This window comes from Rhinatrema bivittatum, chromosome 9 (genome assembly GCF_901001135.1).
Source record: "Rhinatrema bivittatum chromosome 9, aRhiBiv1.1, whole genome shotgun sequence".
Lineage (NCBI taxonomy): Eukaryota > Metazoa > Chordata > Amphibia > Gymnophiona > Rhinatrematidae > Rhinatrema > Rhinatrema bivittatum.
Genome location: NC_042623.1, coordinates 34,264,467 through 34,389,491, shown reverse-complemented (window position 1 = coordinate 34,389,491; position 125,025 = coordinate 34,264,467). Strand labels below are relative to the sequence as shown.

At 44.5% G+C, this 125,025-nt stretch overlaps 2 protein-coding genes across 3 annotated transcripts; one reads left to right on the top strand and one right to left on the bottom strand.

The window, feature by feature from the left end:
* The first annotated feature begins 12,634 nt into the window (after positions 1-12,634).
* Positions 12,635-72,365, top strand: TYMP (thymidine phosphorylase). Of its 2 annotated transcripts, none has more exons than XM_029616926.1 (10): positions 12,635-12,928; positions 47,744-47,884; positions 48,231-48,433; positions 49,802-49,900; positions 52,284-52,413; positions 53,769-53,887; positions 57,930-58,092; positions 63,980-64,207; positions 70,955-71,095; positions 71,208-72,365. In XM_029616926.1, exons 2-10 carry the CDS (start codon positions 47,752-47,754, stop codon positions 71,408-71,410), a joined length of 1,419 nt encoding a protein of 472 aa, XP_029472786.1. In that variant the 5' UTR covers positions 12,635-12,928; positions 47,744-47,751; the 3' UTR covers positions 71,411-72,365. The 2 variants fall into 2 exon arrangements, with proteins under 2 accessions (XP_029472786.1, XP_029472785.1); XM_029616925.1 differs by lacking the exon at positions 12,635-12,928 and adding an exon at positions 15,483-16,118.
* A 29,464-nt stretch (positions 72,366-101,829) lies between these two features.
* LOC115099058 (protein tyrosine phosphatase domain-containing protein 1-like) lies at positions 101,830-121,535 on the bottom strand. The gene is made up of 8 exons (XM_029616336.1): positions 121,357-121,535; positions 120,465-120,545; positions 115,461-115,579; positions 109,643-109,780; positions 108,329-108,951; positions 102,807-103,013; positions 102,244-102,384; positions 101,830-101,847 (listed from the first exon to the last, which is right to left on the bottom strand). The coding sequence occupies exons 1-8, from the start codon at positions 121,533-121,535 to the stop codon at positions 101,830-101,832; spliced, it is 1,506 nt and encodes a 501-aa protein (XP_029472196.1).
* Between the last annotated feature and the right edge of the window lie 3,490 nt (positions 121,536-125,025).

The following is a 125,025-nucleotide window of genomic DNA, read 5'->3' as shown; positions in this document are numbered from 1 at the left end:
GCCTCCATCTCTTCAAGCCAAGGCACTACTTCTCCACAAAATTCTGTTTCTCCTGTGCAAGATGCCACCTCTGTCTTTGTATCTGAACTGGGAATCTTCAGATTTACTGGCTGAGTCACAACCCCAGACATATAGGGGATTTTCCAGCAGAATCATCTTTGTTCTGGATTATTTATTTATTTAAAAACTCTTCTATACCGTCATTAAGTTGGGTAACCATCACAACGGTTTACATATAGGCACGATAAAAAATATGAGTGGTATAGATTACAAATTAAACATGTGCCATCATAGTACGGTAACAATATGGTGCACTAAGCTATTTGTTTAAGTTGAGCGTATCTGTTTGGTAGAAAATTGTGTAAGCGGTTCAAATTTAACATTAAAGTGCATTTGTAAGTTTAAAAAACACTGTTTGTTCGGTGCATCCTTATTAATCAATTGTTTTTCTCCTTCTCTTTGTCTTTATAGAAGGCTTGTTTAAAGAGCCAGGTTTTCAGGTTGGATTTAAAAATTTTCAAATTTCTCTGGAGCCTTAATTCGAGAGGCATGGTGTTCCATAGTACAGGGCCAGCCAGTGACAGTGCTCTTTCCCTTACTTGAGTGAGGTGTGCTGATTTGACAGAGGGGACAGTTAGTAGAGCCTTATTTGCAGATCTTAGGATTCTGTGTGGGACATGTACGTGCAGTGCTGTGTTAAGCCAGTCGGCTTTTTCATCATGTATTAGTTTATGAATTATACATAGCGCCTTGTATTGTATTCTTTGTTCAATTGGGAGCCAATGTAGTTCGGCAAGTGTTCCGGTTATGTGGTCCCTTCTTTTTTTGCCAGTCAAAATTCTAGCAGCAGAGTTTTGTAGTATTTGCAGCGGCCTTAGTGTAGATTGTGGTAGCTCTAGTAATAGTGAGTTACAATAGTCTGTGCTTGCGAATATCAGTGCCTGAAGAATTGTACGAAAATTGTTTTGTGTTAACAGGGGTTTCAGTCTTCTCAGGGTCATTAGTTTACTGTATCCTTCTTTTATTTTCTGTGAGATGTGCTGTTTCATGCTTAACTCAGGGTCCATTATTACTCCTAGATTCCGTACTTTTATTGCTAGTTCCATGTCTTGATTATTTTTTATTTTGATTGTAGTTTGTGTTGGGTGAATGTTTTTCTGTTCAAGGTGTAAGAATTCAGTTTTGTCGATGTTTATTACCAATTCCATCTGATATAGGAGCTGTTTGATTATTTCAAGATACATACTGGCTAGTTGCATTGTTTCTTCGATGGAGTTTACTATGGGTAACAGTAGTTGAATATCATCTGCATATAAGTAATGTGTGATTCCTAGTCCTGCTAGTAGGTGACAGATTGGCAGTAGGTAAATATTAAAGAGTGTTGCAGACAGGGCTGATCCCTGTGGGACACCCGTTAGTTTAATTTTGTCTGAAAGTGTATTTTTGATTTGTGCTTGGAAATATCTGTTGTTTAAATATGACTCAAACCAGTTATTGTTTTATTATTGAGTCCTATTTCTTTTAGTCTACTGATTAGTATTTTGTGATTTACAGTATCAAAGGCTACGGAGAGATCTAATAGAACCAGAATGTAGTGTGTTCCAGTGTCAAAACCTCTAAGGATAGTATCAGATAGAGCTAGTAGTAAAGGCTCTGTACTATAATGTTTGTGGAATCCATGTTGGGCTGGGTATAATATGTTGTTGTTTTCAAGATTTTATTTTATTTATTTATTTATTTATTTAAAGTTTTTCTATACCGGCATTCGTGATACAATCACATCATGCCGGTTTACAGGTAACAGGGGGGTGTAAAACAGAACATTGAACAAGTGCATAGAACCGTAAAGTTACATTAAACAAGGTTTTTTCTAACTGGGGGAGGAAAGAGAGTTAGATGAACAGAGCAGATTTAAGATTAATTATTTACATTATGTTGCAGTGTCTCATTGAATTGTTGCTATAATTTAGTTAGGATCTGGGAAGGCTTGTTTAAACAGCCAAGTCTTAAGCCTTTTTCTAAAAGTTAGTAGGCAAGGTTATTGTCTCAGATCCGAGGGTTTGACAATTGTTTTTGTACTGTTTTCTCAATGGTTTGACAATTGTTTTTGTACTGTTTTTGTATTGTTTTTGTTTTTGTATTGTTTTTGATGGTTTGACAATTGTTTTTGTTTGACAATTGTTTGACAATGGTTTGACAATTGTTTTTGTATTGACAATTTTTGATTGACAATTTTTGTATTGACAATTTTGTATTTGACAATTTTTGACAATTATTGACAATAATTTTTGACAATTATTGACAATTTTGTATTGACAATTTTGTATTTGACAATTTTTGTATTGACAATTTTTGTTTGGTTTGACAATTGTTTTTGTATTGTTTTTGATGGTTTGACAATTGTTTTTGTACTGTTTTCTCAATGAGTTTGGCTATCAGAGGTAAGTTGGAGACTGGTCTATAGTTGTTAGGGTTAAGGGGGTCAAGGTTCTTTTTCTTAATGATTGGTTTGATTATAGCTCCTTTCAAGGCATCCAGCATTACTCCTTCATTTAGTGATAGGTTGATGATATTGGTTAGTGTTGGCGCTACAGTCCTGGCAAGTTTTTTTTATTTCTGTAATAGGTATGGTGTCAATTATATGGGTAGCAGGGTTCCTTTGATTTATCGTTTTTTCAACTTCGTTTTGTGATATCTCCTCAAATTCTGACCATTTAGTGACATCTCTAGTGGGCATCTTAATTTCTTGTTTTGTTGTGATGGGGGTTTGCAAAAGTCTTCACACCCTCATACTTTTTTTGTTTTACATTCTAAAATACATTAATCAAAATACATTAAAGTAGAAGTTTGTTTCACTGATCTACATAACATACCATACATTTTCATTATAAAACAAAATTTATAGAAATATTCCAAAAGTAATTTTCCAAAAAAAAAAAATATTCCAAAACAATTATAGAAATATTCCAAAAGTAAAAGAACATAGTTGGCGTAAAAACCCCTCCACCACAACCCTAGCTGCCTACAAATCCCACCTAAATGCCTACAGGAATGTCATCAATAGAACAAAGAAAGAATTCTTCTCAAAAAGATCTATCACTTCATCTCCAATTCCAAAGCTCTGTTCTCCTACGTATCAGCCCTCACCAAACCGTCCACACCTCTCATTCCAGACGACCAAGCCACCAGTAAAGCCAAGGAATTGGCCGACTACTTTGAGAAAAAAATTGACATCTTTATCGCGCCCCTCACGGCGCCCATTCCTCCACCCCCCACACACACTCTCCACCTGTCATCAACGAAACATATCACTAGTTTCCTTTGAGTCTACGTCTTCACTAGAAATAGAAAACATTCTCAAGAAGCTTAAACCCTCTTCACACCCATCAGACCACATACAGTCCAACCTGCTCTTCACCATTCCGAATATCATTGCTAAGCCTATAGCAGACGTCATAAACTGCTCCCTTGCCCAAGGGCTTGTTCCAGACCAACTCAAGCTTGCAATGCTTAAACCTCTATTTAAAAAAACCAACCTATCACCATCAGACCCAGCCAACTTCCGCCCCATAGCGAATTTGCCGATGATCGCCAAACTCATGGAAAAAATCGTAAACAAACAACTATCTGAATACCTGGAAGAAAATGATATTCTCGCCCCAATACAATTTGGCTTCTGCAAGGCACTAAACATGGAATCATTACTATCTTCTCTCTCGGACACCATCCTCCTAAACTTGGAAAAAGGACAACCGTATCTACTCGCTCTTCTGGATCTATCCGCGGCCTTCGACACCGTGAACCACACTATCTTATTACAGCGACTTGCAGAAATTGGCATCAAGGGAACTGCACTCAATTGGTTCAAATCCTTCCTTGAAAACAGGTTTTACAAGGTGAGGATCAACAATAAAGAATCAATCTTTTCCCAGACCTTGAGCTCCACTGTAGAGATATTCGTACCATTCTGCAATGCCTGCAAGAGAATAATCTCTATGCCAAACTGGAAAAATGTCTCTTTGAACCAGAGTTGCTCCCCTTGCTCAGGTACATAGCCTCACGAGATGGGTTTTGGATGGACCCAGCCAAGGTAAAAGCCATCATGGACTGGCCTTGCCCAGTGGGGTTCTGAGCCTTACAAAGATTCTTGGGGTATGCTAATTATACTGACAGTTTATTCCAAATTACTTTTCCGTGGCAGCCCCCCTTACTGCCTTTACCCGCAAGAGCGCCAAGACCAAAGATTGGCCACCAGAGGCTATTAAGGCTTTCCAGAAGTTAAAAAATACCTTCGCTGACAAGCCTTGCCTATGTCATCTGGATCCCACATGATTCTTCATTTTAGAGGTAGATGTCTCTATCTTGGGAGTAGAGGCTGTCCTCAGCCAACACCCTCCAGAAGGAGTACTTTGTCCGTGTTCCTTCTTTTCTAAGAAGTTCTCCCCAGCTGAACACAACTACAGCATTGGAGATCCAGAGCTCTTGGCCATCAAATTGGCTCTTGAGGAATGGCACCATCTTCTCGAAGGGGCTGAATAACTCTATTGTTGATACATTAGACACAATAGCCCCGGTAAAATCGATTAGGATATATAAGAAAAAGTCAAATAATAAATGGTGTACTGATATGTTACGTAACCTAAAAACATTGCTAAGAAAAAAGGAGCACCTCTGGAGAAAGCATAAAAACATCCAAATGAAAAATAGTTACTTTGCAACTTCGGCGAATCGACGGGAGAGCAAGGCCTGTGCAGTCAGCGCCGCAGACCCACCGGGGTAAGGCCTTTAAGATCTACACTTACCCCAGTCTCTCTCAGCGCTGACCACGAGGCAGCCCTCGCCATCTGCCCGGGGTCCACCTTGCTGATCCGGCCCTCCTTCTTGTCGGCGACCAATCCCAGGATTCGAGGCAGGGCAGCCAATCGGGGGACAGCTCTGATTGGGCTTTAAATCTTCCATCACTGCCGGCGCAGCTTCCTTCACCCTCGGCAAATCGGCGGGAGAGCAAGGCCTGCGCAGTCGGTGCCGCAGACCCACCGTGGTAAGGCTTTTAAGATCTACACTTACCCCAGTCTCTCTCAGCGCCGACCACGAGGCAGCCCTCGCCATCCGCCCGGGGTCCACCTTGCTGATCGGGCCCTCCTTTTCGTCGCCGACCAATCCCAGGATTCGAGGCAGGGCAGCCAAACGGGGGACAGCCCTGATTGGGCTTTAAATCTTCCATTGCTGCCAGCGCAGCTTCCTTCACCCTTGGCGAATCGGCAGGACAGCAAGGCCTGCACAGTTGGCACCGCAGATCCACCGGGGTAAGGCCTTTAAGATCTACACTTACCCCAGTCTCTCTCAGCACTGACCACGAGGCAGCCCTCGCCATCCGCCCGGGGTTCACCTTGCTGATCCGGCCCTCCTTCTTGTTGGCGACCAATCCCAGGATTTGAGGCAGGGCAGCCAATTGGGGGACAGCCCCGATTGGGCTTTAAATCTTCCATCGTAGCTAGGCGCCGCATGCCGAAGGAGCGCGACAAAGGGGCAGGCCCCTTTGTGCGCACCTTCGTGCAGCACCGTAGTGTAGCTTCAGCTCCTTACTAGCTGCGGTTTACAATCTCTCATAAAGGCATTCTATCCAGACCTCCTCAGACAAACAACTATCCCTCAAGTCTCCTATGCCAGCAGTCAACCAGCACACCCAAGTATTCTCTCATTCTTGCTTTAATTATCCTGTTCAAACATTCATCTTCACCAGCTATATCTAGCCTGTTCCAGCATTCATCCACTACAGCAGACACCAAACCTGTTCCAGAATTCATCCGCTACAGCATCTATTAAATCCTGTCTAGCATTAATCCACTATAGCCTTTCATCCAACTCATCCTAGCCTTTCATCCAACTCAGCCCAGCACCATCACTCCTTAGCCTTCAGCAGGCCTGTGCCAGCTCTCATCCATATCATTCAAACAGTCAACCCCATCTTTCCTGACACTTCAGGACACAATGCCTCCTGATCTCCCAATACCGATTCTTCATCACAGTTCATTCTACACAGGAAAATCATCTATGCTATCCCGTCACCACACCTACAAATCCCTCATCCCCATCATGATCTCACCTATCACCCAAATCCTAGGCCTCGCTCTATTCTCCTTGATATTATTTAATGCTCAATCCCTCACCAAGAAATCTCTGGTCCTCAATGACCTTCTTATAGACGCGAACCCGGACATCTGCGCCATAACAGAAACATGGCTTAAACCTACGGATATAGCAATAATAAATCAACTACCAACACAGACCTACGACTCTTTCTTCCTCCCCTGACAGAAAAAAAGGGGCGGGGCATTCTCCAAGCAGACAAAAAAGATTTGAGATTCACATAATACCCAGTTAAATCAGACTCTAAACTAGAAACAGGCCTCTTCAAATCAGACCAACTACAAATCCTCCTTGTTTATGTCCCACCAGGCCTCCTGGAATCAGATCCATCCCCCATTGTTGAAATAATAGCATCACACATAAATCTGGACTCCCCAGCTATAATCCTAGGAGATTTCAACCTGAATGTCGACAACCCCACACTCTCAACCAGCTGCGAGGCTTTCCTCACCGCCCTGTCAGCCATGGGATTCAAGCAGATAGTCAACAAACCTACCCACAAAGCGGGTCACACTTTGGACCTTATCTTTGTAAACTTTGGTATCACGCACTCATCCCACCCGGTATGCAAGCAATTCCCCTGGTCAGACCACGCATTAATCTCCACCACCCTCACGCTGGCAGAAACCAGTAACATACACCTACCTCAACCTTCATTTTTCTACAGAAAATCCTGCTCCTCTGACGACCTCAGCAAACAGCTGGCCTTAGAACTCCCACTCATAGACGTCGCCATTCCCAATTCAGCCCTCCAGTCCTGGACTAACATAACAGAGGCTGTAGCAAATAAACTATGTCCACTATCAACAAAAAAATTCAACCCCAACTCTTCCAAAAGACAACCATGGTTCACTAACAAGCTTCGAAAACTCAAACAAAGTCTACGACAGAAAGAGAGTAAATGGCGTAAAGCACCTTGCCCCAGCACCCTCTCTGCCTACAAGCTCGCTCTTCACTACTACAAGAGCTCCACCCTAAAATCAGAAAGGGACTTCTATGCTCATAAGATCCATGACCTCATCTTCGACGCTAAAGCCCTTTTTGCATACCTACCCAACTTAACACAAATCAATGCTCCAGACATCCCCCCCCCCCCCCCACCAAGCTCAATCAAAAGCAGAAGATTTGGCCCTCTTCTTCCAAAATAAAGTCACTAACCTCCTATCACAGCGTCCCTCCAACACCACCTCGCCTTCTAGTGCATATCACCACCCCAACAAAGACATATCTCTCAAATCTTTTGAACCCATCACAGCCTCAGAGATTCAAGCAGTTTTGAAGAAAATGAAACCTTCCTCACACTTCCTCCACTAAACTGCTCCTACTAATCCCCGACACCATCTCCAATTCACTGGCTGACATCATTAACTGTTCTTTATCCCAGGGAAATGTGGGAGGGAGGTTCTGGAAGCCAAATTTAGGCTCTTAGGTAGAAAGATTAAATCCAGAACCTCCAGGGTAGCATTCTCTGAAATGCTCCCTGTTCCACGCGCAGGTCACCAGAGGCAGGCAGAGCTCCGGAGTCTCAATGCGTGGATGAGACGATGGTGCAAGGAAGAGGGATTCAGTTTTGTTAGGAACTGGGGAACCTTTTGGGGAAGGGGGAGTCTCTTCCGAAGAGATGGGCTCCACCTTAACCAGGGTGGAACCAGACTGCTGGCGCTAACCTTTAAAAAGGAGATAGAGCAGCTTTTAAACTAGAACAAAGGGGAAAGCCGACTGTCGCTCAGCAGCGCATGGTTCAGAGAGATGTATCTTTAAAGGATACTAATGATGCATTAGAATTAGGGCATCCCAACAGTGAGGTTCCAATAATTAGAAAAGTAGTCCAAGTGCCTGTAACTAAAAACTCACCTGAGCTAAAAAATTCTAACTTATCCCTATCAATTAAAAAGCAGAATAAAAATACAAACAAAAAACAAACTTTGAAATGTTTGTATGCTAATGCCAGAAGTCTAAGAAGTAAGATGGGAGAATTAGAATGTATAGCAGTAAATGATGACATAGACTTAATTGGCATCTCAGAGACATGGTGGAAAGAGGATAACCAATGGGACAGTGCTATACCGGGGTACAAATTATATCGCAATGACAGAGAAGAGCAGTCGGGAGGAGGTGTGGTGCTTTATGTCCGGGATGGCATAGAGTCCAACAGGATAAACATCCTGCATGAGACTAAATACAAAATTGAATCTTTATGGGTAGAAATCCCTTGTGTGTCAGGGAAGACTACAGTGATAGGGGTATACTACCGTCCACCTGGTCAAGATGGTGAGATGGACAGTGAAATGCTAAAAGAAATTAGGGAAGCTAACCAAATTGGTAGTGCAGTAATAATGGGAGACTTCAATTACCCCAATATATCAATTACCCCAATATATCAAAAAAATTCCAATTGTAAATTGGAGTATGATCTGAATACATAGGATAAGGTAAATTCTTAAATTCAGATATGATATTCTTAATTTTGGATTGAAAAAATAAAGCTATTTTATCACAAGTATGATTATCAATTTCGGATAACTCAGGACTCGGAGGAGAAGTCAGTGATTTGACAATATTGAATAAGGCAGTTGGATTTTTATTAGCTAAATTAATTTTGTTGGCATAATATTTCTTTTTCTCTGCATTTATTTATTTATTTATTTATTTAGTGGTTTTCTATACCGGCATTCAAGATAAGAATCACATCATGCTGGTTTACATTTAACAGGGGGTGTAAAATGAAAATAAACTAAAAAAAAACCTGTAACAAGTGAAGAGAAACTCTGAAGTTACAATAAAACAAGGATATTCAACTGGGTGGAGGAAAGTCTAAAGGAATTTAACAGAAAGAGCAATTATTTACAATGTTCTAAGAATGTCTGACTGTGGTTGTTGTTGCATTGAGATTCAGTTGGGGTCTGGAAAGGCTTGTTTAAACAACCACGTCTTAAGCATTTTTCTGAATGTTAGAAGGCACGGTTCTTGACGAAGATCCGGTGGAATGGAGTTCCAAAGCGATGGTCCTGCTGTAGAGAAAGCCCACTAACCGATGCTATCGAGTAAATCTTAAAGGTAAATCTTCTCAAATTTATACCCAAACCACTGGAGTCCCGCAAGGGTCTTCTTTGTCTCCAGTATTATTCAATATTTACCTCCTACCATTGTGTCAAATACTATCCACGTTAGATGTCCAATTTAAGATTTATGCGGACGATATACAACTTTTTGTTCCATATAAATCGTCTTGGGCTGATACCATCTCATTATGTAAAATCCATGTAAAAACAATTGAGCAATGGCTAAGTCATAGTAGATTTAAACTTAACACCAAAAAAACAGAGCTATTACTGTTAAGTGTGATTGATAATCCCACAAATTGTCCGCCATCAACGATCACACTAGGAAATGAAGTAACTGAAATCAAAAGAATAGCCCGAAATCTAGGAATACAACTGGATACTAATCTATCTCTAACACACCATGTCTCTCACTTAGTAAAAAACTCATTCTTTAAACTTCATACTTTAAAAAGATTAAAACCCTTGTTATTCCAATCTGATTTCCAATCAGTTCTCCAATCTCTTATTTTCTCGGACTTAGATTACTGTAACAGTTTGTTTTTTTAGGCTTGCCTGATTCCACTTTAAAACCTCTTCAGCAGAATCAAAATGCTGCAGCTCGCCTACTGACAGGATCTCCAATGAGGTATCATATTTCTCCTATTCTTTTCAATTTACACTGGCTCCCAATTAAATTCCGTGTGAAATATAAAGTATTATCATTAATTCATTCATTAATTCATGATCCCGATTCAACTTGGCTATGTACCACATTACGACTCTACAAACCAACCAGAAATTTAAGATCTGCTAGAAAGAATTTACTTGATGTACCCACAATCAGACTCGCAAGATTAAATATAACCAGAGAGAGAGAGCGTTTTCTGTGGCAGGCCCCTTACTTTGGAATTCACTCCCCAGTGCTCTAAGACAAATTACTAACCATAAAGAATTGAAAAAATCGGTAAAAACATACCTATTCAAAATAGCTTTTGCAGAACATGAAGAAATGAAATCAGTTTGAGATCTCATATATTGTTTCTGTGACTATCCAGCGATTCATATTGCTATAAACCATATGATAAAATTTTGGGAAACCTAGCTTTATTTTATTTTAAAATTCCGACTTTACTCTGTTTTTGTAAAATGTAATATAGTTAATTATTTAATTTAAGAACATATTAGTTAGAATTAGGGCTTAAAGTATACATTGTATTTTTTTCCCCTTAACTTTACTTTCTTTCATTTACTTTTTGTGTTTTTATTTTATTTTATTTTATTAGATATTTTTATTTTATCTGACGTTATTCTAATATTTGTAAACCGTTTTGGTCAAATTATTATTTGTGAAAGACGGTATAGAAATCTTTTAAAATAAATAAACTCCTCAGTTCAAGATGAGAGAGAAGGTTTGGCTGCATACCCAGTACTTATGCCTATGACTCCCCTCTATTGCACCACTCTTTATTGGACCTTTCTCTGTGCTTCAGCAAGTGGGCCCTGTCATGTGCCAACTAAAGCTACCACTGACTTTGAAGAGCCACAGCGTGTTTCTCTGCTTAAGCCAGTAAGGCTTTCTTGGCCCTCCAGAGTGCCGCCTGAACCTCGGGAAGTGGCCGCTGGCGAAGATGCTATATACGAAGTCCAAGAAATCCTGGATTCCCGCTGGAAGGGGAAAAAGGTTGCGTAACTGATCTCATGGAAGAACTACGGCCCACAAGAAAATTCTTGGACCTCAACCTCTTGAAAAACTTTCATCAACAGTACCCCAGGAAACCCAAAGCCTCAGGGATGGGGCTTAAGAGGGGGGATACTGTTGCATTCGGCGGTCCACAGGCTGCTCCTGCAAACCGCCACTTGTACCTCTCAGCCGGGCCATCCCCACTGCCTCTCGACATGGTGAGATGCCACCAGCTCACCACATAGCAGGGTGCTGCTCCCCGATTCAGCGACGCACCGCAGGCTCACCACATGATAGGATGCCGCTAGTGCCAACCAACCGTGCTCCTCCTTAGGCACATGCGCATCCATCACTGTATTTAAAGGGCCCATGGTGGGAAAAGCCCCACAGCACTTCCTGATAACTTCACATGCTTAGCCCTATAAAGGGACATAAGAACATAAAAACGTGCCATACTGGGTCAGACCAAGGATCCATCAAGCCCAGCATTCTGTTTCTAGCAGTGGCCAATCCAGGCTATAAGAACCTGGCAAGTACCCAAAAGCTAAGTCTATTCCATGCTACTGATGCTAGTAAGATCCAGCTACCATACATAGTGCATATTGATGCTAGTAAGGTCCAGCTACCATACATAGTGCATATTGATGCTAGTAAGGTCCAGCTACCATACATAGTGCATATTGATGCTAGTAAGATCCAGCTACCATACATAGTGCATATTATTCCCAAACCTGTTCTACTTGTCCTCAGCCTGCCCCAGTCCTCATCTGCCCGAGCTGCCCTGCCTTTCCAGTCTGCCTCAGCCCTATCTGTTCCTCTTTTTCTTCTTCCTCGGAAGGATACTTGGTTTGACCTCTGCCTGGACTCTGGATACACCTGACCACTGCCTGCCCTTGACCTCTGCCTGGACTCTAAATACACCTAACTGCTTCTTGCTTCTGACCTTTTCCCAGATCTCGACACATCTACTCACTGCCTGCCTACAACCTTCGCCTAACCTTGGACCATGTCTCCAGTCATCAGCAGCAATCCTTGCCTAGGTCCTGCCAGCCCTGGCATCCAAAGGCTGTACTCGAAGGGAATGTGGGCTGGTATAGGTGAAGATCCTGTCCGGTCTCTGCTTCGCCTGAGTCCGCCTACTGACAGCGAGAACCTGCAGGTAGAGCCAATCTCACCTCAAAGGTCCACAGACCCACAAAGTCAGAGGAGTGGTATCCCTTGTAAAAGGTCAAAGGAGCCACAGGCTGCTGTATACACTGGAGGAGTGAATTCCCTAGCACAGGAACTGAGGATCTTCAGGCCACTATGAAGAAGCTGGAGGATTAGACTCCCTGGCACAGGGGCAGAACCAGAGGAACTGACTCCCTGGCACAGGGACAGAGGAGCTTCAGGCCTGCTGTAAAGAGCCAAAGGGATGGATCCCTGGCACATGGTCAAAGCAGAGGAACACAGGGACAGAGCAGAAGGCCTCCTGTACAGCGCCAGAGGGTGGATCCCTGGCATATGGTCAAAGCCAGAGGAACACAGGGACAGAGCAGAAGGCCTGCTGTACAGCGCCAGAGGGTGGATCCCTGGCACATGGTCAGAGCCAGAGGAACACAGGGACAGAGCAAAAGGCCTGCTGTAAAGAGCCAAAGGGATGGATCCCTGGCACATGGTCAAAGCAGAGGAACACAGGGACAGAGCAGAAGGTGTGGAGTCCCTGGTCCAGGGACAGAGCAGAAGGCCTGCTGTACAGAGCCAGAGGGTGGATCCCTGGCACATGGTCAAAGCCAGAGGAACACAGGGACAGAGCAGAAGGTGTGGAGTCCCTGGTCCAGGGACAGAGCAGAAGGCCTGCTGTACAGAGCCAGAGGGTGGATCCCTGGCACATGGTCAAAGCCAGAGGAACACAGGGACAGAGCAGAAGGTGTGGAGTCCCTGGTACAGGGACAGAGCTGGAGGAATGGGCTTCCTGACTTAGAGTCTGAGGATCTTGAGGCTGCTGTACAGAGCCAAAGGAACTGATCCCTGACACGGGGACAGAGCTGAAGGAGTGGATTCGCTGGCATAGGTATGGAGAGTCCTCTGATTGTTTTGCTTTCTGTGCTTCTTTTAAAAATCAGACTAGAATATTTATTTGTATTTATTTATTTTATTTATGTCCTTTTTTATACCGAAATATAGCTGGGTGCCTTCATTCCGGTTTACAGTGTAACAAAGTCATTACATTGAACAGATAAATTATAAATTATAGTACAAAACAAAGAGCAAATATATATATATATAACATCTCAGCAAATACAAGTTTTATTAATGGCTCCATAGGAATAGCTATGGTTGGGGGACCTATGCATGGTCATGTCCCTTCTGAGTCAGCCACTTAAAGGTGTAGGCATTGAAATCACTGCCAGTCCATGATCTCCTGCTTCTTTAAGCAGGATAAATTGAACAGGAAATACCACTGCCCTAGGGCTTGACACTAAACGTTTGAGGTCATCAAAATGTTTCTGTTTACTGTGGGCAGTTAATCATTAATCCCCACCTGGCATTTGAAAAGTTCAGGAATTCTTGGGATAGATGGAAGCCTATTTCCATAACTACAGGTCAGCATCCTGAGAGATTAACCCTTGTATAAAGTAGCCGCTTCAACCACAGGCAGGCCGATGCAACAAGGTGTGCCTAGCCCAGCGCCCAGGTTTGCTCGTGGCTGGGCGAGCGTTTCGGGCACGTAATAATATCGTAAGAAGGCATCAAGGAGATTAGCGCGTCTGAAACGCGTGCTTTAATAAAAGCGTACCGGATAGCACCCATGACATTTAAATTCCATGCAAATGAAGATATAACCTATGACTGCCCGATGTAGGAAAGCGCGCCCAAAGGCTGGACGCCCAACGCGTACTTTTTAACACGGGGAATTTAACTCCAGCTCTGGAGGGGGAGTAAAGTTAACTCGCATTCAAGGGCTCAGGAGAAAAATAAAAAAATAGGGTCCTCCTCCTTAGTATCATCCTGAATTTACTGCTTCCGGTGGAGAAAAATATATGTACGTTGATTTGATTTAAAAAAAAAAAAAAAAAAAGTGCATTTTTGTTATGAACACCCAAATTAGACACCTGTAACAAAGGGCACCCAGTTTAATAAACTTCATCAGCTATATCCATGAAACGTGGCAAAATAACCAAAAAGAAGCACAATCAAAATGGACACTCGTACTGAGCGCCCAATTCAATGAACTCCTTTGAGCACCAGAAACACCCAGTTCTCTCTTGGCGCACCCTTTTTTACGCTGATCCCGATTTCACTCTCATTTAAATACTGCATTGGGCACTCAGTGGGATGTGGCTGTGCGCATGTTAGGAAAAGGGGGCGCTCATTTCAGGTTCCCGTTTTGAGCGTTCGTCTTATTGCATCGGCTTGAGAGAGAGAGCGAGCAGTAGAAACAGCAAAAATAGGGCAGAGAAAGAGTGAAGGAGGCAGCCAATAGGGTTGTCTGAAATGAAAAGGGGTGAGAAGATGGAGTAAGGGATGGGTGGGGGTTGGCCATAGTTCCTACACTGCTCACTCATGTTAACCTTGGGCTAGCCCCCCCCCCGAAAAGAATATCAGTCAGGCCGATACTGTAAAATGTGCTCAGCTGAGCGCACTGCTTAACCCGCTGTTGGACGCGCATTTTTGACATGCGTCCACTATCCCTTATACAGCAAGGGGTTTAATGCGTCGAAAACATGCATGTTGATGAGGCTATTAGTCATTCGCCTGGGATACCAAAAAAAAAATGTGCGGCCGAAAATACTGGTTTTCTGTACATCCTCCAACTTAATATAGCAGCAATATTAAGTCGGAGGAACCAAAAGGTAAAAAAAAAAAAAAAAAAAAGATTAAAAAAAAAAAAATGTGCCGTTAGGTCAGGTTAGGAAAACCCGCTGACAGCCCCCTCTCCTGGGCTAAAGGAGTTGTGCTAGGGGTGCATAATCCTCCCTAGCACCTCCTTTTTGCGTGACCCCTCATTTGCATTATGTATCACGTGCCCAGGAGAGGGGGCTGTGGGCGGGGTCTGAGAGCGGGTGGTGACTGACGCGCTTTTTTTTTAGCATGTCCGTACTGTATCGGCCTGAAAGTTTGCCTTACCCCCCTGACTGGCTCATGGACTTCAGCCGTTCGGAATGACATGGGCCAGTAACAAACTCACGATGTAAAACTCCAGAGGGTGACTTGCTCCTGAATTTTTGTTCATGAAGGTCGGTATAGAAAGTGTTAAATAAATAAATAAATAAAATTTGTAAATATTTTCTTATACTTTAGTAACTGTATAATATGTAGCTCAGGTTTTTATACTTCTCACAGGACTTTTTAAATCTTTGTCCCTCTCTCTGTCCAGTGCTCACTCTCTGTCTCTTGCTCGTGAGCTACTTATTGTTCCCTTCCTCTCTCATTCTTTGCCTAACTCTTAGGTTTTGTCTGTCTCTCTCTAACTTTCTCTTTCTCCTCCCTCCCCCCATCTTCCTCCTTTCATCACAAGGACCTTTTCATCAGGGCAGTAACGGACTCCAGCAATGACTGGCTGTGACGCTCCCTACTCCGACACACCCCTCCCACCCCTGGTTATAATCTCCTTACATAGCCACTGATGCATATACACAGCAAACCCATACACACAATTACACACTCAGCAGCAGCTGTCTGATACACAACACATATATACACAATCATAGGTGCGCACATACACAAAACTGCTGATACACAGCGACACGTGATACACACACATCTGACAGCAGATGTACACAGCAACACGTACACACACTGACAAACAGAAACAAATACACATGGCAACAGGTGACAGCACGTAGAGACAACGCTCACACCCCAGTACACAGAAACATGCATACAAATACACCTCTGTCAACCTGGGATAGACCGCGCCACATGAATACGCCTGATCGCAGCTATTAACAAAAAAAAGGAGAGACAGACACCTGCACACAGTTACTCGTAAAAGCAACACACAAATAACAGCTGCTCACACATACGTCTGCACAGAGTTGTTAACACACAGAGAGATACAACTCACACACACACACACACACACACACACATCTGCTCATTCACATACTCACACCTGCTCAGACACAGACTTCCACCCAGCTGCTATTACACGCACACACATACACACACACATCTACACAGATCTGCTGGTATAGAGAGCTTGGGCAGGGAGCTGCAGTATACCGAGGCCATCATCGCTTTCACAGATTGGAGAAGAGGTAAGCATGGAAATTATGCCAGGAGACAATCTCTCTGTCCAAGAAACTCCAAAAAGACCAAGAGACTCTCAGAGACCAACAGACAGAGAAAAAAACAGAAAGACCTGAAAGACTGACAGATTCCTAGAGACAAACAGATATAGAAAGCCTGAGAGGCTGGCAGGACCCAAGAAACCAGACAGAGAGATGCATGCTCTGCTGGACAGACACAAATTCTGAGAGACAGGCACAGACAGACTGTTGGATTCTGAGAGGCTCTTAGCACGACGCATTGAGCGACTGATAAGTTTAACAATCTCAGCACTCCTTCTACTAGGGTATTATTTGCTTTTATGGTTAATTTTCTGTCTGCATGCTAACATGTTGATTTCTGCTCTACCTATTACTTTTCTCACTAACAGTGGCTGGTACAATTATTCCTACCATAGGCCCATTCATTATTGGTCTCCTGTTCAGTTGTCTGTTTTAATCCAGCCTCTAGGACTGTGTCTCTCTCCCAAGGGTCCTCTGCATTAAGCGCTCCGTTCAGATTTTGCTGTCTCAATGCATGTTCTGTCAGACTGTCTCAATCAAACCCAGTATCCTGTTTCCAATAGTGGCCAATCCAGACCACTAGTACATGGCAGGATCTCAAATTGTAGATAGATCCCATGTTGCTAATGCCGTTTAATGTGTTTTCTGAGTATTCTTTGAATATTCTTTGTTGGACTCAAATATTGTTATGTTAAATTCTTTGTGTCCTCCATGAGCACTCGCTGTGTCCACCACGCTTTTGATGACTAAATAAATCTATTCGTAGTGAATTTTCTTCCAATTCATTATCTTCCTCTCTATCTGTTTATGATACTATGACATGCACACAAGATATGCTAGTTCCAGAAAGTAAGCTCTCTTTGAAGGGTAGCAGGTGTGTGAACCCTTTGTGCTGCGGCGTAGTTGACACAGCCTCAAGGGCGAACCCAGGAGGCCTACGCTGGCAGCTGGTGAATGTGCCTGGTAGCGGGACAGTCTGGAGTGTCACCTTTACCAGCTGTCTCCCCTGCAGGTTGAGCCCTTGGATTCTGGCAGCTGGCAGGACCTAGGCAGGTCCCTAGGGCAGTGAAGGTAACTAAAGTCCAAAATCACACCGGGGTCAAGGCAAGCAGCAGACTAACGGAGTCAGGAACAGGCCAAGGTTGGGGCAGGCAGCTAAAAGTAGTCAAGTCTAGGCAAGGGCAATCGTGGTCAGGTCCAAGCAAGAGGTTAAGATCTTGAGAGTCAGGCCAAAGGAGACATAGATGCACAGAAGACACTGGATGAGATGGACAGGACAGTGTCAGGCTGGTCAAGGAAGGCTGGACAGGGATGGCTGGAGAAGACAAGGCTGGATAAGGCAAGGCTGGAAGACAAGGCATAGGAGCACAGGAATCAGGAATGATGGCAACACGCACTGCAATGCAGTAGGACCATTGCTGAGGAGAGGCAAGGAGGTCTGGGGAACCCTTATATAGGCCAAGTGCGCACACTTAGGGACCGAAGGGATGAGCAGGAGCTTGGTGTTGGGGAGTGGTGTCGGAGCCTGCATGATCCGAGTAGCGTTGGGGATGAGTGCAGCAGCTTGCAGGACCGAGCTGGAAGCTAAGCTGCAAATTTTACAGTACTCCCCCTCCAAAGCCCCCCTCTCCCTGATCTTCTGAGTTTGAACTTCTCAGGGAATCTCCTGTGAAACCCTGATATGAGTTGCGGGGCTTGCAGATTGGAGGCTGGCTCCTCGGGACCAGAGTTCTTCCGGTAGATCAAATTCTGCAACTGGTTTCCAACGCTTCGGGAATCCAAAATCTCCTGGCCCTCGAATTGCATGTCTTCTTCTGTAGCTTGCACTACAGACTACTGTCTGCCTGGCCAAAAGAGAATAGCAGGCTTCAGCTAAGAGACATGGAACACATAGGGCCAGATCTTAAAATCTACGTGCGGGCGTAGATTTGTTCATGCAACCCGGTGCGAACAAATCTATGCCCAATTTTATAACATTTGCGCGCTGCTGTGGGCATGTTATAAAATACGGGCTTGGCGCGCGCAAGGAGGTGCACACATGTGCATCTTGCGCGCGCCGAGCCCGAGGGGAGCCCCGATTGCTTTCCCCGTTCCCTCCAAGGCTGCTTGAAAATCGGAGCAGCCTTGGAGGGAACTTTTTTTCCGACCCCCCCACCTTCCCCTCCCTTCCCCTACCTAACCCCTACCCCCCCATCCCTAACTAAATCCCCCCCTACCTTTGCTCCAAAAGTTCCGCCTGCCCGAGGTAGGCGTAACTTGCGTGCGCCGGCCGGCTGCCAGCGCGCCATGCTCCGGCACAGGCCACTGTGCCGGAGCACTCAACCCCGCTCCTGGACCACCGCCATGCCCCTGGCCACACCCCAGACCGCTCCCAAACCGCCATCACGCACCCCCCCCCCCCGGCCACGCCCCCGGACTGTCCCTTTTTGCAAGCCTCAGGACATACGTGCATCCCGGGGCTTGCGCACGCCGCCAAGCCTATGCAAAATAGGCTTGGCGCGCGCAGGGGCAGATTTTCTTGGGTTACGCACGTAGCCTTTGAAAATCTGCCCCATAGTGAATACATAAAGCAGCCTTTAGTTTGAGCTGGTAAGTCACAGTGCCCAGTAGTATCACAAAGAGGACTGAACCCACAAATTGTAGTGCAAGCTTCAGAAATGGCATTTTTAATTGTAGATTTTTAGTGTGCAGCTAAACTAAGTTTCCCGGGTGAAATTAAGGTGTGGAACAGAGTTTCTTGTCAGCGTGTTTTTTAAAGCGCTTTGCTGCTTGCTCCACAAGATGGTGCGTCTTTTGCCACAATTCTTGGAGTTCCTGTCCCATCAGATTGGCTGCTGGTGAAGAGTCAGAAATTGGAACAGATCTAGGCATACGGGGATGGCGACTGAATGTGACGTAGAAGGGCGATGACCCTGTGGAACTGCTCACGTAGGTATTATGTGAGAATTCGGCCCATGGGAGGAGGAAGGACTAGTTATCCTGCTGTTGGTTCACATAGGCTCACAGAAAGGCCTTGATCCTTTGATGTACCCACTCGGTTTGTCTGTTGCTGTAGGGGTGGTAAGCTGAGGTGAAATCCAACGTAATTCCAAACTTCTTGCACAAGCCCTACCCCCTGTCTTAAAGGATGTGAAGGGAGAGCCTGTGCAGATTAAGATATGTTGGAAAAAAGTTCATCTAGTTCAGGTGCAGATAGGAGGCCTGGAAGGAGCATGAAATGTGCCATCTTAGAAAATCTATCCACTGCCACCCATATGGTGGTGTTGCCACCAGACAGGGGAAGGTAAGTGATGAAGTCAGTGGCCAATTGAATCCAGAGTTCCTTGGGGGCTGGCAGCAGCTGTAATAACCCTTAAGGTCATGCTGCACACTTTTGTTCATGGCATATGTGGGGCAAGACTCTGTGCAATGTTTCACATCAGTCTTCATCTGAGGCCACTAGTAGTTTAAGCGACTAATTCTAAGATCCGGGTGATACCTGGACATCCCGCCAGATGGGAATCAAGGGCCCACTGAAGAACCTTCTGTCATAGGTGCCAGGGAACCATGGTCTTCCCAGGAGAAGCTGTATGTGTGGCAGCAACCACAGGATCGATGATTTGCCATAAGGATTCCAGAGAGCCCTCGGCATCAAAGGAACGTGAGAGGGCAGCAGCTCGTTAGCTCTTCTCAGTAGGATAGTACCTTAGCTCGAAGTTAAAATGATTAAAAAACAAAGACCAACGGGCTTGCCGAGGGTTCAGTCTCTGGTACTCTAGGTTCTTATGATCCATATAGTTTCTGGGTACTGGGCTCCTTCCAGCAGGCATCACCATTCTTCCAAAGCTAGCTTGATTGTGATTGCTAGTAAATCACAAACTCCAATGGTATAATTCTCTGCCGGAGAGAAGTTCTTTGAAAAGTAGGAGCAGGTCACAAGTGTACAAGTGTAGGAGGACAGCGCCTATCCCGAGGCTGGACACATATACCTCCAGGATGAATAGTTTGGAAGAATCAGGGTGGTGTAGGCATGGATCAAGAGTGAACTCCTCTTTGTAGGGCAGAACTGCCGACATCATCAAGGGGTGCCATGGGGCATTTCCTGCCATGGGCCCTTTAAGAGGTGAAGAACACCTGTCTTGCGCACGTAAGGGCACCTCAGGGAGGAGCAGGGGCATGGCATCAGGGGGCGGAATCAGAGCCACTGGCAAAGCTGGAGCTTGCACAGTCTGAGCTGTGTCAGGGGTGAGTGCAGTGGCTCGCAGGGTCGAGCCACAAGCTGTGAACTTACAGTTGCTAGTTTACGGTTAATGTTTCAACATATGAGTTCTTCCTCCTCTGTCTTGGATCCTATTCCTTTTAAATGTATAAAAAATCAAAACTTAGGTCTCCTTCCTGCTCTGACTTCTACTGTGAATTCCAGTCTTGGTATTGGCACATTTCCCAAATGTTTGAAGACAGTAACGGTGCAATCCATGTTGAAGAAGCATCAGCTTCTGAGGTTTTCCTGCCTGCTCTGTGCAGGTTCTATTGTAGCTAACGTCATACGTTGGCATAGATTGTTATGATGTTATCAGCCTGTTTCCAATTTGGCTTCACCATCTAAGATCATTCGGAAAACAGTTCTGATTCAACTCTGCACTTAACTGGAACAGACCCAAAGCAATCTTGATACCAAAAAGGGTAGAGCAAGGAATCAGCTTTGACATCCCTTGTTAATGAGTTAAGCCTGGTCTTAGATAATGGCAGAGAGGTTCTTCTGGTATGTTTGGACCTCTCTGCTGCTTTCAATACAGTCGATCATCAATTGTTACTAGATCAATTATTAAAAATTGGGATATGTGATCACGCCTTCGAATTGTTCAGGTCCTTCTTGATAGATTCTATCAAGTTATATGGAAGTTGGACACCTCAGATCCCATAGCTTTGGACTATGGGGTTCCGCAAGGTCTGTACATTCACCTGTTCTTTTTAATCTATATTTATCTGCCCTTGCCACTTTGATCCAGAGTCTGGGTTTCACCAGTTATTTTTATGATGATGATGATGTTCAGATCCTTTGGCTGCATTTAACCTCTGTCTTACAGAGGTTGCTAACTGGCTCAGATCCTTTAAACTCAAAGGAGCCGATGCAATACTTTGGCGCAGAAAGCGAGCGCTGAACAGTCAGTGCCTGCTTTCTTAATGCGCCCCTCCTGGGGGCGCCATGCAATATTTAAATTAGGGGGTCACGTTAGCAAGGAGGTGCTAGGGTCGCTTTTGCGCCCCCAGCACCTCCTGCTAAGGAGAGAGCATGCATCGGCCCGCCATCAGTTAGGAAAAATGACATCAGTTTTCCTAAACACCGCATAGCCAGGGGGTTCAGGAAACGGACGCTTCTCAATTGAGCGTCCGTTTCCTGCACCCGACTGTTGATGTTTTTTTTACTTTTTTTTTTGTTTAAAATTTGTTTACTTTTTCCTCCTACTTAATATCTCAACAATATTAAGTAGAAGACAGTACAGAACAGTTTTTTCTGCTTTTCTTTACCCCTTTAAAGAGTGCTCAGCAATTAAAGCCTGCTCCAGGCAGGCTTTAATTTCTGATCGCTAAATGTGCAATCTAGACGCACATTTTTTTTTTTTTGCATCGGGAGTGAATGCTAATAGCCTCAATTATGATGCTACCCTTGCATATATTGCCATGATTTTATACTATCACCTATATTGGCTATTATTAATAGTCACGTTATGTTAAGGAATTTTATTTTGCAGTTGCCCTGTACTTCTTTCTCTGCTCTTGCGTGATCCCCTCCCCGTTGTGTATTCCCTGTTATGTATTTTCAAACCTGTTGTTAAAATGTGAACTGGTATGATGTCCCCTCTAATACTGGTATAAAAAAAGTCTTCAAATAAATAAATAAATAAAATTACATGGATTTGCATGTGATTAGCGCTATGAGACGCACTTTGCATTGGACGTGCGTTGTAGAGGCGCTAATCCCATTATTGCATAAGGGGATTAATTAGCACCTATACAACCCGTGTCCAACTGCGGGTTATACAGTGCGCTTGGCTGAGCACACTCTATTGCCATCGGCCCAAGGATTCACCAATTTCCATTCAGTGTTTATTCCTTACACTACTAGAGCGGTATCATACAGACTGCCTGTTAGCGCTCACCCCGCCAGGAGGGCAGAGTGAGCGATCTGATAGGCTTGGCTCCTGTAGGAGGAGAGGTTAGCAATCTGTTAGTGCTCTGCTCCCCCAGAAGGGAGGAGTTGGCAAAGTATTATGCTTTGTTCCTGTACAAAGAGGAGCCAGCAACCTGTATGATCCTCATGGGGAGTAGGCTATCTGATATGTGGGCCGATTCAGTAAAGTCCGCGGGAGAGCAGGCGAACGCCCGCTCTCCCGGCGTGCGCACAAGCCACTTGCCTGTGCGCGCAATTCAGTATTTAAATGAGGCCTGGCGGTAGAAGGTGCTAGGGACACTAGCGCGTCCCTAGCACCTCCTTTTGGCCCAGAGCGGCAGCTGTCAACGGGTTTGACAGCCGACGCTGAATTTTGCCATTGTCGGTTCTCGAGCACACTGACAGCCACGGGCTCGGAAACTGGATGCCGGCAAAATTGAGCGTCTGGTTTTCGACCTGACAGCCGCCGGCTGACTTCAAATTTTTTTTTCTTTTTTTTTTTTTACTTTTTACTTCAGGACCTCCGACTTAATATCTGTGCACTTTCCCGGTGCACAAAGAAATTAGCGCCTACCTTTGGGTAGGCGCTAATTACTGAAAGTAAAATGTGCGGCTTGGCTGCACATTTTACTTACTGAATCGCGCGGGAATACCTAATAGGGCCATCAACATGCATTTGCATATTGAGGGCGCTATTAGGTTCGGCGGGTTGGACGCGTGTTTTCCGCCCCTTTCTGAATAAGGGGTAAGGGAAAACGCACATCCAATGGCAGGTTAACAGTGCGCTCCGTCGGAGCACACTGTACTGTATCGGCCCGATGGTCTGATGTGGGTTGGCTCCCACAGAGTGGCAGATGATGATACCGCTTTATTAGTGTAAGGAGTAACAGTAGAAATAGTGAATCCCTGGACCGATGGCAGATGACAGCACCCTCAAGTGGAGATCCTGAAAGGCACTACCGGCTAGGCTGGAGTATTGAGACAAACACAGATAGTTCTTTATTAGACTGGAAGTAGAATCACCAGAGGTGGCAGTAGTGAGCTGAGGTGCCCGGCAGGGCTGAAGTCCCTCAGATACTGGAATCACGATCTCTGAGTTGCGGAGCTGTAAGGAAAGACTATAGATAGTGAGTAGACAGGATATGTTCAGTTCCTTGTAAACTGGTGCGATATGTATTCTTTACAGGAACATCGGTATATAAAAATTAAAAATAAATAAATAAATAAATATGCTGGATACATAACCAGTAGTAGATGATACACTCACAATTGTAGATATCTTGTAATGGCTTCAGTGCAACAGAGAGTCTTCAGTATATTCAGGAACAGGAGCCGTAGGTGAGTACTGGTTCCTATATGCAGTCTGGAATAAGAACTCACAATATCTGTGTATGTGGTGGCTTCTGTAATAGAAGATAGTCTTTGGAAGGTTTTAGGAACATAGGCCTTCGTGGAGCAAGTGCCAGTTCCTATCTGCAATCTGTAATAGTACTTCCCAAGATATAGGTATGCGATAGCTTCTGAGATAGAAGAGAGTCTGTGAAGGGTTCTAGGAACATGGGCCCTCGTGGAGCGAGTACAGGTTCCTATCTGCAATATGAAATAGTAATGTACCAGATATAGGTATACGATAGCTTCTGAGATAGAAGAGAATCTGTGAAGGGTTTTAGGAACATGGGCCCTCGTGGAGCGAGTACCGGTTCCTATCTGCAATCTGCAATGACAACTCACGATCTCCATACCTGCGATAATGTCTTAGACAGAAGGGAGTCTTCAGAGATTAGGAACATAGGACCTCGTGGTGCGATTACCGATTCTTATCTGTAATAAAACTCACAGTGTTCATATCTGCGATCGCTTCCAGGCAGTAAGAAGTCTTCTGAGCATTCAGGGATGTAGACCCTCGAGGGGCGAGTACCGGATCCCGTCCAACAATCTGAAATCAAGAAGAGAGAGAGTGGGGCCCCCCGAGGAGCGGGTACCCCTAGGTGAGTCTGTAGAGGCAGAGCAGCGGAGAAAGGATTCCCCAAGAGTTGCGAGGAAGGGGTTCCTACCCTTGTCCTTGCTAACTTGAATTGAATTAGCAATCAAAGACCTTTTATGTTGGAAGCGGATGACGTCACTACGGGGGGACGCCCCCGAGGTTCACGCCCTTGCTGGTACAAAGTCTGGAGTGCGCGCACGCTCCCTTATGTCATTAGGAATATGGCGGATCCGTAGCATCATGCCAGCCCGGGGATTCCAGGAAGAAAATGGCGAAGTGAAGCCGCGGCCACTTCTGTCCGTCAGAGCTGAAGGGAGTCGCCACAAGGTAGAGAGGGTGGAGTGAGGGTGAGAATAGGCACGAACGCAACACTGCCACTCTATGGGAGCTAATCCACAACAGATCATTAACTCCATCTACGGAATACATCACTCTGCTGACTACTCCCCTCTGGGGAAGCAGATCCATAACAGACTGCTAACTCCTCCTCCCTGGCGGGGTAATCTACATCAAATTGCTAGCTCCTCCCCTCTGGGGGAACTGATCAATAACAGATTACTAACTCCGCCCCCTTGGCGGGGTGAGCGCTAACAGTTGTCTTCACAATCTGAGGGACCAGTTTCTGCGACACCCCCACTACAAGCTGTGCCGGTGTCTACTGTGCCTCAATACCAGACTAAATCAGTTTGTTCTCCAGCAGTTCCACTCCAGGACTCAGTCCACCAGATCTACTTCAGAGGGACTCCAGACCAGCAATTCCACTTCAGATTATATCCATCCAGCAGATCCAATTCTGAGGGACTCTGGTCCTGCGATTCTGCTTCAGATGGGATCCAGGCCAGAAGATCCATTCCAGAAGGACTCTGGTCCACTAACTCCATTCCAAAGAGACTTTGGTTCAGCAACTCTGCTCCAGAGTGACTCTAGTCAAGTGACTCTGCTCCAGAAGAACCCTGGACCAACAGTTCCACTCCAGAGGGACCTAGATTTATAAGTCCTACTCCAGAGAGACCCCAGTCCCTTAATCCCGGTCCATAGTGGCTCCGGTCCAATAGGTCTGTTCCAGAGGGGCTCCGGTTCAACAAGCTTGCTCCGGAAGGACCCTGATCCAGCAACTTCATCCAGAGGGACCCTGGTCTAGGAATTCAGCTTCATATGGACGCCGGTCCTGCAATTGTACGTCAGAGGGATTCTGGTCCAGAAATTCAGCTTCTAATGGAATTTGGTCCAACAACCCAGCTCCAGATGGACTTTACTCCAATAATTCAGCTCCAGATGAACTTTGGTCCAGCAATTAAGCTCCAGATGGACTCCGGTCCAACAACTCACATCCAGATGGCCTTCAATCCAGCAATTCAGCTCCAGGCAGTCCCTGTTCCTGTGACTTCTGCTTCTGCTGCTCATGCAGCTCACTCCAAGACCCCAGTCCAAGACGTATTTGCAGCCTCCAAGTCATGGACTATGCAATCTATGACTCCTCGAAAGCTAGCTCCTGCCTTGGCTTTAAGGAACACCCAACCAACTGTTCACAGCTACCATGGCAAATGGGATCCAGGAGGAGGGGGTCTTAAAGAGGGGGTTATTGTCATGATCTAGGCTGCTAGGTAGCCTCCCCATCACCAGAGGTCCTCATAGATCCACACTCTTGCATACTCTAGCCACCTCCTTGATGATCCCATGACTCAGCAAGGCCAACCCTATTTAGCCCAGCATCTTCCTGCACTCAGTTCCTCTTCATCAAGTCTCCTTGGCTCCTTGCATTTGGCCAATTTTGCCTTCCTTGCTACACTGTGGCACCCTTTTCTTCATTTCCAATAATTGGAAGAAATCTGGTAGAAACAAGGGGTCCTTCCATCTGCTAATAAATAAAAAAGGGGGTAAAATGGAAATGAAGAAAATGGTGCATGGGGGTAACCTGCATGGAGTGGCAGTTACTACCCTTAATCAAAAGGCATGGGATTGCAACCATTAACTAATTAGCCTTGATGTTTTTGGTGCAACTGCAACATTACTCTCTGCTTTAAAGGTGTGGGGAGTGGGGGAAGGTAATTGGATTCAGATGGCAGCCAACGCTGGGTCCCGGTTTTTACGGTCTGGGGTACTGAAACACAGAAATCAGGAAAAAGCACAGGACTACTTCTACAGCCAAGACCAAAAGCAACGCATGTTCAAGCAGCATATCTGATTGTAAATATTACCACCCTTTACATAAGGCATTGGGGTAACCAGTATGGAATGGCAGTGACCACCCTAAACAGAGACATAGGAATAACCTACTCGGAGTGGCAGTTACTTTCTTAGGAAACTTGCCAGGCAGACTGGATGAACCATTTAGTCTTTTTCTGCCATCATTACTATGTTACTATAAAATGTTAACCCAAGGTTGCCTACTTATCTCACTTAAAAAGGCTGTGATCAAGCCTATCTTGAAGAAATCAGGGTCCAACCAACCCCAGATTGGGTGATAGTGATCTACTAATCTCCAGTTTTCCCTTCCTTTCCAAATTAGTGGAAAAATGATCTACTTTAAACTTCTAGACTTCATATAGGAGGTCAACATCCTCTACACATCAATTCCATATCAGGAAAGACCAGAGAATGGAATCCATCCTATTAGCCTTAACCAACAGCATCCTCCTGCATGCTGACCAAAGTGGCAATTCCTTCTTGGTCCAACTAGATCTATCCAACACTTTAAACACTGTCGACTACCTGTTCCTGCTACAATGCTTGAGAGACTTCGGTATCAGGGGCTCAGCCCTTGAATGGTTCAAAACATTCTTGACCAACCAATCACAGTATTTCAAGGGCCAATAAAATAAACTCATCCACACCTAGGAATCTTACCTGTGGCATGCCCCAGCATTCGTTTCTTTCCTCAATCCTCTTTAATATCTACATCCACCCAATCTGCAACCTTTCCAATCGTTCGACACTGAATGTCACCTATTTGCTGATATATAATTTCAACCACAAAATCACCTCATAAGATAATATTTTCTTCTGTTCAGATCTTTCAAAATATAAAATTCAATATCCCAATTGAGTATCTTTTTGAAAAATATTTTTAAGACATTTTTTAGAGACAAAAAATTTTTTGAAACAAAATTTTTTAGCTGGAGAGGAAAGTTTCATACTTATTTTTATTCCCAATCGGGTGATATCTCTTTTATGTAATCATGAGCAAACCTCCACCAGCCAAATCTTTTTCTGTGAAATTTGACATTTGTATGCGTGGATTAAAAATCTGCCGTCTCAATCTATAGAATTGCAAAATACATCTTTTCAAGAAAGTCAAACTGTAACTGCACAATTGTTCTTTAAATTTCTACAAACAGCTCTCACCGACTTATTTATTTAAATTCATGCCGACTTGAATTAGGCGGAAACAGATGTCTGTGCTGCCGTGAAACAAGATTTTTGAATTTAAGTAGAACTGCCGTAATGGAGTGATACTACGTGTGAAAGTTTGTTCTGTACAATGAAGATTCCAACTTTTTTAAAAAATCTATACCCCCTGAGGAAAGATCCGTGAAGGATCTGAAACACGGCCACGTTGGGAACTGGAACAGCTGGATAGATAAGTCGGCATGAATTTAAATAAATAAGTCGGCGAGAGCTGTTTGTAGAAATTTAAAGAACAATTGTGCAGTTACAGTTTGACTTTCTTGAAAAGATGTATTTTGCAATTCTATAGATTGAGACGTCAGATTTTTAATCCACGCACACAAACGTCAAATTTCACAGAAAAATATTCGGCTGGTGGAGGTTTGTTCATGATTACATAAAAGAGATATCACCCGGTTGGGAATAAAAATAAGTATGAAACTTTCCTCTCCAGCTAAAAAATTTTTTGTCTCTAAAAAATGACTTTAAAATATTTTTCAAAAAGATACTCAATTGGGATATTGAATTTTATATTTTTAAAGATCTGAACAGAAGAAAATATTATCTTATGAGGTGATTTTGTGGTTGAAATTATATATTAGTTTTGGAATCCCTCTTAAACACATAAGAATTTAAGTGCATTTGATTGTGGTATCTTACCTATCTGCTGATGACATCCAACTTGGCATCAAAACAGGCACAGACTAAGCCATAGACATTGTTGATCTCAACAATTGACTCTCAGCAGTGGCCTGTGGCTCAAAAAACAAAAACTCAAGCTAAACAACTCCAAGTCTAAACGCCTCTGGTTAAACAGACAAGGTGTATTCTCTATCAACTTTACCCTTCTTATCAGGAACACCCTTACAACTTAAAGCCACCATATGCAGTCTGGGGGAACAATTTGACCACCATCTCACAGTGGAAACTTATGTCACAGTAGTGGTAAAGACCTTCTTTATGCATCTTTGCTAGATTTGTCAACTGGACAATTACTTTGAGAAACGGAATCTAGCCACCATCCCACACTCATTGATCACCAACACATGGACTACCGTAACTCCCTATTCCACGGCATCTCACTATACAATCTCAAGCACTTTCACCATTCTGCAGAGCACTGCAGCCAGATTTATGGTAGGATACAAATCCACTGACTCTTGATGCCAATTTTGCGAGAACTACACTGGATCCTGAGCTCCTGAGCAAGATAAATTTTAAATCACTTTGTATGGTCTTCAAAGATGTGAATCAACTGGCATTTGAATATTTTTTTCAAACTGTTCTCCTAAACTCCCACAAGGGAACTTTGATCCTCCCAGCAGACCTTTCTACATTGCTATGAATGGAACCTTTGATCAAATCTAACCACTAGATGATATTGTATTTATAGACCTCCTTTCTAATTGGCTTCTGCCAGAAGATAGTTAATGAGGCCAGCTCGATTGCGTGCTACTGGGGCCCTGGGTATGTTGTGCCCATAGATTAAGAGGTGGTGGGAGAAGGACAACCAAAAACATAAAAACACATTTATCAAAAAGGTGAGAAAGGGTGTTAGGTGAGGACAAAACTAATAGATATGTACCACAGAAGCACTCACTTAGCAGAAGGGGCAGGCTACAGAGACCGTGATGGTTTGTAGGACACTCCTTGTAAATATGGTCCCATGAGCTACCCTCCATGCTAGGTCTGCACTCTTCCTGGAGGTGGAATAGGCATAAATTGCTCTCCAACATGGTCTTCTGCCCCCCCCCCCCCCCATTGCGCTTTTCCACACAGTATCTGGGCGGGAGGCAAGCACCAGGAAGAGAATCGTGTGTACCATTAGGAGGTACATTGCCTTCCTGTCCATAGCCTCAAAGTTGGCTGTGGAAAGGGAATTCAACCAGCTGAGGCTTTTGGCTGGAGGGGGGTGAGCAGAGGGGGGGGGGATCTCTTATGATGGGGCCTATACTCAGGGCCACAAGAGGGGGGATGGAAAACTGGCGGGGACCTCCAGCCTGCAGACCCCTCCGCGACAGAGTGGACAAGCATCTGGGTGTCCTAACCTGGATGGACTTGAGGACAGCGGCTGCAGGCGCGGGGTTTTTTATGCCCATCCGCCACACCAACATAAGAATATAAGAAATTGCCATGCTGGGTCAGACCAAGGGTCCATCAAGCCCAGCATCCTGTTTCCAACAGAGGTCAAACCAGGCCACAAGAACCTGGCAATTACCCAAACACCAAGAAGATCCCATGCTACTGATGCAATTATTAGCAGTGGCTATTCCCTAAGTAAACTTGATTAATAGTAGTTAATGGACTTCTCCTCCAAGAACTTATCCAAACCTTTTTTAAACCCAGCTACACTAACTGCACTAACTACATCCTCTGGCAACATATTCCAGAGCTTAATTGTACACTGAGTGAAAAAGAATTTTCTCCGATGAGTTTTAAATGTGCTACTTGCTAACTTCATGGAATGCCCCCTAGTCTTTCTATTATCTGAAAGTGTAAATAACCGATTCACATCTACTCATTCAAGACCTCTCATGATCTTAAAGACCTCTCTCATATCCTCCTTAGCCATCTCTTCTCCAAGCTGAACAGCCCTAACCTCTTCAGCCTTTCCTCATAGGGGAGTTGTTCCATGCGTAGTGGCACCCAAGTAGATCGGTCCTCTAACTGGAGGTGACCGATCTTCGTGGTTCTGGCCAAGGCCAGCCGATGGCATACCACAGGAGACTCCAAAATCCCCACACCCAGAGCGGGGTTGTGGAGAAGGGGTTCTTCTAGGTAGTCCTCTGTGGGGACCGCTGGCCACCTCATCATGGAAACCATGCTCCAAGACTTAAAAATGTCTCGATAGAAAGACGGCAGTAATGAGAGGCCGTGTTTGTACCCGCCCAAATTACAAATAGCTGCCAGTCATATTGCAACCTGCTCACTTGGCAAAAGAAAAAAGCTGCCAGGGGGCACCACGGGGGTGGTGGGTCTGCATACAAAAATCTCTGCAGACCCTGTAAGGGTGGTCAGCCTGTGCCACAGCATGCTGGACACAAGCTGATTCACCACTAAGACCCTTCCGGGGTATGACACCTGTCGTAGCAGCCTCATCCACGACCTCAGGCGAGCCTCGACATTTTCATCCAGTTCTTGTCAGTTTATCAGAGCCATGGTTTCTTCTGTGGAGAGGTGGACACCCAGTTATTTTAGGGTCTCCCAGCTGCTGCAGTCCTATCACAATCCCTGATAATTTGGCCCAGTTGATGTTGGCGGAGGATGCGGATGAATAAATCCGCTAGCAAGTTCACATCCTTGCCATATCAGGCGGGTCACATACCATGAGGAGCATATCATTGGCATAAGCAGATAGGGTGACGTGAAGCCCGGGTTCCTGCAGCACTAAACCAGAGAGTTTCCTGCACAATAAGTACAGGAAGGGCTCAATGGTCAGCGCGTACAATTGCCCAGACAATACCAGATGGGCTGTTAGGGACCAATTGACTTTGACGAGGCACTCTGTGGATGTGTACAAGAGGCGGAGAAGACCCACAAAACGGGGTCTGAAGCCAAATTCCTACAGGGTCTCATGAGATAGCGATGATCCACCCTGTCGAAGGCTTTTTCCTGGTCTAAAGACAGAAATGCCACCAACAGGTCCTTCCTATAACAGTAATGGATCAGGTCCTGAACTAAAAAGATGTTATAAAAATTGAACGACCTGGGACTGTGTAGGATTGGTCCGGGTGGATCACCTGATCTAGCAGGAGCCATAGCCGCAACGAGAGCGCTTTGACTAGGATTTTATAGTTCGTGCACAAGAACGAGACAGGGCGCTAGTTCTGCAAGTCGCAAGAATCCCCTTTCTTGGGGAGCAGCGCGAAAACTGCACAGTAGGGATGTGAATCGTTTTTCTGACGGATGAAAATATCGTACGGTATTTTCTCATCCATCAGGTATTGGGGGGTACCCGAAAGCGATAGGAAAACCCCACGAAATTTTTGTGCGGTTATCTTATCGTTTTGGGGGGGGGGCGGGAAGAAAGGGCACACAGAAAAAAGTTTTGGGGGGGGCAGGAAGAAAGGGCACACAGAAAAAAGTACCTGGACCACCAGGTACTTTTCTAAAGTACCTGGTGGTCCAGCGGGGGTCCCGGGAGCAATGGATGGTTCGTGCCATTTTTTAAGATGGCGTCGGCTGTCCATTACTCCTACCAGCCAATGGCTCTGAAAGCCCTTGACACATGGTAAGGGCAAAGGGCCATTGGCACCATTTTGATTAGTGGCAGCCAACGGCCCGAGAGCGGGAGATTGCTCCCGGGACCCCTGCTGGACCACCAGGTACTTTAGAAAAGTTTTGGAGGGAGTCGAGAGTGTGGGAGATTCTAAATAATTAGATTTAAAGGGTTGGGGTGGGGTGTTTTTTTTTCGGCTCGGGACAGCCGAAAAAAAGTGTTCAGAACCACGGGAAATGAAGATTTCCTGCGGTTCTACGAACCTGATACCGGAAATGATTCCGGAACCAATTCACATCTCTACTGCACACTGACATGACAGCAACAACTCCCTGGTCTCCGGGGCCTCCGCCAGGACCTACAGGAGATCGGATCCCAGCAGGACAAAAAAGTGGTGAAAAATTCTGCCGTCAGACCATCGATGCCCGGTGTTTTGTTGTTGGGCATCTGGTTTAGGGCCTCAGAAAGCTCCGCTAGACTCAAGGGCATATCTAACTTGTTTCTGCTGCCCTGACTGACAGTGGGAAGCCCCTCCCACAAGATCCTGCAGGCGTTTGGGTTGACAAGTTCTGGAGAGAAGAGGGTCAAGTAAAAGTCTCACAGCTTCATCTGAATTCTCTCTGTGTCCATGAAGGGGGCCCTGCCGGCATCCACCGGGGCCATGATCTGCTTCTGGGCACCCCTCCTCTTCTCCAACATGTAGAAGTGCGAGCTGCAGGAAACGGAGTTACAATCTCACGAAGGCCTCCCGGCCCCACCGCTCCTCGAGGTGATGGAGGGTGCACTTCTCCAAGTACTTGTTTCACAGAGCTTGATCCAAAACATCAGAGAGGTCTGCTCCAAGATCCAACACCACACCCTGTAGGCGCCAGATTTCTCCACGTCGTTCCCTGTTGATGCCTCTGGCATAATCCTGACAGAGCTGTTTGAAGTGGATTTTCCCCACATCCCACCACTGGCTCCATGAGGCAAAGCCCACCTCAGAGATGCGCCATACCACCCAGAACTCTCGGATTGCCGCTACGAGGCCCTCCTCCTCCAATAAGGAGTTGTTGAAATGCCAATTGGTGGCCCGAGGCCTGGCTGAGTCGAGCCTCACCTTCATGTACACCAAATGGTGGTCCGAGAAGGCCGCCACCTCATAGAAACATAGAAACATAGAAATGACGGCAGAAGAAGACCAATCGGTCCATCCAGTCTGCCCAGCAAGCTTCACACTTCTTTTTTCTCATACTTATCTGTTTCTCTTGGCTCTTAGTAACCTTAGGTTCTATTTCCCTTTCACCCCCACTATTAATGTAGAGAGCAGTGATGGAGCTGCTTCAAGTGAAATATTAAGTTTGATTAGTTGGGTAAGCGGCAGCATAGCTCTCTGCCGTTGAAGCAGAGGGCAATGCTGGATATGCGTGAAGTATTAGTTTTTCTTCTCCCCTGCCGTTGAAGCAGGGAGCTATGCTGGATATGCATTGAAAGTGAAGTATGCCTTGAAAGTCACATTAACTATCATCAAATATTGAAAAGCCTAATAATTGGTAATTGATTAAGCCTAATAATTGGTAATACCTATAGCCCATGAACCCATCCCTGTTTTGTTTTGGGTTTTTTTGTTTGTTTTTTTTCTTTTTTTAATTGGGAGATGGCAGCCCTCCATCCTTCCGCTCCGTGAAGATGGAACCAAACCACTGGCCACTGGCATCCCGCTCCGTGAATGCCTCTGTGGCTACTGCTGCTCCATGCAGTGTTTTGCTGCCTGCTCTTTATACGCGTCCTCTAGACCTGATGGATCCACAGTGTTTATCCCACGCCCCTTTGAAGTGCTTCACAGTTTTGGACTTCACCACTTCCTCCAGAAGGGCATTCCAGGCATCCACCACTCTCTCTGTGAAGAAATACTTCCTGACATTGGTTCTTAGTCTTCCTCCTTGGAGCCTCAGCTCGTGACCTCTGGTTCTGCTGATTTTTTTCTGACAGAAAAGGTTTGTCGTTGTCTTTGGATCGTTAAAGTTTTTCAAGTATCTGAAAGTCTGAATCATATCACCCCTGCTCCTCCTTTCCTCCAGAGTGTACATATTTAGATTCTTCAATCTCTCCTCGTATGACATCCGATGAAGACCCTCCACCTTTCTGGTCGCCCTTCTCTGTACCGCTTCAATATTGTCTCTGTCTCTTTAATGGCACTCGAAAGGGTCTGTAACTTTAAGTAGCCCATGACGTAGAATCGGTCGATCCGAGAGCTGCTGACTCCTCCCTCCCACACCCGGACATAAGTGTAGGAGGGGATGTCAGCCTGACATTCTGCTCCCTTTTACCTTTAAAAAATGAAAACCAATAAACTCTGTTCCATTTAGATTTATTTTAAATTGTTTTGAATCATTTTTTTTTATCTAAAAATGACCAGTGCACAAGTTATCTCTAAATGTGAAGCAGGCTCTAGTTTAAAAGACATATATTTTTCTTCGGTTGTCAGGTCTGGGAAGCCAGCCAGCATTTTAGGAGTGATTTATGTCCCAGGCACGGAAGAATTTCCAGACATTGCTTTATAATTAACACCGGACCTAAATAAATAAATAACTCCTTATAACCTTTTGCACCTAAGAAGAAAGATGCTGTTTCTTAGTATTGTATTTATTACAATATATTTAAAAAGAAGCAATAGAAGCTTCACACATGTAAATGTATATATTTTTTTAAATTAGAAAAGTAAAATCAAGTTTCTTTTGTTAATTAGATGGAATTTCTATACTAGATCAAAGCCCACAGGTGTCTTGATGTAGTATATCTGATGTATTTTATAAGCAATATTTTCCTGCCCATTTAGTAGTTTAGTAACGCATGAGGTTAAAAAGGATTGCTATGTTAGCCAATTATATGCTAATTATAAATTGTTAAAAGTATACAGCAAAAAAAAAGGTGTATATATACTGTATGTTCAAGATATTAGGGGCTGCTGCTGTCCTATTCTGTGTCTCAAGATCTTCTGACAAACTACTTCTAATCATTCCCCCCCTGTCATCTGCGAAACTATCTGCTACTAGAGATAGAGCCTTCTCGATAGCAGGACCGATAGTATGGAACTCTATCCCAGGCTACCTAAGCTCTATCAGAGACTCCAAAACCTTCAAAAAAGAACTAAAAACATGGTTGTTTAGACAATCATTCACAGACTGATATTATAAATCTTAGTTTTCATAGTGAATCCTACTTCTTGCTTTCTTTAACAAGTATTTTCTAATTAAGTTATAATTTGTCTCCTGATAACTTGTTCTACTCTGCTCTTTGCCGAGATGTTATATTTTATATTTTCTGTAATTGCTTTCAACTTATAACTCGTTCTCTGTATGAAGTTGTTTCACTGTAAACCGGGGTGAAGGCACTCAGCTATACTTCGGTATATAAAAGAATATAAATAAATAAATAAATGGCACACCCAAGGCTTTGGCAAAGAATTTTAACTCTTGGTAAGCAATCACTTTGTCCTTTCGGTACTAAATGACTTGATATGAATTCATTTAGTTTAAACAGACTTAGTCTGACTTGATTTGACTTAATCAATTCAAAATGTTAAGGGGAATGGAACAACTCCCCTATGAGGAAAGACTAAAGAGGTTAGGACTGTTCAGCTTGGAGAAGAGACGGCTGAGTGGTAGTCGCTGATAAGGGAGCTCTGGTCCCTCGCTGTGCTGCTCTCAAAAGTGGTGTAAAATAGCGCTGTGGGATGATGGTGGTGCTGTCTTTAGTGGGCACTAGGTTAAGTGTCGTGCCTCCCAAGGAGGAAAAAGCAAAGTGACCTGGCCTAGTGTAAGGAGTGATTAGCTTGCTGGCAGGCACCTTGGTCGGCTATAGTAGTGGTAGGAAATGAAAAAGGCCCAGATGTTTGAGGGGCTGTGGGTTGCACCGAGACCGTGGCTATTGTAGAGGCAGGGGTGGTTGTCATGTCTCCTAATCCCACAGCTGGTTGAAAAAATGGCTGCCTGTGGTGGAATACTCGGGAGTAGAGGGACGTATATGCGATTAGGGGTCCCTGCCATTGCTGAGTTGGAATTGGGCACGGCTGGTGATCTGTGTCTTGTGGCCCCTTAGGACATCCATTACTGGGGGGAAGGTGATAGGGTCCTTCCCCCCCCCCCCCCCCTTGGCATAATGTCTGCCAAATGGTTTGAGAAAACAAAGAAATTAGGAGTCCAAAAAACAAGGAGGGAATGAAAGCATGGGAGAGGTGTGGAAGAAGGGCAAAAGAACCCTGAAATATGGCTTTTAAAGTCAGCCAAGGAAGGGAGGGGTGGGAGAGAGGAGGACCTTTTGGCCTGTGATGACCTCACACAGGCTCAGTCTCCTGGACAAGGCTTGCTTTGGGGCTTTAGTTGGGGCTGTAAAGGGAAAAAGGTTCCACACCAAATCTAGAAAACAGCTTACTTCAGCTTAATTTGGAGTGGGGGAGGAGACATGACAGACACACCAGCACCCTCAGGGAAGGGGTTGGGCTGTAATCAAGGAGACACTAAAGCAGGTATTAATGGATCATGAGCGGGGAAGGGAAAGGGAGTAGCACACCAAAAATGATAGTAAAAACCTGAGAAAGGAAAAGCACAGACTTAACTAGGAAGGACATTCCCGCCCTTGGCTTTTGCTATTGCTCTCCCCAGGCTCTGAGCCGCACCTGCAGCCTGCACCGTTCTAGAAGGCAGGAGAAGAGCCAGAAGCAAACCCTTACCTTCTGGTGCTGGAGAAGGGCAGGACCTTAAAGGTGAGAAAAGGCTTCCTGAGGAGAGCAGAAGCAGGGAGGGAGGTTTGGTGGAGGGAGAGGCCAGGCTGCCTTGTCAGGCAAGGGAGTCCAGCAAACTCCCTCTCTCAATTCCTGGAGCACAGCACAGTCCTCGGCTCCCAGTGGCTTCACAGATCTCTGCAACAATGCCCTCAGGGTCCCTCTCTCAGTGCTGGGCCAAGTCCCAAGAGAGGGGGCTGCAGTGTACCAGCTGAGGCATGCTGAAACAGAGGAGGGGAAGGGACAGTCAGTCACAGAGTGAGGAACGGGGAGAGACGGAGGGGGACACAGAGAAAAGGGGAGGGAAAGGAAGATAGACACATGGGGAGCAAGGGAGGAAAGAGATATGGGGGTATGGAAGGAAGGTCACAGGAAAGGAAAGGCACAATGGGAGCATGAGGGAAGGAGGGAAACAGAGGAGGGAAGGAAGAGACAGAAGAGGCACAAGGGAGACGGGGACACAGGAGGAAAGATAAAGTGGAAGGCACTGGGGAGGAGAGGGAGTCAGGAGAAAAGGAGAGAGGCAACTAGAGATAGGAGGGCAGCACGAGAGGAGGGGGCATATTGAGACACAGGTGGCACAAGGGAGACAGATGAAAGGCTGGGAAGGTTTTAAGGAAAGAGAAAGCTATCTACCTGTGTCTGAGAGAGGAGGCTGTGTATTTAGGAGTTTGTGTGTGTATGAGAAGAGGCTATGTGTTTCGGAGTGTGTGTGTGTGTGAGAGAGAGGAGGCTGTGTGGGAGTGTGTGTGTGTGTATGAGAGGAAGCTGTGTGTTTGAGAGAGAGTGTGTGTGTGTGTGTGTGTATGAGAGGAGGCTGTGTGTTTGGGAGTGTATGAGTGTGAGAGAGGAGGCTGTGTGTTTGAGAGTGTGTGTGTGTATGGGAGGAGGCTGTGTGTTTGAGAGTGTGTGTGTGTATGAGAGGAGGCTGTGTGTTTGAGAGTGTAAGAGTGTGAGAGAGGAGGCTGTGTGTTTTAGAGTGTGTGTGTGTATGAGAGGAGGCTGTGTGTTTGAGAATGTGTGTGTATATGAGAGGAGGCTGTGAGTTTGGGAGTGTGTGTGTGTATGAGAGGAGGTTGTGTGTTTAGGAGTGTGTGTGTATATGAGAGGAGGCAGTGTATTTGAGAGTGTGTGTGTGTGTGTATGAGAGGAGGCTGTGTGTTTGGGAGTGTGTGGGTGTATGAGAGGAGGCTGTGTGTCTGGAATTGTGTATGTATATGAGAGGAGGCTGTGTGTTTGGGAGTGTGTGTGTGTATAAGAGGAGGCTATGTGTGTATGGGGAAGTATGGAGAGGGTGTGTATTAGAAAGGCTTTAGTTGTGATAGAGAGCAAAACTGCATGTGAGAGGCTGCAGTTGATGTATTATGAGGCTAGTTGAAATAACATTAAGAACATGCGAACATAAGAACATGCCATACTGGGTCAGACCAAGGGTCCATCATGCCCAGCATCCTATTTCCAACAGTGGCCAATCCAGGCCATAAGAACCTGGCAAGTACCCAAAAACTAAGTCTATTCCATGTTACTGTTGCTAGTAAAAGCAGTGGCTATTTTCTAACAGGCCGATACAGTACAGTATGCTCAGATGGAGCGCACTGTTAACCTGCCCTTGGAAGCGCGTTTTCCCTTACCCCTTAATCAGTAAGGGGCGGAAAACGCGCGTCCAACCCGCAGCACCTAATAGCGCCCTCAACATGCAAATGCATGTTGATGGCCCTATTAGGTATACCCACGCGATACAGAAAGTAAAATGTGCAGCCAAGCCGCACATTTTACTTTCAGAAATTAGCACCTACCCAAAGGTAGGCGCTAGTTTCTGCCGGCACTGGGAAAGTGCACAGAAAAGCAGTAAAAACTGCTTTTCTGTGCACCCTCCAACTTAATATCATGGCGCTATTAAGTCGGAGGTCCTGAAGGGTAAAAAAAGTAAAAAAAAAAGAAAAAAAAATTTTAAATGGGCCGGTGGCTGTCGGGCTGAAAACCGGACGATCAATTTTGCCGGCATCTGGTTTCCGAGCCCGTGGCTGTCAGCGGGCTCAAGAACCGACGCCGGCAAAATTGAGCGTCGGCTGTCAAACCCGCTGACAGCCACCGCTCCGGGTCAAAAGGAGGCGCTAGGGACGTCAAAAGGAGGCGCTTTTGCCCGTTTCTACCGCACCACCTAATTTAAATACAGAATCGCGCACACAGGCGAGTGGCCTGTGCGCGCACCGGGAGAGCGGGCGTTCGTCCACTCCCCCGCGGACTTTACTGAATCGGCCCGAAAGTAAACTTAATTAATAGCAGGTAATGGACTTCTCCTCCAAGAACTTATCCAATCCTTTTTTAAACACAGCTATACTAACTGCACTAATCACATCCTCTGGCAATAAATTCCAGAGTTTAATTGTGTGTTGAATGAAAAAGAACTTTCTCCGATTAGTTTTAAATGTGCCACATGTTAACTTCATGGAGTGTCCCCTAGTCTTTCTATTATCTGAAAGAGTAAAAAACCGATTCACATCTACCCGTTCTAGACCTCTCATGATTTTAAACACCTCTATCATATCCCCCCTCAGCCGTCTCTTCTCCAAGCTGAAAAGTCCTAACCTCTTTAATTTTTCCTCATGGGGAGCTGTTCCATTCCCCTTATCATTTTGGTCGCCCTTCTCTGTACCTTCTCCATCGCAATTATATCTTTTGTGAGATGCGGCGACCAGAATTGTACACAATATTCAAGGTGCGGTCTCACCTTGGAGCGATACAGAGGTATTATGACATTTTCCGTTTTATTCACCATTCCCTTTCTAATAATTCCCAACATTCTGTTTGCTTTTTTGACTGCCGCAGCACACTGAACCGACGATTTCAATGTGTTATCCACTATGATGCCTATATCTCTTTCTTGGGTGGTAGTACCTAATATGTAACCTAACATTGTGTAACTATAGCATGGGTTATTTTTCCCTATATGCATCACCTTGCACTTATCCACATTAAATTTCATCTGCCATTCGATGCCCAATTTCCAGTCTCACATGGTCTTCCTGCAATTTATCACAATCTGCTTATGATTTAACTACTCTGAACAATTTTGTATCATCTGTAAATTTGATTACTTCACTCATTGTATTTCTTTCCAGATCATTTATAAATATATTGAAAAGTAAGGGTCCCAATACAGATCCCTGAGGTACTCCACTGATCTCTCCCTTCCACTGAGAAAATTGTCCATTTAATCCTACTCTCTGTTTCCTGTCTCTTAGCCAGTTTGTAATCCATGAAAGGACATCGCTACCTATCCCATGACTTTATACTTTTCCTAGAAGCCTCTCATGAGGAATTTTGTCAAACGCCTTCTGAAAATCCAAATACACTACATCTACCGTTTCACCTTTATCCACATGTTTTTTAACTCCTTCAAAAAAGTGAAGCAGATTTGTGAGGCAAGACTTGCCTTGGGTAAATCCATGCTGTCTTTGTTCCATTAAAACCATGTCTTTCTAAATGTTCTGTGATTTTGATGTTTCGAACACTTTCCACTATCTTTCCTGGCACTGAAGTCAGGCTAACTGGTCTGTAGTTTCCCGGATCGCCCCTGGAACCCTTTTTAAATATTGGGGTCACATTAGCCATCCTCCAGTCTTCAGGTACAATGGATGATTTTAATGATAGGTTACAAATTTTTACTAATAAGTCTGAAATTTCATTTTTTAGTTCCTTCAGAACTCGGGTGTATACCATCCAGTCCAGGTGATTTACTACTCTTCGGTTTGTCAATCAGGTCTACCACATCTTCTAGGTTCACCGTCATTTGGTTCAGTCCATCTGAATCATTACCCATGAAAACCTTCTCCATTACGGGTACCTCCCCAACATCCTCTTCAGTAAACACCAAAGCAAAGAAATCATTTAATCTTTCCGCAATGGCCTTATCTTCTCTAAGTGCCCCTTTAACACCTCGATCATCTAACGGTCCAACTGACTCTCTCACAGGCTTTCTGCTTCGGATATATTTTTTAAAGTTTTTACTGTGCGTTTTTGCCTCTATGGCCAACTTCTTTTCAAATTCTCTCTTAGCCTGTCTTATCAATGTCTTACATTTAACTTGCCAACGCTTATGTATTATCCTATTTTCTTCTATTGGATCCTTCTTCCAATTTTTGAATGAAGATCTTTTGGCTAAAATACATTCTTTCACCTCCCCTTTTAACCATGCCGGTAATCGTTTTGCCTTCTTTCCACCTTTTTTAATGTGTGGAATACATCTGAACTGTGCTTCAAGGATGGTATTTTTTAACTATGACCAAGCCTCTTGCACACTTTTTACCTTTGTAGCTGCTCCTTTTAGTTTTTTTCTAACAATTTTTCTCATTTTATCAAAGTTTCCCTTTTGAAAGTTTAGTGCGAGAGCCGTAGATTTGCTTACTGTCCCCCTTCCAGTCATTAATTCAAATTTGATCATATTATGATCACTATTGCCAAGCGGCCCCACCACCGTTACCTCTCTCACCAAATCCTGTGCTCCACTGAGAATTAGATCTAAAATTGCTCCCTCTCTTGTCGGTTCCTGAACCAATTGCTCCATAAAAATGTCATTTATTCCTTCCAGGAACTTTATATCTCTAGCATGTACCAATGATACATTTACCCAGTCAATATTGGGGTAATTGAAGTCTTCCATTATTACCGTACTACCAATTTGGTTAGCTTCCCTAATTTCTCTTCGCATTTCACTGTCAGTCTCACCATCTTGACCAGGTGGACTGTAGTATACTCCTAGCACTATAGTCTTCCCCAACACACAAGGGATTTCTACCCATAAAGATTCAATTGTGCATTTAGTCTCATGCAGGAAGTTTATCCTGTTGGACTCTATGCCATCCCGGACATAAAGCGCCACACCGCCTCCCGGGTGCTCCTCTCTGTCATTGCGATATAATTTGTACCCCGGTATAGCACTGTCCCATTGGTTGTCCTCCTTCCATCATGTCTCTGAGATGCCAATTAAGTCTATATCATCATTCACTGCTATACATTCTAATTCTCCCATCTTACTTCTTAGACTTCTGGCATTAGCATACAAACATTTCAGTTTGTTTTTTGTTTGTATTTTCATTCTGCTTTTTAATTGATAGGGATAAGTTAGAGTTTTTTAGCTCAGGTGAGTTCTTAGTTACAAGCACTCGGACTACTTTTCTTATTATTGGAACCTCACTGTCGGGATGCCCTAATTCTAATGCATCATTAGAATCCTTTGAAGATACCTCTCTCCGAACCATGTGCTGCTGAGCGACTGTCAGCTTTCCCCTTTCTTCTAGTTTAAAAGCTGCTCTATCTCCTTTTTAAAGGTTAGCGCCAGCAGTCTGGTTCCACTCTGGTTAAGATGGAGCCCATCCCTTCGGAAGAGACTCCCCTTTCCCCAAAAGGTTCCCCAGTTCCTAACAAAACTGAATCCGTCTTCCTTGCACCATCGTCTCATCCATGCATTGAGACTCCGGAGCTCTGCCTGCCTCTGGTGACCTGCGCGTAGAACAGGGAGCATTTCAGAGAATGCTACCCTGGAGGTTCTGAATTTAAGCTTTCTACCTAAGAGCCTAAATTTGGCTTCCAGAACCTCCCTCCCACATTTTCCTATGTCGTTGGTGCCCACATGTACCACGACAGCCGGCTCTTCCCCAGTACGGTCTAAAATCCTATATAGGTGACGAGTGAGGTCCGTCACCTTCGCAGCAGGTAGGCATGTTACCAGGCGATCCTCACACCCACCAGCCACCCAGCTGTCTACATTCCTAATAATCAAATCATCAACTATGAAGGCCGACCTAACCCTTCCCTCCTGGGCAGTAGGCCTTGGGGAGATATCCTCAGTGCGAAAGGACAATGCATCACCTGGAGAGCAGGTCCTTGCTACAGGATCCTTTCCTGCTGCACCAGATTGACGCTCTCCATTCATGAGACTTTCTTCCTCCAAGGCAGCACCAGGGCTGCCAGTCTGAAGTTGGGACTTAAGAACATAAGAAATTGCCATGCTGGGTCAGACCAAGGGTCCATCAAGCCCAGCATCCTGTTTCCAACAGAGGCCAAACCAGGCCACAAGAACCTGGCAATTACCCAAACACTAAGAATATCCCATGCTACTGATGCAATTAATAGCAGTGGCTATTCGCTAATTAAATTTCATTAATAGCTGTTAATGGACTTCTCCTCCAAGAACTTATCCAAACCTATTTTGAATCCAGCTACACTAACTGCACTAACCACATCCTCTGGCAACAAATTCCAGAGCTTTATTGTGCATTGAGTGAAAAAGAATTTTCTCCAGTTGCTAACTTCATGGAATGCCCCCTAGTCCTTCTTTTATTCGAAAGTGTAAATAACCGATTCACATCTACTCGTTGAAGACCTCTCATGATCTTAAAGACCTCTATCATATCCTACCTCAGGCGTCTCTTCTCCAAGCTGAACAGCCCTAACCTCTTCAGCCTTTCCTCATAGGGGAGCTGTTCCATCCCCTTTATCATTTTGGTTGCCCTTCTCTGTACCTTCTCCATTGCAACTATATCTTTTTTGAGATGCGGCGACCAGAATTGTACACAGTATTCCAGGTGTGGTCTCACCATGGAGCGATATAGAGGCATTATGACATTTTCCATTTTATTAACCATTCCTTTCCTAATAATTCCTAACATTCTGTTTGCTTTTTTGACTGCTGCAGCACACTGAGCCCATGATTTTAAAGTATTATCCACTATGATGTCTAGATCTTTTTCCTGGGTGGTAGCTCCTAATATGGAACCTAACATCGTGTAACTACAGCAAGGATTATTTTTCCCTATATGCAACACCTTGCACTTGTCCACATTAAATTTCATCTGCCATTTGGATGCCAATCTTCCAGTCTTGCAAGGTCCCCCTCTAATCTATCACAATCCGCTTGTTATTTAACTACTCTGAATAATTTTGTATCATCCGCAAATTTGATATCCTCACTCGTCGTATTCATTTCCAGATCATTTATATATATATTGAAAAGCACTGGTCCAAGTACAGATCCCTGAGGCACTCCACTGTTTACCCTTTTCCACTGAGAAAATTGACCATTTAATCCTACTCTCTGTTTCCTGTCTTTTAACCAGTTTGTAATCCAGGAAAGGACATCGCCTCCTATCCCATGACTTTTTAGTTTTCTTAGAAGCCTCTCATGAGAAACATAGAAACATAGAAACATAGAAATGACGGCAGAAGAAGACCAAATGGCCCATCTAGTCTGCCCAGCAAGCTTCACACATATTTTCTCTCATACTTATCTGTTTCTCTTAGCTCTTGGTTCTATTTCCCTTCCATCCCCACCTTTAATGTAGAGAGCAGTGATGGAGCTGCATCCAAGTGAAATATCTAGCTTGATTAGTTTGGGGTAGTAGCCGCCGCAATAAGCAAGCTGCACCCATGCTTATTTGTTTTACCCAGACTATGTTATTAGCCCTTATTGGTTGTTTTTCTTCTCCCCTGCCGTTGAAGCAGGGAGCTATGCTGGATATGCGTGACGTATAAGTCTTCTCCCATGCCGTTGAAGCATAGAGCCATGCTGGATGTGCATCGAAAGTGAAGTATCAGGCCCATTTGGTTTGGGGTAGTAACCGCCGTAACAAGCCAGCTACTCCCCGCTTTGTGAGTGCGAACCCTCTTTTCTTCTCCCCTGCCGTTGAAGCAGAGAGCTCTGCTGGATGTGTGAAGTATCAGTTTTTCTTCTCCCCTGCCGTTGAATCAGAGAACTATGCTGTATATGCATTGAAAGTGAAGTATCAGGCTTATTTGATTTGGGGTAGTAACTGCCGTAACAAGCCAGCTACTCCCCTCTTTGTGAGTGTGAATCCTTTTTTCCACATTTCCTCTTGCTGTTGAAGCTTAGAGCGATGTTGGAGTCAAGCCTGTGTATGTTTATTTAATAAGGGTATTGACTCCAGGCAGTAGCCATCATTCTGGCGAGTCACCCACTCTTCATTGGCTTTGTCAAATGCCTTCTGAAAATCCAAATACACTACATCTACCAGTTCACCTTTATCCACATGTTTATTAACCCCTTCAAAAAAATGAAGCAGATTTGTTAGGCAAGACTTCCCTTGGGTAACTCCATGTTGACTGTGTTCCATTAAACCATATCTTTCTATATGCTCTACGATTTTGATCTTGAGAATAGTTTCCACTATTTTTCCCAGCACTGAAGTCAGGCTCACTGGTCTATAGTTACCCGGATCACCCCTGGAGCCTTTTTTAAATATTGGGGCTACATTGGCCACCCTCCAATCTTCAGGTACAATGGATGATTTTAATGATAGGTTACAAAATTTAACTAATAAATCAGAAATTTCATTTTTTAGTTCCTTCAGTACCCTAGGATGCATACCATTTGGTCCAGGTGATTTGCTACTCTTTAGTTTGTCAATCTGGCCTACTACATCTTTCAGGTTCACAATAATTTCATTCAGTTCGTCTGACTCATCACCCCTGAAAACCAGCTCCAGAACTGGTATCTCCCCAACATTCTCATTAGTAAGCACGGAAGCAAAGAATTCATTTAGTCTTTCTGCAATGGCCTTATCTTCACTAAGAGCCCCTTTAACTCCCTCTGTCATCTAATGGTCCAACCAACTTGGCTACTATGTCTCTGAAGGTCTCATCTATATATCTCTCTGTCTGCCTCAGCTCCTCCAGGTCTGCCACTCTAGCCTCCAGAGATCGGACTTGTTCTCTGAGAGCCAGGAGAGCCAGAGCCAGGAGCTCTTTGCATCGCATGCACATGTACAACTTCTCACCAGCGGGTAAAAAATCATACATCTAACACTCGATGCAAAAGTCCAGGGGCTTTGAAAAAGGGGCAGGATGGGGGCGGGGATGGAGGTGGGGCGGCAGTCCGGGGCGGTCCCGAGTCCTCCGGCACAGTGGCTGTGCCAGGGGACGGTGCGCCGGCAGCTGGCCGGCGCGCGTAACTTAGACAACAAATGTAGGGGGGGATTTAGGTAGGGGGTGGGTTAGATAGGGGAAGGGAGAGGAAGGTGGGGGGGAGTCAAAGGAAAGTTCCCTCCGAGGCCGCTTCGATTTCGGAGCGGCCTTGGAGGGAACTGTGAAAGCCATCAGGCCTCCCCCCTAGGGTCGGCACGCGCATGGTGCACAAGTGTGCTTCCCCTTGCACGCGCCAACCCTGGATTTTATAACATGCACGCGGAAGCGTGCGAATGTTATAAAATTGGGTGTACATTTGTGCGCGCTGGGTAGTGCGCACAAATGTACCCCTCATGCGCTCCTCTAAAAATCTGCCCCTATATGTCTACTAGTGGCCTACAGGGAAATGATCAAACTCTCAATAAGGGTTTGTTTGTTTTTTTAAAGTGTCCCCTGCCTATAAAATAAAGGATGAGCAAGGCGTGGGTAGGTGAGGGGTGGGTAGGTGAAGGGTGGGAGGGTTGGGAAAAACAAACAATCTAACTTCAGTTAGTCAGCCAGAGTGACTCACTGCTCTCTTGATTAACAAATGTTGGTACCTAATCAAACCAAATCACACTACCTCAACACCTTTCCAAGGTGAGTAACTGAGCTGAACTTTTCAACCTTTTTACTTAGGTATACACTGCTCCTAGCTTATTTCTAGATTCTGGCTACTTTTTTCTTTTTTTTCTTTTTTATATACAAACACTCTAACCTCTGCTTACTGGCTGCCTTACAGACTATTAAAAATAAACACACTAACTACTGCTTACTAGCTGCCTTACTGACTGACTATTTAAAAAATACAGTCTAACTTCTGTTTATTCACTGTCTTACTGACTATTAAAAGCACAAACACACTAAATAATATTCCCAAATAGTTAACTTTGCCCCAATACTTTTAAAAAAGACAATGTCCCAAGCAAAAACTTACTGATTCCTTTCAGCCACCAGCTGTTATTCAAGTTTACTTAGGAAATAGCCATTGCTATTAATTGCATCAGTAGCATGGGATCTTCTTAGTGTTTGGGTAATTGCCAGGTTCTTGTGGCCTGGTTTGGCCTCTGTTGGAAACAGGATGCTGGGCTTGATGGACCCTTGGTCTGACCCAGCATAGCAATTTCTTATGTTCTTATTTTATAAAACAAAGTATATTGAGGGGGGTGCTCAAAAGTCAAGTAATGAGTGGATTGACAACTGACAGTAGTCTGTAACCTTCCTCCCCCCTCCCCCGCCTCCCCTCCCAAAGCATGAGGTTTAGTGTGGTGTCCAGTTATGGTCCATGGAAAGGTTGGCCACCCTAAGGTACAGTAAGCCTCTACCCCAAAGTGCTTATACTTTATCAGGCTAATTTAAAAATGAGCGCACATGCAAGTGGAGATACCTTGGAAATTTATATCATGTACACACTTGTATGCATATACTGTCATACCTAAGTTCCCCTCCTGCTACCCCACTACCCTACTACCCTTTTACCCTATACCCTACTACCCTCACCCTCCTACTTTTTCACCTTATTACCCTTTATAATTATTGTACTATTTGTACTATTTGTATATAATTCATGCATCAACCTATTGTAATTATTTTATTACTATTACGCCTGTTTTTACATTGCCATATACCTTCTTTCAGTTGCTCTAGTTAAGCATTGTTATAATTTTCTAATGGTCCTTCTTTAGTTGAACGTTAATTGTAAAGCACTGCTGCTATTTTCTATCTGTTCTAGCACTGCTGCTGAAACTTTGTTTGTATGTGAACCGTCATGATGTTACTAAACGAATGGCGGTATATAAAGAACCTCAAATAAATAAATAAATAAATAAATAAATATGTATGCTCTAATTTTAAGAGGTTACTTGAGCAAATCTACTTCGTGTATCTTCCATAGGACTTTGCTGGCTTCAATGTGTGTATATAAGCAGATTTTAAAACATGCTCGCGTGAGTGACATTCCCAGTGTTTCCAATGACTTCACCAGTTTGCCCAGTCAATCTCAAGGTCATCCAGACCGCTCTGCTTCTTCATCCTGCATGCCTCATTGCTCTAACCACTAGGCCCCTTCTCATTAGAAATTATTCTCATCCCTTTCTCACTGAACTTTCTGTAATCTGCATTATCCCAGCACAGAGCATGGCTTATGGGAAAAGCCTAAGTTTTCCAGAGCTCATCAGGAAGAAACGGGATGGGGAAACACTGCAGAGGGAAGATATCAAGCACTTTATCCAGGCTGTGACACAGGGATCAATCCAAGACTGTCAGATAGGTAAGAAACACATCCACAGAATCCCTGCTTTGTCAACAACTTGCGTGCTACCTCCTGTCTCTCACGCTAGTGGCTTTCAACCTTTTTTTTAGGTTAAGGAATCCTGAGGAACCTGTTTGGGGTGGAAGGGTTCCCACTTAGAAATGAATCTTTCTGATCTATTTCATCTTTTCCAACCAGAGTATATATCAATACAGCTAACATACAATCGTGTTTCACTACACCCCCATCTCTGTGGTAGCAACAATGTCCAGACCAGCAAATGGCAGTAACAAGACTAAAAGCAATTTAATAGCAGCCATTTCTTTTACAATAACCTTGGGCTCCTCACTTTCTGCCCTCTCAGGGGCTTTCTTGATGGCTGTTCGACTGTGTGGAATGGAGCCCGAAGAAATGCTGTCACTCACCCTAGAGATGATGTCCTCTGGAACAGTCCTGGAGTGGCCAGAGAGGTGGCATGGCCTTGTTGTGGACAAGCATTCCACGGGTGGCGTGGGGGATAAGGTCAGCCTGCCCCTGGCTCCAGCCTTGGCAGCCTGTGGCTGTAAGGTGAGTGAGGTTATTTGAGGGAGAGCAGGGGAAGGGGAGGTGAAGGGTTGTGTCCATGCTGGGTGTGATCTGCCTCTTGTGATGTTATTGGTTCTGTGTCCAGCAATAGATTATACTTGTGTAACCCCAACCTGAGTCCCATAAACTAAAAGCGGTTTTTTGTGTGGTCCTAGCACCATCTCTTCTGTAACACCAAAAGCACAACATAACCAACCAGACCTGAACAGAGGTTAATTAAAAATATTGGATTGGGGTAAAAACAATCTGTTATTGCTGGTACAAGACCAGAAATTAGGGTCTGGGCCACCCTTGGAATGGCTGGACTATAAGAAAAATGAAGCGGCGGCCAGTGGTAGCTTATAGCCTGACCGATTTTTCGAGGCATGAGTTTCCAGGTCACTTCGTCAGATGCATGTGATGAAATGGGATTCTTGCCCTGGAAAGCTCATCCCTCAATAAATTGGTTAGTTTATAGGCTGCCACCAGCCTCTTTGTCATTTCTGTAACTACAGGGCTTCAATAAAGTACCATTTTCCATAGAATGAAAAACTCGAGAGCAAGGAGTCACCATACCAAGGTGAAGAGAGGGAGGCTGAAAAGGAATGTGAGAAAATATCTTCTCATGGAGAGGGTGGTGGACATTTGGGCCAGACTCCCAGTAGAGTTTATAAGAGCCAAAACAGTATCAGAATTCAAGCAGACATGGGATAGATACAAAGGTACCGTAATGAAAGGAGGGAGAAGACCACAGATCGAGTAACACCTGTGGAAGCACAGCAGGCAAGCACACGTGGGCAGATGGGGAGATTACGCTGTCCTTTTCTGCTGATTTCTGTTCTGTCTCTGTTTTTCCCCTCCCCCCATTGTCCCATGCTTATTCAGGTCCCCTCCTCGCCCACTCTCATTCTTCTCTCCTTCCCTCCTCTTTCATCCTCAATTCTTTCCACTCCCCTCCTCTCTCATCTTCATTCTATGGCGAATGTTCCCATTCTCCTTTCTTCCCTCTCATCTTCTCCTCCCTCGTCGTTCCTTCTTCTTTCCTGACCTCCCTCCCTTCTATCTTCCCCCAGCTTATTTCATATCAGACCTGAACAGAAATCTTCTTCCAGTCAAGATGAGGAACCAGTTCCACACATGACTAATCTTCTGGGATCCACAGTCTCCGTTGGGTGGGGCGGGTAGACAGGAAATCATCCCCCAGCCCTTTCTGCCCTAGGACATATATATTACTGATCAGTGAGGAGACCTGCCTGGACTAGGGCATTAAACAGAAAACCAGCCCCCCCCCTCCCCCCCAGATGAACCTAACAGGAGTATTAGAATGTAACCAGCTTTAAGATGGAACGGAAATATTCTTGTCTTCCTCAGGTGCCCATGATCAGCGGTAGAGGGTTGATGCACACCGGGGGCACGCTGGATAAACTGGAGTCTGTGCCGGGATTCAGCGTTCATCAGAATGCTGAGCAGGTGATGAAGCCATGGCGAGATGAGCTGCAAATGCCCAGGGCATTAGTGACATTACTTTCTCTTTACTTTCCCCTTTCTCATGACTTTACCTTTCACCCAGGATGCCAAGCACATTTTAAAAGATGATAGGTGCACAAAGTTGAGAAAACAGAGACAAATGAAAAAAAAAAAAAAAAAAGAGGGAGCATGGGAAGAGAGTGTTTTTAATGTGATTTCCATATAGGAAGGGATAAGGCCCAGCCAAATTTAACAGGAGAATTGGTCCAAAAACATGGCGCACCAAGAAAAGGCGTGCAGGAATGGGCTGGAGGAATTCTAGAGTAAAGTCGCTCACAAAAGCAGTTGTGGTGGGAGCAGAGAGAGATGAGCTGCCCAAAAGGTAGATAGCATCAAGACCAGAAATCTAGATACGGACTAACAGAATCACTGGCCATAAAGATAGACATGGCTTATTAGCAAGGGGAAGTCTTGTCTTACCCATCTTTTAGAATTTTTTGAGGGTGTAAATAAGCATGTAGATAAAGGTGAGCCAGTTGATACAGTGTATTTGGATTTTCAGAAGGCGTTTGACAAAGTCCCCCATGAGAGACTCCTCAGGAAATTGCAAAGTCATCGAATGGGAGGCAATGTCCTATTGTGGATAGGTAAACTGATTAAAAGGCCAGGAACAAAGAAGAAAGTTTCTTAGTGGAGTACCTCAGGGATCTATTCTGGGATCTGTGCTGTTTAACATATTCACAACTGATCTAGAAGAGGGAAGGACGAGTGAGGTGATCAGATCTGCAGATGACACAAAATTATTCAAATTTGCTAAAGCAGCAGCAGATTGCGAGGCACTGCAAAAGGACCCTGTGAGACTAGGAGACTGGGCAACTCAATGGCAGATGAAATTTAATGTGGAAAAGTGCAAAGGGTCGCACATAGAGAAAAGTAATCCCAATTACAGGTACATGATCGTGGGCTTTGTATTGGAAGTCTTTAGCCAGGAAAAGGACCTTGGAGTCCTCGTGACCAACAGATCGAAATCCTCAGTTCAGTGTGTGGCGGCAGTCAAGAAAACAGATAGAATGTTAGGAATGATCTGAAAAGGGGAATGGAGAACGAAATGTAAAATATCATATTGCCTCTGTACTGAGCGATGGTGCGACCACACTTTCAGTATTGTGTGCAGTTCTGGTCGTCCCATCTCAACAGAGACACAGCAGAACTAGAAAAGATGCAGAGGAGAGCAAAAAAATGATAAAGGGGGTGGAAAATATCTCCTATGATGAGAAGCTTCCCAGGCTAGGGCTCTTCAGCTTGGAAAAGAGATGGCTGAGGAGGGCATGATAGAAATTATCAAACGTACGAGTAGAGTGGAACTACCCAATGGAAGCTATCCAATGGTTGCAGGACTCCTACATTCTTCTTTTTATTAGAAGGCGGATTAAGTGTCAGGAACTCTATTACTCAGTTGTTTTATTAATGTGTGTGTATTTGTCAAATCTGAATTTAATTGTTTTTATTGTGCATCGCTTAGGCCATCTTAGGTTAAGCGATTAACACAGTTTAATAAATGTAAAAAATGTGAAATGAATGAATAAATAAAGAATGGTTATCTACTGATTCAAACAAGGGGACACACCGTGCAGATTAAAAACAAATTATAGAAAATACTTTTTCACTCAGTGCATTATCAAGCTGTGGAATCTGTTGCCAGAGGACGTGGTTAAGGCAGTGAGCACAGCAAGGTTTAAAAGATATTTGGACAAATTCCTGGAGGAAAAGTCCATAACACATTATTAGGCAGGTAGGATAAAGAGAGCTATTGATATCTCTTACAGTGAGTACCAGGAATTAGATCTACTTTATGGGATTTGCCAGGTACTTGCAACCTAGACTGGCCACTGTCGGAGACAGAATAATGGGCTCAATGTTCTAATCCAGCATGGCAAGCCTTATGTTTTATGACAAACGCATATGACATATACTTTTCACCAACGGTTTCCTGCTGTTTTATTGTTTTATTTACTGTTTATCTATTATGGCTACTGACACATTAAAAGTGCCTCCTGTGTTCAGAGACCGTGAATCTGGCATGGTCTGTATAGTTAAATACTGTACCGAAGGTTCAGAGGGGAGGTATGAGATGGGAAGATAAGGGGAGGGTACAGAAAGGAAGAAAAAAGGAGGGAGGAGACAGAGACATTAGATCAGCAGATGTCGTCAAGATATTTTTCAGAGATGATTAAGATATTTGAATGGTTCTTGGAAAGGGACTCCAGCAGAACTGAAGAGCCACTAACAGCATTGATGATGATGAAGACATTACCCAGCTCCTGGAGGTGGGGAGGGACTCTGGTAAGGGTAGATGTGGAAATGCTAACAGATCTTGTTCCCACAGATATGGAAGATCCTGGATGAGGTGGGCTGTTGCATCATAGGCCAGACTGAAGAGCTAGTTCCAGCAGATAAAATCCTCTATGCCATGAGAGATGTCACAGCTACTGTGGACAGTCTGCCATTGATTACAAGTATGACTGCGAGGAGCCTTCCTCTACTGTGTCTCAGAAACAATAAACCTTAGTAACACACGTGAGAGCAGCCATGCACCGAATCTTAGATTCTAATGGACAATTGTGCAGGAATGAGTACCAATGAGTGAGAATGTGTGGAAACACGACTACCATTGTACCACTAAGCAATATTTTCAGGAATGTGTGCTAATGCACTAATAAACCATTAGGGCAAGCATTCAGAAATGTGCATGTGACAGGATGGATAGAACTTGTGCTAGGAGATCTGGAGCCCACGTGGTTAAAGGTTCCTGAAACTGAAAACAGTACAATAGTAGGAAAGTGAAGCGCAAGCCTGAGGAGGAGCAAATTCTTATGCACATGTTGTCTAAGAGGTCAGCTGCATAGTCTGAGTGGGTCTCTAAGGTGGAGGCTGGTATGGGTCTGGCTCTCCCTGTTTCTTATGCTCTGGTGCATTGTAGGGACTGTAGAAACCACCTCCACGTTGACGCACACTCACACACACTGTCTCTACTCCAGTGTCCCTGGTTACAGGGAAAATACAGCAAGGCCGGAAGGCCTCACTGCGATGCTGCTAGAGTGAGAACCTTACCGTCCTATTGTCTGGACTCAAATTTCCCTGAAAGAAGGGATGTAGACAGCTGTTCTTGACTTGGTCAAAAGGTTGAAGGTCCAAACCTCTGTCTGCACCTTTAATAAAGGGTACTAGAAAGCACTTACACATTAATGGAACAATTTTCACAATCATTTACCCAAGTAAATTGCTATTTAACCAGGTAAAATGACTTGGCGGGACATTGCCCTTCTCTGCCCAGGAAAGAAATTTGCGGCAGCCTCCACAGAGTGCATAGTGCCTGCCATGTTAAAAAGAGGAATTCTTGTGGGCATTTTGAAGTTGATAGTGGTAAAACAGCATGTAAGCATTTTATTTTCAAATGTACGCAGACTGTTTTGCCCCTTTTTGTCCTCCTGTACAAATAGCGGGTAGGCAGTTTTCGCGTGCCTACATTGCAGCTGTGAACGCTCAAAGAGATGTAATGCGGGCAGCTTCCCCTTGAAAAATGGATGCAATGGACCTGGGCTAAATGTGCCAGCATACATTGCAAGCAACGCCCCCTCAATTTAACATGAAGCTTGTCTCTGCCGCCACTCCCCTCTTGGCTGCCTTGTGACAGTGTTCAATCAACAGGAAATGCATACTAACACACTAATGTAGTCAAGGGCATGTTTGCCATGGTGTATACTATGGGCAAGCATGCAGTTCTCTGTGCCCATGAATTAAAATCCACTGCATAAAGATAAGATCATTCCCCCATTTCAGGCTCTGTATTAAACCTTTTCTTGGTATCCAGGTTCTGTGATCTGTAAGAAGGCAGCAGAATCCCTCACTGCACTGGTGTTGGATGTGAAGTATGGGAGTGCAGCCCTCTACAAGACTTTGGACAGTGCCAGAGAGCTGGCTCAGAGCCTGGTGAGTATCAGCTAACCAACTGTCCTTTAACAATACTCGGTAAGGGAGTGTTAGCCCTGAGCCCAGAAAGGGTCAGCTATCCTCCAGTCAGCATCAGGTCCCTTCATGGTAGTTGTACAGTATGAGTTCATGTGGTTTAAGGATTATAGATGAACCCTTTTATATAGAAACATAGAAATGATGATAGAAGAAGACCAAACGGCCCATCCAGTCTGCTCAGCAAGCTTTCACACTTATTTTTTCTCATACTTATCTGTTACTCTTGGCCCTTATTAGTAACTTTTTGGTTCTAGTTACCTTCCACCCCCACCATTGATGTAGAGAGCAGTGCTGGAGCTACATCAAAGTGAAGAATCAAGTTTAATTGGTTAGGGGTAGTAACCGCCGCAACAAGCAAGCTACACCCATGCTTATTTGTTTACCCAGCCTGTGCAATTCAGTCCTTGTTGGTTGTTGTCTGAATATAAATCCTCTTTTCTTCATTCCCCCTGCCGTTGAAACAGTGAGCTGCACTGGATGGGGCCGATTTTAAATTTTGCGTGCGCGGGGTACATTTGTGCGCGCTACCCAGCGCGCACAAATGTACCCCGCGCACGCAAATGTACCCCGACCCGGTTTTATAACATGCGCTCGTTGCCGCGCGCATGTTATAAAATCCAGGGTCGGCACGCAAGGGGGTGCACACTTGTGCACCTTGCGCGCGCCGAACCCTAGGGGAGGCCCGATGGCTTTCCCCATTCCCTCCAAGGCCGCTCCAAAATTGGAGCGGCCTTGGAGGGAACTTTTTTTTGGTCCCCCCCACCTTTCCCCACCTAACCCAACCCCCAGCCCTACCTAAATCCCCCCCTACCTTGTTTCGCAGAGTTACGCCTGCCTCTGGCAAGCGTAACTTGCGCGCACCAGTGTGCCAGGCCCCGACACAGGCCGCTATGTCGGGGCACTCGGACCCGCCCCCGAACCTCCGTCCCGCCCATGGCCCCACCCACAGCCCACCCATTTTTCAAAGCCCCGGGACATACACGTCCCGGGGCTTGTGCGTGCCGCCGAGTCTATGCAAAATAGGCTCAGCGTGCGCAGGGGTAGGTTTTCGGGGGTTACGCGCGTATCTTACATTCGTAACCCTTTGAAAATCTACCCCGATATGTATTCCAAGAGAAGTATCAGGCTTAATTGATTTGGGGTAGTAACCACCGTAACAAGCAAGCTACACCCATGCTTATTTGTTTACCCAGACTATGCAATTCAGTCCTTGTTGGTTGTCTGAATGTGAATCCTCTTATCTTCATTCCCTCCTGCCGTTGAAGCAGAGAGCTATGCTGGATATGCATTGAAAGTGAAGTATCAGGCTTATTTGATTTGGGGTAGTAACCGCCACAACAAGCAAGCTACTCCCACGCTTTTTTGTGAATGCAAATCCTTTTTTCCACATTTCCTCTTGCCATTGAAGCATAGAGCAATGTTGGAGTCGCATTAACCGTGAGTATTTTTTATTGAATAAGGGTATTAATCATCAGGTAGTAGCTGGTTCATGCAAGCCACCTCCATGCCTCTTCTCTTCATTCAAATCCTTTAGACTTTATGGATCCAAAGTGTTTATCCCCCATCCCTTTGAAATCCTTCACAGTTTTGGTCTTCACCAGGGTGTTCCAGGCATCTACCACCCTCTCCGTGAAGAAATACTTCCTGACATTGGTTCTGAGTCTTCCTCCCTGGAGTTTTAACTCATGACCTCTGGTTCTGCTGATTTTTTTCCAACGGAAAAGGTTTGTCGTTGACTTTGGATCATTAAAACCTTTCAAGTATCTGAAAGTCTGTATCATATCACCCCTGCTCCTCCATTCCTCCAGGTGTACATATTTAGATTCTTCAATCTCTCCTCATAAGTCATTCGATGAAGACCATCCACCTTTTTGGTCGCCCTTCTCTGGACCGCCTCCATCCTGTCTCTGTCCCTTCGGAGATACGGTCTCCAGAACTGAGCACAGTACTCCAGGTGAGGCCTCACCAAGGACCTGTACAAGGTGATAATCACTTCCCTTTTCTTACTCGATATTCCTCTTTCTATACAGCCCAGCATTCTTCTGGCTTTTTCTATTGCCTTGTCACATTGTTTCGCCAACTTCAGATGGTTAGACACTATCACCCCAAGGTCTCTCTCCTGCTCCGTGCACATCAGCCCTTCACCCCCCATCGAATACATTTCTTTCGGATTTCCACACCCCATATGCATGACTCTGCACTTCTTGGCATTGAATCTCAGCTGCCATATCTTCGACCAGTCTTCCAGCTTCCTTAAATCCCGTCTCATTTTCTCCACTCTGTTGCAGATCTTAGTATCATCCGCAAATAGACAAACCTTACCTTCTATCCCATCTGTGATGTCACTCACAAAGATATTAAACAGGACCAGTCCCAACACCGACCCTTGCGGCACTGCATTCATCACTGCTCTCTCTTCTGAGTAAATTCCATTTACCATCACACATTGTCTTATATCCTTCAACCAGTTTGCTATCCAGGCCACCACCTTGGCACTCACTCCCAAGCTTCTCATTTTATTTACAAGCCTCCTTTAACTTTGCTAAAGTCCAAGTAGATGACATTGAGTGCTCTTCCTCGATCCAGTTCCTTAGTCACCCAATCAAAAAAGTCAATCAGATTTGTCTGACAGGACCTTTCCTTGGTGAAACCATGCTGCCTCTGGTCCAGCAATTCTGCTGCTTGAGGATAGTTCACTATTCTTTCCTTCAGCAGTGACTCCAATACTTTTCCCACCACCGAGGTGAGGCTAACTGGCCTATAGACTCATGCATGTCCTGTCTTGCTAGCAGAATAAGTTGGCTGCTGTCTTTCTGCCTTCAGGCAGACTGGATGGCCCAATATGGTCTTTATCTGCCATCATTTACTGTGATGCCTGTCTGCCATTTCTACCCAATGTCTTGATCCAAAGCAAGAGGGATACGGAGCAAGAGTGTGCTCAACTGTTGCTACTCTCAGATTGGTAGAGATCATATATGAAGACCCATTGGTTTCAGCTCCTTAAGCACAGATGAGTCAATCTTGTTTTTATCTCCTCTGTTTCAAAGATTGTTATATGATAAGCTCCCAGAATGTGTCATAACAGCAGTTGAACAATCAAGACTGACTCACTTGTTCTTTGGAACCTGCAGCCATGGGGTTTCCTTTAGATCAGTCTTCACAATTTTCCTGGGAAGTCACTAAAGATCATGAGTAAACATTTCAGCCAGAAGTTGAGCTCCATGATCTTTTCATTGAAAGGGAACTATGTTATCAGGAATTCAATGCCCATTAGTGAAGTCCCTCAGAATTTATAGGTTCAAATGCCCAGCAAGCAACTTTCATAAGTGTTACATTCTTGGCAATATATTATTTCTTGTTTTTGAGGCCCATTTATCCAAGTCTAGCTATCAGATGCTATTTCGCCATCTTACTGTGCTTCTCAGTTCTCAGTCCCATTCTGGCATCTCATCACATGGCCCCCACAGGGCAACCAAAGCCAAATGGCTACTTAACTGTTTAATTGCCTCCTGAGTTTGATAGCTATATGCTCTGTAACAATTTTTACTCCCTTCATATCTCCTCTGCAATAGAGTTAAAGCTTCTGGTGTTGGCCTTAGGAGCTTGCACCACTATCCATAATTACTAAGAGATCACTGAGCGAGATCTCCTTTCACATAGGACAAATTCCAACCTCTCCTCTCTCCCAGAAGCTCAATTGTACATTGGAAGCCCTAAGATGTGGGAGAGACATTTGGTTGTTCTGAAAACTGGATTTCCTGATCCATTCTTGGGGCCTCACAGAGACCATTTTATGAATATTGATACCTATTGGAGAGGATGTGAGGACAGAATAGGCAAGAGCTGCATAGAGCAATATCCAAGGTGACCATTTTGGTTAATGAAATTTAATTCCTGAGCCTCTTTTTTTGTTATTTTCTCTTTCTTGTTTACCTTTCTTCTCCATTTCTTTACATCCTATTTTCTTTTCTTTAACCTTCTCTCATCCTTTTTCCTCTGGCAGGTCACTGTAGGAAACCAAATGGGGATGAACACTGCAGCTCTCCTTACCAAAATGGACTGTCCCATTGGAAGGCAGATTGGCAACTCCCTGGAGGTCATAGAATCCCTGGAGTGTCTGAAGGGCCGAGGTCCTGCTGACTTGAGAGAACTTGTGACCAAGACAGGTGTGGCGAGTTGAATGCAGTTCATAGAGATACGCTGTAAATGAGTAGCATTAGGGATAATGTGGGATCTAGCCAGTAGTTTTATATAGCTTCTCTAAGAGGACTCTTGGCTACTCTAATATCCAGTGTAATCAGAGGTGGATATCTCAGAGAGTAATGAACACACCTTTATTAAAATGCATTAGGCTAGAGAACACAACTGAAAAATGTCCAAATATTTATGCAGACTGAGGGCAGAGTAATATGGTAACATAGTAAATGACTCAAAGAAATCCACTATCTATGCTCCTGTAAATAAACAGACCTTGTGGAACTATTGCTCCAGTTTCAGTTTGACCTTCTTGATGGAAGTCATTTTCACCAAATAGATAAGAGACTATTAGCTATCTGCTGGTGTACATAAATGTAGGCCTTTCCATGGAGTTCTGTCATCCCATGAGGGGTCTAGTTAGCCCTAAGCAGCGAGTGTTTCACCTTGGGTGGTCTACTATACCATCTATTCAACCAAGACCATTTGAGAACATGGTAACCAAGGTGGGGATTGGAACCCACCTGCTAACCAATGGTTCCATATGGATTTGTAGTTCTGATTTTCTCAGAGAAATCAATGGGACAATTAGAACTACAAGTCCCTGCATGCAAAAGGATAAAAAATCAGGACTGGATTATTTATTCCTTTATTTTAGAAATGTATTTCTCACTTTAAAGCAGGCATACCTAGGTGAGGTACAACATGGAAATAAAAAATATAAAAGATAAAATCAAAACCCTATATAAAAATCTATAAATTAAAGCAATTGATGAAGCCTGTTTCTCAGGGCATGGAGACAGGTGATAACCCCCCCCCCCCCCCCCCCCAACCACCACAGTGAGAGCCGTTCGGCAGTCAAAAGAAGGTTGGACTCAATGGACCTCTGGTCTTCTTTCAACCCAACCAACTCTGTAAACATAAGGAAAAGCTGGCAACTCTGGTGTTTTTGTCTCAGGGGAGTGCAAAATGGTTTCCTGAGAAATGCTCATCCTGATTTTGCAGTGACTGGGAAGATCATCTCTATCACATCTCTTTCGTGGATTACAAACTGGCTAAAAGACAGGAAACAGAGAGTAGGATTAAATGGACAATTTTCGCAGTGGAAGGGAGTGGGCAGTGGCGTGCCTCAGGGATCTGTATTGGGACCCTTACTTTTCAATATATTTATAAATGATCTGGAAAGAAATACGACAAGTGAGGTAATCAAATTTGCAGATGATACAAAATTGTTCAGAGTAGTTAAATCAAAAGCAGATTGTGATAAATTGCAGGAAGACCTTGTGAGACTGGAAAATTGGGCATCAAAATGGCAGATGAAATTGAATGTGGATAAGTGCAAGGTGATGCATATAGGGAAAAATAACCCGTGCTATAGTTACACAATGTTGGATTCCATATTAGGTGCTACAACGCAAGAAAGAGATCTAGGCGTCATAGTGGATAACACATTGAAATCGTTGGTTCAGTGTGCTGCGGCAGTCAAAAAAGCAAACAGAGTGTTGGGAATTAATAGAAAGGGAATGGTGAATAAAACGGAAAATGTCATAATGCCTCTGTATCGCTCCATGGTGAGACCACACCTTGAATATTGTGTACAATTCTGGTCGCCGCATCTCAAAAAAGATATAAATGCGATGGAGAAGTACAGAGAAGGGCGACCAAAATGATAAAGGGAATGGAACAGCTCCCCTATGAGGAAAGACTAAAGAGGTTAGGACTTTTCAGCTTGGAGAAGAGACGGCTGAGGGGGGATATGATAGAGGAGTTTAAAATCATCAGAGGTCTAGAACGGGTAGATGTGAATCGGTTATTTAGTCTTTCGGATAATAGAAAGACTAGGGGGCACTCCATGAAGTTAGCATGGGGCACATTTAAAACTAATCGGAGAAAGTTCTTCTTCACTCAACGCACAATTAAACTCTGGAATTTGTTGCCAGAGGATGTGGTTAGTGCAGTTAGTATAGCTGTGTTTAAAAAAGGATTGGATAAGTTCTTGGAGGAGAAGTCCATTACCTGCTATTAATTAAGTTGACTTAGAAAATAGCCACTGCTATTACTAGCAACAGTAGCATGGAATAGACTTAGTTTTTGGGTACTTGCCAGGTTCTTATGGCCTGGATTGGCCACTGTTGGAAACAGGATCCTGGGCTTGATGGACCCTTGGTCTGACCCAGTAGGGCATGTTCTTATGTTCTTACATCCAAAAGCTGCTAGAAGCTCTCTGACTGTTTTCAGCTTCTGGTGTTACAGGACAAGTAGGGGCAGACTCACTCATGTTGCGCCTGTCGCAAGAGTGGACCCTTGGCCCGAGGTGCAGTTGGTGCCACCCGTGAGGGAGACCCCACAGGTCCCCACCGTTGGGAAGCGAGGCCGGACAGGAAGCGGAGGCCAGCTGGAGCTTCGCCAATACCAGCCCACATTCCTCGCAGGTTGAGCCCTTGGGTACTGGGGAGGAGGCAGGCAAGGAAGGCGGAAAAGGAGCAGGAACTGAGCAGGAGCTGGAAGAATGGAGCGGGAAATCTGCAATTGGAACAGCAACACTGGAACACAGCTGAGGAACAGTGAGTAGACCAATTGCCAAGGCAAGCTCTGACTGTCAGAGCTGACATGCCTGCTTAGCTGACATCATCACTAGGGGCCGCCGGCAGTTTCCCGCCACTGCCCCTTTAAATCTCGACTGGGGGCACGCATGCTTAGGGACAGCTGGCCGAGGGAAGCGACGGTGGTAGCATTTCCCATGTGGCCGCGGCAGCAGGAGAGCACGGAACAGCGCCAGCCGGCACGGAGGGAGCCCTTGCCAAGCCAGGGGAAGCTGAAATGGTGCGGCGGTGGAACTGGCTGCCTGCTGCCGCCAACAAGTGGGGGGCCGAATCCAGGATCCCATGTCGTGAGGTGAGTGGTCCTGGCCTAAGACCCCAGAAGCTGGGACATGCAACAGCTCAATCCTGGCTCTATCCTACTGCATGAGATAAAGCAGATCCCAGCAGCATTTGAACTGGGGTTTGTTTGTTTTTTAAATCTGACTCCTAAAGAAAATTCCACAGAATGTCATTGGCTCAGCACAGCCCCCTTGTGTCGGACTCTTGTAGGCAGATTGTAAAGACATCTCCTGTGGCAGCCAGGTGATATGTATTTTTATTTTAGCATGCCCTCATATACCCCTGGCCCATCCTCTATTAAAGGAACTTAAGATCATAAGAACATAAAAAATTGCCATGCTGGGTCAGACCAAGAGTCCATCAAGCCCAGCATCCTGTTTCCAACAGAGGCCAAACCAGGCCACAAGAACCTGGCAAATACCCAAACACCAAGAAGATCCCATGCTACTGATGCCATTAATAGCAGAGGCCATTCCCTAACTTAACTGGGGGAGGGTAAATGCCCAGCTTTACTCCACATTGCTGTCTGACCTTTGACTCAGCTAAGGGACTTGTCTAGGAAGAAGCACAAGGTAGCTCACCAGATAAACAAAGACCACAATGATAGTCAATATGAAGAAGTCTAAGGTAGAGGAATATCACAGTCCTCAATCTGCAGGGCCATGGATGGTCTACAGCAGTTGAGTATTAAAATAACCCTGGATGGAAACAAATTATTCCAAGGCAATTTCACAAAACTCTTGGTCAAGGGACTTAGTGTATTGGGCTAGTATGGACTAAATCATTCATGGTTTGAGAGGATGGCTAGTGTGAAGATGAATGCTTGGCTTCGCTCTTGTTATCTTTTTCAAACTATACCGATAACAATACCGGATTCAGTCCTGAAACATCCAAAGAAAGGTATTTAGCTACCGGAATATTTGGAGAAAAAGGCCACCCAGAGCAGCAAAATCTAAACCCATCTAAAGACCAGGTGGCTGAGGGTTACCTAATTTTAAAAATCACTTTGTGGCATCCCAGCTGAAACCTCTAGTGGGCAAGAATCAAACAAGAATTTGTGGATGGGATCCTGGTAAATAATTATCCCCGTTTATTTATTTATTTATTTTTGGCAAAGTGAGGGATACCAGGTGCACGTGAAGCCTTATATGAGTACGAGTAAGAGGTTATAGGCTGCTTACAGAGTGAAACTGGGAGTTAATACAATCTGAGCCCCATCTGTCATAACCGAGTCAGGTGGGGAAGGCCGGGTCTATCGAGACTAGGACTGTTCTTTAAAGGGAGTACAGTGTTTCCCATTCAGCGATTTGTATGTGAAATTACAGTTACAACTATAGTTATTGCTATGGCTGCCTACAGATTTGCCGTTTTTTTCTTTTAACCAAGGTGAAAAATAAAGGGATGAGCAGATTTGAATGTTTGTGTAACAAAAAAACAACAGGTATTTAAGGAACTAGTTTCAAAGATATACACGCTTCTTTTTACCCCGATGAAAGAGAAGTTGAATCATGAAGTAATATGGGAAAAGGAATTATACCTTAATATTTCAGAAGGGGACTGGGATTTAATCAGAACGAATGTGGCAAAGTCATCTATTTCATCTTCCATTTTAGAAGATGGGTGGAAAGTTTATTATAGGCGGTATTTAGTCCCTCAGAGGTTGCATAAAATGTATCCCCAAGTAAGTGATCTGTGTTGGCAAAAATGTGGATGGGGGTGCAGCTGGGACTATGAATCATATTGGGTGGGACTGTCCAGTGATCCAGTGGTATTGGAGGATGATCCAAATTTTTGTGGGCAATACAGTATAACTAAAGTAACTCCTAACATAGATCCAAAAATGTTCTTATTTTGCTTACTGATACCTGACATGTTGACTAAAATAATTGTTAATACAGCTGCTGATTGCAGGAAAATGTGAAATAGTACATTTCTGGAAAAGGAGGCCCCAAGCGTGTAAGTGTTTTTGGAATGTCTATCATATGGAACATTTGACGGCTTTATGCAGAGATAAGAGTTTCTCGTTTTCAATTCGTATGGACACCATTTGGGACTTTTGGCCTAAACACAATTTGTGAAATTTAATTTAATTTTGTAAATAACCTCCTCTTATCATAGGTTAGATATTATGGTCTGCTTTAGGTGGGGTGATAGGGACGGTGTGAGGGGGAACCTGGGGAAGGAATTAAACTTAAAAATTGTGAATTGTTTGTTTGGTGGTATTGAACATTGGCACACTCTATGATCCAGTTGCTATATATGTTGCTTATATTATTATCTATGTTCTGGAAACGAATAAAATCTTTTTAAAAGTAAAAGATCGTAATGCTATCTGAGGACATGGAAATGCCATTTTTTTCAAATTTGAATTTGAGTAAATAGCTAAATGTTTTATGTGACTTCCCAAAAGAAAGCTGGGAAAATCAAAAAAAGAGAAGAATAAGTAGAAGGCAGCTCTGGATTTAGGCACAGACAACATAGGCAAGTGCCTAAGGTGCCAAATTCTGAAGGTGCAAATAAGCTGGGACTCTCCCTGCTGCTTTTTGATTTTTGGGGGTGAACCTGCCATTCCCAGTCCTCTGCCTATGGGCACCATGCTCTTAAATCTGGCCCTGGTAGAATGAGAAAGTCTCTATGTGGGGTGATAGCATTCATATGTTACCAAAAGTACATGGTTGGGAGATGTTTCTTTGACCTTTCTAACAAAGGACAGGCATGGCTACTATACCATGGCCTAAATCCAGCGCCAAGTGTCACGATGATAATGCAGTGAATTGCACAAAAACATAGGGCATGAATAACTCGCAGTTTACCATCACCCATGGCACAGAATAACAAGCTGTGCACTTACTGTCCTGGATATTAGAGGTTATAACGGAAAACTTAGGATAGGATAGGCAGAAATATGGCATGACATGCAAATAAAAAGAAACCAATGTAAATGTCCTGGAACTGACAGGGAGTGCTTCCCTTGCAGGGGGTTACTTGCTGTGTATGTGCCAGAGGGCGGAAACCCCAGAGCACGGCTCCGAAATGATCGCGGAAACCCTGGACACTGGGTCTGCACTAAGGAAGTTTCAGGCTATGCTGGAGGCCCAAGGGGTGAAGCATGGCGTGGCTGAAGCCCTTTGCGCAGGAAATGGGGATTACTTCCAGGTGCTAAGGCACGCAGAGTACCAAGAGGTGTTACACGCTGAGAAAGAAGGTAAGGAAGCCCAGTCAAACAGAACCAGTAAGTTCATGAGGGGCCTATAAGAGAACATTGTTCTGAGAGGGTATGTCCTCTTTTGCTTGTCATCTGATTGGCTAAGGTTGTGTGATCTTTATGGGCACACTGTTTATGTATACGCTTTAGAATCCTCTTAACGTTTATAAAAAGAAAAAAAAAAGAACATTGTTCCTAACTGCAAAACTTTATGCTGGAGATGGTGTTTGAGTGGGTGGATAGAATGCGTGAGATCTGAATTGACAGAATAGATAGATCGAATGGTATACTTAGTAGATGAATGGATGATTTGAAGGATGTGTGCTAAAATGAACTGAGAAATATTTATTTAACAGCGTTTACATTCTGCCAATCCATATAGGTCTTGGTGGAATACAACAAATAAAATACATCAATCAGCAATCATATACAGTTAAAACAACAATAAATATAACAATAATAATTACTATAAGAATGTTTGTACAAAGAGCTATTCTTTAAGTTAAGAACATAAGAAATTGCCATGCTGGGTCAGACCGAGGGTCCATCAAGGCCAGCATCCTGTTTCCAACAGAGGCCAAAACCAGGCCACAAGAACCTGGCAATTACCCAAACACTAAGAAGAACCCATGCTACTGATGCAATTAATAGCAGTGGCTATTCCCTAAGTATAATTGATTAATAGCCATTAATGGACTTCTCCTCTAAGAACTTATCCAAACCTATTTTGAACCCAGCTACACTAACTGCACTAACCACATCCTCTGGCAACAAATTCCAGAGCTTTATTGTGTGTTGAGTGAAAAAGAATTTTCTCCGATTAGTCTTAAATGTGCTACTTGCTAACTTCATGGAGTGCCCCCTAGTCCTTCTATTATTCGAAAGTGTAAATAACCGAGTCACATCTACTCGTTCAAGACCTCTCATGATCTTAAAGTTGTTTCTGAAAGGAAAGATAACATGTCATAGCTGTAAGCTCATTGCATAAGGAATTCCATAAGCAAGGAGCAGCTACAGATAAGGCTCTAGCCCTAATTTCTGTGAGCCTCAATTTTTTAAAAAGAGGAACTTACCAAAGTATGTGGATTTGAGGATTGCAAGGTACTGCCAGAAATATAAGTAGAGTGAGTGCAGAACACAAATGCATAGAATCATTGGCATGAGCCTTAAAAGTTAGAGATGCAAATTTAAATGTAATTCTCCAAAACACAGGCAATCAGGGGAGAGAAAATAGATTAGGAGTGATGGGGTCCTCCAGTAATGGGTAGATGGATTACTGGATGATTAATGGGAGCTTGCACGAATGCCTAGATTGGTTGATAGATCAATGGGATAGTTAGATGATGAATAGGTGATGACCAGATGAATACACAATTCATTATTTATTTATTTATTTATTTTAAGTTTTTCTATACCGGCATTCGCGATAAAAATCGCATCATGTCGGTTTACAATTAACAAGTGGATAGGGAACAAAGTCAAAAAATAACATTTAGTAATAAATAATAATAATAATAGTAGTAAAAAACATAAAACAAGAGAAGGCTAAGGAATGCAGTTACAATAAAACAAGGGAATAAAATAACTTGGATCGGAGAAAAGAAGCAGGGGTTTAAATAGAAAGAACATATATGCCAGTCAATGTGCTTATAGCATTGATGAATTGCCCTTATGAGGTAGGGATGTTAATTACCATGATTAAGGCAAAGTCTGGGCGACTGGTTGATAATGGAATAGGTTCAGTTTAGTTCAGGAAATGCTTTCATGAATAGCCACGTTTTAAGTCATTAGTATGAACATAAGTACCATGCTGGGTCAGACCAGAGATTCATTGAGCCCAGCATCCTGTCTTTGACAGTGGCCAGTCACAAAGAGTAGATCGAGTTTCCTGCTGTACACTCCCAGGGATAAGTGGAGAGTTTCTCGAAGGCACCTGATCGATAACTGTTTAGGGATTTTTCCTCCAGGAACTTGTCCAAACCCCTTTTAAACCCCAGTTATGCTAGTTGCCTTGTCCACATCCTTTTGCAACAAATTCCACAGATTGATTGTGCATTGAGTGAAAAAGTACTTTATCCAATTTTGTTTTGAATCTGCTAGTTTCAAGGAGTGTCCCCAGGCTTTTTCTTCCTGGGCCCTTTACCTGTTCCATCCCACTCATGATTTTATAAAAATCCCTATCATATCTCTATCGTATCTCCTCTCAATTGCTTCATCTCCAGGCTGAAGAGCCTTAAGCAGTTTAGCCTCATCTGAACTACTGCATTCAATTCAGGCGGCAGTAATCTTCAAAAGAATATAATCAGAATAAAAGAAAGTCCAGTAAAGCAGGGGCGGTTCTATCATAAGAACATAAGAACATAAGAAATTGCCATGCTGGGTCAGACCAAGGGTCCATCAAGCCCAGCATCCTGTTTCCAACATCGGCCAAACCAGGCCACAAGAACCTGGCAATTATCCAAACACTAAGAAGATCCCATGCTACTGATGCAATTAATAGCAGTGGCTATTCCCTAAGTAAACTTGATTAATAGCCGTTAATGGACTTCTCCTCCAAGAACTTATCCAAACCTTTTTTGAACCCAGCTACACTAACTGCACTAACCACATCCTCTGGCAACAAATTCCAGAGCTTTATTGTGTGTTGAGTGAAAAAGAATTTTCTCTGATTAGTCTTAAATGTGCTACTTGCTAACTTCATGGAATGCCCCCTAGTCCTTCTATTATTCGAAAGTGTAAATAACCGAGTCACATCTACTCATTCAAGACCTCTCATGATCTTAAAGACCTCTATCATATACCCCTTCAGCCATCTCTTCTCCAAGCTGAACAGCCCTAACCTCTTCAACCTTTCCTCATAGGGGAGCTGTTCCATCCCCTTTATCATTTTGGTTGCCCTTCTCTGTACCTTCTCCATCGCAATTATATCTTTTTTGAGTTGCGGTGACCAGAATTGTACACAGTATTCAAGGTGCGGTCTCACCATGGAGCGATACAGAGGCATTATGACATTTTCCGTTCTATTAACCATTCCCTTCCTAATAATTCCTAACATTCTGTTTGCTTTTTTGACTGCTGCAGCACACTCAGCCGACGATTTTAAAGTATTATCCACTATGATGCCTAGATCTTTTTCTTGGGTGGTAGCTCCTAATATAGAACCTAACATCGTGTAATTACATGAGGCAGGGTAAGGCGGCTGCCTCAGGTGACAAAGTTTTGAGGCGGCAAAAATTGTCCCTCAAAACTCTCCATCTGAGGCTGCTTCACCCTGCCTTTAGGCGCAGCTCTGCAAACAAGCCCGAGGGGGTAGGAAGAAAAAAACCAGCAGTGGCGCAATTTTGATGAAAGGCCCGTGAGGTCCTCACCCCTTTGTGGAAAAGAAGAAAGGATCTGCGGATGGCGCGGGCCCCTTTTAATGACTTGCCCGCGGGGTTCCCACCCCTTATGAGCAGGAAGAAGGAACCAGAGGGATGGCGTGGTTTTGACTGACATCTCGTGGGGTCCCCACCCTCCACAGGTAAGAAGAGAGAGATCATGGCAGCAGCAGCACGCTGTTGGTAACGTGCCCCGAGCCGAAGTAAAGCTGTGAGGCGGCCAAAATGACTGCTCTCGGGATTCCCCACCCTTCTCGGGCCTTTAGAAGGACACAGGGAGAAGGAGAGGCAATGGACCAACCATGAAGGGAAGGGAAGGGACAAATTCCCATGTTTTCCCTTCTCTTCACTCAACTCAGCTCCCCTTCCCTTCCCAGTGAGAGGAGAAGGAAGGAAAGGGGAGCTGAGCTGAGCTGAATGACTGAAAGGGGAGGGGATAGAGAGAGAAGGGAATGGAAGGTGAGGGAGAGGGAAGAAGGGGATTGTCTAAGAGGGAAGGGATGAGGTGAGAGAGGGAAGGGGTGAGTTAGAGGGGGAAAGGGTTAGGGGGTGAGTGATAGGGGTAACAGGTGAGTGAGAGAGGGAAGGGGTAGGGGTGAGTGAGTGAGTGTGGGAAAGAGGGGAGGAGCAAGCATGTATTGTGGGGAATGTGAATGAGAGAGAGTGAAGGGCCAGTAGAAGTAGGTGGCTGCCTGGAGTGGTACAGTGGGCACAGGATTGCGACAATTGCAGCTCCTTGTTCTTCAGCATAGGAAGCTGTCGCATGGAAAGAAGGAGGTTCAATCACTGTAGCCAGAAGGAGCAGAAGCAGCCTTGGCCCTTGTGGCCTGAAGAAAGCAGGAGCAGCCTCTGCCCAAGTCCCAGGGGGAAAGAGGAGTCCTGTCAACTGCATGGGCTATAGGTGGAGGTGCATTCCCGAGGGGAGAGAATGTGTGTGTGAGCATGAGAGAGTGTGAGCAAGTGTGTGTGTGTGTGTGTGTGTGTTAATGAAACAGAGGACAAAGTTTGTGTGCAGCTCCTGTCCTCCCACTCCTCCACTAGAAATCAAACGTTCACAGGTATGGAGAGTGAGACATTTCTTTTATCCTTATTAGTTGTAATTATTGGGTGTTTGATGTGTCTGCTGTTTTTAAAATATTTTATTGATTTTTGGGGAATATTTAACAATTCTTATGTGAGTTTATTGAATGTTCTATTTGTTAGCTGTTTTGAAATTTTCATTTTCATATTGTTTTTAATAGAATGATGTTTTATATTTCTTGATTGTATTTGTTTTATGAAGAATGGTGATGATTCTGTTTTTCCATTGTTGCACTGCAATCAGAGTCTGGTTTGCTGCAGATTCTAGTTCAGTTTTTGTCTGGACGTTTCTATTTACGGTCTCTTTATTCTCTTTTTCATGAGGGTCTGGCTATGTTCTGCATGGGCGACAGAAGTGAGGTATTCTGCTGTATGTAGTTTCTGCATAGGGATGTTTAGCAGCCTGGTTTGTTCTGTTTTCCTAATAGGAGGTGTAATATTTGCAGTGTTGCTTTCATGGGCAGGTCTAAATGGCTACCCAGCGATATTCATTGCCATATGCACCTAAATTCTAGGCACTCAACGAGATATGCACCTAGAATTTAGGAGAATAGGTTGGAGGCATTCCAGGGGCAGGCAGGAGGCATTTCTGGGTGGAATAGAATTAGTCGCATAACTTATGCAGCTAACTCTGGTCGTCCCATAGAGTTGTCCTAAAGTTAGCCATTTAGACATAACCAGCTGCGCCTCTGAATATCCCTGTTAAGTTAGCTGGATAGCTAAATATGCTAAATTAACTAGCCGCTCTGCGGCTGAATATCGGCCTCTCAATTTACTTATGGCTTTCTGAGGGTCAAGCTCATATCTAACACACTTTATAATAGGCTTAATACCGTATGTGTTGCAAGTGTCTTGGTTTATTTGCAGGATTTTCTGGTTGACAGCACGACGGTGCATGTAAATATAATATACCTGATGTGATTGTTTTACCTCAAAAGACTGTATTTCATGTAAAACTTGTCATTATAAATGCGTTATTTGTAATTATGTGTGGGAGGGTCAGGGGGAGGAGGGGACTGAGCGCAAGGCTGTAAAACTTGCCTAAGTGGCCAATACCCTTGCACCGGCCTAGAGAGAAGGCTTTACACACACACAAACCATTCACCCTCTCCCACCTCCCCAGGGCTCACATGTTGTGGAAGATGGGAGGCAGGTGGTAGAGTTCCTGGGACCGTGACAAGGTTACCAACTTCCTGGAAATATCAATACCACGCTATCTGCCACTCCTCTGGGAACCCTGACGCCCGTCTCCCCTCTTCTCCAGCATTTCAAATCACCAAAAGGGCTAGACTCTAACGGGGATCCATTTCCTCACCTCCCACTCTCTTGGTGATTTGACCTGCACCCTGCTTTCGGGAGGGGGAGGGCGTTTTCTTTTCCCCTCGCTTCAGGCAGCAGATTGCTTTGAGCCGTCCCCGCAGTGAAGGGCTACTTAATGTATGAAATGAGACTTAAGGACCCAAATCTATGAGAAAAGAGAGGGAAGACATTCAAATACCTCAAAGTTATAAATAATGCACAAGAAATGAAACCAACATTCGTCAGCGGAGAGGAGTTTCTAGAGCAAGAGGCTCTGATATGAAACTCAAAGTGGGTAGACTGAGGAGTAGTATTGGAAAATATTTCTTCATGGAAACGCTGGTGGGTGCATGGAATGGTCTTTCAGTGAAGCTGACAGAAGTAAAACAGTAACAGAATTTTATTATTTTATGCTGTTTTATGAGTTTAATTTTATTAATTTATGCGATTTTATTGCTCACCGCTATTAGAAAAGATTCAAGCAGACAATAATAAACTAAACTAAAAGAAGGCAGGAGGGGAACCCTGGTGGTGAAGAAATGAAGGTAAAGCTAAAGATCAGCCGTGGTCCGTGACTGGCAGAAGGAAGAAAATTGGGCAGACTAGATGGGTCTCGTAATTCCTATCTGCCATCTGATCCTATGTTTCTGTGAATGGGATGACAGTTGCAACAAGACAATGACCAGATTGGGTGGCCGATGGCTGGATAGGCTGCTAATTGGATGAATGGGATAGCTGATAGAATAATGGTGTCATAAATTATCCTTTAGAGAAGAGTGATATATAGCTAAGATCGCGTATAATTATGGAGAAAGTGCAAGTCAGTTCATTTTAGAGCAGAGTGGTCTGCCAAACTAAATAATTGTATGCTGTAGTCTTACATTCCTAGTTCTAAGGGGAAACTAGGAATTTTCACCTATCGTACCTCTCCCTGATAATGTTATTAAAGAAAAGCAATCTCTTTTTCTCTTACATTGTGGTTTCTGTTCAGGCACTGTGGAGACAATCCAGGCCTTGCCTTTGGCTGAAGTGCTGCATGAACTGGGGGCAGGACGGAGCAAGGCAGGAGAGCAAATCAACCCAAGCGTAGGAGCTGAGCTTCTGGTGACGGTGGGGGAGCACATCGCTAAAGGTAAACCCCTGGGGATATGGGGTGGGAGGGCGAGACAGTGTTGGGGGCAATTCTAGTCTTGTGTAAAAATGAAGAACTGATGGATACCTTCTCTCGTGTATTTGCTGTGGAGGTACCCCCTGGCTAAGAATGCACTATGACCTTCCAAGGCTCCGGGACGGCCAAAGACACACCCTGCAAGCAGCCCTGGTGATTTCTGACTGCCCACCCTTCACTGCAGGCTCCAGGATCACAGAAATTCTCACACCGGAAGGGATGAGGTGGGGAGGCACCGAAGAGCTCTCATCAGCCAGCTCTCAGCACATTCAAATCTGAGGGGGGGGGGGGACTTGTAAAGCCCAACATGCAACAAAGAGAGAGCCTCCGGTGAAAAAACACATACCTGCCAACATTGGAAAACCCTTCAAGTGGTGAAAGGTGTCACTGCTATGGAGTGCCAAGCTGAGGAGGACCCTCTCGGGGACCGGGAGCTGCTGGCTACTGACCCTGACCTTTACTGCCAGAGGGCTGTTTGAAGAGCAAACCTTGAAGAACTCAGTTGCTGACTGAAATGTTTTAGGGTAAGGAAGCTTGTAGGAGAAGGAGGGTTGAGAAATGGTCTGGTCTTTTACCTCATCGGAGGGAATCTCCTTCTGAAGATTCGAGAGCGTGAGAACGGAGAAGGTGTGAGAGACGGAGAGACAATTCTTCTAGCGCTAGAAAGCCGGGAAGAGTCTGCACATGACGGGGAAATATCATGCTCCTTGCCTTCCTCCCCTTCTCTTCTTCCTCTTTTCTCACCACTTCAGCGCCCGCCCGCCATCATTGCTCTCCCTTCTCTCTCACTTTCTCTCTCACCGTCTACATTGCTATAAGAAACGGATCTTGCTCCAGACTGGAACCAGAGGCGGCAGCTCAAGCCACCAGCCAAAAGCAAAGAAAGAGAGAGCGCCTCCCATTGGCCATACAACAGAATTTCCCTTCTCTTTCTTCAACTGTATTTCTTTCTATTATTACAATTTATTAAACACATTTTTTAGAAAAACTCACGCAAGGCAGTGTACAGCATATTAAATGACAATAAGCTAACAGGAAAAAGAGAGTATTAAATAACATAGCATAAAGTCAATGTTAAATGACAAATAATTTTTCCTTATGACAAGTTAGTTTATCCGTAAATAAGAGAAGACATAAGAAGGAAAAAAACGGAAATAAGCAAAGATTTACAGATAGTGCTACAAATAGAGTTACCCATAATATGGGCAGGCCAACACAAAGAGTAGCTACATAAAACCTCTGGTCACACAGCCTGTGGCTGCAAGGAAAGGTGATCAGAAATAGGAACGTTAGCTTAGGTTATCTAATAGAGGTCAGGAGACCAGAGGCCGGTTAATCAGAGGCATCAATATCCAGAAAAGCAGTGAGCAGACAAGTTATTTGGCTAGTTAGCCAGATACCTTGTTATGGATATTCAGCGGGTTAAGTCTCCTATTGAATATAGTCCCTAAAGTTATCCTAAAGGTAACCTTACCTGCATACCGTTAAACCTAACCAGATATATTCTGAATATACTGTAGCTGGGTAGGTTTAAAGGTATCTGTATAAGTTTAACTAATTACATTCAGAATAAATCCAGGTAATTGACCAAATCCTTCTGACCCTTCAGACCTAATCACCCAGCCCCCCCCCCCCCCCCAAAGACTTTAAGGTACATGAGGGCTAGTGACCCACCCCCAAGTCCCAAAATACAAAAAAAAAAAAGGTTGTGGGCCATAGTGACCTGAGGACAGGCCTCCCCTCCTCTCTCTATGATATTTAATATGAAGTCATCAAGCCTACCTTTCCCACTCACCTGCAATCTCTACCCACCCCAGACTCCAGTACAGAGCATGGTACAGTGCTATCCACTCCTGGCCAATTTCAGCGTCGCTTTGACAGCCACGCTGGGCGTGTGTATACTAACAAAGCTGCTGTCGGAGAAGGACTGGATGTATCTGAGGGCGGGGAGGACTGTACCTTACTCCCAGCTGAGATCTGGAGGGGTCTGGAGGTAGAGTGGGGCGGCTGAAGGGGGCTTGGTGATTTTATATTAAATCTCATGGGGAGGTGAGCCAGTCTTGCATTACTATGGACATTTTTCTAAATTTTGGAGATTAGAAGAGTTGGGAGGCAGGGAGGGATGCTGTTGAGCGCTATCCCACACAAAAACTTAAAGTATTTTCAGGAGGTAGGAAGCTGGGGGATTAAGCCTAAAGACCAAGAAGAGTTTTTTGGGGGGTTTTTTTGTATACTTAACTGGCTATATATTCTGAATATAACCAGTAAAGTACATAAAAACATGCCTTACTAGGTCAGACCAAGGGTCCATCAAGCCCAGCATCCTGTTTCCAACAGTGGCCAATCCAAGTCACAAGTATTTGGCAAGTACCCAAACATTAAATAGATCTCAAGCTACTATTGCCTACTAATTAATAGCAGTTTATGGATTTTTTTCTCTAGGAACTTATCCAAACCTTTTTTAAACCAAGTTACACTAACTGCTGTAACCACATCCTCTGGCAATGAATTCCAGAGATGAATTATGCATTGAGTGAAAAAGAATGTCCTCCTATTTGTTTTAAATGAGCTACTTGCTAACTTCATGGAGTGCCCACCTAGTCATTTTATTGTCTGAGAGAGTAAATAACTGATTTACATTTACCTGTTCAAGTCCTTTCATGATTTTCTGGTCCTCTATCATATCTCCCCTCAGCTGTCTCGTCTCCAAGCTGAACAACCCTAACCTCTTTAGCCTATCCTCATAAGGCAGCCATTCCATCCCCTTTAACATTTTGGTCGCCCTTCTCTGCACTTTCTCCAATGCAGTTATATCCTTTTTGAGATGCGGTGACTAGAATTGCACACACTATTCAAGGTGTGGTCTCACCATGGAGCAATACAGAGGCATTATGACATCCTCCATTTTATTCACCATTCTCTTCCTAATAATTCCTACCATTCTTTTTGCTTTTTGATCGCCACAGCACACTGAGCCAATTTCGATGTATTATCTACGATGACGCCTAGATCTCTTTCCTGCGTGGTAACTCCTAATATGGAGCCTAACCGAGTTATCAGGGCACACCTACCTGGATAGATTTAGCACTACACTGAGGCAGTCCTACAGTTATTCAGCTAACTTACAGGCCGATACAGTACAGTGCGCTCCGGAGCACACTGTTAGCCCGCGATTGGCTGCGCGTTTGATGCTTTTCTGTACACCCTCCGACTTAATATCATAGCGATATTAAGTTGGAGGCCCCAAAATTTAAAAAAAATTTGAAATTAAAAAAAAAAAAAATGTTAAATCGGCCCACGGGTCAGAAGACGGACACTCAGTTTAGCCGGTGTCCGTTTTCTGAACCCATGGCTGTCAGCGGGTTTGAGAACCGACACCGGCAAAATTGAGCGTCGGCTGCCAAACCCCCTGACAGCCGCCGCTCCTGTCAAAAAGGAGGCGCTAGGGATGCGCTAGTGTCCCTAGCGCCTCTTTTTACCACGGACCCTCATTTAAATACTGGATCGTGTGCCCAGAAGAGTGGCCTGGGCGCGCATTGAGAGGGTGGGCGCTCGCCTCGGAGCACCGGCTCTCCCGCTGATTTTACTGTAACGGCCTGTTAGCTGGATAATGATGAACATCAGCTAAGTTAGCCAGATATCACTGCTCTGCCTCGAAACATACTCAGCACACCCCTGACTTTTCTGACTAGGTTTTTAGTCAGATAAGTCAGGGGCAGTGAAACTGGCAAGATTTTCAACAGCCACAAGGCTGGTTCTTACATTAGATAAACTAGGAGGTTGCCTAGATTACGAAAATTGGCAGGGGGGGGGGGGGTTTAACACAGGAATGTCAGATTTTAATTTTGTTCAGTTACTATATCATTAACAATATTGTGTAAATAATAACTAAACATAACATAGTAATTTTGTCTCTGATTTCTAAGAATGTCACACACCATGAAACTCATAAATCAATCATTGCCAATGGTTTAGCCTACAAATGATATTCAATAAATATCTACAAAACCTGATGTATTCCATGCATACTGTTAAAAACGAATGGAATTAAAAATATTTGATTTTCTATTTCTCTTAGCTGAGAGATCTTTTATGGAGCAATTGTATTAATACAAATTAGCAGTTGAATCTTGCTCCATTGGACTGCCAGCTGAATCAGAACCAGTTTCTGTGCTGGGTTACAGTACCATGAGCCTTCATGTGCAACCCCCTCAAATATTTCCCACTATTTTATATCTCCTCCTACTTACTTTGCATACACCACGGGTCCCTCCAAATGACATAATAGTAAGTTCTGAATTCAGCCTGTAGGTATAATCGAAGGGTGATGGTTACAAATTTCCAACACTCTTCCACAGTATCCGCAACCCCAGAGAGGCTGGGGATCAGAGTCCTAGTGTGGGAATCCAAACCGGGCTTTCTGTAGGCTGGCCCTACAAATATTTTTTATTTTAATGTTGTGGTGGATGGAGAGGAAGGCTACAGTCTTCCAAATTCATAAGCAGAAGGTCATCCTGTCATGGGTCATCTTCATCCTTTATTTATTGCCTAGGTTGAGGTTTGATTGGGACAGTATGTTGCTGTTGGTATGACTCTTTAAGGTGGTAAGGTAAATACCACATTCCCTGACCACAGGTACCAGTAGTGGTGTTGGTTCTGCAGCTTACTGCAGCTAATGATCTGTGCCTGTCTGCATTTGCACATTTATGATACAGCTTGCACCAGTCTGATGCCCTCTGACTACTGTCCTAAACTGTCCAATGCAGGCATAATATGTGCATGTGTGTTGGTGTATATACATAATATATTCATATAATATATATATATAGCTGTGAATGTGTGCTTGATTATACACACACATATACACACAATAGATATATATATATAGCTGTGAATGTGTAGTTGTTGTTTATATACATATCACTGCCTTAAATCAAATTTTGATATCAAAACAACATTTTTTTTTTTAACTTTTCCAAATTGCACAGCTTTCCAGTGAGGTAGGATTCATTGAAATCACATAAAAATATAAGAGAAGTTCACTTGAAAAGCATAAAGAGTAATAGAGATTAGCAAAAAGTAACAGTATGATAAGCTGCCATGTGGTACTGCTGTTATCAACTGTACCACATTTTATAGTATTGTAAAGCACCGGGTTCCAGACCTTTCCTTCTCTCTCGTGTCATGTGGTAGCTGTTAGTAAGGCTGACAGGTTTCCAAAGAAGCACTGAGAAAGGACACTAGCTGTTAAGAACCCAGGTAAGTTTACAGTGGAAAAATAATTTAAGTTAAATACATTTAAATGATGACATCAGAATATGCATAAATAGATTTTATTTAACTGCAATGCTGAATTAAGCCGGCAGATAAAAAGGATAAGTTCTAACATTTAAAATTACTTTGCAAACTTTCAAAATCATGAAACCTCACAATTTTTATCTCTGATATTTGTACCTTTAAATTGGTTATGACATAAAACCAAATCAATAATTTAACTGGAAATCATTTCAGTTGTCACCAGCTATTACTTAAATCTATAGTTCTTTAGCTGGTAAGCTATCACAGTGTGGGCTAACAATAATGACTATTTTTAACTTTCACTGTTAGTACAGCAACTAAATAATTCAAAGAAACAATTCTTTATACTAGCAAAACATAATAGGAAGCAGTTAGGTAAGTATTCCTCTCCATAGTTTTCACAATCTCTCTCTCTGAAACTTTGACCTTATTTTATAAAGAGAACTCAAAAACTGAACTTTTGTAGCAATCTTTAACCTCAGAATTTCTGGAGCGACCATTAGATAACGAGTTTGTGAATTTTTTGGTTAATAAGTTTCTCTTTTCTGTGTTTGTTCTTTTACTCTGTTCTTGGAAAAGTTGAAAGGATTTCTTTACTTGCTTGTCTAGGTAGACTTTGCTACTATTCCAGTTCCTGTATACACTTATCCGATATCCTTTGAGTGGTTAGGGTGCGCTGAATTCTTCTCCCCTGCCGAGGCTAGTTGGCGTAGCTTGCTGCTAGGATCCATGGCTTGAGTGGTCAGGGTCTGCTCTACTGCTGTCTCTCGTGGTCTCACTTTGCCTGGTATGTGCTTCTGCTAACTCTCACACACTTAGCTGGAATGTGATCTACAGTCTTTTCTTCTTTCTTGAGCCTAACTAGCTATAAATAAATAAATAGCATGTTCCTAATTAATCTATCACGAGATTCCAATAGCATAACTAAGATCTTTCTACAGGTGGTCATGTAGGCTAGTTGAATTGCTCTTTCTTATGTGAGAAAAAACAATAAATGAACTTCCCTTTTCTGTCTAAGCAACAGAGAGATGAGTGATGATAGTGTTCAGTAGCACTAGTGAAAAATTCTCTCACACGTACCTTCATTCAGTTTATGAGAATTACAGCTCTTTTCCTGAATATTTTCCCTTAGTTTAACAGTTCCTTATACAAGACTACTACTCATTTTCACAATAAATTATGGGATAGTTTTTCTATCCACTAGTAACACATGCCTTAGCAGCATTTATCCACCACATATGCTGTGGTGGATAAACTAGTAATTCCAAAAATTACTAGTTTTTTGGAAACTTTTAGTAATTATTCCCTCCCACAAATTTTTTAAATTTAAGGACAGTTTATAGAACTGTAGTACACACTTAGAGGCCGATGGAATGATCTGAGCATTAAAAAAACTGTGCACTGGTTTCCAGTGCAGTATTTTTAATGCTCAGGTTAAATTTTTTTAACTCCCGATACAGTAAGCTAATGATATGCTAATGCAGCAGGAATTAAAACATGCACAAAAACTTTAAAATGTGGTTTGGTACAGGGGAGGGGGGAACTGTCTGTGACAGCCTTGGCCACCATTTAGCTGGATAAATACCTATTTATGTGTCTGTCTGTCTGTCTATCTATGGAAAGCAGCTGTATCTAATCTCACACAAACCAGGTGTAACCCTAAGACCAATATGTACGAATACTACACCTGAAAACTCAAGGGCTAGAAATGGACAGAAATCATTTTTTCCTTAACAATTTTTAAGTGTTTTTGATCTCTTGTGGAGAGTATGTTTTTCACAAAAAAATATTTTTTTGAAAAAATGTATTCTGTTCATTTCTAGCACATGAGTTTTCAGGTGTAGTATTCGTACATAATAGAAAGCAGCTGCCAGAAAGCCAGATAAGTCAGTACTTATATGGCTATTTGGCACGGGTCACTGCTATTTAGCCAGATAAGTACTTGATCCAGCTAAGTAGAGGTAACCTGCCCCAGATAGCCTAATTCAGTACTTATCCGGGTAAGTGGGGCCAGTCCCCACTTAGCCAGATAAGTACTGACTTATCCACGGACAATTTTAAACCTTGTTCCCCCTTTTTTAGGGAGGATCTTCCCTACCTCCCTGCCTAACCTTCCTTCCCTTTCCCCTCTCCACCCCGACCCCTAATTCCTAACTAGCGACCCCTAATTTTTTTTATTTTTTTACTTACTGCACCTGAGGAGCAGAAGCAATATCTGCATACCGGCCGGCTGCTGGCGTGCGCTTCCCCGGGACAACGTACAATGGTGCTGTCCCGGCCCGCCCCTTGTGCATGTACCAGTATTTAAGCGCTTGGCTGAGCCTTTTTCAAAATTTGTGCAGCGCGCACAAGGCCCAGCCCCACACGTAAACCCCAGGATTTACGCGCGCAGGCCTTTTAAAATCTGGCTGTAATAGTTTTCGCCACACCTCTGGTAACAAATTCAAGATCTTAATTATGCGTTGAGTAAAAAAATATTTTCTCTTATTACTTTTAAATGGATCACCCAGTAGGGATGTGAATCGTGTCCTCGATCGTCTTAACGATCGATTTCGGCTGGGAGGGGGAGGGAATCGTATTGTTGCCGTTTGGGGGGGTAAAATATCGTGAAAAATCGTTAAAAATCGTTAAAAATCGAAAAATCGAAAAATCGAAAAACCGGCACATTAAAACCCCCTAAAACCCACCCCCGACCCTTTAAATTAAATCCCCCACCCTCCCGAACCCCCCCCCCAAATAACTTAAATAACCTGCGGGTCCAGCAGCGGTCCGGAACGGCAGCGGTCCGGAACGGGCTCCTGCTCCTGAATCTTGTCGTCTTCAGCCGGCGCCATTTTCCAAAATGGCGCCGAAAAATGGCGGCGGCCATAGACGAAAAAGATTGGACGGCAGGAGGTCCTTCCGGACCCCCGCTGGACTTTTGGCAAGTCTCGTGGGGGTCAGGAGGCCCCCCACAAGCTGGCCAAAAGTTCCTGGAGGTCCAGCGGGGGTCAGGGAGCGATTTCCCGCCGCGAATCGTTTTCGTACGGAAAATGGCGCCGGCAGGAGATCGACTGCAGGAGGTCGTTCAGCGAGGCGCCGGAACCCTCGCTGAACGACCTCCTGCAGTCGATCTCCTGCCGGCGCCATTTTCCGTACGGAAAATGGCGCCGGAACCCTCGCTGAACGACCTCCTGCAGTCGATCTCCTGCCGGCGCCATTTTCCGTACGAAAACGATTCGCGGCGGGAAATCGCTCCCTGACCCCCGCTGGACCTCCAGGAACTTTTGGCCAGCTTGTGGGGGGCCTCCTGACCCCCACGAGACTTGCCAAAAGTCCAGCGGGGGTCCGGAAGGACCTCCTGCCGTCCAATCTTTTTCGTCTATGGCCGCCGCCATTTTTCGGCGCCATTTTGGAAAATGGCGCCGGCTGAAGACGACAAGATTCAGGAGCAGGAGCCCGTTCCGGACCGCTGCCGTTCCGGACCGCCGCTGGACCCGCAGGTTATTTAAGTTATTGGGGGGGGGTTCGGGAGGGTGGGGGATTTAATTTAAAGGGTCGGGGGTGGGTTTTAGGGGGTTTTAGTGTGCCGGCTCACGATTCTAACGATTTATAACGATAAATCGTTAGAATCTGTATTGTATTGTGTTCCATAACGGTTTAAGACGATATTAAAATTATCGGACGATAATTTTAATCGTCCTAAAACGATTCACATCCCTATCACCCAGTAACTTCATTGTGCATCCCCCTAGTCTTTGTACTCTTTGAAAGAGTAAACAAGCGATGAACATTTACTCGTGCCAATCCACTCATTATTTTATAGACCTCTATCATATCTTCCCTCAGCTGTCTTTTCTCTGTCCTATCCTTTTTAGCCTTTCCTTATAGGGGAATCATTCCATCCCCTTTATCATTTTGGTCACCCTTCTCTGTACCTTTTCTAATTCTGCTAAATCTTTTTTGAGATGTGGTGACCAAAACTGCACACAATACTCAAGATGAGATCACACCGTGGAGTGATACAGAAGCATTATGATGTTCTCTGTTTTATTCTCCATTCCTTTCCCCAGCATTCTATTTGCTTTCTTGGCTGCTGCTGCACACAGAGCAGAAGATTTCAAAATATTATCAATGTTGACACCTAGATCCTTTTCTTGAATGATGACTCCCAGATCCTTTTCCTGAATGGTGACTCCTAATGTGGATGGCATGGTGTCTCTGAGCGGGGTGCACTACTCCAGGAGTGGTACAGGAAGGCAAGGCAGAACATTGGAATTGACAGAGGCTGGTCTTCTGTCTAGCCAGTCCCCTCCACTGCAGTTTGGGCCCTTGGGTTCTGGGGGCCAGTAGGACTTGACTGCAGTGGCAGTACATCAAGGGGAGTCAACAGCATTAGACAAGGTTGAATAGGCTGAGCAGGCCTGGAACAAGCCTAGACAAGCTGGGTAGACTGGAGCAAGGCTGGACATAGACACGGGCTGGAAGCTTGGACACAGAGTACAGGCAGGGCAACAAGGCTTGGTTCAGGCAGGGCGAGGCAAGGCTTTAACTGTGGACAGAGACAGGCTGGAGCAAGGTTAGACTGGATACTGGGGCTGGATACAGAACAAGGACTGGGGCTGAATGCAGTGATAAGCCAAGGTACTGAGCATGGCCAGGCAGAGGCACAAGCAAGGCAGGATACTAAACAGGGAATGGATGTTGGTTCGACTAGACTGGATAGGGCATGACGAGGTCAGACAAAAACATGACTGGATAAGATCAAATAAGGACTAAGCAAGACAACACAGAACAAGGAATATAGAAGCCCAAAGGCCTACAGCCTTGCCTGTAGGCCACTAAACTATAGGTCTGAAAGTCCCTAAGTATAGAGGGGCCTGGATAGGCTACACAAGGCAGAATACAAGAGTAGGGTGGGCTCAGAGGCCACAAGGCAAGGAAAGGCCTAGAATAGGCCACAGAGCAAGAACAAGAGCAAGGAATGGACTAGATAGGCCACAAAACAAGGCACAAAAAGCAAGAAGGCCTGGCAGCCACAAGATAAGGTAAAGCCAAGATAGGTCACAAGACAAGGAACAAGATGCAAAAAGACCCAGAGACCACAGGGCAAGGGAAGGCCTGAGTAGGCCATAAAACAAAGCATAAGGAGCAACAAGGTATGGAGCAAGGTAAGTGTGGCCAGGTCAGAGAGCCAAGAGTGACTCAATGAAGAGGCAAAGGTGTACTGGCAAGACTGGGTTATATAGAGGGCTGGAGTTTGGGTATGGTGCAAGCAATGAGAAGGAGCTTTCAAAGCTGGAAGTTAAGCTTGCTGAGGTCCCATAGTGGAGAGGAGGCTGCACCACAGAGTCAGGTAGTCAATGAGGAGGCAGCTCAGATAGCTTGGAACAGAGCTCACTGGAGACCTCTTCTGGTGAGAAGGAGTTGTAGTAGGCAGGATCAGGGCATGATGAGGCTGCACAGCAAACAAAATTGTGACAGTGGAACCTTGCATTGTGTAGCTATAATTTAGGTTACTCTTCCCTAAGTGCATCACTTTGCACTTGTCCACATTACATTTCATTAGCCATTTGCATGCCCAGACTCCAAGCTTTGCAAGGTCCTTTTGCAATTTATCACAATCCTCTTGTGATTTAACAACTTTGAATAATTTAAGTGTCACTGACAAATTTGATCACCTCACTCACTTCTATGTTTTAACTGTACCTTTGTCTAACAGAGGCCTCTGTGAAAGCGGACAAGTACACAGCTTCTGCTCTCTCTGTAGACAGCAACTCTCTCCCTCAAATTCTAAACTGTCGCATTGCTACGTTACAGTGGAAACCCTCCTATTGCTGACATCACATGGTAAAATAGTCCTGGAGGTAACTGAGATCTGGTATACACAGTCCACTGCTAAACTCCTCTATTCCTTGTTGGAGATATACTCCCTAAAAAATAATTTTTAGGAACGTTATTTTAAAGTGGACTTTTGAAACATAAATGAAATTGCGATGTGACCATTGCTAGAATAGTTACTCATTTTCTAACAAGATGTTTTCCTTCTCTCCATAGCAGTGGCCTCAGAACCTTGGTTTTGTTTTTATTTTTCTGAGTTGATCGAACTTCTTTTATCAGGCCTAGCATAGCAAACTCCAAAATGGACCCAAACCACCCAAAAAATTTCAAGTTAAAAAAAAATTAAAACCACCTCAAACACACTTTATCTCAGTCAGCAATCACCCAAAAGATAGCCATTATCACATAAAATCACCAAACATCCATAGGAATCCACCTGAAATATCCCAAACACCTTTATACCCATAGTTCGAGATGATCATTTTTTTTTATCCAAATTGCTAGTCAAATAGTAGACTTCAACAACTTCTCTGATGTTATCAACTATTTCCCACCTTTTGTTTTTGTGGTGTTTTACCTCTTTTTATACCCAAAATGCACTCTGAAAAAGAGGTTGAATTTTGACTTTAAAATGCACTTTTAAACCCAAAGGGTTAATTCAGGTCTTCATCATCCTCTCATATGACCCCCCATCCTCTTCTCACATGACCCCAACCAACAATTTCTTTACATTTTAATAAATTTAATGAGTTATGAAACTCACTGGTGTTGGGTCTGCCATTGTGCTTCCTGGCTGCTCAAACTCAGTAGGGAGCCTCCCCACCTAAATCAGGGCATTTAAATTCTAATTTTGTTGTTTTCTGCTTTTTTTATACTTTAAAATTAGGATTGGGCCCACAACGTTGTGACCCTGCTGCTGTCATCAATGACGTCAGCGGATGCCACCTCTTCTCATCCTACCAGGGGTTTTCCCAAGGCCCCTGGTTAGGGTTGCCAACTGGCTCCAAATGTTCAGGACAGGTTGTTCTGGTCCTGGTTTTATCCCATTGCATGGAGGGACTTCTTCTTGTGCTCTTCTAAGGAAAGGCAATAGGAAAGTCAGAACTACAAGTCCCTGCATGCAATGGGATAAAACCAGGACTGAATCAGCTATCTTGAAAATCTGGAGCCAGTTGCCAACCCTACCCGATGCCCATATACTGCAGTGGCAGCTTCCCCAAGGCTGCTGCTGCTGCTGCCGCCAAGTTTGGCCTTCCCCACAGCGGCACTTAAAATTTAAAATTCACCACAGCGGCCCTTCTCCAGGAGTGGGAGGGCTAGGAGTGGCAGTGACAGCTAATTAGGTGCTCGCTCATGCCCCTGCTCCTTCTGAGCCACCAGGAACTTTCTGCCGGTTCCCGTGGTCTCCTGTAACATCACGGCACTCAGCCGCTTTACAAAAAACAAAACATGTCCCACATGGCATCTTCTGCCATGGAGAGGCTTAACTCAGCTCCTACGGCTTCTCCTTTCAATGTGGCTGACATCTGCATTTACTTTCTATGCAGCACGCAACCGCTAATGGCAGCACCATAGCTGTTCCTCTCCCGAGCTCCCCAATAAAAAAAAAGTACAACTTTGTGGCCATGCCTCCTGGGCTCCCCAGACCGAAGTCACGCCAACCACAGGCTCCTCCATGAGCAGGCCTCACTAGCCCACTTCAGCCTGCCAGCCCAGGAACCCCAGGATCCAACCAACAGAGCAAGTAAATATGTGAGACCCTTCTGGGTTAGCCACTAGATGGCCCTAGCATCCCATTAGACAGCTAGAGAGTATACCACAGTCCTGCACCTCTAGCGGCTGCCTGTGTAGGTGGACTATGAGCTAAGAGCAGGTGTGGCATGCGAGTTCAGCTTTTGAGGAGTGAGGTGCTCCAGGTGTGTTTATTTGACAGTTAGGGCCTGTTCCCCTCATGGCTTTATAATTTTTTTGAGGTTCTACCTTCCTAGGTACTACCTGCCTGTCTGGAGGTTGGTCTCATTTTAGAAGAAGAGATTTTGTTAAGACTTTTGCCATTTTTTGAGAGACATTATTGCAGTGGAAGCCTGATCATTTTGGTACGGGCAGTTCCCCTGATCCAGATCCCAGAACACTGAGGGCCTGACCGAACCCTCTCTAGGAGAGAGATAGATCTGCATGGCAGTGACTCCCCTTTAGAGAACATTTTTGGCTGTAGGAGATTTATACTATTTTAATTTGGCAGGAAGTTTTTTTCTTCTCCACAAAAGCAAGGAGTACAAGTATAAGAAGATCCAATCCCCCCCCCCCCCCCCCCCCAAAAAAAATAGCAAGGTTGACCAGCATGGAATGACAATAGGGCTTTTATATATTTTCAGAAATAAGTAGTGAAAAGTGTAAGGATGCCTGTCATGAGTGGCCAGACAACATGGCTACACACTGTAGCTCATGGCAAAAAAGGACAAACAGCCATCTCCTGAAGAAAGTCAAACTTGCAGAGCTGACAGAAGGTGATTAAAAGTTCAAAGAAAGTTCATAACCAGAACTACAATACTGTAGGTAGAAGCACTGAGAAGACTCGGTGGGCCAAATGGTCCTTATCTGCCAATATCTACTGCATTAGGCCAATGACCACTGGAGGGTACTCTGTTCCAAATGGCAAATCCATTTCCTGCAATACTGAGAGTGTTCATCTGATGGTATGAGGGAAGAGAAACCCCAGGGAAGAGGCAGGAGAGACGTGAGAAAGTGTCACTGTAGGGAAGAGGCAAAAGAGATGTGCACCAGTGCCAATGCAAGAACTAGCAGAGGAGAGATGGAGGAAGATCATGGAGGCAGAGACACTGCTGGAAAAGGGAGGAGAGTTATGGAAAAAGGGATGCTAGGAGAGGGACTTATAAGAGTTATGTGTAAGTTTACACTGACGAAGGTGTAAGAGAGTTATGGAGAAAGTAACAATACTGGAGGAGATAGGAAGTGTCATGGGGGCGGTTCCACTGGTGAAGAGGTTGGAGAGCTCTTGAAGAGTTGTGTGTCTTTCTCGCTGGGACGAGCGCCTGTCGCCTTTCCAAGCTCTCTGGATGACCCGCCTTGCATGCGGGAATTCCTGTATTACTGTCCTAAAGCAGTGGAACAAGCCAGAGAACGTCCTTGCCTCTTCTTCTAGGCACTGTGTGAACGAGAGAAGAAAAATCTTAGCAATGGCAAACTGTCATGGATCTCCGTTGCCAACCCCTTGTGAAGCTTTTAGATAGCTGCGGGAGAAGTCTGAAGATGTAAATTAAGAGAGTGATTCCAGCTCACTGGTGGCAGGAGCAGCCAGGATTATTTTTTAAAACCAAGCTTAGGCCTGTCAAAAAGATGGGGGATACCACTGGTAAGAGAGACAAGAGCTGAGATAGAATTGAATTTTGCATTAATTATATTCTGCCATTTTAACCACAGTGGATAAACAAAGTGAATCACAGCAGCTAAAACTTTATACACATGGACACTGCTCCAGTCAGAGGCTCCGGGAAATGTAAAGTTGTCCTCGTAGATCAGTGGTTCCCCAACCCTGTCCTAGAGACCGCTCCCCCCCCCCCAGCCAGTCGGGTTTTCAGGATATCCACAATTGAATATGCAGGAGAGAAAATTTGCATGCTGCACAGAGAAAGAAGGAATCTCCTGAGTCCTGTGGAGCGCTCAGTAAGGCTGCCTTCAGCCCCCTGATTAGGGCAAGGATAGGCAAACTCCAGTCCTCGAGTAGTGCAAACAGGTCGGGTTTCAGTACATCCATAATTAATATGCAAGAGGTATATTTGCATGCACTGCTTCTATCGTATGCAACTATATCTGATGCCTGTTAATTGTGGCTATCCTGAAAACCTGACCTGTTTGTAGGACCAGAGTGGCTTACCCCAAGCCTAGAGTGAGACTGGCCTCCCACTTCTTCCTGTTTAAGACCCCAGACATTTTTTTTTAATAATTTAATTAAACACAGCCTGTGAATATATTTAGGAATCAGTATGTTCAGACCCTAATTTCTTGGCTTTCTATTCACTGCATCCTCATTCTCTTTGATCTCTTCTAGTCCCCTCACATCTCGTCTTTCTTTCCTATTACCTATAGACTTTACTCCATTCTGCAGCTTTCTTCCAATTTTATTTTCTGTAATCTTGTGCACTGTGCTTTGTAATTTCTGCTACTAAATAACTGTTTTTACTCTCTCGATTCTGGATATTTCCTCTGACTTCTGCCAAGCACTGCTGAAGCTTCCAGGTGCTTTATTGCCTCTGTCTAATTTCGATTCAAGGCACTAATCAGCGCCCATTCAAGGGCCAATGCAATAAAACACGCCCAGGCTAGCGTACGTGCACACGCGCAGTTGGATGCGCGTTTTAGACGCGCTAGACTAGCGCCCAATGCAATAAGGAGATTAGCGCGTCCAAAACTCGCGTCCCAACAAATGCGTAGCCGGTTGCGCTCATCGCAAATAAATTCCATGTAGATGAGGCTAGGAACTATTACCCCCCAATGCAAAAAATCACTGACAAAATTTAACTCCAGGCCCGGAGGTAGCATTAAGTCAATCCGCGAGAAAAGGGCTCAGGAGAAATTTAAAAATACGGTCCTCTGTGGTTCCTCCTAGTTAGCATCGTCGTGACACTTACATTTACTGCTTGCAGTGTTTAAAAATAAATGTATATGGGCTTGACTTAAAATAATAAAATTCTGGATGCACAATTTACCCGCACAATTGCTAGGGGTGCTTAGCTATGGGGGTCCAGCAACCTCAGCAAACCTCGGCCAGAAGCGGGATAAAAATGGACGCTCGTATTTAGCGCCCGATGCATTTAAGCACCAGGGACGCACAATTCTTCCTAGCACGTCCCTATTTTATGCATGTGGGCGCTCAGTGGCAGTGGCCGTGTGCGTTTTAACGGGCATCTTATTGCATCGGCCTGAAAGAAGGGAATTTATATTGTTATCCCTTGTCACCTGAAGAAGTATCGGCCCTCGGGCCTCGTTGTGTTTGGTTTATTACCTGTTTCAAGGAATACAATACAATAAAAATTGCAAATTTAAAAAAAAAAAAAAAAGAAGGGAAGGTGTCATTGATGGAATTGCTTCATTTAATGGATGCCTGGATTCCGAGGAGAGACTGGGGCTGCAGTTTGTGGATGCCAGATTCCAGTATTTAAGAAGCAAATATTTCCTCTGACATAGATGGCTTTTTTAAAATTACATTTTCCATTTTGTGAAATTTCCTGCAAGGGACTAGGTCAATGCCTCAGTCTACATAGTGATTTTGGGAAAGGACACAGTTCTGCATTTCAGCCATGCCTGGATTTAAGAAAATACCCAGGGCATCAGATTTTGAAGGCTCCAAATACCTTAGCTGGTCAGGAGCCTTCCTCCATTTATTTTAGGGCCACTTTGGCCCAACGCTTCCTCCCTCGCATTCTGATCTCTGAAGATGGAACCCTGCCCCTCCCCTCTGGTCCTGTCTATCAAGGCTTAATTTGGGGGCAAAAAGGAAATGGAACTGCAGAGCAGGGGGAGGGGCAGTAGGAGGTCGGATGTGACCTGTGTGAGAGGGATAAGCCCTTCCCCCCCCACCCTCACACTGCTTCCCTCCAATCCCTTCATTCAATTCGATTGTAAGCCCTTTTTAGGGGATAGTGAATTACCTATTGTACCTTATTAATAAACCGATGTGATATCTCTTTTTGAATGAACATCGGTATATAAAAAATCGTAAATAAATAAATAAATAAATAAAATAAATTCCCTCCTCCATTCCCTCACTTACTCTCTGCCCCTTTCTCCCCCTCTAGTGGGACCACCAGTGGCCGAGGTGGGAGTCTGGGAAGCTAGCACAGTAAGCAGCAACCTGGCCAGGAAGGTGACATGCCCAGTAGTGGCAAAAAACAGTAGGGCTAATGAATATTCACCTCATGTGTCTTCAACCTTGGCCATTTATACCTCATGGCCTCCTCAAACTGGGCCAGGAAACTGCAAAAAAAATCAAAGTTGTATGGCTATCCTGTCTCAGGATAAGCAGTTCCAAGACATTCTGCTCTGCTCTGCTTCCTCTAGGCCCTGGGTGGCCAGAAATAATCTGTGTTCTGTTCTGTTTCTGCAGGAGAATTGGAACTGATTACATCGCCAGCTCTGTTCCACTTCCTTGGGTCCCAGAAAAAAGACAGTAGAATGCCAGTCTGGGTTGTTCCACCAGAAATGAAGCTCTGAGTAACAGACACTAAAAGGGGTTGAATTAGCCCAAGTTTGAAACTTGTGAACTGTAGTGCCAATCATCAAGGCCAGGGTTGAAGCCTTGACGACTGGCATTATTGCTCATAGGTTTCAGACTTGCCCTAATTCAAACCCTTTTTGTATCTGTTCTTTGCTGTGCAGTTTCTGTTTCAGTAACAGCCTTTCCCCTCCTGCTCCCTGTAAAATGGGAGGGTAGGGGATGAATTAGGGAGCAGAGTGATTGTTGTCTGCTCCAACTCACCCACTCTCCTCCTCTGCCTGGAGCACACCTACATCTTAAAGAAGTGCCGGAACTGCGTTCCAGGCCATTCCCCCAGAAATTAAGCCCTGCGGTCTATGGTCATCAAAATCTTAAAATCCGGTTCAGACTCCAACAAAATGAGATCATGGAAGAGTCCCCCTCCCACTTAGCAAAGATCTTAGCATGACTACAAAGAGAACTTGTCCAGTTAGGCCGTGCAAACCTGAAATGTGATTGTAAGCAGGAAATTGAGCAGATGTGAGCCAAAATCATGCAGCTTCCCCAGCAAGGCAACCCAAAGGCGAGATCATTTTTGGAAAGTGGCTTAATTCATTAAGGAACTCCTATGGAAGAAAGTTGTGTGGTCATGAGGGAAGTCTGGAGCTTATGTTGGTGAAGTCCCATGCACGTGCTGCCAGCTTATGATACACACCCATGTTAGTGCTCTGATTAAACGTGAGAGAACCGCATCTTCCATGTCGAAGGTCAGGCCGCTCAGTTTACTGATGCACTCCAGGATACAAGAGATGGTTTCACACTGAGACTTGAAAACAGAATGGATTGAAGGAGAATATGATTGGTTATGGCTACAGATTATCTACAACAGACTTCAGAAACTTCTTCAGGGATCTCTCTACCTCCAGTGCAATAAAAACGCCCAAGATATTCATACAGAGAACCTATAGAGCATACACCGTGCCAAGGCAGAGTAGGCAGTGCCTAGGGGTGCCACACTGAAAGATGCGTCTCTTCCTAGAGAAGTGATACATTCCCTGTAACACCACACAATCAGCAGAGCTTTCCTAACCCTCCTCTTGAAGAGCATTCATCTCAGGAATCATCCTTTGCAGATGATTCAAAGCCTATCTATCTATCCCTGAGAGAGCATTAATCCTGCCCCCTCAGGACTCACCTTCTGCAGACATTTCAGAGCCTGTCTATCCATCCCTTGAGATAGCATTAAGCCTGCTTTCTCCAAGCTTAGTACCGGTTCCTAAATGAACAAAAACACAAGGGTAAGATTTATTGAGAGTTGCTGTGCATTAGTTGTGATTAACAGGCTGAATGTAAAATACTATGATAGTGATATATAATAAGAGGTATTAACGAATGCAGTAATATATTACAGTGATGTATTATAGGTTTGAAATAAACTATTCCTGCTTTATAATTTGGTTATAAAGTCTTGGTGTTTAGGAATGCAGAACTATTATATTGTCTTATATTGCTGGAATTTCTCAATTATTTAGTAGATGTGAGGATGTAATACAGCACAGACTGTTTTAAGGTTGCCATTAAGAACCAGAACCCAAAAGACTGGCATGTTTAATCAGTTTGTAGATAACTGAATGTCCTTGCTGTAAGTGTGGTTGTATATATTAAACAGGCTAATGTAATCCCATTACACAAAAGTGGGAACAAAGGTTCGATAGGCCATCTCATACCTGTCAGTCTAACTTCAGTAGTGGGTAAAGTCATGGAAAAAGACAGTGGAGCACCTAGAAACGAGTAGATTGCAGGGCAGCAGATGACATGGCCAACTTGACTGAGTTCTTTAATAAGGTAACCAAAGTGATAGACCAGGGAAGTGCTGAGGGTGGTAGCACATCAGGACTTTAGTAAGGTTCTTGATAATGTTCCACAGAGAAGACTGGCCCAGTCCCAATTAGCCAGCATGAGACTAGGATAGAAAACTTTAAGTGGGTGAGGACTTGGAGGAACTGGTTGAGCAATAACATTAAAAAATGTGGGCAATAGAACCCATTCTGCTGAAGAAAAAGGGGTCAGTTTTCAAAGGTTTTAGGCTCCTAACTTTTACAGTTAGGCTCCTGAATTGGCTGTTTTGAAATTTTACCAGAGCTGGGCTTCTGAATTTAGGAGCCTAAAGAGGGTAGCTACAGGGACGTTAGGATAGAGAAAAAAAGTTAGGAGCTGAGCACCTATTTTTAGAACTAAGCACCTAACTTAGGGGGTCATTTTCTATCCCTATCGCACGCGAAAAGGGACTTTTCACGTGCGATAGCTAGATAGGTGCGGAGTTGGGGCAGCGTCAGGACTGGAAGAGGAGTCGTCGGGGCAGCGTCGGGATGGACGCTGCGGAAACTTCACTGACGGTGAAAAGGTAAGACCCCCTTATCGCCACCAGTAGCGCAGCCCAATAGCACCACCTTTCACGGTGGCGCTATTGGGTGCGAAAGCTGGCAGCGATATCAACGCAGTGGTGCGATCGCTGCAGGCTTTCGCGATTCGCCCCCCGTTACCGCTCGATTCACAAAGCCCTGCGATTTTAGAAAATCCAGGCCTTAGGATGCTAAATCTAGGCCTATGAATAACAGGCCAAATTTAGGATTCTAAGCTCGGCTGAAAATAGGTGTTTAATTTAGGAGACTAATTTTAGAAGTTCAAATTTTTGAGAATCTCATCCTCATGGTGACCAGTGAGTGCCTCAGAGCTCAACGCTAGAGTCAGTTATTTTCAATATCTTTGTTAACCCGATTTTAGAGGCACTGGAGAGAAAATCTGCTTGTTTGCAGAGGATAAGACACTCTAGGCAGACACAATGGGAGGGTTTGAAAAAATAAAAGCAGACTTGAAATAACTCAGAAGAATGGTCAAGAGTCCGAAGCTCTGCTTCAACCAAAAGAAAACAAAACAAAAAAAAAAAATATTTTTTTCAATTAATTCATTCATTCATTAAAATCATGCATCCAGAAGGCAAAACTCCCTTAGCCACTTATCAATTGCAAGGATAAGAATTGGCAAGTGTAAAACAGGACAGAGGCCCAGCAGTCATCATCTCAGTCGATAAAGCCACAGAGAAAGCTAAGCATATACCTGGGTGTGTACACAGAGCTGCCATCAGCAGTGCTGGAAGCAGGCGGGATCGAGGTACAGCATATACCTTGATCCTGAGGCCCAGATCCTCCTGTGCACAGGTACCAGGTGAGTGGGAAGGTTAGGGTTCAAATGGAGGGGCCCCTCCATTTGAGAGGAGTGGAGAGAGCCTTTGCTGATAGAATCGCCTAACCGGAGAGGGGGGGGGGGGGAGAAGTTAGCGAAACAACCACTGTTTATTATTTTTTTTAAATTATATACTTGGAGGGATTTGGGGGGTGGTGGCTGGGCTTAGCAGAGCTGAGATGTGTCTTTGGGTGGTGGGGGGGGCTGTGATTCGAGGTGGCAGACTGGCTCTGAACCTTTGTTTTTTTCTGTATGGAGGCTAAATCGATTATATTCTTTCAAAGGCTAAGGTAATTCCGGCCACACAAGGCCAGATAACTTTAGCCCTGCTCTGAGACAGACCTAGCACGATTTATCACTATAGGGAGAATATAAACATTTTAAAATAAAAAAATAAAGTTATCTGACTAACTTAGCTGAATACATGGCGATATCCTTAAATTAGCCAGATTACCGCACACCAAAATGCCTCTTTTTCCATCTGGCAAAGTTATAGCCAGATAATGATTTATCCTGCTATTATAATTCAGCGGATATGTGCCCCAGATATTCAAAAGTTGGTATTTAGCCGGCTAACTCACAAGATATCCAGCTAAATGCCATTGATTATCAATGCCCCTCAATATTTAGCAGGCTTCAGTAAAATATAGGAAAGTAAAATTTTTGATAAAAAAAAATAAATAAATTCAAGGATAAGGGATCATGATATGGAGGGAGACAGAGGAAATATGAGAAAACTAGCTAATACCCGCTGAAATTCCCTAGAGGCCCCTATACCCACCCCCTCCTCCCCAGCCTCGGCCTAGCACATTCCAATCCCCCTCCCTAGTCTGACCTCCAAACTCTCACCTGTCCCCAGTCTGATCCTAGCACACTCCTACCCATCCCAGTCCAATCCCAATAGTCTCTCCAACTGTCCACCTTACTTCACCTGAGCTCTCTTCTCCCCTCCCATCCCCACCTTCTCACCCCCTAAATCCAATGCAAGCACTTCTCCTCCTCTTCCCTCTACCTCTAAAGCCAGATCCAAGCACTCTTCCTCCCCTCCCCTCCTCCCCAGTCCAACCCCAGCACTTTCCTCCTTCCCTCAGTCTGGCCCCAACGCTCTTCTCCCCACCCCACCCCCGGCTCCCCAGCCCAACTGCAGCTCTTTCTCCCCTCTCTATCCCCACCTCCCGCCCTCCCTCTCTCCTCCCCCCCCCACCTTCCTCCCCCTCGCATTCCTCTCTCTTTTTCTCCTCTAGCCCTATCTCAGCACTCCCTCTCTCACTCTCGCCCTCTCCACCCCACCACACCACACTCTCTCTTCAGCTTCCACCTAGTCTGAGCCCATCACTCTCTCCTCCTCTTCCCCTAGTCCCAACCTCAATACTATTTCCCCCCCCCCCCCCGCCCCTCCCTGGGCCAGGCTCCCCAGCCCTCATATCCTCTTCCCTGCCTTCTGACCCAAGCACTCTCCCGCCCAGCCCTTTTTCCCCCTCTTTTCCCAGCCCAACCCTATCTCTCTCTCTTTCCCCTGCCAGTCTGACCTGAGCATTCTCTCCTTCTTCACCCTCCTGTACGACCTAAGCATTCTCTCTCTCTTTCCCTCAAGTATGACCCAAACATTCTCTCCTATGCCCCCTCCCTAGCCCAACTTCCTCAAGCTATTGAATATCAGTCCTCTTATCCACTCTAGCTGCCATCATGTAGGCATGTTGACTTGCACTGTTCGTGTCTCCTCCACAATCCTCTGAGTGCATAAGTGGAGGTTAATGCCTGATCCTCCTTCCAACCCATGCTGCTGCCCGACTCCCCTTCCAGTCTTTTCTGGTTGTGCACTGATGTCTGCAGAATGGCTGAGAGGCTAGATGGGAATTTTCCTTAGTTGGTTGTGCATGCACACCCCCAGTTCCCAAAAGACAGACACCATCTGGTCTACCTAAGCGCATTATATATAAATGATACTTCTTTACTTAGAGGGTGGCAGCTGCATGGAATAACCTACCAATACTATGACGGAATTTAAACATGTTTGGGACAGTTTTAGAGGACAGTGATAAAACAGGGTTGAGGTTGGGTGAGAGAAATGGGGCAAGAGACTGCAGTGTTTAAGGGTAGAGGACCAAGGAGAAATCAATGAAAGTAACTTGAATAAGGAGTGATATCCTGCAGGTGGCTAGTTTGTATGGCTGAACATTAGGAGATATCTATTCCTACAGCAGCATACACAGGAATAACCAGGCACACTAGATGGACCAATTGGCCTTTATATTCAGACATCTGCTAGGTTGCTTTATAGTGTAGAAAGATTTGTGCTCAGGTACAGTGGATCAGGGACAGCAGCTTTAAGTAAAACTGAAAGGAGCAGCTACAAAAGTAAAAAATGTCCAAGAGGCGTGGTCATTGTTAAAAAATACCATTCTAGAAGCACAGTCCAGATGTATTCCACACATTAAGAAAGGTGGAAAGAAGGCAAACGATTACCGGCATGGTTAAAAGGGGAGGTGAAAGAAGCTATTTTAGCCAAAAGATCTTCATTCAAAAATTGGAAGAAGGATCCAACAGAAGAAAATAGGATAAAGCATAACATTGGCAAGTTAAATGTAAGACATTGATAAGACAGGCTAAGAGAGAATTTGAAAAGAAGTTGGCTGTAGAGGCAAAAACTCACAGTAAAAACTTTTTTAAATATATCCGAAGCAGAAAGCCTGTGAGGGAGTCAGTTGGACCGTTAGATGATCAAGGGGTTAAAGGGGCACTTAGAGAAGATAAGGCCATCGCGGAAAGATTAAATGATTTCTTTGCTTCGGTGTTTACTGAAGAGGATGTTGGGGAGGTACCCGTAATGGAGAAGGTTTTCATGGGTAATGATTCAGATGGACTGAATCAAATCACGGTGAACCTAGAAGATGTGGTAGCCTGATTGACAAACTGAAGAGTAGTAATCACCTGGACCGGATGGTATACACCCCAGAGTTCTGAAGGAACTAAAAAATGAAATTTCAGACCTATAGTAAAAATTTGTAACTTATCATTAAAATCATCCATTGTACCTGAAGACTGGAGGATAGCAAATGTAACCCCAATATTTAAAAAGGGCTCCAGGGGCGATCCGGGAAACTACAGACCGGTTAGCCTGACTTCAGTGCCAGGAAAAATAGTGGAAAGTGTTCTAAACATCAAAATCACAGAACATATAGAAAGACATGGTTTAATGGAACAAAGTCAGCATGGCTTTACCCAGGGCAAGTCTTGCCTCACAAATCTGCTTCACTTTTTTGAAGGAGTTAATAAACATGTGGATAAAGGTGAACCGGTAGATATGTATACTTGGATTTTCAGAAGGCGTTTGACAAAGTTCCTCATGAGAGGCTTCTAGGAAAAGTAAAAAGTCATGGGATAGGTGGCGATGTCCTTTCGTGGATTGCAAACTGGCTAAAGACAGGAAAAGAGAGTAGGATTAAATGGGCAATTTTCTCAGTGGAAGGGAGTGGACAGTGGAGTACCTCAGGGTTCTGTGTTGGGACCCTTACTGTTAAATATATTTATAAATGAGCTGGAAAAAAATACGACGAGTGAGATAATCAAATTTGCAGATGACACAAAATTGTGCAGAGTAGTTAAATCACAAGCAGATTGTGATAAATTGCAGGAAGACCTTGTGAGACTGGAAAATTGGGCATCCAAATGGCAGATGAAATTTATGTGGATAAGTGCAAGGTGATGCATATAGGGAAAAATAATCCATGCTATAATTACACGATGTTGGGTTCCATATTAGGTGCTACAACCCAAGAAAGAGATCTAGGTGTCATAGTGGATAACACATTGAAATCGTCAGTTCAGTGTGCTGCGGCAGTCAAAAAAGCAAACAGAATGTTGGGAATTATTAGAAAAGGAATGATGAATAAAACGGAAAATGTCATAATGCCTCTGTATCACTCCATGGTGAGACCGCACCTTGAATACTGTGTACAATTCTGGTCGCCGCATCTCAAAAAGATATAATTGCGATGGAGAAGGTACAGAGAAGGCTACCAAAATGATAAGGGGAATGGAACAACTCCCCTATGAGGAAAGACTAAAGAGGTTAGGACTTTTCAGCTTGGAGAAGAGACGACTGAGGGGGGATATGATAAGGTGTTTAAAATCATGAGAGGTCTAGAACGGGTAGATGTGAATCGGTTATTTACTCTTTCGGATAGTAGAAGGACTAGGGACACTCCATGAAGTTAGCATGGGGCACATTTAAAACTAATCGGAGAAAGTTCTTTTTTACTCAACGCACAATTAAACTCTGGAATTTGTTGCCAGAGAATGTGGTTCGTGCAGTTAGTATAGCTGTGTTTAAAAAAGGATTGGATAAGTTCTTGGAGGAGAAGTCCATTACCTGCTATTAAGTTCACTTAGAGAATAGCCACTGCCATTAGCAATGGTTACATGGAATAGACTTAGTTTTTGGGTACTTGCCAGGTTCTTATGGCCTGGATTGGCCACTGTTGGAAACAGGATGCTGGGCTTGATGGACCCTTGGTCTGACCAGTATGGCATTTTCTTATGTTCTTATGTTCTTATGTTCTTAAAGCAAGAGATCTAGAATATAAGACATGCTAACCTTGAGGTGTTCCAGCCAATTCCAGAGCAAGGCGCTGAGGATTCTGGGATTGTTTCCATGGAGAGCTGATCCCAGGCTCCCTTTTCTGTATTCAAACTTTCCTGTCCCAAAGAAAGACACATTGGGATAAACCATAATGGTGGGTACAGACTTGAGGTTATGCCACTCCAGGAGCTGTTAATAAACTCACATGGGGTAATATGGACAAGACACATGGCATCATTTGAAGCTACTGAAAAATTATCAGTGTACATTAGGGATGTGAATCGTTTTCCATATCGTCTTAACGATAGAAATCGTGTGGCAGGGCAAGAAAATCGTCTTAGGCACGATTTTTTAGTTAAAAAAATCGTTAAAAATCGTTTTTTCCGATTAGTGCGCACTAACTCGAGTTAGTGCGCACTAACGGGAGTTAGTGCGCACTAACTGGGTTTTAGTGCGCACTAACTGAAAATGATACAATTTGACACTTTTCAGGTTAGTTAAGGTCAGTTTAGGAATGAATATGTATTCCTATTGGCTGCCCTCTTATTTATTCATGTTACCAAGTTTTCCTACTGACAGTATATGGGGGATGGGAAATGGAAACAGTTGGTAGCTTGACAAAACAAGTAATGTGATCAGTCAATGTGACAGAACTTGTGCCCTAACCCTGATACCAGGGGTATTGTGATCTTCCTGCACACAGTGCCCTATCCCTATTAATACCAGGAGTGTTGTGATCTTCCTGCACACAGTGCCCTATCCCTAATACCAGGGGTGTTGTGATCTTCCTGCACACAGTGCCCTATTCCTGATACTGGGGGTGTTGTGATCTTCCTGCACACAGTGCCCTATTCCTGATACCGGGAGTGTTGTGATCTTCTTGCACACATCCCGATATCAGGGATAGGGCACTGCATGCAGGAAGATCACAACACTCCTGGTATTAATAGGGATAGGGCACTGCATGCAGGAAGATCACAACACTCCTGGTAATATAGGGATAGGGCACTGCATGCAGGAAGATCACAACACCCCTGGTATCAGGGATAGGGCACTGTGTGCAGGAAGATCACAATACCCCAGAGGAGTGAGGGTCAGGCAGCTCCCCCCTGTCTGTGAAGCCAGCCTCTCACTAGTAATGCAGGGAGGGAGCTGTCTCAGACTTCACCATCCACCCCCCCCCCCTCACCCACACACCATTCACTAGCTGGGACATGGGGGAAGTCAGGAGTGAGGGACAGGCAGCTCCCCCCTGTCTGTGAAGCCAGCCTCTCACTAGTAATGCAGGGAGGGAGCTGTCTCAGACTTCACCATCCTCCCCCCCCCCCTCACCCACACACCATTCACTAGCTGGGACATGGGGGAAGTCAGGAGTGAGGGTCAGGCAGCTCCCCCCTGTCTGTGAAGCCAGCCTCTCACTAGTAATGCAGGGAGGGAGCTGTCTCAGACTTCACCATCCTCCCCCCCCCCTCACCCACACACCATTCACTAGCTGGGACATGGGGGAAGTCAGGAGTGAGGGTCAGGCAGCTCCCCCCTGTCTGCGAAGCCAGCCTCTCACTAGTAATGCAGGGAGGGAGCTGTCTCAGACTTCACCATCCTCCCCCCCCCCCCTCCCACACACCATTCACTAGCTGGGACATGGGGGAAGTCAGGAGTGAGGGTCAGGCAGCTCCCCCCTGTCTGTGAAGCCAGCCTCTCACTAGTAATGCAGGGAGGGAGCTGTCTCAGACTTCACCATCCTCCCCCCCCCCCCCCCCCACCCACACACCATTCACTAGCTGGGACATGGGGGAAGTCAGGAGTGAGGGTCAGGCAGCTCCCCCTGTCTGTGAAGCCAGCCTCTCACTAGTAATGCAGGGAGGGAGCTGTCTCAGACTTCACCATCCCCCCCCCCCCCCCTCACCCACACACCATTCACTAGCTGGGACATGGGGAAGTCAGGAGTGAGGGTCAGGCAGCTCCCCCCTGTCTGTGAAGCCAGCCTCTCACTAGTAATGCAGGGAGGGAGCTGTCTCAGACTTCACCATCCCCCCCCCCCCCTCACCCACACACCATTCACTAGCTGGGACATGGGGAAGTCAGGAGTGAGGGTCAGGCACCCCCCCCTGTCTGTGAAGCCAGCCTCTCACTAGTAATGCAGGGAGGGAGCTGTCTCAGACTTCACCATCCTCCCCCCCCCTCACCCACACACCATTCACTAGCTGGGACATGGGGGAAGTCAGGAGTGAGGGTCAGGCAGCTCCCCCCTGTCTGTGAAGCCAGCCTCTCACTAGTAATGCAGGGAGGGAGCTGTCTCAGACTTCACCATCCACCCCCCCCCCCCTCACCCACACACCATTCACTAGCTGGGACATGGGGGAAGTCAGGAGTGAGGGTCAGGCAGCTCCCCCCTGTCTGTGAAGCCAGCCTCTCACTAGTAATGCAGGGAGGGAGCTGTCTCAGACTGGTATCAGGGTTAGGGCACTGTGTGCAGGAAGATCACAACACTCCTGGTATTAATAGGGATAGGGCACTGTAAGAGATGACTGTAGTAGATTGAATAAAGATCTGATGTTTCTGCTCTCCTCACACCAAACAAAAACAACACACAAGCAGAGAAGCCCTTCTTACAAAGCTGAGCTAGTGAGTTAAGTAGGAGGAAAAGTAAACATACTGGTGCCAGTGTGGCTACTTAAAAAATACACTTACCAACAATCAATTACATATATTTGAACTGTGTACAGTTCCAGCCAGGACCACCTTTCTAAAATGCACAGTGATTGGCAAATTCAACATGCACTAGCATTTCAGGTGCCTGCTAACAAAAATAATAAACAAACAAGTTCTAGTCACGTGAGTGCTGATCATTACATTACTTTTTTGTCAAGCTTCCAACTGTTTCCATTTCACATCCCCCCAACCATATTGGTAACATCAATAGTAAGAGCACAGCCAGCCAATAGGAATACATATTCATTCCTAAGTGACCTTTACTGACCTGGGAAGTGTGAACACTTTGTTTCGTTTTCTGTTGGTGTTCGTTAGTTTCCAGTTCCATTTCCCATCCCCCCAACCATCACCTCAGTGGTAACCTTGGTAACATCAATAGATAAGAGGGCAGCCAGCCAATAGGAACACATATTCATTCCTAACTGACCTTCAGTGACCTGGAAAGTGTTTATTTATGATTTTAAGGAAGATCTATTTTACAGCTAGTCTTATAAGGTCATAACATCTACTGCTTAGCTAGTTTGAGGATACACCATTTCAGGTTTGTAAGGAAGAAAAGGATAATTTGAGGAGTGCACAAAGTAGGAGCATGGTGATCTGATACATCATTGAGGACAATTAAGCTCTGGAATTTGTGCCAGAGGATGTGGTTAGTGTAGATAGTGAAGCTGGGTTTAAAAAGAGTTTGGATAAGTTCTTGAAGGAGGAGTTCATTAACAGCTATTAATCAAGTTGACTTAGAGAATAGCCACTGCTATTACTGGCATCAGTAGCATGGGATCTACTTAGTGTTTTGGTACTTGCCAGGTACTTGTAGCCTGGATTGACCACTGTTGGAAACAGGATGCTGGGCTTGATAGACCCTTGGTCTGACCCATCATGGCAATTTTTTATGTTCTTATGTTCTTAGTAGGGTGTACTGCAGAAGACACCCAATAGAAGGTTGAGAGACAAAGCATGTTTGCATGACTGTGTGTGTGAACAATTGAGAGAGAGAGAGAGAGAGCATTTGTGTATATGAGAGGGAAAATGTGTGTGTGAGAAAGCATTTGTGAATAAGGAAGAGAGCATGGGTGTGTGATTCAGAATGTATGAGGGAAAGAGCATGTGTGTGTGACTGAACATTTATGAATTAGCATATGAGGCAGAGAAGAAAAATTTGTGCTTAACAACCCTCTCCCCTTTCCCCTGCTATTCCATGATAATCTCAGGACATCTGGAAATCAAAGCTTCTCAGGTATGAAGAGCGAGGGATTTTAAAAAATCTTTATTAGTTTAATTATTGATGTTATTTAATGTGTCTTTTGAAGTATTTTATTGGTGATTGCAAAATTTTACAAAATTTTTATATGATTTTTTAAAAATATTTGATGTTATTCTATTAACTAACTGTTTTGGAATATTCATTTTTATTGTATAATTTTACTATTATTAATGATTTATATTTCTTGATTTTGTTTGATATTTATAAGAACTGATAATATTTCAGGCTTTCAACTGCCGCACTACATATAGAGTCTGGCTTTTTGTGGTTTCCAGTTCAGTTTTTGTTTGCATGTTTCTATTTCTATTTTATGGTCACATTATTCTGTATTTGGTGAGCATCTGTCTATGTTCTGCATGTATGATAAAAGGGAAGTATTCTGCTAGTGTATAGTTTCTGTGTAAGGATCTATGTAGCTTGGCTTGTTCTATTTTCCTATCAAGAGGTGTATTGGTGTTTTAGGCCTGGTGTATATTTGAGTGTTGCCTTTTCATATATAGGACTACTATTGTTTGAGTGTTTGTAGTTAGTGCTGTTTTGGTATGGGAAGTTTACTGTATTGTAATTGTAATTCAGTTTAGTCATAGCTTTCTAAGTGCCAAGCCTACACCCAACAGATGTTACAATATCCTTACGTATTTATAACCAGCTAGACAGTTACGGTCCCTATCAAAAATCTTTTAGATGTTCCCACAATCAAATTAGCAAGATTAGACTTAACCCGCAAGAGAGCTTTTTCGGTGGCAGGTCCCTCCTTGTGGAACTCTTTACCAGATTCCCTCAGACTGTTCATCAATTCAAGAAATCCTTAAAAACCTACTTGTTTCATAAAGCCTTTAACATTTCTTCTTCAAATTAAACATTAAAAACTTCCCCTCCTGACGCCTCCAAGACCCTTGCCACTACACACATCATTTCCTAGCTCCTCCTCCCCCCCCCCCCCCCACTTCTCCTTTCCCCTCCAATACCCAAGTCTACATTTAAAGTGAGTTATGGCACTTTTTATTCAAAGGAACTCATTGTTTGTCTGCTGATTTGTCTGTAGAAATTTATTTTATTGTTTTTTATTCAGATTATAATGTTTTAAACTGTAAACCGTTTTGACTAAATTTTTATTTGTAAAGGCGGTATACAAACATTTTCAAATAAATAAATAATACCATGTGGGTTCCAAATGTCTTTTTTGCAGGACCTTCTGGTTGGCATCATAGCGGTGCATATAAATATTATATACATTCTGTTATTGTAAGTGATAGTTTTATCTTAGAAGACTGTACTCTGCATGTCCTTTTTCAAGTAAATTTTATTATAATAAAATGCATACTTTTAAATTGTGTGAGGAGGCTGGGGGCACAAGAATGTAAGGTTCACCTAATACCCTTGCACCAGCCCTGAATTTTCTCAGTAAGAAAATGAAGACTTAAAAAGTCCCACCCTGCCCAGATGAGATGTAAAAGAATATAACAGCTGGGGCCATAAAGTTATAATGAATTTATTTATTTTTCATTTTTAATGAATGTGATAGAACCCTCTGTAACTCTGTGAACAAATGTGTTTCAGTTGCATCAGAAGAGCCAACATATCTAAGAGAAGGACATAGAGGAAAATCTCCCTTACCAGCTGTGATAGCAGTATTTTTTATCTCTGACTTCATCAACTAGAGGACACTCAATGTATTCAACAATTGCTCAAGACACCATTCACATAAACTCACGGTGGAGCTGCCAGCACATGCTGGACCAGAGAAACTTAAGACGACAGCCCTCTACTGGGAGAAAGTGGAATTACAGCCTCTGGCACAGCAGGCTAAGGTAACTGCAGTGTTTGCTGTCTTCAGGGTTGTTACTAGAAAGAGCAACCTCATCAGCAATAGGAAAAAAAAAAAGATTCTCTACGCGCCATATTAGCATCAGCAACTCTGACCACACTGGGGCCATGGCTGGCTCTGGCTTCTCTTCTCCCTGTGATATCTGCATTACCTGGAGCTGCTGTACTCTCTTCATCAGGCTGGCGTCCAGGGGCTCCAGCTCTGCCATTGCTCCAGCAAGGGACAGGATATGAGGTGTCGTTTTATTGTCCACCGACTCCTGCACTGACCAGCTCAAGGGTTTAACTATCTGCTGTAGACAAATCAGATAGAAAAGACAAAGGAAAGCAAGACTGCTGTGATGCCCACCAAGCGGTTATATCCTGCTGAAGTTTAGAGCTGGAAAAACTAAGAAGGGCGATCCTCGTCTATGGTGTTCATTTCATCTATGGGAGAGCTCTATAACTTGCAGCAACTGTGATTAAGGATTAAGGATCCAGTCAAATCAATGTTCCTGTATAAAGTTCTCGAGTAACATGCATGCATCAGGGCTTCTGCATAAGAATCATAAGCAACAGACAGGAAGTTTCTTGCATAAACTCCTGGAAAAAGACTTTCAAAATCAGGACATTTCTCATCAGCCATGACAAAAAGAGTAAAGTTTACTGATCTACAAAATCCTGAAGGGAAGTTTCTAGTTCTCAATGAAGCTCAAAAGTGGCTAAAAGTTATTACCTTTAAGATATCATAATTTGTCTCCCTTTTAGCTACGTTCCTTGACCTCTGAACTTTCACCTCATTTGCTTCCAGTCTCACAGAATCTCTGGTCTTTTCATGTCTCTCAGCAGCTGAGCTGACCCCTTGGAAATCAGAACCAACAAGAACTGGGCTAGACCCAAAGCAGCTGTGGATGTTACGTAAGATAGTCTCCGCTTCATGCCCCTGCATAAAATACAAAGAGGAAAGAAAAAAAGAAAATCATAATCTAAAGATTTCACAGAGACAAGTCCTGCTGTCTATGTTTCTCAGTACTGCTGTCTGTTGGTCCTTCTCTTGCTTTTTACCCCTTCAATTATTTCTCTGTAAAACTCTTTCCCATTCAAATACTCTTTAGAAACACTCCTACCTCCTTCCTTGACCCTCTCTACCATTCCTGACACTTCTCTTGAGGGTCTGCATCTCATTCTAGCTTCATTCCAAGATTGTCTCTATCATACCCTTCAGCTCCAGAACAACAAAAGCCATTAACTCCACACCTGCGACTAACCATAAGGATAAGAACATAAGAATATAAGAAATATAACCTTTTTGTAAACCGTTATGATGGCGTTATTTTGACGTTTCCGAATGACGGTATATAAAACTCGCTAAATAAATAAATAGCCATGCTGGGTCAGACCAAGGGTCCATCAAGCCCAGCATCCTGTTTCCAACAGTGGCCAATCCAGGCCATAAGATCCTGGCAATTACCCAAACACTAAGAAGATCCCATGCTACTGATGCAATTAATAGCAGTGGCTATTCCCTAAGTAAACTTGATTAATAGCCGTTAATGGACTTCTCCTCCAAGAACTTATCCAAACCTTTTTTGAATCCAGCTACACTAACTGCACTAACCACATCCTCTGGCAACAAATTTCAGAGCTTTATTGTGCGTTGAGTGAAAAAGAATTTTTTCCGATTAGTCTTAAAATGTGCTACTTGCTAACTTCATGGAATGCCCCTAGTCCTTCTATTATTCGAAAGTGTAAATAAATGATTCACATCTACTCGTTCAAGACCTCTCATGATCTTAAACACCTCTATCATATCCCCCCTCAGCCATCTCTTCTCCAAGCTGAACAGCCCTAACCTCTTCAGCCTTTCCTCATAGGGGAGCTGTTCCATTCCCTTTATCATTTTGGTTGCCTTTTCCTGTACCTTCTCCATCGCAACTATATCTTTTTTGAGATGCGGTGACTAGAATTGTACACAGTATTCCAGGTGCGGTCTCACCATGGAGCAATATAGAGGCATTATGACATTTTCCGTTTTATTAACCATTCCCTTCCTAATAATTCCTAACATTCTGTTTGCTTTTTTGACTGCTGCAGCACACTGAGCTGACGATTTTAAAGTATTATCCACTATGATGCCTAGATCTTTTCCTGGGTGGTAGCTCCTAATATGGAACCTAACATCGTGTAACTACAGCAAGGGTTATTTTTCCCTATATGCAACACTTTGCACTTGTCCACATTAAATTTTATTTGCCATTTGGATGCCCAATCTTCCAGTCTTGCAAGGTCTTCCTGTAATGTATCACAATCCGCTTGTGATTTAACTACTCTGAATAATTTTGTATCATCCGCAAATTTGATTACCTCACTCGTCGTATTCCTTTCCAGGTCATTTATATATATATATATATATATTGAAAAGCACCGGTCCATGTACAGATCCCTGAGGCACTCCACTGTTTATGCAACAGATGCAATTTGGAGATCTTGCTATTGGAATTGGCATGAATATCAGAGCACCTGAGTAGCCTCCTGCAGGTGCAGAGGCAGGCATGAATCATCTGTAAAGCTATAAATTCCTCTGTACCCAGGTCCACATGGCAAAATGGAGAAACTCTACCAGACGATGGTGACGAGAAGTAGACCAGGCAATACCTTTTGGTTTGCCCATTGCTTAAGGATAGCCCTTGTACAGTGTAGTATCTGGCTAAGGCCAACTCGCGAGTGTGGAAATGTGCTCATCAGTGGAAAAAATATGACTTTGGTGGATGGAAACAAGACAACGACAACTTCAGAATGTGTTGTTTTTTACTCCTCCATTTTTCACAATCAATGCCCCCTTCATTCCTCCTGTTTGTACACTTGGTTTAGCTCTACTTAATTTGAAAAATGTTTTCAGAATCTCCAATATACTGTAACTCTTCTCTTTCTCTCGATGTTTCAACATTTACTCCCTGGGCCGGGACAGTGAAAATTTCTCACCTCTCACAGGTGTTTGAGGACAGTGGGATGTAAGTTATCATAGTTGGGTAACATCATCTGATGGAGCCTAGTCAGCAAAGATTACTTCAAAGCTTCTGGAAGTTTTTGACACACTCTACAGTGCATGTACGTTACATCCCACATCATGTGGATCCCTTTCATTTCTTAATCTAGTTAAGCAAGGGGAGGTGATGGATTTTGTGAGAATTTATATCCTGCTGTCCTCTAAGAATATCCATTACAGGTAAGCAACTTTCACTGTCTCCAAGGACAAGCAACAAATCCCAAATACAAACTGTGTTTAATGAAAAGGGGGAAAATAAAAAGGAAAAACAGTGCCAATGGACAACTGTTTATGGTAGCAACAAGCCATTTTGCTCATTTCTCTTTTTTTTTTTTTTTTTGAGGCAGTTTGGAAACAATAAAATAATGAAGAGGGAATGGAGTTGCATTCTAAACCTCAAATACGCCAAAGTTAGTGTCATGTCGGGAGTCGTTATCTAAAAACAATAACTTTCCTCCCAATCAGTGCCAGTGCAAGTGTCTGTAGCCACCCTAAGTGTCACGTAGTGTTTCTCCTCTCTCTCTTCTACCCCGACCCACCAGACTCGCATACCACATCTCCATGACTTCTGCCTGTCCCCTTCTCTCCCACTCAACAAACCTCCTTTTGAACGCCATTACAGCACTGATTCCTCCTCCACGCATTTGAAAAATGGCACCCTTGTGTCCGCCTACGGCAACCCACCCACTTCAGGCACTCTAGGTGTTCACCTAGTTCCACCTAATGCTTGTGCTGGGCCTGCTCCCAATAAGATTAAGAGTAAGAGAATCCTTCTCCAGGGGCACTGAAAGTAGGTTATAGACCTTTTGGCCTTTTTGAGAGTGGATGAGACTACAATTGACAGATGAGGCAATTGTGGTTTTTTGAATCTGGGAGCTTTTTGGACACAGTACATTGCATCTGCCTTCTTAAGTTTAGCTTATTAAAACTTAATCGCCTTTCTGAAATAATAATCACCACTGACACACAGAAGTGTGTGTGTGGGGAAGTGTCTCCTATATTCTCATCTGACCCTCCTGAAGGATCTCATGGATAAAAACTACTATGATTTCCTTGAAGGGAACCATGAACTGGAAGAGGTCAAGCATTTTTAGCCCTGGACTCTTCTTCTTCTATAAAGTAAATGTAATGATCTCTGCCATTCTTGTCATAAAATCCACAAAGGAGAGGTCTTGTGGAGGGGCAGAGCTGGTGCAAGCGTATATGGTGTCCTAAGCAAAAACTTTGGTCATGCATTCCTCCCCCAACTTACTTCTAGCACAATGCTTCCTCCTACTGGCAGCAGTGGCTCCAGAAGAGTGCTCCCTTTTTTAGCAGTATTAGATTTGGCACAGCGCCCCCTCTGGGCCTTGTGCTGGCAGGATTTTTCCACCCCCCCTCCCCCTCCCAAACTTTGGTGCTCTAGGCGACTGCCTAGTTGGCCTAATGGAAGCAACGGCCCTGTAGAGGGGACTCTCTCCTGTGGACGAAAGCAAGACCTGTTGACTCCTCGTGATCAGAATATCCTGAGACCCATATGCACACTCCCAGGAATACCCAGACTCTTGTGTCAGAATCATAGGTTGATGGTGTGATCTGAGTGCACATGTGATGAGAAGACAAAACATCTGTGAGGGTATCCCTTGTTTGTTGGCATCTAGACCCTGATGAGCTTCTGTGCCTTAGGAAAACTTCTCCCTCCTGCACTCCAATGCACCTCCAAGAACTGACAACAGATCCCTTCCACCACATGCAATAAGTCTCCAGCAGAGGTTGGACCTCAGTTTCCAAGGCTATTAGTGACGTTGGTGCCAATACACTGATGTACGCAATGGAGACTCCATATATGCAAATTTGACTCATGCATATTCATTGTGGATATCCTGAAAACCCGACTGGCTGTGGGGTCCCCAGGACAGGTTTGGGAAGCTCTGATCTAACCCCTCCTCAAAAACTGCCCATGCCACTATTGCATGGGAAGCAGGAGGATTGGTCGCATCTTGCCGGGACACCTGAGGGAGATCGGTGGTTGGCATATGGGGCTTAGAAGACTGTGGCAATTCCTGAGGCTGATGCGAGGGTGAACTGTCCTCACTCAACCATAGCCAGAATCTCCTTGCTCCCGGCATCATGCGCCAACGGGAACTTTTGCTGCTGCTTGGCATCAATTCTCCTTAATGCCGTTGAAGTAGAAACCTTCCCTTTCATTGGATGAGGAAACTAGATGAAGGGCTATGTCCATGGCCTCTGTGGGTGCTTGATGTCGAGGGAGAGTGATGCTTCCTTAGTGTTGATATCCTGCCAGCATCCGGTGCAGCTCCCAAATCTTTTGACGCCAATGGGCCGGACTTGCCTTTCCCAAAGAGCTTTTCTCACAGCTCTAAGCAGGAATGACATCCTCTGAGGATCATCTTCCTGCACGTGAAGCATTAGGGACATTGTGGTCATCCCCCAGGCACATCACACATCTGTCATGAGGATCTGTGAAAGACAGGATGCGACCACCCCAGGGACACTTGTTAAAGCTGCTGGACTTCTCTTTTTGGGACATTGGCTGAAAAGAAAGTTAGATGAAATCAAATGACTTAATTTTACACAAAAACCAACCCATTTCGCCTGATACACTAATACTGATGTACATAGCAGCTGTGCCAAAAAAAAACCAAACAAACCATGAATAAAACTTAGAAATGTGAACAACACACAGGTGTAAAGTGAGAAAACAGAATAACAGGAACAAGCCAGGAAGCAGTGAGAAGACCACCAGAGAATCTAGCTTGTCAGAATTAAAAACATTTTGGGAGTCAGTGGCACACTGGACTTCATGCTAAGGGCTGGTACATCCCAGCTACTGTAATAGGATTCCTAATGCTACCAATGTGGAACTAGGGGATAGGATTACTGGAGACTAATTCTGACTCTAGCACCAACCTGGTCCTAGTTAATTTACCTCCAGTTATCCATTTGCGTGACAGTAAATAACATTTGCTCTCCTCCTCTTCAAGAAGTCTGCAAACACAAACTCTGCAGCACAGTCACTTCTTCCTAGAGGTGGCCGCATGTGTTTCTGAACTGCTGTGATTGCCAAGCATGTCAATATCTTTCTTGAATGGAGTGTGCTATACAAATCAAATTATTAGTAATATCGTTGTCGCAGATCACAAGTCCTAGGTTCCCCAGTATGAGGAAGCAAAAAAAAAAAAGAGAGAGAGAGAACGGCACCCATCCCTCACCTCTTTAGTCGTCTGGAGGGTAGCATGGTTGAGGCTGGACTCACTGTAGCTCCGTTGGGTCTCTGTAAGTCTTCTCTTTGGAACAATCAGTGCTCCTGTCCTTCCTCTCGCAGTAACTGAAGGATCTGCTCCTCTGCTTTCTCTCGCTGGAGGGGCTACCACTGGGAACAGTAAGTTGTCGGGGTCACTTGGTACGGGTTCATTGCTCATCAGCTGCTGGGAGTGCAGCACTTGTCTGATCACCTCCATTAAGGCTTGGCTGCTGACTTCTTTATCCAGTTCTGCCCAGGGTCCGAAGCAACTCTGCCTCCTCCCTGTTAAGTGCACCAGTCGCTTACAGACCACAGCCACAAGCTTTGGGACATGCCTGAGGCTACGGGCTTCGCAGCCGTGGAGGAGATGTCCCTGTCGGGTCAGATACTGAGCCAGCGTGAAACTGCAGGTTCTGGGCGCTGCACGAGCAAAGACAGTCTGCTGGGAGGCAAGAAACTGGGCAAAGTCAGAGACCAGGCTGATCTGTCCCACAGTCTGGATGGAGCCAGGACGTCGGATACGGACAAAGCGGATAGCTTCCTGGGGACTGACTCGAATTGCATAGATCAGATAACAGGCTATGAGAACCCCTGGGACACAAACACACACACATGCATCTTAGGGACTCTGAAAACCCCCTTTTGTTTGGACATCCAAATTCACTGAGAAAAGTAAACAAACAGGATGCACAAAATATTTTCTATCAAACCAGTGCACAATATAGGGATAGGATAACTCAAAGGGCTAGCACAAGGATGCACCTCTAGTGGATTGGCACAGGGATGCAGAGTCTTGCATCTTTAGACTTGGGGGCTAACGGACAGGACTATTGCTGGATAGCATGATGCCCCAGGCAATAGTTACTAACACTGCTACTTAGCACTTCTATAGCACTACTCATAGGCACTCTCTCCACCCAACATGGTACTCATCCCCATTCCTCCCACCATCTGGCTAGCTGCTTGGCTCCAGGCCACCACTGGGGCAGGCTAAGGCCCAAGAAGTACACAAGCACATCAGGGGCAGGTTGGGAAGGGTACAGAAGGGGGCTGGCAGTGCACGGTCACCCTGCTTTCCCAAGTCTTTGGTGCCCCCAGGGTCTGATACCTTGGGCGGGCAGCCATCTTGCCCGTCCATAGTGACAGCCCTGCTCAGGCAACCGAAAAAGGTTTCAAAAATCAAGGAGGAGTACTGTGAGTGCAACAGATCAATTTAGAATCCCTCACACACATTCAGTAACTACCAGCAAACTACCAGCCACACAGGCCCACCACATGTTACCTGTGCGTCCCAGGCCAGCATGGCAGTGTACCGCTAGCTTCCCCTCCTGCAGCGCAAAGGACATCACCTTCACCGCATCCAGGACTCGCAACACTGAGGCCACCCCAAAATCTGGCAGGCCAAAGTTAAAGAAGAAAACTGCAAAGATTAGGAGACACAAAATTAGGACAAGCCACATAGGGAATGGCTGTAGGACACTCTCCTTCTATACCTGCATCCTTCCTCATACAACCTCCAGTCACACCTTGCAGCTCTCGCTCTGGAATAACTCGATGTTCCACCTCAGTGGTGCCTGCACAAGGATTTCTAGATCTCATGTGCTCAGTGAACAAAACCCAAGAACCTTTATCTTTATATACATGCAACTTATCTCAGATTGAGGTCCAGGGGGTTATATTTACTTCCATTACATCAGGACGTCCCCGGGCCATTAGCCTCATAGGCACAAAAGGCCGGGGACCATGGTTTTCCCCATTTTGTGTCTATGAGAAAAATGCCTGATACATCTGAACCAGAAGGGAAAAATCCCTTTAGTACATCTGGCCCAGGAGCTACTTCTGAGTGACCCTGGGAAAGTCACCTTCTCTGTACTTCAGTTCACTTAACTGCCATTCGCTAATAATAATAATAAAAGTCAGTCATGATTTTGCAATGCTGTTTTTACAGCTGGTTCACCACCTAACAAGAACTCTCTTCCTTTAATCGTGGCCTGGGCCAGAGGCCCTAGACGGCTTACGCTATGGCAGAACTGCTAATCATAATAATGGGGGTGGCAAGAGAGCCACAAAAGAAGATGGACCCTCAGAATTCCCCCCCCCCCCCCCCCCCCCTCTCTCTCTCTCTCTCTCTGGGAGATGAAAAAAAAAGTTTTCACCCCCATAAAAGCAGAGACTCTGAAAAAATGTGCAGCTAAAGCTCCCTAAATATTAAGAGAAGTTGTTGCCCAAAAACAGGAGCGTGGATGCAGCTGTAGGCAAGCCTTAGAGGTGAGAGTGGGGGGAGCTGAGAAAATCACCCGGCGGCAGAGCTGCACGCGTGCAGGAGGCGCGGGGATTAAAATGAACGCAAGGCTCCTTTGCCTTACAAAAGCCAAAGCCAGTCCCTAGCAGAGGTCTGCCGTGGTACAGTCCCTACGCCCTTCTCGCCAGAATGTACGAGGTGCGCCGGAGGGGGGGAGGGGATTTCAGGACTGCCTGCAGGGCACGAGAGAGCGGGAAATGTATTAGAGGACTGCTCGGGGACGCTCTCCTCCTGCATCCCCCTGGGTCACAGGGGATCCGTGTCTGATTTTCCGGCTCGTGGCATAAACGTCCTTGAACAACCGAGATAGCCGGGACGAGGAAATCTTTGGGCACGTTGCAGCTTGGGGGGCAGGCATCCTTCTCTTCCAGCGAGGGTGCCTGCTGGGAAAGGGGCAAGCACTTTACAGAGATGGCCAGGTATCGCTCAGCCTCTTAACCTAACAATTTGGGTTGGAAGGGAGCTAGGCTCTGCGCAGAGAAGAATTCTTTCAAATGTTTGGATTCTGAGTTGCCATAAGGCACCGAGACTGGTACCAGCGCTTGTCATCCATTGTTAAGGGGTATGAGGACAAGCTTTAATTGCAGTGATGAATTCCAACCGACTCTTGCTGGATGGATGCCAACCGATTGTTGTGTTGTTATAAAGAATTGTCAGCCATCTGTCTTGAAGAATAAGGAAAATCTTTAGAAACATCAAGCGCTTGTATGTTGTTTTATTTTGTGGGGGAAGTTGAAATATGGCGTCACCCCCCCATGAGTAGTGTCATCCCCTATGGATAAAGGCCCATCTCATGCCTCAGAGCAAGCCAGGGCTACATAAAGCGGTGCTGGGGAAGCCACGTGCTTGAGACTGGGCGAAACAAGAAAGGGCCGGTGGGTTTTTGCAGTGGCCAGCGGCAGAAGCCTAGGCACCGGCTAGTAAGTGCTGGGATCCAGGTGAAAAAAAAAAAAAAAGACCACACAAAACACAACACTGAAAAAGTAAGGCAGGTGTGAGAGACTCTACTGATTCTATGGAGAGCAAACAAAAGAAGCAAGGTGAGCAAGCAAGCGGGTGAAACTGGAAGGGATCGCACAGAGAACCCTCCCTCTCCTTCCAGAAAAGAAAAAAAAAAAAAACTACAGAGAAGGGGAAGTCATCATGAAGTGCCAGCAAGAAAGAGCAGCTCTGGGTTCAGGTCTGCACCCAAAACAGCAGCTCTCTGTTTTAGTTCCCAAAGGATGCTGCCAAACCAGAAGCAAAACCCTAAAGATAAGTAAGCAGATGGAAGAGCATTTGGCAAAGTTTGCTCAAGGAAGCAAACAAGCTGAGAGCGAACAACAATGTAAGCTGGCATGGGAGACTGGGGAGGGAGGCTCTAATGAGGAAAGTGAGATAGCCTAGCCACAAAGAAAGATGTAGAGGAGATAATGAAGGAGCTGAAACTCGTCAGATCTAGCGTTGCAGCAGCAGTCATAGCAGGTCTTACACAGGAGATGCAGAGCATTTCAGAGTGACCCAGAATGGGAATTACCCAGGAGAACAGATGGACTCAACAGCAGCTTATTTAAGAGCCTCAAAGGAATTAGAGGGAACATTTTTCTTCCATATTTGGTGCCTGTGTCTCATCATTAAAATATTCTGGTCCGCAAGGTTGGCACTGATATATGAGATAAGGAAGATTCAGCTTCCACTGGACCCTTTTCTTATTTGATTGTGAGCTCCAGTTCAGGGGGAATACAGAAAGTACTATTGATTTCCCATCTGTTAGCGGCAGCCAGCAGGTCGGTGGCTAGGCTCTGGAACGACCCAGCTAAGCTCACGGTAGTTGCTTGGCTTAATTATATGTAGTTCATGTTATCTATACAAGAACTGAGCACCGTCTGCACATAAAGGTGGCGCTGACTTTGTTCCAGCAAGTGCAACCGTTCTTACATTTTCTTACTGAGCAGGTGGCAAACCTCACAGACCATTTCAAACATGCATGCAAAACTGGATGGGCATCTACCTCTATGGCAGAAATACTGTATGCATCTAAATGCTTTATTAAAAGCAGCAATAAGCTTGGTTTGTTTTGGGGTTTTTTTACAAGGGATGCTTCTTACGTTTTATTATTTAATTATATTTCAGTACCTACTGGAATCAAATACTTGTTCAGATTTTTTTCTGTATGTTCTTAACTTGTCAGATCTATACAAGGAAATTAAAAGCAAATTCAAAATGAACGACACTAATAATGAATAAAATAGCAATGTCCTCTCTTCTTCATGCAGTCCAAGCTGCCAGAGCCTCCATTCCAGAGGTGCATGTATTTGCAAATAATTTCATATTATCAGATGTATCCTCTTGCGCACCTGCCAGGTGGAATGAGATGCTCCTGTCATTTGCCATGGGATTGGGGGCAGGGAGTCACCATAGCCCCTCCTCCCCCACTTCTGGCCTGAGGTATGGCATGCGGACACACTGTCATGTACTCCTGTTATGGGGTACAGGGCAGGGCTGTTTTGAATACTGTCCTGGGAGGGAACGACGCTGTCTCCCTGTCTGAGTTTCATTTGTGTCTCGTGCATGCTTTCAGTGGCTACAGCTCCTGGCATGACCTCATGCGCAGCTGACATGGTGAAGTGATCCCTTCCAGCCAGGTGAATAAGTGTGGTCTCTGCAGCTGGTGGTAATGCGTCTGTAATAGCTGAATCCTGGCACTCTGCCTGTCCTGTCCTCCCTCCTCACTGCTCACTGCTGCCTCAGCATCTCCCTAATCAGTGATTAGAGCGCAGAGGCTGATCAGCAGGGATATCAGAGACAGCTGAGTAATACAACTGCTCAGATCCTGTATCCGACATGTAAGTGATACAGGAGAGGTGCAGACAGCTGAGCAGTTACAGGTGGGCACGTGTAACCGGAGCGCTTGCCTGAGTTACAGCAAACATCTCTGGTACACATCTAAACCTATAATGTCAAATCAAGTACTGATTGAATTAACACTTATAGAACAGAAGCTCTGGCTGAGGACGTGCAGCTTTCACAGCTGTGTGTGTGAAGCGGACAACTATTCAGTAAGGGATCAATGACTGAAGCCTGCATGGTGCAGCAACCTATATACCACCAGAGCAAACTTTCTGAGTGACCGATCCTGCCAGATCAGCTGAGAGAACAGCAAATCAAATGAGGGATGCAACCTCACTGTGCCAGGGTTCATCTGCTAATGACTTGCCCCAGCACTGCCAATATACCACCTCTGTGAACCAGACCCAAAGCCAGCACAGCACAGCACAGGAGAGATCACAATTCAGCAGAAGCAGAAATAGCCTCTCAGAAGGGAATGTCTGCAGTACTTAGCATCTTTTCCATAGCTAAAATAAAAACTCATAGGGGGAGCAATATTCAGCCACTATCTGCCTAAACATATCCGGCTAACTTGTCACTAATATACCCGGCTATCTAATGTAATAGTTAGCTGGATAAGTTCATCTGGCTAACTTAGCCGGATAAAGCTGATTATCGGCACTTATCCAGCTAAGCCAACCAGATACTGTAATAGCTCCATCCTGGAATGCTCCCATCCTCCCCTCATTTAGCTGGCTACGTAGCACATAAAGAGTTATCCGGCTGATAGGTGACCGCCAAATACAGACGAATATTAAAACAGCATCATTTAGCTGGATCAGTCCGAATTTATCCAGCTAAACGTCGCTGAATATCGGCTTCACACTGTACATCCTTCTCGGGCTGGGCTGACGCTGCAAGTGCCTGTTCAGCTCCCCTGCAGATACTTCTGGGTTCTTTTTTTTTTTTGGCTGACAATGGTAAATCTCTTTCTTAAAATGCCCTGCTAGACCTCGGTAGGACACGAAATTAGCATTCAAAGAATGCAACAGTTTTAAAGGCAAATCTTAGGTGGTGCGCTCTCGAGGGACATGAAGTATCCCGGAGATATTTCTGAGGTTGCTGCAGCCTTGAAATCTGGGCAGTGCTGGGACGAGACACCTCTTGCATGAGCAAAATGCCCCAGGGTGTGGGGGGCACTGCTTGATGTAATGGGGCCTGTGTGTGTTTGGGGGGAAAATGTGGCTCAGGGTCTGCAGAAAACGCTCTGGGGGTGCAGAGAGACTTTCAGGCTGGCAATAACGTAGCACATTTCATCCACTCTCCTTTTTCCCTCTCCCCCCTTCCTATACATCTCTTTAACCACTTTATGTAACACACGTGCAGTCATTTCAATAAAGTTTCTTGAATCTGAATCTATTATTCACCCTCCCAGCACCCCCTCCCCTCTACATACTCTGGGACCTCCTCTCTCTATGTCTTATTACTACTCTCTCCAGTACCCCCTCACCTGTATATCCCCTGGGATGTGCTCTCCTGTGCATGCTCGGTTACCTGCTCTCCCGTACATGCTCGGTTACCTGCTCTCCTGTGCATGCTCGGTTACCTGCTCTCCTGTGCATGCTCGTTACCTGCTCTCCTGTGCATGCTCTGCATGCTCGGTTACCTGCTCTCCTGTGCATGCTCAGTTACCTGCTCTCCTGTGCATGCTCAGTTATCTGCTCTCCTGTGCTTCCTGTTACCCACCTTCTCATGTATTGCGCGTTGCCTGCTCTTCACCTTCTCACTCTGTCACTCCACTGAAACAGATATAGACTGATATATACATACATAAGCATACAGATACATATGCTCACTGTGACACATCGTATACCTCCTCCTCTCCTTTTTCATTGTGCGGGCAGCACCCATTCATGTCTCATTCACAGTATATCTCAGAATCGCACGCTGGGGGCCAGGGTCTCTCCAGTTCCCTACCCAAATCACTTACTACCGCCATCCATGAAGGTCTGAGGGAGGTAGGAGAATCCACTCTCTGCCTGCAAAGGGTCCCCGCAGTGGGCATGCTCCCCTGGCACCTGGGCGTTGACCAATGATTTTATGTTACACCTGTGAACCAAAGGCAAGGCGTTACAAGGGCCAGCAAACCAAAGGCTTTGTGCTGGGCTTTGCTTTTCACAGCCGGATGCAACAAGCAAAATAATGGATCTGGAGACTGAATTTCCCCCAGGGATTTTCCCATTTTGCGTCTATGGGAAAAATGCACACTATATCGGTTGATGACAATACGGAACACGATGGTCCATTTTTTTATGAACTCGCCATCCTGAAAAACATCTTTTCACAGACCTAGCATATTCCTAAGAAAGCCATTCCTATAGAACTTCCCCTCATGAAAGCATTATTTCACACTTCCAATACATCAAAACACTAGAGCAGTGTCTGCACTCAAAATTAATGTAACACCAAGATGAATGCAGAAAATGTTTGCATAGTCCGTTATAGTTGTTCAAATAAATCTTTTTATTCATATGGCAACTCCACTGTTTTTCATTGTTACTTTCAAAGGGGTCCCCCGACACGGACCCATGTTTCGCCGAGGCTGCATCAGGAGGGACAAACAATTTGTATCAACAAGTCTAAAGGCAAAACATAAAAGGACTATGTTAATCAATGGAACATACGCCGACAGCAAATTTTATAGATCAGACATTAAAACATACTTTATGAAGCTTACAAATGTGTGGCAGGGCGCGTACATCAATACAACAATATATTTTTAAGCACTGTCAAAAAAAGGCCAAACCATGTGGCCCTCAGCTTGCACAGCAGCTGACAGGGAAAAACAACCAATCAACAGCAGAGCAATGTAACCAATCAGAGTCAAGTGAAATACAAGCACTCGAGTTCCTTATTCAGTCCGTGAGGAGTGACAGTGTTTAAAATGTATATCCATTTTTGCTCTCTACGAATTAGATAGTCAGAGAAGTTGCCCCTCTACTAGGAAAAGCAACGACCTCTAAGAAAAAGTAAAATAAATCTGATACAGCAGGTGAACACTGAACCCAATGGTCAACAAGAGGTGCATTTTCTCGTGTGTGCTTATGTTGGACCTGTGTGGCCCTAATTTACAATTTAGTTGTAACATACATTCTTCTCAGATAGCCTTTCTGGACATTCTTATATCACTTGATAATTCAACTTTTTCCACAACTATTTTTAGAAAAGAAACTGATCGTAATACCTTACTCAGGTTTGATAGTTGTCACCCTAGGGCTTTGAAAAGGAATATACCTACGGGTCAGTTCTTGTGGTTACGCTGGCTCTGTTCATCTAAGACTGACTTTATCATCAAAGCTAAGGAGATGATGTCCCTGTTTAAGTAGAGGGTACCCCAGTAAAGTGTCTAAGACAAGCCTTTAAATGGGCTCTATATGTTAATAGAGATTTGTTATTTTTGCCATCAGTATGTAGTACAGATAAGACATTGAACTGTATTTTACCCTTTTCTCCGTTAAGTAATCCCATCACTCAGATCATACGTAAACATTGGCATTCACTATCCCTTCAACAACTTTTTCAGGGATCTTTATGGTTTACACATCGGAGAGGCAGGAATTTACGAGATCTTGTTGACACACTCTGATTCAAGTTTGAGACGAACTTTTATCAGGCTATTGGAGTACATAAACCCTGTGGGCAATGTTCCGCTGCCCATACAACACCATTTCACATTTTGTACACCCCTTCTGGGAAAAGTACCTGTTACGGTAGCTCGGATTGTAATTCTGAAGGGGTTATTTATATCATTCGATGCCCTTGCCAAAAACTGTATGTGGGGAAAACTATCAGGCGGGTAAAAACTAGAATTATTGAACACAGGTCCAACATCAAGCACACACGTGAAAATGCACCTCTTGTTGACCATTGGGTTCAGTGTTCACATACTGTATCAGATTTATTTTACTTTGTCTTAGAGGTCGTTGCTTTTCCTAGTAGAGGGGGCAACTTCTCTGAATATCTGATTCGTAGAGAGCAAAAATGGATATACATTTTAAACACTGTCACTCCTCAGGACTGAATAAGGAACTCGAGTGGATGTATTTCACTTGACTCTGATTGGTTACATTGCTCTGCTGTTGATTGGTTGTTTTTCCCTGTGCAAGCTGATTGGTCCACGTGGTTTGGCGCCTTTTTTGACAGTGCTTAAAAATACATTTGTTGTATTGATGTACGCGCTCCCTGCCACACATTTGTAAGCTTCATAAAGGTATGTTTTAATGTCTGATCTATAAAATTTGCTGTCCGTATGTTCCATTGATTAACATAGTCCTTTTATTTTGCCTTTAGACTGTTGATACAAATTGTTTGTCCCTCCCGAGCAGCCTCGGCGAAACACGGGTCCGTGTCGGGGACCCCTTTGAAAGTAACAATGAAAACAGTGGAGTTGCCATATGAATAAAAAGATTTATTTGAACAACTATAACGGACTGTGCAAACATTTTCTGTTTCATCTTGGTGTTACACTTCCAATACATAAAACATAAGAACATAACAAAAGCAATTCCTGTCCTAAGGACACTCCATTATAAGCACAGCCCCCAGTTTCCTGCACCAGCTCAAGGGTTAATTCTGCAGCAAGGTAGAAAATTCTGCATCAGTTATGTGGTAGAAAACCCCTCACTTCCCAAACAGAACGGGCTGTGCTCCTGCAGACGCCAAGGGCAGAAACGAGGGTGCTCTTCTGTTTTGCTGCTGTTCAGACAGCGACAGAAGAAGTTTGTTCAAACTACCTTCAGACCCCCGCAACCGCTCCATCCTTGCACGGACATGCACATTGCACAGAGCTGGAGAGGCTGCTAAATTTCTTCTAATCTAACTTGTTGCGATGCAATTCTGAACAGCCTGCAGAGTTGCACGGTACCTGTTCCCTTTGGTCAGCGCCTGCTCGCAGCTGCAGTTTTTCAGGCGACGATCGCTGACAAACTGACGTGTGTACAATGGAAAATGTCAGCGTCAGCGCTGTTGCCTCCCCTGACCCAAATACGCCCCCCTCCCCCAGTGACGTCTCTTTTTAACCAGACTAAAAGGATGTGTGCTGTGGAAGCCAGTGCACAATTTCTAACAAGAATAAGGTGGTCCCTTTACTCGGGTAAATACCTATCTAGCCAGGTAAAGTCTGAAAATGTTTTATTGAGCAGTGACATGGGTACGTTGTACCTCATAACAGGCTAATGCAATACTGTGCACTGGCTGCAGTGCACGGCTCAACCCGCGATTGGACGCAGGTTTTGGATGAGCATCCGCAACCCTTGATGCACAAGGGGGTTAGCACATCCAAAACACGTGTCCAATCACAAGGGTAGGTATAGCATCATTACATGCAAAAATGCATGCTGATGAGGCTATCTATTCCCCCCCAATGCCAAAAAAAAAATGTGCGCCCTGAGCAGGTGTTAATTTTGGAGGAGCCCAAAAATTGAACAGAAGAGCAGAAAACACTGCTGTTCTGTACTTTCTTCCGACTTAATATCTTGGCGATATTAAGTCGGAGGAACTAAACGATTAGAATGCCCCCCAAAAAAGAAAGAAAAAGTGTGCCGGAGGTCAGGTTAGGAAAAGGATGCTTAATTAACGAGCATCTATTTTCCTAACCCGTGGCTGTGCACAGATTAGGAAAAGTGACACTCTAATACTGAGCATCCGTTTTCCTAACCTCTCCCAGGCAACCGCTGCCGAGGAGGCACTAGGGGCGCACAGTTTCTCCTAGCGCCTCCTTTTTACAGCGGCAGCCCATTTGCATTTTGCACTGGGTGCCCCGAAGAAGTGGATCGACATGCATTTGGGGAGCAGGCGCCCAATCATGAGCGCCCATTTAACACGCAGCAATATTGCGTCGGCCTGTAAGACCTCTTGTCTTCTAGCTCAGCTGGGCCGGTTCCTTTATCAGTCGCTCTAGTGTGGTCAGAGCACTCCTGCCTTGTCATTCTAGAATGCAGCAAGCAGGACTGCAGCGGCCAGAAGTGCAGCTCACTGAAAATCCACATGGATTTCCCCCTACAGGAATTTACAAGTAATTGAAATCTCAGTTTATTGCAAATTTAATTTCTATTACTTCTTTTCAGCGGCCTGCTTTGTAGCTGCATGTGCAATTGGGATCTTTAAAAGACTTTTACACATGAAAAGAAAGGAAACATTTCTGCTGGGCATCCTAACTCCACATGGCATGCAGTAAAGAGGCGATGGCCTGTGCTTATATTCTAAGACCTGCCAGGATTTCCTGAGCTTTTCAGAAAGCTGGACACAGTGTTTCCAGAGTCATTAGTACACAAGGGACAAAGTTTTGTTCTGTTTAATAAACCTGCTTACAAAGAGAAATTTTATGGAACAGGTTCTGTTAGAAAGTAAAAAAAAAAATTATTTTTTTTGTAAGGAGTAAAGGAAAAAACCGGTTTTGCTGGAGGATAGCTGGACAGTACTGCTGTGACTGGAAGTCTGTTGTTGGTGGGCCAGGCTGAATAAGGCTGGAAGGAAATATGCAGTATGTGCATCGACAGGGGTGATGAGTTAGAGCTGCATGTCACTGTAATTTAGTGTTCTGTATTATTTCTTGTCACCATTCTATTTTATAACTTAATTTTGCATATTTATGATCCACTTTCAGAACAATAAGTTTGAACAAAGCAGGATATAGCAATAAAAAACATAAACCTACAATTGTACATGTAATTAAGAGCTTAGAAAGGTATCTTGCTCTGCAAGGTGTGGCATGAAAAGGCAGACAGCTCTAGCTGTGATAGTGTGACACCTGCTCTTACACCCACATTACAGTCCATATCTGTGAACAGGGGAGTAGTAACTGGTAATGATATCCCAACTTTGTAAACTGAGATTGTTGCGTTGCCTCCATCCTCTTTCCTCTGCTCACCCTCCTCCCACATCCCCATCCCCATTCCTGCCCAACACTTCACCGTTTAAGATGGGGATCGCTTACTGTTTGAACTGCTCCATAATCTTATGCTCCTTAATGAGACGGGTGGATGGTCGTGCCATGGCCAAAATGTCATCAGTGACCCTGAAACAAAAATCCGAGAATTAATTCTATACAGCCAGGGCTGAGGAAGACCTCATCAGGTTCCTATTTCTGAAAACCCTTGATCCTCTTTCCAAAAATGTCTTGGTCACTCCCCCTGTGTGCAAATCCCAGCACACGCTCATGGGAAGAGGTCACCCTCCTACCTAAGCTAGTCATCTCCACAAACTGCATCACCCTCTTCAATAACTCTTTCCCACATCATTTGCCTCTAGAGCAGGGGTGGGCAATTCCCGTCCTCGAGGGCCACAAACCAGTCTGGTTTTCAGGATATCCCTAATGAATATGCATGACATAGATTTGCATACAACTGAGGCAGAGTGCATGCAAATCTCTCTCATGCATATTCATTAGGGATAGCCTGAAAACCAGACTGGTTTGTGGCCCTCGAGGACCGGAATTGCCCACCCCTGCTCTAGAGACTGCAATACATCATCATCGAATCATTGCTATGCCTATGGAAAAAATAAATCACAAAAGTCTTACAACTTTAATGGCCCACTAAGTGATGGTAAAGCAGAGATCGAGTTGGGTCTGTGGTATTAGAGTAGGAAGGGAAAACAGGCAGATTTATCTGCTTTATAGTTTAGCAGATGGAGAAGTATATCTGTCCTGAGCCCTTCCCTTAATCCTTTATAGTAACTCTGGAATCATTCCTTTAGTCCTAAGCGCCTCCTTCCCTCAAATTCAAAGCCCTTTCTCCATTCTTCAGCTCTGTCTTCAGTCTTGAAATTCTTCCTCCTCCTTTGAGCCATTCCTTTATTTCACAGGCACCCGATCTCCTTTTACTCACCAGGAGGAGTAAAGTCCTCTGATTGCTTGCTGGTCAGGGCTCCATCCCTTTGGTCCTTCGTAGCGACACTCCCGTCCTCCACAGGTCAAGGAGCAAATGAGGTGCTGAGGGATGGCTTTGATCAGATTCTCCCGGGCCTGGGAATATGAGGGTTGTGGATCTAAAGCATGATGGCTCATGCTGAGGGTTCACAGGGTCTCTTGAGAGCACAGAAATTGAGCTGCAACAGAATAAGAAGCAGTAAGACAAGACTCAGAGAAGAGAGGTGACAAGAGTGTGGAGCAAAAGAAATGAGGAGGAGAGAGCAAAAGTAAGCTGTGGGAAGCTGCAAAGACTAAAATATTTCGGGCTGGCGGGGAAGTATTAATTCAGGTTGGTTACTTATTACAAAAACCAAAAAAAACATACAACAAATATACAACAATTTATAAGAATGAAGTGAAAACTACCCACATACAATAAATCTGTTCAAAAAAATCAATTAAAAACAATAAAAGACACTAACAAGGGCCCAAAGAAACATAAAAACAAACACACAGAACAAAAATGTTTTATTGAGAACACCACACATAAACATCCATATATAATGATATTATCTAATTGAAGCTTCTATGCCTTTAAGCTGTGATTTCCAATGATAAACTGGATTAACAATTTCTTCCAAATCTTCAACATGGAAAAATCCCAAAGGAAGAGACTGTAATTTGTCGTTAAACTGAAGTTTCTGAACACTGGAAACAATCAACAGAGAGTCCACAGCAATAGAGAAAAGAAACAGATCGCTTCTTAAAGAGATAATGTACAGACAGAGATCATAAATGCTGAACTGACTTTCCAAATCAAATCAGAAATCTTCCTAACGCAATCAGCAGTTGAACTGCCCATAGGGGCGGATTTTCAGAGCCCTGCTCGCGTAAATCCGCCCAAAACCGGGCGGATTTACGCGAGCAGGCCCTGCGCGCCGGGAAGCCTATTTTACATAGGCCTCCCGGCGCGCGCAGAGCCCCGGGACTCGCGTAATCCGGGGTTCTCGGAGGGGGCGTGTCGGGGGCGTGTCGGGGGGCGGGCCCGGTCGTCGCGGCGTTTCGGGGGCGTGTCGGCAGCGTTTTGGGGGCGGGTACGGGGGCGTGGCTACGGCCCGGGGGCGTGGCCGCGCCCTCCGTACCCGCCCCCAGGTCGCGGCCCGGCGCGCAGGAGTCCCGCTCGCGCGCGGGGATTTACGCCTCCCTCCGGGAGGCGTAAATCCCCCGACAAAGGTAGGATGGGGGTTTAGACAGGGCCGGGCGGGTGGTTAGGTAGGGAAAGGGAGGGGAAGGTGAGGGGAGGGCAAAGGAAAGTTCCCTTCTAGGCCGCTCCGATTTCGGAGCGGCCTAGGAGGGAACGGGGGTAGGCTGCGCGGCTCGGCGCGCGCAGGCTATACGAAATCGATAGCCTTGCGCGCGCCGATCCAGGATTTTAGCCGATACGCGCGACTACGCGCGTATCTACTAAAATCCAGCGTACTTTTGTTTGCGCCTGGAGCGCAAACAAAAGTAGGCTATTCGCGCTCGTCTGAAAATCTACCCCAATATGAACAATATGTGTGATGGACGTATAGGGCCAGATTTTCAAAGGGGTACGCACGTAAGATACGCGCGTACCCCCCGAAAACCTGCCCGAAGTTCCCCCTGCGTGCACCGAGCCTATATTGAGTAGGCTCGGCGGCGCACGCAAGCCCCGGGGTGCGTGTAATTCCCGGGCTTTCCTAGGGGGGCATGTCGCAGCGGCGCGTCATTTGGGGGGCGGGCCGTGGGCGTGGTTCTGGCCCGGGGGCATTTTGGGGGCGTGGCCAAGGCCTCCTGAATTTGCTCCCGGGCCTGGCAATCGCGCGACGGCAGCTGGCCCGGTGCGTGCAAGTTACGCCTGCCTTGGGCAGGCATAACTTATGCAACAAAGGTAGGGGGTTAGGTAGGGGAAGGGAAGATGTGGGGGGGTGGAAGGAAAGTTCCCTTCGAGCCTGCTCCGATTTCGGAGCGGCCTCGGGGGGAACGGAGGCAGGCTGCGTGGCTCGGTGTCGCGCAGGCTGCCGATTTTGCACAGCCTTGCGCGCGCCGATCCCGGATTTTAACAGATACGCGCGTATCTATTAAAATCCCGCGTACTCTTGTTTGCGCCTGGTGCGCAAACAAAAGTACGCGTGTGCGCAAATTTGTAAAATCTACCCCATAATATTTTAATTTAAACCTTGAACTCTTACCAAAACTTTTGTTAAGAACTTCACATCCATGTTAAGCAATGAAATTGGCCTATAATTTAAGCATAACAACAATCCTTATCTTTGCGAGACAGAGTAATAACAACTTGATACATAAATTGAAGTAATATACCGTTACCTAAGTTATCATTACATACTTTGACTAATCTGATAGGAATCAATTTTTTTAAATACCTTAGAAAACTATGAAGGCAAACTCTCTTCCTCAGTAGATATAAAATTGGGGAAACTCTTAAATCACTACTGAGATATCTTGCCCTGAAATCAGCATCTTATGCCTATCATGTGGTGAAAAATATTCAGAGGGATAGCCATGTTAGTCTGGTGCAGCAAAAAATGACAACAGTTGGGTGGCACTTTTTTGGACTAACCAATTTATTGAAGCATGAGCTTTCAAGGACAGTGTCCATTTCATCAGAAGCATCTGATGAAGTTTCAATAAATTGATTCGTCTACAAGATGCCACTCAACTCCTGCCATTTTAAGCCTATCGTTCTCCTTTTGTGAAATCATGGGAAAAGTAATATCCTGAAAGGGTTATCCCACCTCCTAGCTTCAAATAGTGTTTCAGAAGCATATGCATTTTTGTGTAGCATTGTATAAATTCTCTACTGATATTGGTTGCGTGGCTCTATCCCCATTCATTTTATAAACTGCACCAAGGGCTCTAGTTGTAGTTTGCATCTTGATTAAATGATACATATTCCACTTTCCCATGACTATTGTATCAAGCTCATATTTTTCCTTTTTCAAATTTTGAAAATCTGAGGTAGAAAGAATGTATTTGTATAACTGCTTTCTTTTAATCTCCTGATTTAAGAAGACATAAATCCTTTCTGAGTCTCTTTCTGAAGTGCAGAAGCTTTTGATATAATATCCCTAAAAAGAGCTTTCCCTGCATTCCAAATCTTTTGTAGGCTTTAATCTCCAGTACAGTTTTTCTCTAAAATAATGATTTACGTCAGATTCAATTTCTTCTTTTACTTTCTTATCCTTAAAGAAGTTGACATTAATTCTCTATTTAGGAATCGCTGGGGTAAATCACTGAAGTGTTCAATGTCAAACCTGCTGCAGAATGGGCTGAAAGCCCTGGTGAAAATATCTGAGTCTTACCAATACATTTACCAATACATTTACCAATGTATTTAACAAACAAACAAACAAACAAAAATCCAGCCTGGAAAAGGATTTATAACCATTTGAAAAGAATGTACATTTTCATTTAGTCAGATAATAAAACCTCTAAGTATCAAGCAGCTTTATCTCTTGTATTATCTTATAAATAAAGGATCTTGTTTTTCAATGTCTCATGTCAGATGTATTTGTGACCTCATTAAAATATCCCCTCCCCCTAAATATTTTCATATGGAATATTACAAATTAACTGCATCATCTGCTCCAGAGAAGAAGTCTCA

Bases quoted from the DNA above. Each gene is read 5' to 3' on its own strand.
- TYMP (XM_029616926.1), top strand. From the start codon at position 47,752: ATGGCTTATGGGAAAAGCCTAAGTTTTCCAGAGCTCATCAGGAAGAAA. The intron at 48,434-49,801 runs GTGAGTGAGGTT...TGTCTTCCTCAG, and splicing joins TGGCAGCCTGTGGCTGTAAG to GTGCCCATGATCAGCGGTAG. The intron at 71,096-71,207 runs GTAAACCCCTGG...TTTGCTGTGGAG, and splicing joins GGGGGAGCACATCGCTAAAG to GTACCCCCTGGCTAAGAATG.
- LOC115099058 (XM_029616336.1), bottom strand. From the start codon at position 121,535: ATGAGCCATCATGCTTTAGATCCACAACCCTCATATTCCCAGGCCCGG. The intron at 109,781-115,460 runs GTAAGTGATTTG...TAATCTTTGCAG, and splicing joins GACCTTCATGGATGGCGGTA to TTTTCTTCTTTAACTTTGGC. The intron at 103,014-108,328 runs GTGAGGGATGGG...TATTTTATGCAG, and splicing joins CCCTCCAGACGACTAAAGAG to GGGCATGAAGCGGAGACTAT.